At 46.5% G+C, this 127,500-nt stretch overlaps 5 protein-coding genes and 1 long non-coding RNA gene across 8 annotated transcripts in view; 2 read left to right on the top strand and 4 right to left on the bottom strand.

Moving 5' to 3' along the window:
• Positions 1 to 30,154: 30,154 nt before the first annotated feature.
• On the top strand, positions 30,155 to 33,003 carry LOC118771085 (cerebellin-1-like). 2 transcript variants are annotated; one of them, XM_036518960.1, is made up of 4 exons: positions 30,155 to 30,350; positions 30,477 to 30,593; positions 31,750 to 31,884; positions 32,399 to 33,003. In XM_036518960.1, exons 1-4 carry the CDS (start codon positions 30,212 to 30,214, stop codon positions 32,674 to 32,676), a joined length of 669 nt encoding a protein of 222 aa, XP_036374853.1. In that variant the 5' UTR covers positions 30,155 to 30,211; the 3' UTR covers positions 32,677 to 33,003. The 2 variants fall into 2 exon arrangements, with proteins under 2 accessions (XP_036374853.1, XP_036374852.1); XM_036518959.1 differs by having other exon boundaries at positions 30,477 to 30,606; positions 31,748 to 31,884.
• A 4,586-nt stretch (positions 33,004 to 37,589) lies between these two features.
• On the top strand, positions 37,590 to 44,044 carry hnrnpc (heterogeneous nuclear ribonucleoprotein C). Its single transcript, XM_036518979.1, has 8 exons — positions 37,590 to 40,973; positions 41,805 to 42,070; positions 42,202 to 42,274; positions 42,366 to 42,416; positions 42,576 to 42,742; positions 42,885 to 42,998; positions 43,132 to 43,298; positions 43,479 to 44,044. Exons 1-8 carry the CDS (start codon positions 40,969 to 40,971, stop codon positions 43,587 to 43,589), a joined length of 954 nt encoding a protein of 317 aa, XP_036374872.1. The 5' UTR covers positions 37,590 to 40,968; the 3' UTR covers positions 43,590 to 44,044.
• Positions 44,045 to 49,929: 5,885 nt separating this feature from the next.
• Positions 49,930 to 100,138, bottom strand: LOC118771460 (the record flags this gene model as incomplete). The annotated part of the gene is made up of 43 exons (XM_036519468.1): positions 100,031 to 100,138; positions 98,879 to 98,936; positions 98,506 to 98,544; positions 98,075 to 98,194; positions 97,728 to 97,787; positions 97,500 to 97,544; positions 97,359 to 97,421; positions 97,189 to 97,248; positions 95,672 to 95,779; positions 95,305 to 95,367; positions 95,140 to 95,211; positions 94,839 to 94,937; positions 94,533 to 94,592; positions 94,346 to 94,420; positions 94,074 to 94,145; positions 93,919 to 93,984; positions 93,771 to 93,839; positions 93,588 to 93,656; positions 93,421 to 93,492; positions 90,400 to 90,468; positions 58,655 to 58,726; positions 58,489 to 58,557; positions 58,011 to 58,082; positions 57,171 to 57,239; positions 56,214 to 56,285; positions 56,048 to 56,116; positions 55,879 to 55,950; positions 55,729 to 55,797; positions 55,574 to 55,645; positions 55,370 to 55,438; positions 55,164 to 55,235; positions 54,855 to 54,917; positions 53,662 to 53,733; positions 53,491 to 53,559; positions 53,288 to 53,356; positions 52,977 to 53,045; positions 52,732 to 52,800; positions 52,537 to 52,596; positions 52,162 to 52,233; positions 51,882 to 51,921; positions 51,403 to 51,454; positions 50,568 to 50,982; positions 49,930 to 50,487 (listed from the first exon to the last, which is right to left on the bottom strand). Coding segments are annotated over exons 2-43 (3,717 nt in total), but the record flags the coding sequence as incomplete, so codon positions are not given.
• LOC118771101 lies at positions 61,435 to 65,641 on the bottom strand. Its single transcript, XR_005004595.1, has 5 exons — positions 65,309 to 65,641; positions 63,759 to 63,816; positions 63,386 to 63,424; positions 63,069 to 63,143; positions 61,435 to 61,467 (listed from the first exon to the last, which is right to left on the bottom strand). It is a non-coding gene; the product is annotated as an uncharacterized LOC118771101 (long non-coding RNA).
• A 1,149-nt stretch (positions 100,139 to 101,287) lies between the features above and the next one.
• Positions 101,288 to 111,600, bottom strand: apol1 (apolipoprotein L, 1). Of its 2 annotated transcripts, XM_036518854.1 has the most exons (27): positions 111,412 to 111,600; positions 110,947 to 111,006; positions 109,755 to 109,826; positions 109,606 to 109,674; positions 109,394 to 109,462; positions 109,139 to 109,201; positions 108,905 to 108,976; positions 108,755 to 108,823; positions 108,605 to 108,676; positions 108,422 to 108,490; positions 108,181 to 108,252; positions 107,918 to 107,983; positions 107,762 to 107,812; positions 107,548 to 107,625; positions 107,387 to 107,434; positions 106,099 to 106,167; positions 105,953 to 106,006; positions 105,397 to 105,459; positions 105,244 to 105,291; positions 105,042 to 105,110; positions 104,817 to 104,909; positions 104,226 to 104,282; positions 104,043 to 104,117; positions 102,994 to 103,074; positions 102,580 to 102,619; positions 102,397 to 102,451; positions 101,288 to 102,295 (listed from the first exon to the last, which is right to left on the bottom strand). In XM_036518854.1, exons 1-27 carry the CDS (start codon positions 111,412 to 111,414, stop codon positions 101,476 to 101,478), a joined length of 2,457 nt encoding a protein of 818 aa, XP_036374747.1. In that variant the 5' UTR covers positions 111,415 to 111,600; the 3' UTR covers positions 101,288 to 101,475. The 2 variants fall into 2 exon arrangements, with proteins under 2 accessions (XP_036374747.1, XP_036374748.1); XM_036518855.1 differs by lacking the exons at positions 108,605 to 108,676; positions 108,755 to 108,823; positions 108,905 to 108,976; ... (1 more) ...; positions 109,394 to 109,462; positions 109,606 to 109,674.
• Positions 111,601 to 116,427: 4,827 nt separating this feature from the next.
• Positions 116,428 to 127,500, bottom strand: part of tep1 (telomerase-associated protein 1) — a 32,685-nt gene continuing 21,612 nt past the window's right edge. The window contains exons 33-56 of the mRNA XM_036518840.1: positions 126,942 to 127,056; positions 126,447 to 126,696; positions 126,147 to 126,267; positions 125,859 to 125,983; positions 125,675 to 125,774; positions 125,436 to 125,591; positions 125,126 to 125,335; positions 124,833 to 124,889; positions 124,652 to 124,754; positions 124,143 to 124,397; positions 123,642 to 123,799; positions 123,422 to 123,529; positions 122,789 to 122,893; positions 122,483 to 122,612; positions 121,814 to 121,905; positions 121,197 to 121,332; positions 120,878 to 121,008; positions 119,332 to 119,453; positions 118,614 to 118,748; positions 118,243 to 118,348; positions 117,825 to 117,954; positions 117,393 to 117,475; positions 116,960 to 117,064; positions 116,428 to 116,628 (exon numbers count right to left, since the gene is read on the bottom strand). Of these exons, the coding sequence (XP_036374733.1) occupies positions 116,509 to 116,628; positions 116,960 to 117,064; positions 117,393 to 117,475; positions 117,825 to 117,954; positions 118,243 to 118,348; positions 118,614 to 118,748; positions 119,332 to 119,453; positions 120,878 to 121,008; positions 121,197 to 121,332; positions 121,814 to 121,905; positions 122,483 to 122,612; positions 122,789 to 122,893; positions 123,422 to 123,529; positions 123,642 to 123,799; positions 124,143 to 124,397; positions 124,652 to 124,754; positions 124,833 to 124,889; positions 125,126 to 125,335; positions 125,436 to 125,591; positions 125,675 to 125,774; positions 125,859 to 125,983; positions 126,147 to 126,267; positions 126,447 to 126,696; positions 126,942 to 127,056 (3,153 nt within the window). The 3' untranslated portion in view covers positions 116,428 to 116,508. The remainder of the gene's footprint in view (positions 116,629 to 116,959; positions 117,065 to 117,392; positions 117,476 to 117,824; positions 117,955 to 118,242; positions 118,349 to 118,613; positions 118,749 to 119,331; positions 119,454 to 120,877; positions 121,009 to 121,196; positions 121,333 to 121,813; positions 121,906 to 122,482; positions 122,613 to 122,788; positions 122,894 to 123,421; positions 123,530 to 123,641; positions 123,800 to 124,142; positions 124,398 to 124,651; positions 124,755 to 124,832; positions 124,890 to 125,125; positions 125,336 to 125,435; positions 125,592 to 125,674; positions 125,775 to 125,858; positions 125,984 to 126,146; positions 126,268 to 126,446; positions 126,697 to 126,941; positions 127,057 to 127,500) is intronic.

The raw sequence follows: 127,500 nt of genomic DNA, 5'->3' as shown, positions 1-127,500 counted from the left end.
AACACTCTGCGTTCTCTGCCTGACTGTAACACTCTGCATTCTCTGCCTGACTGTAACACTCTGCATTCTCTGCCTGACTGTAACAATCTGTGTTCTATGTCTGACTGTAACACTCTGCGTTCTCTGCCTGACTGTAACACTCTGCATTCTCTGCCTGACTGTAACAATCTGTGTTCTATGTCTGACTGTAACACTCTGCGTTCTCTGCCTGACTGTAACACTGCGTTCTCTGCCTGACTGTAACACTCTGCGTTCTCTGTCTGACTGTAACACTCTGCGTTCTATGTCTGACTGTAACAATGCGTTCTCTGTCTGACTGTAACACTCTGCGTTCTCTGTCTGACTGTAACACTCTGCGTTCTATGTCTGACTGTAACACTGCGTTCTCTGTCTGACTGTAACACTCTGCGTTCTCTGTCTGACTGTAACACTCTGCATTCTCTGCCTGACTAATTGTGTAACACTTTCTAAACAATATTACAGCAGTTGCTTGTATGAGAGGAGTGCCAGTCAGTCTAACTGTGAGGCTACCAATTAGCTATACTGCTAACCTGGTTTACCAAGCAGGCTACATGCCAGGGGACATTCCTGCCTATTACTGAGATAATTAGTAGCTACAGCCACCTTTAGCAGGAGGATAGTTGCTAATTGTCAGTTATTTTTGTCAATGACTCTTAAGATGAGGTGAAGTGTGCCCTCAGGATAAGGTGGGGAATAGTTCCAGAAGGTGAAGGTGGATAACCTTTGCATGTAGCAGTGTATTAGAATGCTCTCAGTACTGACGATAATTTCTGTGAACAATAGTGAAATCCCCTTGTGCATTTTTTTCACTGATTTTAGCTATTCTTTGTGTGTGTAAGGCTCAAGTTTCTCTTTACTGTACTCAATATATCACATTATTGGCATGTTAGCAGACGCTGTTATCCAGAGTGACTTACATAGGTTACAATTTTTACATGCTAATCATTTATACAGCTGGATATTTACAGAGACCACTTTGGGTTAAGTACCTTGCCCAAGGGTACAACAGCAGTGCCCAGCAGGGAATCAAACCAGCAACCTTTTGGTTACGAGTCCTGCTCCTTACCATCATGCTACACCGCTGCCCCTTTCTAAAATGCACTCTGAATTGGACATGGGACAGTAATAATGTGAAGGTATGTGAATGTAGCCTCACAGCTGCAGTTTTTACTAGGAAACCATAACCACACAAGAACTATGAGCCTAAGCAAGCTAATTCTGCTGCCAATGCTCAACATGCTTCACTGCAGAAAAGAAATGAGTCTGACACAGAGATAAAAGCAGTGGTTTGAGACAGGGAAATGTCCTGATGGCACACCTCACAGCTGCATTTAATAAGATCGCATCAACCATTTCCTCTTCAGGGGATAAAAAACACAAGTAAAACCCTTCCCCATGAGCGGAAAATGTCCCCTCAACCCCCTGCAACAGAATTTAAACAACCTGAGAAGAATCTAAACTGCTACAGATGCCCATAATTCCCGGCCATCTCAGCTCTGAGCAGCTGCGTCAGAGAGCAGACCCTGCAGGGGCTCCATGCCTGCAGGTGCGAGAGGAACCCGGGGGAGAGAGGAGAGGACCCCGGGGGGAGAGAGGCGAGAGGACCCCGGGGGGAGAGAGGCGAGGAACCAGGGGAGAGAGGCGAGAGGACCCCGGGGGGAGAGAGGCGAGGAACCAGGGGAGAGAGGCGAGAGGACCCCGGGGGAGAGAGGCGAGAGGAACCCGGGGGGAGAGAGGAGAGGACCCCGGGGGGAGAGAGGAGAGAAACCCAGGGGAGAGAGGCGAGGAACCCGGGGGAGAGAGGAGAGGACCCGGGGGGAGAGAGGCGAGAGGACCCCGGGGGAGAGAGGCGAGAGGAACCCGGGGGGGAGAGAGGAGAGGAACCCGGGGGAGAGAGGAGAGAAACCCGGGGGAGAGAGGCGAGAGGACCCCGGGGGAGAGAGGAGAGGACCCGGGGGGAGAGAGGAGAGGAACCGGGGGGAGAGAGGAGAGGACCCCGGGGGAGAGAGGCGAGAGGAACCGGGGGGGAGAGAGGAGAGGAACCGGGGGGAGAGAGGAGAGAAACCCAGGGGAGAGAGGCGAGAGGACCCCGGGGGAGAGAGGAGAGAGGAACCGGGGGGGAGAGAAGAGAGAAACCCAGGGGAGAGAGGCGAGAGGACCCCGGGGGAGAGAGGAGAGGACCCCGGGGGGAGAGAGGCGAGAGGAACCGGGGGGGAGAGAGGAGAGGAACCGGCGGGAGAGAGGAGAGGAACCGGGGGGAGAGAGGAGAGGACCCCGGGGGAGAGAGGAGAGGAACCAGGGGGAGAGAGGAGAGGAACCAGGGGGAGAGAGGAGAGGAACCGGGGGGAGAGAGGCGAGAGGACCCCGGGGGAGAGAGGCGAGAGGAACCGGGGGGGAGAGAGGAGAGAGGACCCCGGGGGAGAGAGGCGAGGAACCAGGGGGAGAGAGGAGAAAGGGATGAGCGCTGGTCCACATGCCGGCGGTGGCTGATAGCTTTAAAGCATCACAGCTCAGCCCCGACCAAGGTGACCAAAGGGAGCACTTCTCAGCAGCTAACCTCTTGCAGCATCCTCAGGGCACATATCTGCAGGCAGAAAAGCTTTGCTCACTGATGTGTGAGAGGTATTGAGTGTGACTGTGCCCAGAGGCAAAGCACTCTGGGAGATGTCATTTTATTGAGCTGTAAGTGAAGCAGAAGACATGTGGCTGCGGTGAAACCGCCGCCCTCCAGTGGCACAGAGCTGAACAACACTGATTTCATATCCTCAGGGCTCCCAGAGTCCTGCCCTGACTAAAGAATTCACACTTTGCATTGAACATTTACACCCAATACAGGCTTGAAACTGGAAATTTGGGATTAAATTGTGTGCGGTTGGATGAACCAAGCACATTGCCCTTGGAAAGAAGCTATTTAATTTTATTTCCACTGTAAATGTAAAGTAATTATGGGAAGATAAAGAATTGATCATTTTGCACTGAAGACTGCAATGTGGTATCCAAATCCACTCGAGTTTAATGGTAATTTTGGATTTGGTATTGTTGTGGAGTTGACTATCTTCTTCAGAGATTTCTATCACAGCGCATACATACACACAGACACACTCACACACACACACATGCACACACACACACAGAACATACATCTGGTATGGATAATGTGCAGGGACAGGGTTAGGAATGGGATTTGGGATTTGAGCTCCAGTTTTCTCTGCCTCTGAAATGGTTCAGTCCCCATGAGGGGGGTTTGGGAGGGGGGCGGGTGCCATCCCACCATCCTCCCCCAGGGTGTCCTCCATTAAGCACTGTTCTCATTGGAGATGCCAACGTCATCGGGAAACAGCCCTCACCCCTCCCCACAGAGCAGCTGCTGTTAGTGTCAGAGTTAGAGTTAGCCAGAGCAGAAGGCCTCTGAACATGGCCCATCATTCCCCGGCACACAACACCGCTGAGGCCACCGCACCTCCACCATCTCTGGCTGTCTGACTATACTGCACATTCAGAGAGCAACGGAGAGGCTGAGAGACTCGCATCACCCCCCCCCCCCCCCCCCCCACTCGCCCCATTTTGCAAAAACTGCAACTGTATCCACAGATGTATGCACAGATACATTGCTATTGATGGAATTGTGCGTATATGTGAATACCTTCCCGCTGCTACAAAAGTGTCTGGATGCAGATTCTTTTCTTCTAAGTGCCACTCTAGAATGACTATGAAGCCAAGAGCTTTAGGCCCTCGGAGGGAGCCCAGCTGCGGCAGGGTGCAGAGGCAGCTCTCAGCCTAAACAACACTCACAGAGGAGGGGGCAGCAGCTGGCGTGTCATTGGGGGAGGTTCACAGTGATGCGATTGGTTAGCCAGACTCTGGAAAAGGCTTAGCGTTTTTAAACAGCTGTCAGGCGCTGCAGGTGATGAAGTCCAGACCGGTTTGAGTTTTCACCTCAGATCACATCCTGTTTAGTGTCAAACCACCAGCCTGAGCTTCCGAGTATGAAGTACAACAATAGAGCAGTTTCACTGCAGACCATGGCAGACTCTGCAGAAATGAACAGATTCACTTTACACAGTGCCTATGTACTTTCACTTCAGACAGTGTCAGACTCTAGAAAAGGGCTTTCATTTCAGACACGCTACACCCCCCTGTGCCAGTCTGAAAACACAAGGCTACATTAACCATTTATTTGGTGCCACCAATCAGAGACCAATCAGAGAATGAGTTGTTCCAGTTAAAAACAGTTTATGCTGCATAAAATGAAGATATGACGAGAAAATATGAAAGATGAAGCTCGATGAAATCAAAACAGAAATGTAGCTATCGCTGTGAATATAGCGATCATTCCATCATCCCATGCGATCAGGGATTGTACCTGGCCGCAGGCTGAGGTGTGTGTGTGTGAGAGAGTAAGTGAGTGTGTGTGTGTGTGTGTGAGAGAGAGAGAGTAAGTGAGTGTGTGTGTGTGTGTGTGTGTGAGAGAGAGAGTAAGTGAGTGTGTGTGTGTGTGTGAGAGAGAGAGTAAGTGAGTGTGTGTGTGTGTGTGAGAGAGAGAGTAAGTGAGTGTGTGTGTGTGTCTCCAGCGGCCGGGCTAAGTGCTAAAGCGTGGGGGTGGAGGGAGTGAGACTGGAAAGGGGTGGGGGTTGCAGTTTCTATTTATAATCTATAGAGAGAACTCAGAGAGAGGCATGGAGCACGACAGAGAGAGATGGAAGCGTGGAGGAGGGAGAGAGGGACAGAAAGAAAGAGGAAATGCCAGACTGGCTTTCTTCATTGGACCATATCTACACAAAACACTGCCAAATTAACATTAATGTTAATATGCTGTAAATGATTGTGTCTTTTTCATTATCTATGGGCTTTCATTAGCTACATGAAATAAAGCTTAGCCAAACTGAATTAGCAAATAGAAAGGAAAAGTATTTTCTTATTCTGTAGATATTAAAATTAGATTTGTTTCTGTTTGGTGGCTATTTAATGCCCTCCAACAAGCTGTAATGGTTGACGTTTATGACAGAAAAATCTATATACTCAGAACTGTAGAAGTACTGGCAATAAAAGAACAATATTCCTCATTCAGCAACATCGATCGATATTTACGTAAATAAACTGGCATGAATTTTGGGCCAGTCTGCAGGCCCTGGTCTTTGTGCTCAGTCCTGAACCTCAGATGGGCCAGCTGCCCTCACAGAGGGGGGGGGCTGAGAGAGCAGTGCTGTCAGAAATGAGCCCTGACAAAAGTGCCTTTCCAAAGAAACAATCCCCAGGTGAAGCAGCTGAGGGCCCCAGGTGTTTGTGAGATTCTGTGTTTACCTGCAGTTTCTGTACTGACGCAGGCAGGGAATGGGTTCATGGACAGGTCTAGCATTCCTGTCAATCTCCAGGGATTGAACATCAAACTTACTAAGGGCCTGAACTACAGTCCAATCACCAAAGCCCTGTTACCCAAAATGGCAAATTATTTTGCGGGGAAAGGACCCAGGCGCAGACAACACGGGCAAGTCCAAAAATCACAAGCAAATGGAAGTCAGAAAAACAGACCAAATCAGTAACCAAAAATCCAGTGGAAAACAGACAACATCCAAAACGGCTCGCAAAGACAGAGCAGGACCGGCTGTGGCCACCAGAGGGCCCCCCAAGAGCGCTTGAAATGTCCTACAAGCGAGAATTTTTTTGTGATATATTATATTATGTCAATGGTAATCATACAAATACGCAATATTATGTTAACAATAGTGAATAGAATTGACGGTGCCGAGGCAATGGGAGCCCCGTAAAGGCTTGGGCCAGCCCTGAGTCGGCAAGCGCCAACAGAGCAGGCTTACACACAAAAGGCAAGACCAAAGCAGCTAAGACACTGAGACAATCAGGCAAAGAACACAACAAATGGCAGGGTATATGTAGGCAGGCAGATGATGACACAGGTGTGTTGAACAGGCTTCAGGTGATGGGCGTGGCCGAGTAACAGGAGGGCGGGGAGGCAGGTGGGACAAGGAAACACAAGGACACACCCACACAGACAGACAGGGAGAAACCAAGCAGCTCAGGCCAAAGTGCTGACAGTGAGATAGCGTTAGCTGTCTGTGTGACCGTGTGGGATAGCGTTAGCTGTCTGTGTGACCGTGTGGGATAGCGTTAGCTGTCTGTATGACCGTGTGGGATAGCGTTAGCTGTCTGTATGACCGTGTGGAATAGTGATTCAACCAACAATGACAATTCAAAAATAAAATCTATGATTTGCAACATTAACTTACTAAAAGGAAACAAAATGTGAGGTTTTGTACATCTGGCAGGCTTTTGTCACTTGGGTCATCGTCATTTTTGTGTTAATTGATTTGGAAATTGCACCAGTGGTGTATTAAACATGATCAAAATAAACTGTGAAAAACGGTACCAGAAAAATACAGAAGCACTGCCGTGTCCTGCAGTGCCCCCAGTGGCAGAAAGCAGCAGTGCACTCATAACGTATGTGAGAACAACTTTATTCTGAATTTGCAGAAATATCTGGGCTACCGTGATACCAAATATACCAGAACTGTGATACCATGGCTAAAAAAATGAACAAACACATGAACGTCTCACTAATAATTACCACTATTAATAAGACAAGGAGTGTTGTGGCAAAGCTTTCAATAGTTCAAGACATTAATGTGATAACTGCAGAGCAGGAGGGATGATATCATACAGTGATATATAATAAAACTGCATTTCATAAGCATGCTTACATTCAGATTAAACCCAGTGAGAGGGATGATATCATACAGTGATATATAATAAAACTGCATTTCATAAGCATGCTTACATTCAGATTAAACCCAGTGATGAACTGAACTGACTGAATTACAATATCATTAATTTCAGGAAGAAGGGGGTGCGTTGAATCAACAGATGAGTTGAACAACACCAAGGACAAATAGCATTGCATTATAAAAGTGTTTTCAGATTGGTCTCATGCAGGACAGCGCCCTCTGCAGGCACACTGCGAACCGTTAAAAAGGGAACGTGATAAAGAGAGTTATTTCGTGTCACTGGACTCCGCGAACTGATGCCTCGTTAAAAAAAACTGTGTTCTGTGTATAATCATATGAGTAACTATATATGTGTATATCACGCATAGGCATGTGTCTTTTATAAATCACAAATGACTGTAATTGCCGATGAGCACATGAATGAGTTTCACAACTCCATCAGGTGAACACCTTCACCTACTTTTTCCAGTGAAAAAGTCGTCACAATGGCAGTTAAACACATGCAAAGAAAAGTAACTTTCCTGAGACTGGGGGTGGGGGTGGGGGGGGTGGGGGGGGGGGGGGGGCGGCAGTGAGGGGCAGGTTAGATCAGATATGTTGTTGAAGCAATACATTTCTACATCCTTTAAATAAAAATAAATTAGCCTACGTTAAAATGGAAGTGATCAAGGCTATTGGGCAACCTCATTTAAGAATGCTACAGAGATGAGCTGGATGTTGATTAAGAGCTATTCCCATAAACGTAGCCTACCCGTGTACACCCATGAGGTTGATTACACCATCAGAGGAGTTCGCATTTGGACAGGCTCTCCGGTTTCATACCGCCATGTATATCAGGCATAACGCTGCACAGTGAGGACTGAGATATTCCAGACCTGCCCCCGAGATCCCATAGGCAGAAAACCAAGGGTGGAGACACCAGGGGCGCTGGTACAGCATTATTACATCTAGCTGGCATCTCCAGTGTTGGGCTGTGCGGAGTCGATATCGGATCATGAGTCCTCATGCGCGAAGGCATCCACACGATGTCCAAACACATCCTGACGGCGTTAGCCACCTCCTCTCAGCGACACTGCAGCGCACATTTTACATGAAATATATTAGTACATCCAGCTACATCAATATTTAACTGTCACTCAGGTGGAAATAATTAAGTGGCCTTGAAAATGGCAACCTGTCCTTCTGATGAAGTTGGCTTTACGTCAGTGCCTTAGCCAGTAAGATAACTAGTTGTAAAAAACCAGTTAGCTTCCTGGCTAATACAGTAATGACCTCCTGCTCCTTCTTCTTCTTCCATTAGATTTTCTGTATGTATGTATTTCCTGCAGGTTTTCAGCTACACTTACAAAACTCGGCCAGTACCTTGAGCTAATATGATATTAAGTTGTTTGTGCTTTTTGTGTCAATGCCTAAAATACACTATATGGACAAAAGTATTTGGCCACACCTGTTTTTCAGGGTATGGGCTAGGCCCCTTATCTCCACTGAAGGGCAATCTCAATGCTTCAGCATACCAAGACATTTTGGACAATGCTATGCTTCCAACTTTGTGGCAACAGTTTGGGGAAGGCCCTTTTCTATTCCAACATGACTGTGCCCCAGTGCACAAAGCAAGGACTATAAAGACATGGTTTGGTGAGTGCGGTGTGGAAGAACTTGACTGGCCCGCACAGAGCCCTGACCTCAACCCCATCGAGCACCTTTGGGATGAACTGGAACATCAGTGCCTGACCTCATAAATGCTCTACAGAATGAATGGGCACAAATTCCCACAGAAACACTCCAAAATCTTGTGGAAAGCCTTCCAAGAAGAGTGGAAGCTGTTATCGCTGCAAAAGGGGGACCAACTCCATATTAAAGTATATGTATTTGAATGCAATGTCATTACAGTCCCTGTTGGTGTAATGGTCAGGCGTCTGAATACTTTTGTCCATATAGTGTATCTTTTGAGATATTTACTTTTCTGCATTGACTAAAATGGATAGAGCGTTAACAGTAGATTGGAGCGTTTTTCTCTCCAAACCGTCTGTATCACGGTGCCATTGTGCAGCTTCAGAGGGTAGAGGTACACAGGATTCTGCAATCGGGGGAAAAGTATAAAAAGGCAGAGTCACCATGCGTATTTCTGCAAGTATCAGTGTAGTTAATCAGCTCAGAAGCTAATGTGGGTTTAACAGCAATGACTAAGGAGGTGTAACTGCTATCCAGCGGTTTGCTGTATCCTGCAGGGTATTTCTCTGCACGCCTAACATGCCCCTGTCACCTGCTCATGCTTAAAAGGCAGAGTCACTGTGCATTTGCAAAATTTGCCAAATTTCTGCACGTATCAGTGGAGTTATCGGGCCTGTCACAACAGCCACGGACCAGTTCTCCAGCAAAGCCTGTAACCATTAGCCACTGCCGTACTAGGATTTTCAAATCAGCTCAAAGTTTGTCCGCAAAATTTCCTTGCTAATTTAGTTTTGGTGTTAGTGCCGTCACATCAATTTAAAACACATTGCTGAACTTTTTATCACTCTTGATTTGACCTTATGTCTCATTTCAATACCTTATTTCATTATGTCATTCTGGAACAGATAAAGTAATGTGTTCTTTGATTTGGACCAGTGGTTATTTTGAATGTTACTTGTAGTTGTGTGCTAGTGTCACACATTGGTGAGGAATAGGGCTTGTAACCAAAAGGTTGCCAGTTCGATTCCTAATGTTAATTTCGTAATGTTAATTTCTGAAAGCAAGTAACCTGCAATGTGAAGTTTTATTCAATTTTTCCTATGAATTTCACACATTGCTGTCGTTATTAAACACTCAAACTGATGCATCTTCACTTCACTGTCGTTCTGCTGTTTCTGTGAGTTATGTTTACAAATGGCAAAACTTTGTCATTCCAGAACAATTAATATGTTACCAACATATCAATTAGTATGTTATTTCAATAGGATCAGTCATTATTCTGAATGTTATCTGCAGCTGGGTTTTATAGCCTAACTAACTTCTGAAAGAACAACTTCAATTTCTCCTATGAATTTCACAGACTGCTGTCGTTATTAAATTCAACAGAGGCTACTGTGGGTTTCACAGTTATGACTAAGCAGGTCTAATGGCCTGTGATTCTACTGAGTGTGTCTGTGTGCACTGAACACACATCTGTAAACTGCTCTTACCAAAACTCACTGTGAATTACAGAAAAATCAGCCTTTGTCTTAACAGCATGTCTAAAAATTTGTGTGTGCATGTTTGTGTCTGCGTACATTTCTGAGTGTGTGTGTGTGTGTGTGTGTGTGTCTGGATGTGTGTGTGTGTTTGAGTGTGTGTGTGTGTGTGTCTGGATGTGAATGTGTGTGTATGTGTGTGTGTGTGTGTGTTTGAGTGTGTGTGCGTGTACGTGTGCATGTGTGTGTGTGTGCGTGTGTGTGTGTGTGTGTGAGTGTGTGTCTGTGTATGTCAGTCTGATTGTGAGGCAGTGTCTGTGTGTGTGTGAGTTTGAGGAAGTTTCAGTTTTAGTCACAGTGGATGTGTCCATTATATTCTTAGTGCATTAGAGATGGTATAAAAAGATGTCTGAGATCAGACCACGACTCAGTGCAGACCAGACCTCCACTAACCTGAGACCAGACCTCCATTGACCTGAGACCAGACCAGCACAAATCCTCCATCTCTCTCCTTTGCTCTCTGGCAGGTAAGGTATTGTAACTTAAATAGCCTGCATGTGCAACGCTGCTGATCATGTAGCATGTTAGCGAGCTGATTAACGTCCTCACGGCTGTGTTCAGCTTCACCTCATGCTGCGGCTTTCAGATACACCCTACATCCAGCACACAGCGGCCGGCACCACTACAGTCATAGCTCCGGCACAGACTAGCATCATTTCCGAAAAACGGCTCACTACCAAGCAAGGTCACTGAGCTTAATGGACATTAGTTTGCCTACGTAGTTATGTCTCTGAATGTAACCTATTACTCTAATTACCTAGTAAGAAAGAGTGAAATATAAGAATGTTTCTCCTGGCACAGGGAATGAAAGACATTACTGTATAACTAGGTGTGTCCTGACTGTGCTTTGCACTGTCTTAGCAAACAGGTGCATGCTGGGATATAGCAGGGGCTGCTGCAGAGAGCATTATGCCCCACTGTGCCAGTGTACAGGGCCCTTCAGCAGGAAAGCTGCACACAGGATATCACTGCACAAAATCATTCAACTCTTAACATGAATGCTAGGGAGTGCTCTCACATGCAAACTGTATAGCCAAATGCCAAATGATATTCCATATATTTGCTTAGTACCTGAAATTCAGCACAATTACAGTTTTTCTGTGACTGCAAATACACGCACTACAGTTGAAATTCATCTATCAAAATCTTAAGTAACTTGTGCAAAGCTCTAAACATTTTGCTTATATTCATTCATATTGCAATTCGAGTTCGCTCTTCTGCAGAACACTTCACACACAGCTCTGCCTTGCAGCAGTTTTCATGATGAAATCTCCTGTGTTCATATATGGGAAACATATGACTGCACATATCAAACTCTAATTAGCAATTTCCCTCGTTCACACTTCACCTGTACAAACTCAAATTACTTAACTGTTCAATTATCTGTCAGAGCTTTGGCATGAATAAAGGAAGTTAGGAGAGGAAGAGGAAGGGGGAGAGGAAGAGTTCAACCACAGTAACAGTAAAACTTTGCCTGTGATGTTTGTTGCAACGCTGGTTGATAATTTCATAAACTGTGGTTTGAGAGAGAGAGGGAGGAGCTGAGAGCTCAGGGAACATTAGTCTGCTCTCTGCTGTACTCTGCAGTATCATACAATATGCAATGCAGTGTGTGACTGAACCACTGAAATGAAGCATAGGTATATTTTACATGTGTGAAAATGTCTGGAAATTGTGGTGGCATATGATACATACATTTTTGTGTTCATGTACCGAGCTGAAAGAAGACTCTTCACTGCACAGCAGGAGACCACAAGCACAGACATTGACAAACAACACCATTAAACTGAAAGATACTGAAAAATGCATCACAGAGGAAAACGACATAAAAAACATAACATGATTTCAAGAAATGTGTGTAAACAATTGAGAAAAACTACATTATTTTGTTATTCTGTTGTGTTGCTGTGCCTGCAGATATGTGTGTATCAGTGTGTGTGACAATGTGTGTGTGTGTACGTGTGTGTGTGTGCGTGTGTGTGTGTGTGCGTGTGTGTGTGTGTGTGTGTGTGTGTGTATGTGCAGCAGTATAACAGTGTTATTCTCTCTCCAGCCCACAGTGCGTCAGACAGGATGAAGGCTACCCTCCTCCTCCTCCATTTGCTCCTCTGTGTGTTCCTCACCAGGACTGAAGCTGTGATAGAGCCATGTATGACAACAAGAAATACCAACGGCTATAATCACTTCATTAGATTTCATCTGGTAACAAATGAAAACATATTTCCTAATTCTGACAATCTAAACGACTGGCAAAATTGGCTGCAAAACCATTGTGGTACCACTCGGTGTACGATTGCTCAGATACAATCGTTCTTTGCCCCTCAGTACCATCAGCAGGTTCTGAATGTGTGCACCGCCACAGGAGGACAAGTTTTCAGGAATAATGATAACAAATGTGTGAGCAATAATCCAATTCCGCAGGTCAGAGTACATGTACAAGTTGGCGTGGGCATATGGCGAGTCTCTCGTGTTGACTTAGATGTAAATGAGAGGATAATGCTTACCTGTCAAACAATTGGGAATCGATGCGTTCCTGTCCATTACCAGGAATTGTGGGGAAACCCAACTGGCCTTGGACCCTGTCAGTACAGTCAGGGTGGGTAGGAAGCAGGAAAGGCATAAGAGTAATATCCTGCCAGCTATGCTCATTTCCTTATCGCTGCACCAGTTTTTCCCTCTAAAAAAAACAACCGAAATGACCTGCTGTTCGAACTGTGACCCTGCAACTGTCTGCCTGCTCATCTTTCAATAAAACCTGCTGAACGCTGCAAAGCACTCTGGGAAGGATGTGCCTTCTTTATCAAACCACACACTCACACACACACCATCCCTCACACACACACACACACACACACACCATCCCTCACACACACACACCATCCCTCACACACACACACACATACACCATCCCTCACACACACACACACACACTCACACACACCATCCCTCACACACACACACACACACTCACACACACACACACACACACACACCATCCCTCACACACACACACACACACTCACACACACCATCCCTCACACACACACACACACACACACACACACACACACACACACACACACACACACACACACACACACTCACACACACACACACACACACCATCCCTCACACACACACACACACACACACTCACACACACCATCCCTCACACACACACACACACACTCACACACACCATCCCTCACACACACATACACACACACACACACACACACACACACACACAGACACATCTATGTTCACATACACACACACACACACATACACACACCATCCCTCACACACACATACACACACACACACACAGACACACACACGCACACACACTCACACACGCACACACACTCACACACACACACACACTCACACACACACACCATCCCTCACACACACACACACATACACACACACACACACACACACACACGCACACCATCCCTCAATCACACATACACACACACACACACACACACACACACACACACACACACACACACACACACACACACACACACACTGTAATGATGTTATTATCTCAACTAAACACTTTCATGTATCAAGTCATTTCTGTCCACTTAAATCTAAATAACATTTATAAAGGTTTAAATTCACAAATTCATAGGCTCAAAATATTATGGCATTACATACTATAGCACTTTGTCTCCAACAGTGTACATCTGTCTCTCCAAGAGCTCAGAGAACATCTGAAGTCAGGATTGCTAAGATGTTTTGAGTGTTACTGTGTGTAGAACGGTTCACATCTTGTGTTAACATTAGACACCATCTAACTATAGGATGTGCTGCAAGAGGTATGTTTTTCCTTATATGAGTGCCACATTCAGCAAGCATGCTGTCAATCCCAAAAGAGGGGTGCATAAAGAGGGAAAAAGCAAGAAGAAAGGGGTGCAGACAGAATCCCCAGATCGAGTTTCCACTGCACAGTGCAGAGAAGCCAAAGCAGGAAGTGAGCAAAGCTGGCGAGCTGAAGCCCAGCAGAGGTGCAGGCTGGGCCTTGTGTTGCTATGGCATCTGGCATCCCATAACAGCTGCTACACACTGCAATAAGCTTGTGCCGGTGTTGGGGGGGAAGGGATAGGAGGCAGGTTCACTCAAACGAATCTGTGCACCTTTTGAAAATTGAAGACTTCTGCAAAACACTGTCGAATGGGCCTGGAGCAAGCTTAGTCTGTCACCTGTAATTGGTAGCTTAGGGACATACTGGTACAGTCTGTATTAGGTGATGTTTACATGAGACAGTTAGCTCACAGGGGATGACAGGGAAAGGAAGGCTGAACAAAAAAGTGAATGTACCACTAAGCATAGCTGGCTAGCTAATATCAATGACAGAGTAGCAATCTGGCCTCTTAGACAGGAAGAGGATTACATGACTTTATATTACATGACATTACGTTAGCAGACGCTTTTATCCAGAGCAACTTCCAGCACAAAAGAACAGAAGTGTATCCAAGTTGAAGGAGCAACATTGTCAGACCAGGCTAACAACACTCTCAGAACAGTGAGTGTGAGCATAACATTATTCAAGCCCTACCACAAGTTAACTTGTGCCAGGGCAGCCAAATAGCCTACCATACGTCGCAGTCACTTGATCAGAGAGTCTAAAACGCATCCCCATACTACACCTGAAATAAACAGCAAGAAGTGCAAATAGCAGGTGTTAGAGGGTGGGGATTGAGGTGGAACCCAGATGCAGTCTGAAGAGGTGAGTTTTCAGTCTGCGTCGGAAGATGGCCAGTGATTCTGCTGTCCTGGACAAAAAACTGAAAGAGCCATTTAATGTAGAATTAAGCACAGCTGGCTAGCTGGCGGCAGTGACAGTGAAGCGATCGGGCCTGTTGCACAGGGAGAGAATCACTCACGGCAGCTTGTAGCAGGATTTCTGCCTCACTAAAAGTCCTGGCCTTTTAGCCATGTGGTGAAGAGCGGGAGACCAGCAAAAAGCATTTTCACATTTTTCATTTCTGACCATAACAGCGGCCGATAGTTCAGGATACGATGTTCAGCTAGCACTGCTATGCTATCTTTCTGAAAGAGGAAGCCCCAGAGCACATTTCACTGCTCTGTGGATGCTCAGTGAGAAAGTTCTCTGAAAAGCACTGTTAGTGGTTACCACATTGTGACTGTAGTGTGTCTAAAGCGATGGGGAAACCTGCCAACGTGTTGAGACCGCCAATCCCGCTGTCTGTGTGAGTGGGGTGTATGTGAAGCCTCTGTCGCCTGCCTGCTCGGCTCAGCCTGCTCCTCTTCCTCAACAGACAGCTCTCTCCCTCCTCTTCACCAGAGCTGAGATGGGGCTGCTGTATCTGCTTGGTCTGCCGTTGCTGTTTCCGGGTCTCGCTCGGGCTGAAGTGGTCACGTCTTTCTCCACCTGCTCTGAGTTCTTCGCCAGTCCTGGCGGCACCCGCGTGTACCCGACCGTCCCGATCAAACCATCGCACAAGCTGATATGCCAGAGATATCGCAATCAGTACCGCTACGCAACCTTGTACGACACGCAGAAGAGGATTCCTGTCTACTCAGCATATGCCTTCCGGAGGCATGGGAACGGAAGCAGATCTTTCCCCTGGCTGATCGAACCTCAGGCAAGTCTCTTAATACTCAGGCTTCATTATTACTATTATTACTTATGCAAATATCTCACCTTAAAGCTACAAAAGAAAGATATTAGGGTGCCAAAATAAAAAAAAAGTTTGCTTTATGAATACTTCCTAAGCTATATTGGTATTAGCATGAGTAATGCATTTTTAAATATTTGTTTCCTTTTTCTGCTATTTGGAAATGCTAATTAAATCTGCATGTGAGATAGTGGTAGAGAGTTTAATTATTAACACTACACGTCCAAAGAACCCAGGGCACCCAGGAATGTGATTGTGTTCAAAAAGTGTAAGGTGAGAGGAGTGATTGGGGGGTTGTATAACAGGTGCCTGATTTGTCTAATACTGACTGTGTGTGACTGTGGGTAAAACACCCCCCCAGCTTACAGTTTCTGTTTCTCAGACAGAAATACATTATTACAGGCAGTTAGCAGACGCTCTTATCCAGAACGACTTACATCAATTACAGTTTTACAATGTTATCCATTTATACAGCTGGATATTGACTGAGGCAATTGTAGGTTAAGTACCTTGCCCAGGGGTACAGCAGCAGTGCCCCCATGGGGAATCGAACTGGCAACCTTTCAGTTATGAGTCCTGCTCCTTCACCACTATGCTACGCTGCCGCTGCACAGGTTACAGCTTCTGTTTTTCAAACATGGGTCCAGCTTGATGACCCTCAGCATGGCGGCCGAGAGATGGCCTCGTCCAAGAGCGTACAGAGGAACCTGAGGGGCAGAAACCAGGCACTGAACAGAGACTACGCCAGGTCCGGCTTCCAGAGAGGCCACCTGTACCCCGTATTCCACGCTGACACCCAGGACTCCATCAGAGCCACCCTAACGCTAACCAACGCCGCACCCCAGACCGCAGCCTTGAACAACGGCAGGTGGAAGAGGCTGGAGGGCCGACTGGCGCTGTTTCTGCGCAGGGCGTGTGCTCGGGCCTTCATCCTGACCGGCACCGTGCCGGGGAATGGCACCATCTCCAACGGCAGGGTCAATGTGCCGAGCCATTTCTGGAGCACTTACTGCTGTCTGGACACAAATGGGAGGCCAAAGAGATCGCAGGCGTATCGGGGGCGCAACAGCAGAGTCAGGAGGAAGGCCAGGGTCACACCGATGACCGTGGCCGATCTGGAGAACTTCCTGGGTTTCTCTGTGTTTCAGGGGCGGTGCTGAAGCAGGGCTGCCAGCCTCACGCTGTGTTACAGTGCCATCTGGAGGCCGGTGCCTGGCACTGCACAGCTTACCAGCATACACAGCAATTCACTCTGAACTTGCTGTGAAAGCTCTGCCTATATTACCCATGGCTCTATTCCTGCCATTGTGTGACAGGACGCTGAATCTAATGCTCGCTAAGTGTAAATCTCTTTTAAATCTTATGTTTTAATGTTCAAAACGAAGTCCTGATTTTCACATTATTTCACTGAAAATCATTTTATATTTTAGCAACTGTAATCATTATGGAAAACTGCATTTACATTCATTCATAAATACATATGCATACTGTATATCTATATATATATTGCCTCATGCCCGTATGGAATAAAGCTCCCTGATGCATTGATGTGTTTTGATGTTTTTTCTCCCTCCATTGTTCACAGCACAATTCACCGCAGTGTTCAAAATGCAGAGCAGCTCAAACTGCACTTTTACCTGCATTCTGTCTGCGCACCAGTGCTGTTATTCTAAAGCAGCTCAAACTTTTACCTGCATTCTGTCTGCGCACCAGTGCTGTTATTCTAAAGCAGCTCAAACAGGACTTTTACCTGCATGCTGTCTGCGCACCAGTGCTGTTATTCTAAAGCAGCTCAAACAGCACTTTTACCTGCATGCTGTCTGCGCACCAGTGCTGTTATTCTAAAGCAGCTCAAACAGCACTTTCACCTGCATTCTGTCTGCGCACCAGTGCTGTTATTCTAAAGCAGCTCAAACTTTTACCTGCATTCTGTCTGCGCACCAGTGCTGTTATTCTAAAGCAGCTCAAACTTTTACCTGCATGCTGTCTGCGCACCAGTGCTGTTATTCTAAAGCAGCTCAAACTTTTACCTGCATGCTGTCTGCGTACCAGTGCTGTTATTCTAAAGCAGCTCAAACTTTTACCTGCATGCTGTCTGGGCACCAGTGCTGTTATTGTAAAGGTTTCAGCCCCTCAGATATTTTACTCTTTTACTAAAATGACAGGAGAGAAGGAGGGTTGATCCTTGAACTTTGCCTGGGAGAACAGGCCTGACAAAACTCACTCCACACCCCCTCCTCTCTCAGAAGCACTGATGTCAGGACAGCTCTCACTGCATCAGAAAGAGTGCTGGGAGTATGTGGGCCTCAGCAGTACTGATTTCAGATCTGTTCAAAGCACATTGCAGAGTGTTGGGGGTGTGATGCAGGGTGTAGCACCATGGGGGCATTCTGGCGCTGCAGAAGAGAACTACATTACCCACGTTCCACTGCAAGGTCTCCCTAGTATGTCAGGTGAATACAATGGCATTTACACTGAAACAACGGTGTGATCCATAAACAGTTTCAGAGTCACAGCTGAATAGCGCAGACAGGGAGTGTAAAGCAAGCTCATTTCCATGTGACCTTAGCGATGGCTTCACACCCAGAACCTCTCACTGCTGCAGCCTGCTCTGCTTCACCGGGTGGCTGCCAGACATTTTCACTGCTTCACATCCCTCTTCCTGTGGAATCGCACCTTTACACAGTGGTGACCTGAGTCCCGCTGACAAATCGCTACCCAAACCTGTACAGAGTGGCATGTTTCAAAGAGCAGCACACAGCCAGAGTGCAGGGAATTCCATGTGAAAATGTGCAGCTGCTACAGAAATGAGCTGGATGTGTATGAAGAGTCAAGGACGTAGGTTTGGTGTCAACATTGGTAGGGACACAACAACCCACCACCCCGTTTAATGCTGACAACTGAATGGTTTTTCTCATGATAGTCCTTGGTGTCTATTTAAACAATCCAAACAGATGCCTACATTGGTCATTCAAAGATACAAACTGTTGGCAAATATCTTTAAGATCTACTTGGTCAAGGGCCTCTGTACATGGCATACAGCTACATTATTAAGGCGCTGCTGAGACATGGCAGATCTTAACCAAGTTTTCAGTCTTTGAGTCCACGAAAGCATCGTTCAGCTTCAGCTGAGGCCACAGGGATGACACACAACACCGTAACAAGCTTCTCAACCTCATCAAATAAGCATCTTACCTCATTTGGCATTCCTCTTAGGATATCTGCAGCTTCACTACTTGAAATGAAGGTATTCTTTGAGAGAAACATTGGGAGCCGAACCTTCAAATTATCTCTGTTTATCTTTGGATACTATCCAATGATATCATCCATTTACCCAGTAAGGAGAACATTCTCAAATTTTTTCAAGATCTGCAAGTCTGGCTGGTTAAACTGTTATTTGAATTGAACATCAAAACTGTCCAGCACCTTGAAAAACTCTACCCTACAGTATTCCTCTGGTGTTTTTGGCTTATGCTGACTAGCCCTACCAGTGAATCGTTTGGGGGAATTTCTTTGGTGAGGGATTTGAAGCGGCTCAATATCCAGGGAGTCTGTCATTTACACTGCCTTCTCAAATACTTCTTCAAACTTTTCCTCATTCCTCTTTTTTTTGAAGAGTTGAGCTAACATACTCAACAGCACCCTGCATGCCTTCAATTGCTTGCTTTTGCAATGACTTGTTTAGACACTCAAGCTCTCCCAACATCTCTGATGCTACCAGCAGTCCAAGAACAGTCTTGCCCTTCTGGAAGCGATCTAGGACACCACTGGCCCTTGTGCCAGAGTCAGAACCAAATGAGGCCATTTCCTCCAAACTGGACAACACAGCCTCATACAGACTAAGAAATGTACCAGCAGCTTCTCCATGCACTGTCCACCTGGTCGGACACAGAAGTTTCACTGTTTTGGTATGCCCCTCTGATATTGCCTGTCCAGCCAACAGCCCCTTGAATTTCCCTGATTCGTTTCTAAGAGTTCCAAGTTCACGGACCCACTGCAATGCGTCACGTAGAGGAGGGAGAGAGGCACTGCAAGCACATTGTGTTATAAGATTTTTAGATTTTAAGATGTGTAAGATTTGCACCACAATGCACATACAGAGCCAATGGCTGTTCTGTGCTCTTCAACACTGCCTGTGCCCCTGAGCACTTCCCTGCCATACTAGCAGCACCATCATACGTCTGACCCTGAAATTGGAATATTCAATCTCGAGCACATCAATAGCTAGTTTGGCTATCTGCTCACCAGTTGTCCCTCGCACCTCATATAATCCCACAAAGACTTCCCGTGGCACCAGGTCTTGGTTCACATAACTAAAACATATGAAAATTTTCCCAGTATATCCTGAGTGCCATCCATTATAACTGAAAACTGAACCACTGACCTGACTGTTGTTGCAATGCCTCTGACAATTGTGCTACCAAGCAAGGTTAAGTATTCTTTTTGGCACTGTGGACTGACATAATCATGTCAATGGGTGAGCCAAGAGGAAAGAACAGGGTCATCAACCATTTTAAAAACTCATTTGTTCCTGTCTCTATCAATTTTTTAAACAATGCTGCTTGAGGCTGCATGGATTGTGCAACAGTCTTGGTGTTCTATTATGGGTGTGTGCAACATGTGTTACACATAATATGCAATGTATTTTATCATGGGGTGTGTGCAATATTTTGTTATGTGCATTATACTGTTGTGATTGGTACAGCTGGAGCGCAGCATTGAGTCCATGACAAATTTCCCTAAGGGCACAATAAAGTATATCGTATCATTTCCAAGTAACTTCACAGTGGTACAAATTCACTTCATATGCCTCATGTCCTCTACTCTAAATGCTACTCCCTGCCTAACAAGATACCTTACAGCACCCGTTATTTTCTCTAGACAGTGCCTCGCCTCTTCCTGCGTTTTAGCCGATGCCTTTGATATGTGTGTGAACTGGAGTTTGCTCCTGTGCATTGATTGTAACTGCATGATGGTATGCTTTGGTGGCTTGGTGGTGACTAAAGCTACCTGTGGCATTCTTCCAATTATTGAAACCCTTTGTGCAGAAGGCAGGGTCATTCTTTTTTTTCCAAAGTAGTCTTTTTTATGGTGTATGCTTTGACACACTCAAACCATAGAACTTTTTTCAGTGTTGGACTATAATGAAGCCATGGATACTGACTGTACCGGTTCGCCTGAAACCGCAACATCTTGTTTGGAAGTTGCTGTACTTCTATGAATTTTGGATCAGGCTGGTATGGCTTACTTCCCTTGTCCATGACACTGCTACACTGACTTGCTTCAGGATCATACTGTCAGTACAGACAGAACATCTTAGCCGGGTTTGTTTTTGTTTTCCCTGTCTATGTGCTCTTGTTTACTGTTTTTCCCTGTGTTCCAGCCCTGCCCTGCTCTCTGCCCTGTCACCGCCCATCTGATTACCTGTTTACCTGATTAGCTTGTTTCTTGTCCCGTTGCTAGTTTGTCTCAGTTCTCCTGTTACGCTACCAGCCATTTTGTCCTGGCCTGCCTGTTGTACCGATCTCACCTGGTCCTCTTGACCGCATCTTTTTGGATCTGTTTTTTGGTATTGTTCGCCGTGCTTTCCTGGTTTTTGACTTCGCCTGTTTTGACCTCGTTTTTTGGATTCCGATTTGGATTTAATAAACATCCATTGTGCGTCCTGCCTCCCTGTCTGCGCCTGAGTCCCTGCCTGAGCCCTGACACACACTCACTCACACTGACTGTCTCCTAAAGAGAAAACAAAACTTATTCTTTTGCATCCTGTGTTATAATAACTTACAACTAAGTTAACATCAAAATAGGTAGACTATGGTTACATTACATGTAAGGTGGTAATTTACAATTAATCCATAATAGCATATGTTTAATCGCAGTATCATTTTAACACCTCACCTGAAGCCCTGAAGGTCCAGCTGCTTCTCCCTCAACCTGCCCTACTGCATCTTTACTTGAATTCTGAGTTTCCTCTGTGTAATAAAATGATGCATTGATGAATAAGATAAATACAAACATATGGTTAAACTTGGGGTCCCATTTATTATTGAGGGCACTTTTAAATATTGAGTGAATAGGATCTTACGAAACCAACTTGTTCTGATGTAAGATTTTTTTCAAAATAAACTCATGACCAAATATGTTGACTTTCAAAGGTTATATTTGCGGAACATCCTAAGACTAACTGTAATGCTAATGCCTCCCTATAATTCCAAACTATAATTCATAATTAGGATCTCACCTGAAACCCTGAAGATGCACCTGTTTACTCATCAGCCTGCTCTACTTCTCTAGCCTGCTGCTGCCTTTCCTGCATACAAAGTAATTCATTAATGGTGACATTTTCATGAGATTTCTAGACTGAAAATCAACTCATAATTTGATATATCTACCCATCTATATATCTATCTTTTATGTTTACTCCTGCTAGCAGCCTGACTGCTAGCCTGCAGATGACAGAAGCCAGGGTTATCTTGCTAGATAACACTACCTGACATGGTTAACTACCATCAGATGACACTATTTTCTACAGTGGAAAGGCTGGTGACGTTAGGTAGCTAGCAGGTTTTCATTTTAAATCAAGGCGGCTACTGGCTAGTTAGTTTACTGCCTTTTACTTACGCTCAGGGTGGTGAAAAAGCTCCCTTGTCTTTTTGGTGGCATGATATCTACAAAGTGAAAAACGTGTTGGCATGGACAAAATTATGTGTGCTGTGCAGTGCAGGCAATAGACGAAAGGGAGTAAGTCATCTGAAAGACTAAATTTTCGCCCATGCTTGAGGTATGGACTGACATCCCTGATAACTTACTGTTGTCAGCACACTGATCAGCTCCTGCCTCCTCCGTGTCTGGCAGTACCATATTTGCACATGACATGAGCCTACAGATAGCGCCCCACTTTCAGCCAATCAAATGCTAGCATGCCTAAATTGGTCGTCTTGGAGACGTAGGGCACATCGGAATTATCTAATATGACTTTACTCCAAAGATAATGTGCTCGAGTTTGCTCAAATTTTGGTAGGGACAATTCTGTCCCCCCCAAAATATTGGTAGGGACATGTCCCTACCATCCATATGCAAACCTACCCTTGTGAAGAGTTATTCCCATAAACATAGGGTGGGTGAACTCGGTTGCTGATCATATCCGTGTAGCACCTGTGCGGTTGATTACACCATCAGAGGAGTTGGGCTTTGAATTGGACATGCTCTCCGGTTTCATACCGCTATGTACATCAGGCATAACGCTGCGCAGTGAGGACTGAGATATTCCAGACCTGCCCCCGAGATCCCATAGGCAGAAAACCAAGGGTGGAGACACCAGGGGCGCTGGTACAGCATTATTACATCTAGCTGGCATCTCCAGTGTTGGGCTGTGCGGAGTCGATATCGGATCATGAGTCCTCATGCGCGAAGGCGTCCGCACGATGTCCAAACACATCCTGACGGCGTTAGCCACCTCCTCTCAGCGACACTGCAGCGCACATTTTACATGAAGTATACCGTCACATCCAGCTACATCAATACTTAACTGTCACTCCGGTGGAAATAATTAAGTGGCCTTGAAAATGGCAACCTGTCCTTCTGATGAAGTTGGCTTTACGTCAGTGCCTTAGCCAGTAAGATAACTAGTTGTAAAAAAAAACATCTACTGTGCTGGCTTATACGGCTAGCAGGCTGACTGGGGGTCATTCCTATGTTCCCAGGGTCCTACTGGCTCAAACCTGAGTACATTGCAAACCTGTCCACGAACATCACAGCTGGCAACCGTGGTAACTGCTAGCTACCATGCAAGGCTTTTTGAAGACAGCTTAAAGTTTGTCCTCACACTGTCCTTTCAAGTTTCTTCTTCTTCTTCTTCAATCAGATTTTCTGTATGCAATTCCTGCAGCTTTTCAGCTACACTTAAAACCTTGGCCAGTACCTTGAGCTAATATGATATTAAGTTGTTTGTGCTTTTTGTGTCAATGCCTAAAATATCTTTTGAGATATTTACTATATTTACTATATTTACTTTTTTACATTAATAGAATTTCCCATTGACTGAGAGGGATAGACTGTTAACAGTAGTTTGGAGCGTTTTTCTCTCCAAACCCTCACAGTGCTGCTTCAGAGGGTAGAGGCACACAGGATTCTGGGGGGAATCATAAAAAGGTGAAGTCACTGCAGCTCAGCTCAGAAGCTGATGTGGGTTTGACTGAGGAGGTGTAACTGCTATCCAGTGGTTTGCTTTACCCTGTTACTGCAGGGTATTTCCCTACACACCTACCATGCCCCTATCACCTTCTCATGCAAAAAAAAGTCACCATGCGTGGCAAAATTTGCCAAATTTATGCAAATATCAGTGGAGTTATCGGGCCCGTTACAACACTCACTGATACAAACTGTTTCTCCAGCAAAGCTTGTAACTATCAGCTTCTGCCCTACTAGGCTTTTTCAAAGGAACGCAAAGTTTGTCCTCAAAGGCTACTTTCTATTTCGGTTTTGGTGGCAGTGCTGTCACATCAATTTAAAACACATTTCTGAAGTTAATGTTAATGTTATAATAATGTTATAATTATGATCGCAGTATCATAAATAAATAATAATGTTAATAATGTTAAATAATAAATAATAATGTTAATAATGTTACTGTCATATCAAATAATGTGTTCTTTGATTTGGACCAGTCATTATCATGAACGTTAGTTGTAGTTGTGTGGGGTGCCAGTGTAGCACATTGGTGAGGAGCAGGACTCGTAACTGAAAGGTTGCTGGTTCGATTCCTTACTGGGGCACGGGTGCTGTTCCCTTAGGCCAGGTACTTAACCCACAATTGTCTCAGGAAATATCCAGCTGTATATATGGATAACATGTAAAAATTTTAATCTATGCAAGTTGCTCTGGATAAAAGCGTCTGTTAAATGCAAATAATGTAATGTTAATTTCTGAAAGCAAGTAACCTGCAATGTGAATAGAATTCAATTTTTCCTATGAATTTCATGCATTGCTGCCGTTATTTAACACTCAAACTGATGCATTTTCACTGTTTATTTAACACTTATTATGCTGTTATTTCAGTGAGTTTATAGATGTTTATAGATGGCAAGCTAGTACTTATGGCCTGTGAGCTGCAGGACCTGCTCAAAGGGATGTTCACTGTAACTCAGGACCGTCCCCACCCCCTGCAGCCCATACAAACTCCATAGGTGTGTGCATTTATGTGTGTGTCAGAGTACATACAGACATGTGTGTGTATATGTGCATGTTCGCATGTGTGTCGATTGCGGTGTATGAACATGCACGTGTATAAATGTATTTGTGTGTGTACATGTTCGTGTTTTTGTGTGTGTGTATCCAAGTCTGTATGCATGTGCATGTGTGTGTACGTGTCTCTGCGTGCATATTAATGTGTGTCTGAGGATGCATCTGACAGATTGTATGATTTCTGTCTTCTACGCACCTGTAGTCTCCACAGTGCTGTGTAAGAACAGACAGACACTATACAAAAACTCCCTCCCAGTAACCAAACTGTATTTTTGTAAGCAGCAGTAGAGTCAGGTCAGAGGGGCGAGAGGCTGATCTGATCTCATTACTACTTACAGTCGCTGGTTTTACCCCGTTACTGCAGGGTATTTCACCTAACATGCGTTATTTCACCTTATGCTTATGCTAAAGCACACTGAGTGAATGCAAAAAATCACATTACAACTACAATAAGTGAAAAGAGTAGAGGATTGCTGTGTTCCTCTGTGGTAGATGGGAGTGTTTCTCTCTCTTCCAAACACTCTTTATTACAGTGCTATAATGCAACTTCAGAGAGCAGAGGTACACAGGATTTGGCAATAAGAAGAAAAGCATAAAAAGGTAGAGTCATTGTGCGTGGCCAAATTTGCCAAATTTATGGAAATATCAGTGGATTTATCGGGCCCATTACAACACCCACGGATAAAATTTTCCTATGAATTTCATATATTGCTGTCATTATTAAATATTCAACAGAGGCTACTGTAGGTTTCACAGTTTTGCCCAAGCGGTTTTAATTGCTATCCAGAGCTGCTGGTTTTACCCTGTGAGAGTGTGTCTGTGTGCACTGAACACACATCTGTAAACTGCTCTTACTAAAACTCACTGTGAATTACAGAAAAATCAGTCTTTGTCTTAACAGCATGTATAAAAGCACCTTAAATTCGTGTGTGTGCCTGCACACATATCTGTGTGTGTGTATGTGTGTGTGTGTGTGTGTGTGTGTGTGTGTATGACAGTGTGTCATTATTGTTGTAAGGCAGTGTGTGGATGTGGTGAGTGTGAATTTGAGGCAGTTAGTCTCAGTGGGTGTGTCCATTTTCAATGCACCAGAGAGGTATAAAAAGATGTCTGAGATCAGACAATGACTTCAGATCAGAGTTCAGACCAGACCTCCACTAACCTGAGACCAGACCTCCACTAACCTGAGACCAGACCTCCACTAACCTGAGACCAGACCTTCGCTGACCTGAGACCAGACCTTTGCTGACCTGAGACCAGACCTTCGCTGACCTGAGACCAGACCAGCACAAATCCTCCATCTCTCTCCTTTGCTCTCTGGCAGGTAAGGTATTGTAACTTAAATAGCCTGCATGTGCAACGCTGCTGATCATGTAGCATGTTAGCGAGCTGATTAACGTCCTCACGGCTGTGTTCAGCTTCACCTCATGCTGCGGCTTTCAGATACACCCTACATCCAGCACACAGCGGCCGGCACCACTACAGTCATAGCTCCGGCACAGACGAGCATCATTTCCGAAAATCGGCTCACTACCAAGCAAGGTCACTGAGCTTAATGGACATTAGTTTGCCTACGTAGTTATGTCTCTGAATGTAACCTATTACTCTAATTACCTAGTAAGAAAGAGTGAAATATAAGAATGTTTCTCCTGGCACAGGGAATGAAAGACATTACTGTGTAACTAGGTGTGTCCTGACTGTGCTTTGCACTGTCTTAGCAAACAGGTGCATGCTGGGATATAGCAGGGGCTGCTGCAGAGAGCATTATGCCCCACTGTGCCAGTGTACAGGGCCCTTCAGCAGGAAAGCTGCACACAGGATATCACTGCACAAAATCATTCAACTCTTAGCATGAATGCTAGGGAGTGCTCTCACATGCAGATAAAGTTGGAAAATTTTACTTCCATATGCCTCTGTTGCTGGTATATTGTGTTGTCAAATGCATCTTCTCCATAATGTTGTCCGATGTCCCATGCATTTGCTTAATACCTGAAATGTTATGCAATTAAAGTTTTTCTCTCAATTGTTTACACAATTGTTAGTGCTGTTTATTTATCATTGCATTGTGAAGTTGCTGTTCAGTGAGAGATATTCGTATCCTGATGTGTGTGTATTATGTGATGAAAATATTTGCATTGTGTTAAGAGTTTTAGGAAATAAGATGTTCTTTCAAGAAATATGTGTAAACAATTGAGAAAAAAACTACATTATTTTGTTATTCTGTTGTGTCTAACAATATGCGTCTTTGGTGTGAGAATGTGTGTGTGCGTGTGCGTGCATGCGTGCATGCGTGTGTGCTTGTGTGTGTCTGTGTGTGTGTGAGGGATGGTGTGTGTGTGTGTGTGCAGCAGTATAACAGTGTTATTCTCTCTCCGGCCCACGGTGCGTCAGACAGGATGAAGGCTACCCTCCTCCTCCTCCCTCTGCTCCTCTGTCTGTTCCTTACCAGGACTGAAGCTGTGAACCATAACCCTAAACCCTGTATGGGAGCAACAAATAACAATGGCTATAATCACTTCAAGAAATATCACCTGCAAAGCGGATATCCTAAAAATGATGTTCCAGACGAATGGAAACAATGGCTGATTAAAAATTGTGGTGTTGATCGCTGTAAGCAAGCTCAAATACAATCTTTCTTTGCCCCTGATCACCATCAGCAGGTTCTGGATGTGTGCACCCCCGACGGAGGAAAGGTACACAAGAATAACCTATGTGTGAGCAATGAACCAATTCCGCAGATCAGAGTACATCTAGTGAAAGGTACAAACACATGTCAAGTCAAAAAGATTGAGCAAATTGTAAAAGAGAGGATAGTCCTTGCCTGTGACAAAATTGATAATCAATGCCGTCCTGTCCATTACCAGAAAGTTCAGGAAAACCCAGCTGGCCTTGGACCCTGTCAGTAAAGTCAGGGTGGGTAGGAAGCAGGAAAGGCATAAGAGGAATACCCTGCCAGCTATGCTCATTTCCTTATCGCTGCACCAGTTTTTCCCTCTAAAAAAAACAACCGAAATGACCTGCTGTTCGAACTGCGACCCTGCAACTGTCTGCCTGCTCATCTTTCAATAAAACCTGCTGAACGCTGCAAAGCACTCTGGGAAGGATGTGCCTTCTTTATCAAACACACACACGCACACACACACACATACACATACACACACACACGCACACCATCCCTCACACACACATACACACACACACACACACACACACACACACACACACCATCCCTCACACACACACACACACACACACACACACACACCATCCCTCACACACACATACACACACACACACACACACCATCCCTCACACACGCACACACACACACACACACACACACACACACACACACACGCACACACCATCCCTCACACACGCACACACACACACACACACACACACACACACACACACACACACACACACACGCACACACCATCCCTCACACACACATACACACACACACACACACACACACACACACCATCCCTCACACACACACGCACACTCACACACACACCATCCCTCACACACACATACACACACACACACACACACACACACACACCATCCCTCACACACACATACACACACACACACGCACACTCACACACACACCATCCCTCACACACACATACACACACACACACACACACGCACACTCACACACACACCATCCCTCACACACACATACACACACACACACACACACACCATCCCTCACACACACATACACACACACACACACACACACACACACACCATCCCTCACACACACATACACACACACACACACACACACACACACACACACTCACACACACACCATCCCTCACACACACATACACACACACACACCATCCCTCACACACATTTCATGTATCAAGTCATTTCTGTCCACTTAAAGCTAAATAACATTTATAAAGGTTTAAATTAGCAAATTCGTAGGATTTATGAAGCTCAAAATATTATGGCATTACATACTATAGCACTTTTTCTCCAACAAACAGTGTACTTCTGTCTCTCCAAGAGCTCAGAGAACATCTGAAGTCAGGATTCTCAAGACATTTGAGTGTTACTTCTATAAAGAGAGTCTAGCTATCCACCCTTCCCTCAGTAGCTGTGCTGAGTGGTATGTGCTGCTGTATGTACTGCTGGTGTTACTTCTTCTGTCAGTCCCAAAAGAGGGGTGCATAAAGAGGGAAAAAGCAAGAAGAAAGGGGTGCAGACAGAATCCCCAGATCGAGTTTCCACTGCACAGTGCAGAGAAGCCAAAGCAGGAAGTGAGCAAAGCTGGCGAGCTGAAGCCCAGCAGAGGTGCAGGCTGGGCCTTGTGTCGCTGTGAGGATTCTGTTGCCATCTAGTGGACATATTAAGAAATGTCTACTCCACAACAGGATGAAACGGCGAAGGCAGCGTTGTCCAAACCTCTCCTGGAGGGCCACTTGTCCTGCATGTTTTAGATCTCTCCCTGCTCCAACACAGCTGATTTAAATGATCAGTTTGTTAATAGGCAGCTTCAGGAGTTTATAACGAGTTAATCATTTGAATCAGCTGTGTTGGATCAGGGAGAGATCTAGAGAGAGGTTTGGACAATGCTGGGCTAAGGAAAGTGAAATCTGGACCCTTCCTGGTTTCCAGATGCCAGTCACACCAGAGACTGGATAAATAATGTTGTGGTTTGGGTGTCCACACTAGAAGGCTGTGGGGTTCAGTCCTCAGCTGAGTTCTGCCTTTAAGACATGTGTGGTCAGTGTCCTGTTGGTGCAGCTTTTTGTGCCACTAGATTAGATGCATTGTGTGAGTTTCTCTGGGTAAGAGTGTCTGCTAAATGACAATAATGTAATGTAATGTGACGTAATGTAATGTAATGTAGTGTAAATATGGTGGGGACTCTCTCACCCTGCAGGAAATGAATGGTTACACTTTCTGATCATGTCTGTGGCTTGAATCCAGCTGTGAGTAAAGGGGACAGGAATTGATCTTTGCCATTGTTAGAATCACATCCCGTTTGATCCAACTGGGTATTCAGTCAGGAGCTAATGTTTAACCACAGCTCTGTAACATTCACTTCAGCCTCTGTTTATTTTATGCAATTCTATATTCCTGAACACACAGCATATCTTCAGATCAGGGTTCAAACTCATGACCCCACTGTCTTTCACCCAGTCTACAGAAAGCCAGGAGGGACAAACAGTCTTTGCAGCGGGTAAGGATGGCATGATGCCTCTGCTGGCGGGTGTGAGACACAGCAGGTGATGTTAAACTGGAGACCAGGGCATATAAGAGAGGAGAGATCTCTGCTTATTCCACTGCGCTCCTCCAGAGAGAAAGAGAGACGATGGCTCTGCTGCAGCTGATCTTACTGGCCTGTGTGTCTGTGGGGATGGCACAGGATTTCGCCTCACCTGATACCGACATCCTGGCCGAGCTGAAAGAGCTGAAAGCCAAAATGGAGAAACTGGAGAGGGAGAATGAAGGTAAATATGTCAGGGCTGGGAAATCAATATTAGCTGTGTTGGTTTAGACATGAATGCCTTCAGTTATGAATTTATGTTTGTTATGATGGATGGACACTAATTCAGCTGATATTTTAACTCATCCAGTGGATCTGAGAGCCTTGGAGACCAGGCTGAACATCAGTGAAATTAAGCTGGAGGAAGAGAAAACTGTGGTGAAGAATCTGAAATCTACAGTGGAGGAGCTAAGGAGACAGAATGAAGGTCGTACAGAGATATATATATATATAACGTATAACGCCACGTTACACTCTATTCTACCTTGTCCTCTGCTGTTTCCACGTCGTACAGAGATGGGTATAACGCCACGTTACACTCTATTCTACCTTGTCCTCTGCTGTTTCCACGTCGTACAGAGATGGCTATAACGCCACGTTACACTCTATTCTACCTTGTCCTCTGCTGTTTCCACGTCGTACAGAGATGGCTATAACGCCACGTTACACTCTATTCTACCTTGTCCTCTGCTGTTTCCACGTCGTACAGAGATGGCTATAACGCCACGTTACACTCTATTCTACCTTGTCCTCTGCTGTTTCCACGTCGTACAGAGATGGCTAACGCCACGTTACACTCTATTCTACCTTGTCCTCTGCTGTTTCCACGTCGTACAGAGATGGCTATAACGCCACGTTACACTCTATTCTACCTTGTCCTCTGCTGTTTCCACGTCGTACAGAGATGGGTATAACGCCACGTTACACTCTATTCTACCTTGTCCTCTGCTGTTTCCACGTCGTACAGAGATGGGTATAACGCCATGTTACACTCTATTCTACCTTGTCCTCTGCTGTTTCCACCTGTGTGCGTAAGTGTGTGTACAATCATTTCAAAGCAAAGTGTGAGATTTACCAATATCTGTGTTTGCTCGAGACCATGAGTGTAAGATGCTGTCCTGCCTCCTGTCTGCGTCAATGCTGGCAAAGGCAGATGCGGATATTGAATGGCAACTAAATTTTTTACTAAAATATACTTTTTATACTTTTTACTAAACTAAATGGAGCTGTTATCAGCACAGATTTTATCCAATCAGGAGTAGGGAGGATTCAGAGGGGGGTAATTATGTTCTGCGGTCAGTACACTTCCTTTCTCAGTTTTTTATTCATTACCAATCATGAACGGACAATTGTTTTTATTTTTATAAAGGCACACCTTGTATCAGTTCAGTTTTGCAAACTTTTGCCTAGTTTATGCATTCTGATTGTTTTCTCGGAGTTAAATGAAGTACTAAGTCTGCCATACCACAAAAAATATTCAACAGAACACCAGAATAAGTCTGAAATGCACAGTCAGGATGACCTGCATTGTGAAAGCTTTGCTTTGAGTGTGGAAATGAATGTTTACTGTCCTGCACTCACAGACAGACCAAAGGTGGCATTCTCAGCAACACTGTTTGGAGCTGGCAGTCAACACACAGGACCTTTCAATACTGAAACCACTCTGATCTACAAAAAAGTCATCACAGACATCGGCAACAACTACAACCCAGCTACAGGTACTGTATCCTGTCTACATGTCTGTATAGACACAATGGTAACAGAGATACTAACACACGCTAGCTGCAGGTACTGTATACAGTCATTCACACAATCCTGTTACTAAAGTGAAAGCAATGCAGACAGTTCTTTTCTGTGTGCGCGCGTGCGCGTGTATGTGTGTGTGTGTGTCTGTGTATGTGTGTGTGTGTCTGTGTGTATGCGTGTATGCGTGTGCGCGTGTATGTGTGTCTGTGTGTATGCGTGTGTGTGCGTGTATGCGTGCGTGTGTGTGTGTGTGTGTGTGTGTGTATATGCGTATGCATGCGTGTGTGTATGTGTGTGTGTCTGTGTATGTGTGTGTGTGTGCGTGTATGCGTGCGTGTGTGTGTGTGCGTGTATGCGTGCGTGCGTGTGTGTGAATGCGTATGCGTGCGTGTGAGTGTGTGTGTGTGTGTGTATGCGTATGCATGCGTGTGTGTGTGTGTGTGTACATGAGACACTGTTTCTCTTCCTGTTGTTGTTCTCACACAGGGATCTTCACAGCACCAGTGAAAGGACTTTACTACTTCAGGTTCTCTGGACATGCCTGGGATAACCATTACATGGCTGTCAGCCTTTATAAAAATGAACAACGCATATGTTCTGCATATGATGAGCAACGATCAGGTAATGCAAATTCCTCCAATGGAGTAACACTGCTGCTGGAAGAGGGAGATCGTGTCTACATGCGTCTCTGGGCAAACAAACTGATCTTTGACGATGAAGGAGGCCACAGCACCTTCAGTGGCTTCCTGCTCTTCCCCATGTGAAGAGAATATTTCTATCACTGTGGGACAGTGATTCTACAGATTTGGCATGGACTTTGTTTTCTCTCTCTCTCTCTCTCTCTCTCTCACACACACACATTCTGAAAATGTTTTTGTTACTTTAACTCCATTGTGACAGAAGAGGTGGGTGGGAGGCCTTCGATGATTATAGACTTTAATGTTTAATAAATGATGAGAATCACAATACTTTTGAAAGCTTAAGCCATTGACTGAGACACTAAGGTGATAAGACAAAGATTTTATTATAATATTCATGCCATTAACGAGGATATGCAATTATAATGATTTGAAATGAAATCTAAGAGCAGCAAAAGTGAAAGCACCTTCCCCCCAACAACAGCTCATTGCTGTATCCAGGATGTTATTACAGCTTTCTCCAAGCCCCTTTCAACTGAAGAAAAGCAAGTGCAGATTTTACTTTATGCAGTATAAGGAAGATAAATACAGTGAATGTGTGAAATGTGTTACCATTGCTTTGTTATGGAGGATGAGCTGTATTACTGCCCGCCACCATTACATGCATCCCTATAGAACAGAAGTGCATCCATTCAATTTAAACCAACAACAGTGTGAGACCAGTGAGTGTGAGCATAGCACTCTTCAAGCCCTACCACAAGTTAACTGGAGCACTCTGACAAAAGCCAGGTATACCACACACGCATACACGCAGAAACTCTCTCTCACACACACACACACACATACAATCATTTTATTGCTCTAAATTAGCACACATAAATTCAGATTCAATCACTTATTCGAGCAATACAAATCAAACCACTTTGATTAAAATTCACTTTGTCAATGACATGTCCATATACCCATATTAATTATTATTAAAAGTACTGAATTCACATAGCTGCAGTGTTTCATAAAGAAATATATATGTATTAAATAGCTAAGGATTTCTTTCCATAAATAATGTTACAAATCAACTGTAAAGCACACAGACCTGAAACTTTACAGTCATATGCACCTTGCCACGAGGAACATGTCTGGTAATAGATTATATATATATCATATCTGATGTTTCATCATTTTCAAAAATGAGCATATTAGCCAAAACAACATCGTCTCATGAACAGTAACATTAGTTTGCAGGAAACTTGGCATCCATGATATTTACATCCATCAAGATCTGAGTCAGGAAGGAACAGCCAATAAGTGCAAAAGCATGGCTGTTACAAGCCAAGAACTCTACATGCATATAAATATGAAAATGATCCCATGTCTTTCAAATTTGGGTCAATGTGTCTCAGAACTGGTGTGCTTACATCTTGGGCCTTGCTCATATAATGTACTAACTTTGGATGAAATTTTATAAAAACGGTACTACAACAAACAATTTGGCCATTTTCAAATATTTAAAAATTATACTCAAAAACATCTTGTGAAAGATTTTTAAGATTGACATGAAACTTGGCAGGCAGGACCTTTTGTATATTTTCTAGCTGAACTGCTTGAGGAAACGTTTCTATGGAAGCCACATACCAAACAATACGCAAATGTCAGGAAATGTGTGAGGGTTTCCCCACTTTTGAACAGACGTGCTGTTCAAATAATTAAAACTGAAAAACCTTTGTAGAGCCCCACAGGAAGTTTTTTCATTATTAAAATTGTCCACACTGGTCACATTGTTTGGCGATCATACTAAACTTTATGGCACATTTTCAAAGTGCTACAAAATAAAATATTGGGAAGACATGAAATTTCACAGGTTCCGTTCTCTTTGACCACAGTAAGTACGAATGGCACAGGTCACATGACCTGGTAGCCATCTTTAATTAGCACTGAAAGGATTAAACATGAATTTGTCATGAAATGTCAGGCTGATTGGCACAGAATGTGGTATTGACAGTACTTGCACAAATAAATAATTCTTTGATGTTTAATATCTTTGTTATTTTCTAAATGTATTAAAAATTCATTCAAAATGGTAGTTTGCCTGTATGATATATTACACACCACAACTCACTTTTCCCGCAGTTTAAATAACATTGCTCCAGTCCTCTGCGAGTGAAGATCGCTCATTCGTTCCTTCAAGCAGTGCCTCAGCGTGGAATCGAAGCGGCAACAGATTGGATGTTAGAATGTGCGCGAATCCACGCCAAAGTTCAGATTTATAAAAACGGTCTTTGACGTGGAAAAGTACTTAGCTCCACGTCAGGTTCCAACTTGCCAACTAATTAGGGGGCGTTTACAAGGCGGAGATCTAAAACCATTCAGCTACGCACAATTTCAAGGTCATTTGTGATTTATAGATTTCACATCTGGGAGAGTGGCGTACGCACGTTATTTTTTTGTGCGTACGTTAATTTTCTCTGAATCACACGTACGCACATTTCAGAACGTAGGATGGTTTCTACGCAACTTTTTTTTCATAAATGAGGCCCCTGCTCCTTACCACTATATCACACTACCGATTACATTCAACCGGACACAGACATCATAATAAAAATGCAACCATTAAAAACAATGACATCAAATGTCCAGCAAACCATAACCTATTATACATATCACACGCAGAACACTGTCCGCAGGCATCAAACACAATCCCAACAGCCGTTAGCTCATCTGTCCGATTCTCGCTCTCCTCACCATTTCTGCAGTGCACAGCGGACTGGTTCTGCACCCTTCCGAGCTGCGCGTCTCAGAGAGAGAGGGGCTGTGCAGTGTATACATAGAGACATTAGACACGCCTAAGCTCAAATAAACGGAGCTAAATAACTCGAAACAGACACCAAAGCCCTGGTGCATGTGGTTCACACGCAGAATGCTCGACGGCCATAGCGCAGCAGGCGCGTTTGGGTTCTGCCTCTCTGCCTAATCCAATCACCCGGCCGCGCTGCTGTCGCGCCAATGGTCTCGGGCCTGCGCAACACGAGCGCGCCGCGCCGACCCGTCAGCGGCAATGTCTTTGTGGAAGGGCCGAGGTACGTCAACAGACTGACACGTATTACAACCAATAGAGGATTATGATGAGTGACGCAAACGGTCCAGACAGCCAGTAATATGTAAGAATAAATCGTAAAGGCGGAGCTTAGAGCTCTCTTTGGTTTTGGTGCATGCGGATCGGCCGCCATTTCGAGAGCGCACTTTCACAGAAACGGAGGAAAAAATAGAACAAAACAATTCATAGAAACCGCCGACTTTTAATCATTTTAAACTTTAAGCTCTTGGTGAGTATTTTGATTCGGAACAGTTTTTCCATTTTTTTATTTTTCTGACTTTGCAGTGTCTTTGGGATTTTTATTTTTAATGTATTTTTCTGACAAACTAGTAGACTGTTGGTTCATTGTGTCGTACATTTTGTGCAGCTGTACCTGCTAGCTTGTGTTAGCTAGCCACCTAACTAGACTGTTTTTTTTGTTTTGTTTTTCAAAATGCATTTTTTCGTAAATCACATTTTTTGCAGCCTTATTAGCTAGTGGTATCCACAGTGGTTTGTGTAAGAACGTATTTTTAAAAAGGAAAATGAAGATTGTATAATATCTAACGGATGGACGCGCCTTTTGCTGTGTTGGAATCCTTTTTTCTCGATTGTTGGGAATCAGAATGTAAATGTTTCAGGTCGTTTCCACCCTGTTTACTTTCGCTAATGTGTCCTGATTTTTCAAGCAGCATTGGCAGTTGTATTTTGGTTTTTTGTTGGTTTTTTCGTTGACCTTTTTTGTTTTTGGGTGTCGTTTGTTTGTGCACTACGCAGACATGCAGTAGGACTGGTAACCATTTTTTTGAGGCAAGATATTTTTCGTCAAGAAAAGTCGGGCAGTTTTTAAAGGGACATTGAAAGTTATATCTTACCTCCTGATGGACAGGTTTTTGAGATTTAGACTTAAATTTTAATATTTGGAAGTGAAAATGTAATTTGGATCAACATCATTTTACGCATTGTATTTTTATTAAAATCCTTTTTAAATAACGGATGCACAGATGTTTGTCCTTGGCTCATCTCTAATACCTTTTGCGTGCCAGATTTAACGCCTGTGAATGTATGCGGTGGGACGTTGGCCCTTTAGCGACCTTTTTAATTTAATCTGTTCCAGTACCGTCACGAAGGGTTTTTCATAGCTAAAGTTTGGTTGATCCAGTCGATCGCAGATGGAGACAGTGCAGCTGTGTATTAGCGCTATGGCGCACTTGATTGGATTGCGCACAGACTTAAGTCAGAATGATCACCCCTTCCCCCATTCCGCCCAGATCCGTACCTTTCTCCATGGACCTGGCCCTTACCCGTCCTGTGTGGCATTAAATGATTTAAAACATCCCAAGGCAGTTCGCAGGTGGTGGTTCCGTAAAGCAGTTATGTAGCGTTATCTTAAATGGCCGTTGTTGGCTTCAGTTGCTATATTTTGTGAGCAATTTAATAAGAATATGTGGCTTGCCTATCTCCACAGTAACTTGCTTGTCTCTCTTCATACTGCCAGTGAAATCATGGTTCCCAATCAAACCTAAGACTTAAAGACTGGACTTCAGATTCACATGCCGTTTTTAGGTGTCGTGTTGCCACTGCTCTTGAGTGACCCTTTGTGTTTTTCCCAAACCACTAAACACGGCTCCCTGAAAGGACGGCATGAGTTGGTCCCCCGGGATCTGTTTGGTGCAGAAGTGTCTCTGCAGATCGCTCTGTTCATTTTGGCCCCACAGCCTTTTGCATTTATGCTGCCTGGCTGGTCCCCTGTGCTGGTTCTGGTGCTTGTTAACGGGCAGGTGGTTGCAGGTGACAGTCCCAGGTTTTGCACTCTGTGCTGGATGTGAGATGCTCTGTGTTTTTCCCTGCTGGGGTCTCATTGTTTACGCTGTGCTATCCCTTTCTAATTCAGCTTTTTTGTTTTCCTTTTTTATTTTTATTTTTCAGTTTTTGCGGCAGCTTTTTTGATCAGCGACGACCCGTAAGTTGTTTTTCAACATTTTTACCTACACTCATATCAGACTACACCTGTATACATTTTGAATCTTCTGAGCTTGAATATTTTTTCTGAAGTAGCACTGATTTTTCTCCCCCCTCTGAAATTCCTTAACAGATACTCTTCTCATTTTATGTTGTGAAAGAAACACCTTTATATTTTTACATTGCAGTGACTGGAAGCTGTTTTTTAAAGTCCCCGTATCAGACCCATTAAGATGTAATGAAACTTAGTAGTTTTTTTCCCCTTTTTACTTGTAATAATATGTTTGGTATTAGCACAGCTAGTACATTTTAGCTTTTGAGCTTTAGAAATTCCCTAGACCTAGAGAACCACAACCCTCCTTCCTGTATTTGCATTGCTTTGATGGAGTCTGACTGTATATGCATCTGTACACTAACAGTCCCTGCACACACGCCTCTCTGAGCAATCAGCCAATCAGCACGCTGCAGTGTGGTACACACGCCCGCCAGCCCCCCTGCACCCGCAGTCACACGGCTGGGGGGGGCTGTGCCTCTGCTAGCTTCACCCTCCTCCCACACACACACGGGCAGCGTTCCCCATTGCACTGACTGTTAGTGAGTGACTGTCAGCTGCAGTGCATTGAAATGGTGCAGCAGCCTGAACACTTCAGTGTGCAGTCACACAGCCGAGCAAACGCTGCCGGCGAAAGACACTACACAGCCTGTCAGCCCTTGCGAGAAGGGTATCATTTGGCCCCGGGGGAGTTTGGGGGAGACTCGATACAGAGGAGCGGGGGAGTTTGGGGGAGACTCGATACAGAGGAGCGGGGGAGTTTGGGGGAGACTCGATACAGAGGAGCGGGGGAGTTTGGGGGAGACTCGATACAGAGGAGCGGGGGAGTTTGGGGGAGACTCGATACAGAGGAGCGGGGGAGTTTGGGGGAGACTCGATACAGAGGAGCGGGGGAGTTTGGGGGAGACTCGATACAGAGGAGCCGAGTTTGAGGGCTGTTGCATCGTGGCTTCATTACAGACTCGCGTTACAGAATCCACACGGCCGGCCGCAGTGGACTTGCTGTCTGCGCTCACTGATACCAAACTGCTCATGTGTTTCCTACTGAGAAACCGATGGTGCAAGCTCCATGCTGATAGATTCCAGCATGATCACCTTTAAACATGCTGGACACCTGCTCTCCCATCAATCTGAACCGTAGTGGAAACACGTGTAGCACACGCACTTCCAGAAGCCCTAAGGTTACGCATAATATTAGTATAAATTGTTGGTCAGAGTGAAAAGGTTGTGCTGGCCTAGTGTTCACCCCACCTCTGTTACCTACTAGCTAACATAAATTCAACCCTGTTGCAGTGAAGTGATTCCCTCACCTATGTTGCCCCAGCACTAAGCACTGATAGTGTCAGCCGGTTTAACATCACCATGGCAACGTTCTGCACACCCCATTCTTACCACTCTATGTTAAATGGGTGAGACTGCACTAGGTTGTAATGGCCGTTGAATGTGCGCATTGATGCCCCTAGTGGTTAAGCCATGGCATTGTATGTCCAGGACAATGAAACGATCAGCCTCGCCAGGGCACCAGCTGTACGGAAGTGCTTATTTTACTTCCTGCAGTGAGCACAGACACTGTAAGATCATGTTTTCTGTATATCAGCTTTGGTACAAACTTGAACTGCTGCTTAGAGACCCTGAGATTGTGAGGCTTAAACGGAACAAGCTACCCACCTTAAAAACGGAGAATTTCCCATGCAGCTGCATCTCTGTTAGGGGACAGACTTCAGTAGACAGACCACCCTGCGCTGGTGCAACTGTCTGGTCTCAGCTGCAGGAATGACTACAGGCCGCCTCCACCAGCCCAACACTGCAGTACTGCATACCAGAGAAGCACAACTCTGCTGTTTAGCGCGCTGTGTCTGGACTGCAGTTCCACAGATAACAGCTGAATTTCAGTAAAGCGCAGCCCTGCGGTTCAGTGCTGCATTTCAGGATTGCATGCGCTGCACTAGTGCTGACTCACTGGGTGTCGGGGAGGGAGCGGTGCCTTCGGGTCCAGCTGGGAGGCTGACATTTTAACACGGTGCGTTAATGAGCTAGTGAAAGGTGTGGAAGATGCTGTCTTTGTGGGGAGGGTTTCATGTCTAATGTCCTCTGTTCTTCACTTCCTGCTTGCCTGTTTTGTTTGTAACATTTTACCTTCACAGATTTTTTTCTTCAGTGTTCCTTGCACTCTCTTTTTTTGGGTCTTGAACTTTGGTTTTGCCCCCAAACGCAAAATCAGAATGGGTGGGACATGCGTACCCCCATCTCTCAGTGTAACAGTGATGAATCATAAAAGTATTACAGTTTCAAAGCAGAACATGTCCATTCATACACTATCATCCTGATGTCTATGCCAGTGTACAAACAGCCTGTGCCAGTCTTCATTTCAGTAATGCATCCTCACTCTGAACCACATACTTCAGAAATCAAAACTCTTGAAAAACCAACCGATATGTAGAGGATACCAAATGCTTAATTTGATCTGTGAAATATTTTAAATGAAAGCATTTTTGTCCCCCTCTTTCAACACTCAGAAATATATTACCTAGTACTCTCCATACTCAGCAGAACATTACCCAGTACACTCTCAGTGCTCAATACCTAACTCGATCACAAAACCTTTTCTAGACTATGGAAAAATGCTTTTGGACTGTCTCCCCTGGGGAAGAGGGAGTTGGCCTGTGATAAGGGGGGGGGTCACTGCCATGGGTGCCCGTCACCACTGGCTCTCAGGCTGTTGTTTTAAAAACCTGTTCTTATTTCCTTTCTCAGGAGAGCAGCAGAGAAGGGATGTCACTCCCTGAAGAGAAAGCAAAAGAGCTAAAGGGGGGAGAGGGAGGGAGGGGGGGTTCTGAGCCTAATGTAGAACAGGCCGCACTGAAGTGAGCACCGTCACTGCTGTGCCTGCCCACGCCGCCCCCTGCTGGTGGGCTGTGGGTCGGTGCAGGGCTGGAGGATGCTTCTTCCCCAGGGCGGACGGCATGTTCATGTGTTTGAGGAGAGCCCCGTATTCTTGCTGCCCGTAGCATCTCAGCATTCATGATGCCAAGAAATCCAGTGTTTGCTCACTGTATTGGGCTCAGAACTGGGGGTTAGCCACTCGAGGAAAGGGGGAAAAACCCTGAAACGTAACCGCCATATGGCTTTACTGAGGTGTCTTCTCTGTTACCTCAGTTTAAGTCGGTGGGGGAAACACTCCAATCCAGGAAGTTAATCGGCCAGGGGGCTGCTGGGAGTTGTAGTGTCACTGGGAGGCAGGCAGACAGCCGAGACGCCTGCTCGCACGCACTGGGCCCGCCCACAGTGAGAGAGCAGACACACAGACAGACGACCGCCCTGCAGTACAGACCCTATGGAGTGAGTGATGATTGCATAACCCCAGACTGTTTCATATGCACATGCTGTACTGTTTGTGTCACACAACATATCTCAGACTCGGGCTGTTGCCGTACACCCCAGTTAAGGCGCCCCCCCCCCCAGCGCAGCGCTTGATCCCTCTGACCCCCCCCCCCCCACTCACACCCTGAAAGCACTGCAGTGCAGTGGAGAGAGGGGGGCCATCTGCGTTTCAGCACGCAGCGGTTTCTCTCCTCTCCTGCAGAGTGTGTGTGCCACCCCACTGAAGCGGCGAGGCAGCCACCTCGGGGAGGGAAGTCGGCCACTCAAAGGTCTTTCTCTGCTTAGTTTTGCCAGGGCAGGACCTCAGAGGTTGAAGGGGTGCGTCACACGGTCGCTCCCACTGTGTGAGCGTGATGTTTAATTCAGCGGCTGCTTCAGCGATGTGCCTGTTCGCAGACGCTATTGGTTGCGCAGCGGCTGATGAATTAAACATCGTCTCCTGTTAGTGTGTGAGCCTCCATTCGGCGCCGGGCCCCCCGGCTCTCTCTCGCTGCCGCAGGCGGCAGGCAGAGCCCGGGTCTCTGAGACCGCCCTGTTCCCGGCGGTGCCCCGCCCTGAGAGAGGCACAGCCTGGGGCTGCCGGTTCCCATCCGCTGCGCGGCAGAGTCACACAGTCAGGCGGGTGCTCCCCCCCAAAGCCAGCATGGGCAGAGAGCGTGTGCTGCTCTCTGCAGCGGGGGGCCTCACTGACCTGCCCCTTGTGCAGCTGGGGTCACTTTTCTTCATGGAGTTGATGCTTTCTCTTTTTAGAATCGCTCACCGACAACCTCTCTCCCTCTCTCCCCTAAGCCGGTCCCCCACCACCAGCAGCCTGATGGCCAGCAACGTGACCAACAAGACGGACCCGCGCTCACTCAACTCGCGCGTCTTCATCGGGAACCTCAACACGCTGCTGGTGACCAAGGCCGACGTGGAGGCCATCTTCAGCAAGTATGGCAAGATTGTGGGCTGCTCCGTACACAAGGGCTTCGCTTTCGTACAGTATGCCAACGAGAGGAATGCCCGTGCCGCCGTGGCCGGAGAGGACGGCCGCATGATCGTGGGACAGGTGCTGGGTAAGGACCAAAGCTGGGGGGGGGAAGGACCAAAGCTGGGGGGGGGGGCGGGTAAGGACCAATGCTGGGGGGTGCTGGGTAAGGACCAAAGCTGTGCAGCCATTCAGATATTCTTGCTCTCTCTCTTGTAGATATTAACCTGGCTGGCGAGCCCAAACCCCATAGGTCAAAGACGACCAAGCGCTCTGCAGGAGACATGTACAGGTTGGTGGGATTCCCCCACAGCGGTGTCTATGTGCTTCTCACTCACCTTTTCCTGTTGCTTCATACGTGATTCTCTCTCTCTCTCCCACAGCAGCTCCTCATTTGACCTGGACTATGACTTCCAGAGAGATTACTATGACCGGTAGGTTCATCTCTGAGCGCATGCAATACATGCAGTGACCAGTGGCGCTGTTGTGCTGTAATGGATGTGATGGAATTGGTGCGGTTAGCCTGCCGCGCAGCGATTGGTGGAGAGGGCTGTGTGGTGGGAGGATGCTGACGTTGCTGTGTTGGTTTGCAGAATGTACTCGTACCCCTCCCGCGTGCCCCCTCCCCCCCCGCCCCTCTCACGGGCCGTGATCCCCTCCAAGCGCCCGCGTGTCAGCGTCAGCGGAGGGGGCAGCCGCCGCACCAAGACCAGCTTCTCCTCCTCCAAGAGCAGCCAGAGGACCTCCTCCTCCCGCACAAGTCAGTGTCTGCTCCCCGCTTACTCACTCTCTGCCCGCCGCTTACTCACACTCTGCTCACAGTTTGCGTACTGTGTTCACAGAATGATTGCTATTAACTCCAGAATTGATTGGTAACCAAAAATGCTCTGCTTTGGGTGCAGTGAAGGCCGATGACCTGCAGACCATTAAGAAGGAGCTGACGCAGATCAAACACAAGGTGGACTACCTGCTGGAGAGTCTCGACCGCATGGAGAAGGACCACAGCAAGAAGTCAGGTAGAGTGGAGACCCCACCCCTTTACAGTGAGATCTTTACAGTGAGCGTGGCTGACGGCCATTTGTCATGGGCTGTGTCTGTGTCGGCTCTTTGTGACGGGCTGTGTCTGTGACGGCTCTTTGTGACGGGCAGAGGGGAAGAGCGTGAAGCCGGACGTGGGCGAGGTGTCCTCCCTGCAGCACTCCAGCAGCTCCAGCAGCAAGAAGGAGGACAGCAGCAAGCGGGACAGAGAGAGGGAGAGCCAGGAGCTCAACGACTCCGAGGAGGAGGGGGACCTGCTGGAGGAGGAGGAGGAGGAGGTGAGAGGGGAGGTGCAGTAGGAGGAACCCACAGCAGTTTGTCTGCAGTTATGGGGCATTTATAAAGTGCTGATGCATATGTGTGCAAATGTTTATACTTGCCTGTGGGGGTGTGTGTGGCATATGGCCGTGTGTTACACTTAGTGGGTTAGATCTTGCCTGACTTTGGCTCCTTCACAGGTGAAGAGTCGAGGAAGGGAGGATGACAATGATGAAGAGGAGGAGGAAGAGGGGGAGCAGGTGGAGGATGATGATGGTGGCGACAGCATCAATGGAGACGATGACTCATAGACACACACACACACGCACCTCCCTTTCGTCCCTCTACGGTCCCCTCCCTCTCTCCTTTTCCACCCTGTCTCCCCCAACCTGTCTCCTCTCTGCTTTTATTCTGTGTCTAAAGCCCCTCCCCCTTCCACAAACACTTTATTGCAAAGGAGTGTTTTGTTATTTTATTTTTATATAGCTGATTATCTTTAGTGTAAAGCGTTGAGACTCTTGGTGGTGGGACATGACGTGGCTGTTTTCTCTCTGGGCCAGCAGATGGCAGTGTGGCGACAGTGTATACATGAATCAAGTCATATGGGGTTTGGTACTTTTGTAAGTAGGAAACCAGTTGAGAGCAGAGTGAATAGAACCTTTGTTTTGGGAAAACAAATTAAACTGAACTTTCAGAAAGTGTCCCCTGACATATTAAAAGGGCAACTTCAAGTTATGTAATTTTTTTTATTCATTTTGTCAGTTTGTCGGTTCAACTGTAAAAAAATTTCAATAAAACATTCAAATTGAGAAAATATGTGAGCTTTTACATTGTTGTCAGCATATTTTAATCATGTCAGCATAGCAGTTGGTCTAACAGTAGCTTGATGCTTAAGCTGGTGTTTTACAGGGCTGATGTAAGTTGGGCTTCACAGAGCTGGAGTGTCAGGTCTGAGCTGAGGGTGTGTGACTGTCTATCTTCAAAACAAAGCTGCTCTTCACTACAGTGGACTAATTTTACACTGAGATTAAACTCAGATGGCAGATTATCCCATACGCATATAAGTAATATCTACTCAAGCAATTCAGGTGGACTGCAAGGGTACAGTTAGCCCGGCTTCCATTTTATCACATTTTCCCCTTTTTCAGCAAACATTTTAACCAGTCATGCATTTAAGCTCGTCCCCACCGCAGTGACAGCCCCTGACCCCGCTCAAGTTCACCGGAAGGCGGGCGCCATCCTGATGCTGGGTGACCTGTGGGCGCACACCTGGATCCGAAGGTAGAGCGGAGTCCCCAGCCGAATCGGCCAATCGGTTTCAGCGCTCCGAGCTACGCTCGGCCACAGTCAAGGGCACACCCAGACTGTAGGGCTCAGTCTGCACTGAAACAGCCCTGCTAACCGAGACCTCTGACCGCGATCTGTCCAACGCCATTATTGGACCCCTTTGGTGGTATAACCCAAGCATCTCACTCTGCTCAGCATTCTGCTTCATAAATGATTTAATTACATTATGACTGAAATTGAATTACATTATGACTGAAATTCTAAATTAAAGGCTTTGGTGGTGGTTGTTTTTTCCAAATGCATTAAAAAGATTACACGATAACACGATGCACAGCTACAGAGCCTTATTCTCATCCTGGAGTACAGTGAGGGACCTGAATAACACCTTTCCCCTGGGGTCCAGGTACACAGGACTTTAAATCATTTGAAAGACTGACAGATGCTGCATCTGTGGGATGGGAAACTAGAGAAGCAAGATGTATTTATCAATAATTGCATAATTTACATTAATGCGAGTATGAACCAATACCAAAAATGTTTCTCAGAGGTATACATAGAGTTGGTATAGAAAGTAGGGTTTATATATCTGCATCACACACCACAGGGGGAATAGTGCAGGTGAGATTCACACCTGTGGACCAATGAAAACTGCAGGGTGTGTCCTCCTCATGCCTCTGCAGCGCCTCACTCTGGTGGCTTGTTGGTGATTACATGGAAGAGCACAGGGAAATACTCTGCATCGGGCCCTGAAAGAGGAAGAATCACCTGTCAGAATAAAGCAATATCTGCAAGACAGGAAGGGGAGGGGTCAGTACCTGTGTGACACAGGAAGGGGAGGGGTCAGTACCTGTGTGACACAGGAAGGGGAGGGGTCAGTGCCTGTGTAATACAGGAAGGGGAGGGGTCAGTGCCTGTGTAATACAGGAAGGGGAGGGGTCAGTGCCTGTGTGACACAGGAAGGGGAGGGGTCAGTACCTGTGTAACACAGGAAGGGGAGGGGTCAGTACCTGTGTGACACAGGAAGGGGAGGGGTCAGTACCTGTGTGACACAGGAAGGGGAGGGGTCAGTACCTGTGTAACACAGGAAGGGGAGGGGTCAGTACCTGTGTGACACAGGAAGGGGAGGGGTCAGTACCTGTGTAACACAGGAAGGGGAGAGGTCAGTACCTGTGTGACACAGGAAGGGGAGGGGTCAGTACCTGTGTAACACAGGAAGTTGAGGCGCTGGCTGCAGGGTTGGTCGCTCCAGAGGAAGTCTCCGTCTCTGGCTATGGCTCCACAGGGACTGGAGAGCTCCTTGGGTGGGGGTGACCTCTGCTCCCAGCGGCTGAACTCAGCCGAGGCTCAGAATGCTCTGATGCAGCATAACAAGGAGGAGACTGCCAGCTCTCCCTGCCTCCTGCTTCTGCTCCTGTGGCCCTGTGTGGTTATTTAAATAAAGATGCAAACTATGTACCTATCTGTGCTTCTAGGTAAACAGCTACGGAGAAAACAGGCTGAAATACCACATCGTTTTCATCATTTCACTTTCTGATCTTACTACGTTGTACTTCACGATCAAACACAGACTATTATGAGTTCAGATGACTTCATATTTAAAGGAGTTTGGAAAAGCTTTTAAAAACATATTTCATTCCATTGTTGTCTGTGAAATCATACGACTATTTTTTTAAATTATCCCCCAGTATGTTCTGATAGTGGGACACTAAAACGCTGTGGAATTCATCTGGCGAGGGAAATTAAGGATCCTTCAGTCAGACCTGTACATAAACATTACTTACTATGCACACGACATACTACCCCCCCAGTCCGCAGCCTGTCACGTAAGTAGTATTGACTCCACTTCGCTGACCGTGGAACGTGTACGCCCCGCGTCCTCATATCACTTCCTCTTTGCATTTGTCTCAGTGTCCCTAGTGGTCAGAAACTGTAACTGCGTTTGGCATCACCGCCAACATTTATAACTCCTGTTCCTATTGTGAAGTTACACCCTACAGAGAAGCACAGAAAAGTAGCCTGTCCAAACTTTCACCCACAGCAGCGCAAATGACACACTTTACATTTAAGTTCATTTAAAAATAGATTTTTTTATTATTTATATTACAACCACTAACATTACAAATTGTAACCAGCCACCAACAGAGAGTAACATTTAGGCCTACCAAAAATATCTGCAAAAATATAATAAACAGTATGAATAAGAGTTTAAATAATTTACCATTAAAAACAAATATGTGACCAACACATAAAAAGACCAAGAATGACCAGCCAGAAACCGGTTTTCTGAGTGTAAACCTTAAAAAAAAGGAAGACCCTACCTTCTCAGTGACCCAAATAGAGACACTAATACAGAACACCCACACTAAAGTAATACCAAAACATGGCTCATCCCTAGATTTTGGTCCATATTCATATGGAAGTCTATTTTAAAAGTTTGATCAAATGGTGAAATTTGGTGTTCACCTCCTGTAGCGCTCTTTGCGGGAAGGTTGTGAGCGCTTTCGTAATGGTGATCTGGTAAAATCATACGATAGCACTGGACTTGTTAATCGTATCTGTGATTCCATTTAATGTATTAATTTCAGGTAGGAAAGTAAACAGGAACACTCACTATAATGTCATTGTAGGTATACAGTAGGTCATGTCATGTCTTCATGACTTTATGGCTAATGGATTATATTACTCGCCATTAATCGTCATGAGGTGACAGCGTTTATAAGGAACAATCAAAGCACTCCCTACACCACTGTAAACACCATATGCTATGACCAGAGAGCAGCGTTAATCAGTAGAAACAATTCACTAGTTCACACCATGGCTGCCAGCTGCATGCATTGACCTCTAGCTAGCCAGCGAACACAGTAAGGATGCAGTCACGCCGGAAAGTCCTGGAGCCCTCAGCCGGTTTCGCCCAGTGAATTACGCTTAATTCCGCCATCAGAGCCCCTTAGCTGGAGCTGAGCCTCAGTCACTCTGACCCTGTGCCGTCCGCCACCAACACATAAAATAATACAGTGGTAATTAGGCTAGCATGAGCTACAACACTAGGGTAAGACTACAGTGCATTGCTAGCAGGGTAGACTGAACTGTGTTAGTACTAGTATTTTACTAAGCAATTTCATGTCCAGCTATGTTTAAGGTCAATTAATATAAAAATAAAACCTCTCACTTGTTGGCTCCCAAGTGATTGTATTTGCTGGATATTACCCAAAGCAGCACTTTACCATGCTAGCTAACTTTATGTGCCCTGTTATTAAACGGACAGTCCGGGCCTCGCAATCTGATTATTCAGTAAATACTTTACATATTAACCTGCAATGCATCATAAACGGTCACTCACCGAGAAAGTAATGATGCCTGCTGTAGTCAGCTAGCTGCAGCCGAGACAGCGCAGATTTACCCATTTACCGTCACAGTTAGCTACTTCACTAGCTACACTTAACATTCACTGTACCCTTCAGCTAGCTAACTAGCTGGACTTTGCCTTCGCCAACGACGGCTAACTACGTTTCCGAATGTCAAGAATCAGCACTTGGAAATTAATTTACACTTGGAAATGAATTTAATTTGAATTTATACGTTACTTTATGTGGCCTGAGGGTTTTCTGGGCAGTGGCTGTGTACCCGCGATCCTGCGTTTCTGAAGATTGCCTACTAACATAGAGACGTTAGAAAGGCTACTCGTTTGGGTCTGCTAACGTGTCTCTGTTAGCTGGCTACGTACGTTATCGGTTCTGTTTTATAAATGTCATTTAAGACGTCTTGTTAAAGAAAGGACGTTTACAGTGTACGCAACACTGCAGCAACGTGTGTGGGGCCTCGACTCGCACTTCAGAAACTTTACCTTTAATGCTAGCCATTCAGTCTGTGTAAAAATAAGAAGTAACCCGGCTTGCTGAGTTAACTGTGCCACTAGCTGCTATCACGAAGTAGGACGTGTGTCGTCGGGACCAAAGTGAGTTCATAACTAACCTTAGCTTGCAAGCTAGCAACTTTTGTAGCTTAATATTGACATATAGTCTTTACAGATTGTTCACGAAAGAACCGATATTTCCGGAAACCACATGTAGACTTTATACTGTACTTTCCTGGAGTTATTTTCAGTAGGCAGGGAGTGTTGTAATTGATAGTGTAGCACACTAATTTCTTTGGCATAATGAACACAGTACTTATTCCATAAAGCTTGTAGTGAACTCTGCTTGTTTTCTTATGTTAGATTTACGTATTTAAAGGTTGGCCAACTTAACTCGTTACAAGGTGAGCTATCTGGCTTTATTAAGATAAGATGTAATTCATATATGTTAACTTTATTTTGTTTATCAGTGATTGTATGGGGTAAATATTTAAATTATATATGTGCCCATGTGTTCCTATGAGGGGCAGGCGTCTTGGGTGGGACAAGGGGGCAGATTGAGAGAGGGCTTCTCGGGGGGACAGGTTTCCTGGTAGGACAGGGGGTCAGATTGAGAGAGGGCTTCTCTGAGGGACAGGTTTCCTGGGTGGGACAGGGGGTCAGATTGAAAGAGGGCTCCTCGGGGGGACAGGATTTCTGGGTGGGACAGGGGGTCAGTTTGAGAGAGGGCTCCTTTGAGGGACAGGTTTCCTGGGTGGGACAGGGGGTCAGATTGAGAGAGGGCTTCTCTGAGGGACATTTTTCCTGGGTGGGATGGGAGGTGGGGCATGTGGGGCTGTGATTGGCTCGTCCTGTCTGGAGTCCTCTGCACTGTGGGATACGGCATTGGATCGAGGCCGGGTGGATGTGGGGTCAGAGGTCAACACTGCACTCAGCTCTCGTTTTTTACTCATCCCTCGACCATCTAACTCTCCCTTTACTCTTCTCTGTTCATGCCCCTCTCTACTCTTTCGTCTTTGCTCATCGCCCTCTCTCGTTTCCCTGCTCCTTTGTTCTTCCTGCTCTGGTTTTTTACTCATCCCTCGTTCATCTCTCTCGCCCTTTACCCTTCTCTGTTCATCCCCTTGTTTACTTTGTCTTCTTTGCTCATCCCCCTCTCTCTTTCCCCTGCTCCTTTGCTCACCCTGCTCTCTTGTACCACTCATCCCTCGTTCGTCTTTCTCTAGCCTTTCATCTTTCTGATCTCCTCTTTTTCCCTCTTTTGTTTTCTTATCCATTACATCCTTTCCAGCTGCCCTCTCCTCCTCCTTCTCTGTCGCTTTTCTTCCCTCTCCCTCCTGGTGTTTCTCCTTGTTGGTCACACTTTCTCCTCCCTCTTTGCTTTTTTCCATCTTTCCAACCACAGAACCCTTCATACAGCTCTCCGTGTTCCTTCCTTGTTCTTCATCCTTTCCCCTGCTCTCCTGCCTTCTCTCACTCTCCCCCTCTCCTCTCCTTTTCTCCTCTCCTATCTCCCCCTCTCCTTTCTTCTCCTGGGCTCTCTGGTCCAGTTCTTCCTCCAGCTGATCAATCTCCTCCTCCAGCAAGGCCAGTTTCTTTGGATCTGACTCCAGGTCTGATTCTTCCTCCTCCTCGTCTTCCTCCTCTTCCTCACACTCCTCCAGCTCGATGCCGTCCATGGTCTTCTGCAGGGCTGTTTTAATGCGGTTCAGCTCCAGCAGGCCATCCTGTAGCTCCTTGCACACCTCTCGGATCTTGGTGGCAAATTTAGTCTTGGCGCCCTTGCGCAGCTCGTGGGAGTCCTTGGCGAGGAAGAAGATGTCAAGCGCGAGGAAGAGCGCGGACATGACGCCGGTGGTGGCTGTCATGGCTTGTGCAGCCTTGGCTGCGTTGCCAGCTACGCTCAGTACCTGCACTGTGCTGATCAGTTTGTCTGTGTTGATCATCAGAGCCTTGCCCGCCCGAGCTCCCTCCTTCACCACATGCTTAATGTTCCGGTTCAGGGCTCGTTTGGCCACCGTTTCCTTGTACTTCTCAAAGTTGCGCACTTGCAGCGCATCCATCCCTTCCTGCGGACAGAGGGTGAGTGAGTGAGTATGCCAGTGTGCGAGAGACAAGGAGGCCAGAGAGAAAGAGGGCAGCCACCTACCTGCACAAACTCTAGACACTCTCGGATGTCCTTTATCTCCTCCTGGTAGCCCTGGATCATTTTCTCCACCTTCTTGCGGTCCATGTTGGAGTGGACGGTGTCCGTGATGTTGGCCGTGGCATAAGCAATGCTACCTGCAGTAGCCACACTGATGCCCACAGCCGTGACGATGATGGAGGCTCCGAAGGTGAAGGGTGCAAGTACCAGGCCAGTGATGGTGGTCACACTCCCCACCACCCTGGCAACCCCTCCCCCCATGCTAGCTGCCACTGTGCGCTTGTGGAAGTTGTCGGCAGCATCAGCCACAGCGAGCAGCTCCAGGATCCGCTGCTGTAGAGACGCCCCCCGCTGGTTAAACAGACGCACAAAGAGCTGGGCAGCCAAGTACACACGGTCAGCAGCCTGCTCCACGGCCCTGAGAGAGAGAGAGTCAGTCAGTACTACATGATTTTTACAGGGTCAGCAGCCTGCTCCACCGCCCTGAGAGAGAGAGACAGTCAGTACTACATGATTTTACAGGGCCAGCAGCCTGCTCTACTGGCCTGAGAGAGAGAGACAGTCAGTACTACATGACTTCACAGGGTCAGAAGCCTGCTTGCCTTGACAAAGATGAAGAGGAGACAGAGAAGAAAGAGTAGAATGAGCCAGGAGTGAGGAGGGTGGAAGCTCAGTGGTGCTGGCAATAGGAATTTAAGAGGACTAATTTAAACAGCTGTCAAAGGGAGGATGGGATGAGAAGATGGAACCTCCATAGAGTTAAATGTGGACAAAGAGAGACAAAGGGAGAGAGGGAAGAGAAGCCGCAAAGAGCTAGGAAAGACAGCGGTGTACTCACAGGTCCTCTTCATCCTCCTTAAAGTTTGAAGATTCATTCCACTCATCCCAACCTGGCAACACAGCAGAAGTCACAAGGCACACATTACATTACATTACAGTCATTTAGCAGACAAATGACTTACATAGGTTAAAATTTACAGAGCGAATTACATGGGTTACAAGTTTATCCATTTATACAGATGGATATTTTACTTATATTTTAGTTCTTATATGTTTCCATGGGCGTAAATTACAGGGGGGATGGGGGGTTGTAACCCCCCCAATAATCAAAACCGGTCAATACAACCCCCCCAAATAATCACATTCACGGAGACCTCAACCCCCCCAATGTTCAACCCAAAGTTACGCCCTTGTATGTTTCTATGTGCATATTTTTGTGTGTTGTTGAAAATGTGCTAGATTACTGTATGTATGCACTTTCTTTGCACCACAAAGGAATTTAAATCTGCAGCTAAATGAGCAAAAACGATGACCCACCTTCCACTGTCCTCCACCATTCCAGCAAGCTGTCATCCTCCTGAGGCAGAGACAGGAGGTTAAAACATTCATCCGTCCGCCTGTTCTCACAAGTAGCAGGTAAGCCATCCATCCCCTCACTCATTCATAAGCAGGTATGGTGAAATGCGCCTGTGTGTGGCACTGACCCACCCCAGCAGCCTCTACACGTCAGCAACTCAGTACTGATCCTCAGCACACACTGTGGCCGTTTCTCTGCAGCTCACGCAGTGTCATACAGGTCAGAGGGGCTAATACACACCTCCTCAGATTCCAGGTTTCCTTCACTGGGGTAGGGAGCCATCTCCACTGTCTGAACCTCAACTAAGCTCTCCTGTAAAGCACAGTACCCACTGAGTAACACACTGCATGTACATACACTCAGAGAAACACAGCTTAAGTACAAACACAAAGTAATACACAGTTACATACACATAACATATAGTCACAAGAAAAGTATAGCACACGCATACAGAGTATCAGACAGTTACAAACCGTAATACATACAGTTGCGCATACATACAGTAATAGTTACACCCACAGAGTATTAAACACAGAGAACACACATAGTTACACACACATAATACACAGAAACTCCCCCTGAGTAACACACATGAATGTCCACAGTTACACAGACCTGCACTGAGGACAGTTCCTCCATCTCTACAGACTCTATCAGATCCTCCTCCTCAGAGTCCTACAGACAGAGGAGAAATCAGCAAAGAGAAACACAGAGAGAGCAGTTATCCCACAGTGCTTTTCAGCTTTGGGCAGGAAATATGCTGGTGCTGGTGAGCACAGACAGGGAGTGAATGAGAGATTAAGGACTTGCCTGCTTTGTGGATTGGAAAAGGACTCTGGGTGTTCTGGGAAGGGTTCTTTTCACTCTGAATGACACCACCTGGAAGAGAAGCGGGGGTCAGTAATGGTCAGGGAAGGACATGCAGACAGGTAACAGCAGTGTGCAGCACACAGCAAGACAGGTGAAGCAGTGAGACAGGTACACATTACAACATGAAACGGAGCTACAGGAAACAGCAAGAGGGGTCCGAACACTAACAGACTTATCAGACCCACCCGCTTCTTTCCGAGTGATCTCCCTCTCTTCATCTGACCACCCGTCTCACCCTCAGCCTCCACAGAACCCTATAAAGACAGGGGAACAGGTTTCAGCAGACATCACCTCTCGCTGTTAGTGTGATATCTGATCAAAGCATGCTTGTGTTGAGTGTTACTGTGGAAAAACACCAGCTAGCTGGGGATTTAGATGGATTACACCATTTCAGTCACATGTACTAACATTCAGGTTCCATGTACCAACATTCAGACTAAAACAGATTTAATATAGAAATTACTGATGGAGTACAATTAATGGTTAATATGGTTACCTGTACAGGTGAAGTTTGCTCAGCAGGTTTAGATTTTCTGAACATTCTACTGAGCATCCCTCCTTTCTCCTGGAAGAGAAAAAGAGAGAGCGTAGGGACAGAGACAACAAGCAGTTGATACATGAATGGCATCTGCAATGGTACTGTGAGAAGTTGGACAGAAACACTGATCTGCAGATTAATGGCTGCACAGACACACTCACCTTTGTGGTGTTGCTGTCAGTAAGATTGTCATTGCTGGCTGAGAGCTCACTGTGTGTAGAAAGGTTGTCCTGAGAGAGAAAAACAGGAATCTGAGTTCCAAACACAGACTGATTCATGCGAAATGTTACGTATCCATAATTAGCAGAAATCAAAGGAAGAGTCCCTCCTACCTGTGCAGGTACAGAATGTTCAGAAGGTTTAGGGGATTTTCTGAACATTCCTTTGAACACTCCTCCTTTCTCCTAGACAGACAGTCATGAGAGGGTTAATAACCTGTTTATAGAAAGAAAAGCACATAGAGCACTATCGGCTATCGAAAGAAAATTCCTTAAAATAGACTTTGGTCAAGACTCTTTAATAATGTTATCCAGCAAACTGCACTGCACAGAAGTACGATTTGGGGTCCTGTCAGCACATGTGTCCAACAGAAACCCTACATGCAAACCTCTGTGGAAACATCCGAAAAGCACAAAGAACAACTCCAAATAACACTTGCGAGGCAGAATTAGGCTAGTTTCCAATGTTATTTAACATCCAAAAACCAGCACTCAATGTCTGGATACATCTAAGATCGAGTCCCCAAGACACACTGCAGATTAAAACACCATGAGCCCAGGAACTGAACCCTGAAAGGAGTTCTCTCACTCAGCTGGCTCCAGAGCTCACTGACCTAGCAATGCCTGCTAATGTACACAAGCTTAGACCAGCTCTGCTTATAAACGACAAATCAGAATCAGCCAGATATGAAAAAAACCAAAAACTGCTATTTGGAACATTGGGACAATGAGACAAAATTACAAAGCAAACTTAACTGCTGCCAGACCCTTAGACAACACTACACACCAGAGCATCTCTGCATCGGCAGAGGTACAAAGCAGAGACAGACCCTGATCAAGCTCAGGCTCTGCGAGCTCCTTCTGGCCACAGGAACAGGCAGACATGAGAAAACTTGGCTACCAAAGGAAGAAAGGCTCTGTGGTCACTGTCAGACAGGTAAGGTAGAACCAGAGACACTTTTTCCTACACCGTAATAAATTTCAAATAATTAGGGAAAAATATTTTGAATTATCACTCCTCACATTTAAGAAATGGAATGAAGACAAAAATTCTTCTGGTTGAGGGAGACATGGCAGAGATTGTGGGCAGCAATGTCTCGATCTCCTGTTAATGTGCTTTAGGTATACATTCATGTATCTACATATTATTAATTTATTATTTTCTACTTTTATAACTACTATTTTCATAATAGTTTACTTCATGTATATTTGGCTTTGGCTGTGGGCTCATTTCTGATGAAGCTTATTTGATTTTAACTGAATGGTATGGTAGAGTAATGGCAGTGTGTGCAGTCAGATGGACTCACCTTTGTGTCCTCGGAGAGACTCTCACTGCTGGTGGAGATGTCACTGTGTGAGGAAAGGTTGCCCTGAGAGAGACAGCTTTAGTAAGCGCACAACATCCACACAATTATTAAACACTACAGGCAGAGTACAGATATTTTACTATAGTTACCTGTACAGACAACATGTTTTTATAGTTTTAGAGTTTTATAGTTTTTCAACAATGTTTCCACAACTCGTAGAATACAGTGGTAACGTTGTTACCTGTACAGGTAGAATACAGTGGTAACGTTGTTACCTGTGCAGGTAGAATACAGTGGTAACGTTGTTACCTGTGCAGGTACAGTGGGATCAGCAGGTTTAGGGGATCTTCTTAACATTGCACTGAAAAGCCCTCCTTTCTCCTGAAAGAGAGGGGGGGACACAGGAACTAGCTTTTTATGTATGATTTTCAGGGCAGGCAGAATTACCTGGTACTTTATGCAGTAGGACAGAGACACTGTGATCTGTACATTAATGGTTTCACAGGCACACTCACCTTTGTGTTGGTGCTGTCAGTCAGACTGTCATTGCTGGCTGAGAGCTCACTGTGTACAGACAGACTGTCCTGAGAGAGAAAAACAGGAATCTGTGAGTTGCAACCATTTGAACTGATGGTTCAAATGGTTGATGATGATTTGAACTGATCCAGGGAAAGAGCATCAACATGAACTGCAGAAATCAAAGGAAGGGCCCCTCTTACCTGTGCAGGTGTAGAACCTTCAGGAGGTTTGGGGGATTTTCTGAATATTCCTTTAAACACTCCTCCTTTCTCCTAGACAGACAGTCATGAAAGGGTTAATAGAGCCTATTTCTATGGGAATAAAACTGCTAGTATAGACAGACAGACAGACTCACCTTCGTTTTGTTGCTGTCAGTCAGACTGTCATTGCTGGCTGAGAGCTCACTGTGTGTAGAAAGGTTGTCCTGAGAAACAGAGCTTAATTAGCACAGGATATTCAGGTAACCACTTACTGTACAGGTAGAATACAGAGGTAATGTAGTTACCTGTGCAGGTAGAGTTCGTTCAGCAGGTTTAGGGGATCTTCTGAACATTCCACTCAGCATCCCTCCTTTCTCCTGAGAGAGAGAGAGATGGAGTGATGGGGGGGGGTAAGCATAACAGATAGAAAAGACTCTGAGCAGTGTACATTAATGACTGAACAGTCACACTCACCTTTGTGTTGGTGCTGTCAGTCAGACTGTCATTGCTGGCTGAGAGCTCACTGTGTGCAGACAGACTGTCCTGAGAGAGAAAAACAGGAATCTGTGAGTTCCAAACACAGACTGATTCAGGTAGAGAGATACATGCATATCAATAACAGAAACAGAGCCCCTCTTACCTGTGCAGGTGTAGAACCTTCAGGAGGTTTGGGGGATTTTCTGAATATTCCTTTAAACACTCCTCCTTTCTCCTAGACAGACAGTCATGAAAGGGTTAACGCAGCCTGTTTTAAGTCAATTGCTGCCCAGTCTGAATCACTCAGACTGAACATTCCAAAACACCTGCACCGAGGACAGGTGGCGAAAACATGTCGCTTACACAATTCTCAGCCTCAGCCCACCCCCAGCCTTACATTTAACTAATATGAATTTAATCAAAAAGAACAGATCTTAATGAATCAGAAAGGGAAAGTATAACAACGGTTTTATCTGTGTAATTCAAAATGATGGTGAGTGTGGAATGTTTGAACAGGAAGAGTTTTGTGGGAAGAGGAAGAGGGCCCAGTGCTGGGAGGAAGAGAGGGAAGAGCAGCTTCAGGAGAGGCGTGAGCAGCAGCTGACGCGAACCAAAGGAGAGGAGAGCACCTGGACTCCCCAGGGGCTCCGCCGAGCCCTACGGCTCGGGTCAGCACGGGATGGCAATGATTATTTGTGAAGACAGCAAATGGGAATTTCCCTTTTTTCGAAATACATGTTTTTTTAGCATGTTCGTGTAACTAAATATTATAATAAATTATTATAAAGTTATCACAACTTATTTGATTTCATGCCAAGAGCAGTGCACTCCATTAGCAAGGCTCACATCCAAAAAGGACGTTTTGATTTTTAAAATGAGAATTGCAGACATTACAGAGCCTGCAGCCTTGTGGCCGGGAGCACTGGCTACAGTTCAGCGTCACTGAGGATGCTGGAGGACATACTGCCTCTCAGAGCTCAGTGCTTCCCAGCAACTGCACAGTGAATGAGGTCAAGTGGAGGATTAAATCAAGCACTCACAGACAGACAGACAGACACAATGAGAGACATATAGATACACAGACTGACAGACACAGACAGACAGCCACAGACAGACTCACCTTTGTGGTGTTGCTGTCAGACAGACTGTCGCTGCTGGTCGAGAGCTCACTGTGCGATGAAAGGTCTCCCTGAGAGAGACCGTGTCAGTTAGCACAGGATACTCACACAATCAGTGGGTTTAACATGGTCACCAGTGACCAGTCTGCGGCGGCTGCAGTTACAGTTAGCAAATGTATCACTATGTATGGAGTGCAGTGTTAATACAGTTACCTGCACGCGTAGACTGCAGTATATTTACATATATGTTTAACGAACACTCTCACATCAGAGCTATGTCCAAGATGTGAGCACATTTAGGGTTCCATTTACATCCAGCAGAGGCTCTTATCCAGAGCAGCTCCCACAGGCCAGCACAAAGTGCCTCCAACAAAATATACCTGCCCTGAGAGCCACACCCACTCCGCCTCCCCGCCCTGAGAGCCACACCCACTCCGCCTCCCCGCCCTGAAAATCACAACCACCCCGCCTCCCCGCCCTGAAAATCACAACCACCCCGCCTCCTTGCCCTGAGAGCCACACCCATCCCATCTCGAGTTTCAGGTCTCATTAAGCATTCTTGTATATCTGCTATATTCCATATCAACAACAAACACAATATTAAACTGTTAGCCAAAATCATTAAAACCACACATGGCTACTGACTTATAAGTTAATATTATGGTGACATATAAAGCAAACATGGTGATATACACACATATCACAATTACTGTTAAACTAAAATATAATCATACAGAAAAAATGTTGCGTAACATTAAAACAACAAGTAAACTTACAGCCATCATTTAGCTGCACTCAAACAGCACCCCAACAGCAGAAATCAAAGGAAGAGCCCCTCTTACCTGTGCAGGTGTAGAACCTTCAGGAGGTTTGGGGGATTTTCTGAACATTCCTTTAAACACTCCTCCTTTCTCCTAGACACACAGTCATGAAAGGGTTAAGGCAGCCTGTTTCTGTAGGAATAAAAATGCCAGTAGAGACAGAGAGACAGACAGACTCACCTTCGTGTTGTTGTGGTCAGTCAGACTGTCATTGCTGGCTGAGAGCTCACTGTGTGTAGAAAGGTTCTCCTGAGAAACAGAGCTTAATTAGCACAGGATATTCAGGTAACCACTTACTGTACAGGTAGAATACAGAAGTAATATAGTTACCTGTGCAGGTAGAGTTCGTTCAGCAGGTTTAGGGGATCTTCTGAACATTCCACTCAGCATCCCTCCTTTCTCCTGAGAGAGAGAGAGATGGAGTGATGGGGGGGGGTAAGCATAACAGATAGAAAAGACTCTGAGCAGTGTACATTAATGACTGAACAGTCACACTCACCTTTGTGTTGGTGTTGTCAGTCAGACTGTCATTGCTGGCTGAGAGCTCACTGTGTGCAGACAGACTGTCCTGAGAGAGAAAAACAGGAATCTGTGAGTTCCAAACACAGACTGATTCAGGTAAAGAGATACATGCATATCAATAACAGAAACAGAGCCCCTCTTACCTGTGCAGGTGTAGAACCTTCAGGAGGTTTGGGGGATTTTCTGAACATTCCTTTAAACACTCCTCCTTTCTCCTAGACAGACAGTCATGAAAGGGTTAATCCAGCCTGTTTCTATGGGAATAAAAATGCCAGTCCAGTACAGACAGACAGACTCACCTTTGTGGTGTTGCTGTCAGTCAGACTGTCATTGCTGGCCGAGAGCTCACTGTGTACAGACAGACTGTCCTGGAAAGAATACATTTATTTGTGTAAGATGTTCTGGCAACCAGTTGCATCTCACAGTACAGTATAATATTAATATAACCTTATTATAACCAAAATTAATATATACCTGTGTAGGCAGAAATACTGTATGTTAATGGTTCTGAAACCACAGGGACATCCTCTACAAATCCAGATAGACGTCCACTACAGAGCCAGAGAGATGTCCCATGTGTATCTACGTACAGTGACGGCAGACAGTGATTTGAGTGAATGGGAGGAAGAATTAGAACACACAGCGCAGGTGTGTGAAGGTGCAATACCTGGTACAGCTCTGCGCCTCTGTGAGTGATGTCTGAACCTCTGTTCTCCTCACACAGCTCCCTCTAATCACCAGCGTTTTTACCAGGTGAGCTAGAGGAAATTTGAGACTGGCTAACCAAGTCTCAGGGACTGACATCACCGCCCTGTACTGCCGGCTCTTCACAGGCCTCCCAGAAGCGTCTGATTGCAGCTCTGCTACACGAGTGAGGCAGATGTGCATCGCAGCTCTCACCTGAACGTGTTCATCTTTTTGCTCCTCTCTGCTGATGTCATCAGCGAATTCCAAGTCATTGCCCAATGAGCTCGCCTGAGAGAAAGTGTCAGGCATGAGACGAACCGATCAAACTTCATCTCATATTGAGCCTTCACAGATGAAGTCATTAAAGGAGGGACTGGGAGAAGATGGCAACGGTTCTCACCCGAGAGGATGCCTTCTTTTTGCGGAAAATTCCAGACATAACTCCTCCTCTGTTCTGAGAAAGAAAAAGAGATACCAAGGGATGATGAGGGAGAAGTGTGTTGTATGTCCACACACTAACCACCACACCCTGCCCAAACCTCACCCACACTCACACCCACCACCTATATCACACTCACATCCCATGCAAACCCCATCCATACCACACCCACACTCTGCCCAAACCACACCTGCACACTGCCCAAACCACACCCACACTCTGCCCAAACCACACCTGCACACTGCCCAAACCACACCCGCACACTGCCCAAACCACACCTGCACACTGCCCAAACCACACCCGCACACTGCCCAAACCCCACCCACACTGTGTGTGTGTGTAATTCTAAATTACACACACAAGCACACCTGTGTATTGTCAGGTACTTTATTCTCACTGGTGTCCTCCCCCATCTCAGTAGTGGTGTCTGTTATATAGCTCTGCAAGAGACAGAATGGTTAGAGGCTTTGGTAACGTCTAATGTTGCCTCAGATGAAACACAACTAGGAAAGAACATTGCTATTCATTCTCACAGCGAAGGTGGGGGTCTTCTCTTTAGGAACCTTCCAGAACATCCCGACAAACCCTCCTTTCTCCTGAGAGGGAGAGACAGATGAATGCACATCTGTGTGAAGCTCAGTGTTAACAAGGCAGTTATGTTTCTCTCTGCATTATCTGACTGATTAGAGGCTTGGAGAGTTTTAACCTGCATTATTTAGTTTATTTACTTGTGCCAATATACTTACTTGCCTGCATGTACATTCCTTACTCTTTATGTTTTGTTTTATACAGTATTTTTCTGTCAGCTTTACCATTTGTTTCACTTTTCTGTGAAAACATAATTTTATCAATATTTTTTATTTTATACCTCCTTTGTTCCAGACAGACACACAGACTCACCTGTCTGGTTGGTTTGCCTTCTGGTCCATGTCTGTCACACACCTGTTGGTTGTCAGTCTCCTCCCTCTGATCCTCAATGTGCTCTGATTGGCTCGTTTCTGCGTCCATCTAAGCGGGAGAAAGTGACTGGCACACAATGCTATACTGATAATGAGAGGGAGTGAGAGTCTGACAGCCGCCGGCTCCCATGTTGTGCAGCCACTGCAGAGCGCTCTACCTGTGTGCTGGATCTGAATGGATTCACCTTCATCATCCCCTTCATCATCATCCCCTTCATCACCCCCGAGGTCTGCAGCAGACATGTGAACACTGTTACTTAATATCTGAAACACAACGGCATCGAGTTGCCAGTTCTCTCACACACACACACACACATTCACACTCACACTCACACTCACACTCACACTCACACTCACACTCACACTCACACTCACACTCACACTCACACTCACACTCACACACACACTCACACTCACACACACACTCACACACACACACTCACACTCACACACACACTCACACACACACTCACATTCACACTCACACTCACACTCACACTCACACTCACACTCACACTCACACATACACACTCACACATACACACTCACACTCACACACACACACACACACTCACACTCACACACACACATTCACACTCACACTCACACTCACACTCACACTCACACTCACACTCACACTCACACTCACACACACACTCACACTCACACACACACTCACACACACACACTCACACTCACACTCACACACACACTCACACTCACACTCACACTCACACGCACACGCACAGACACTGTCTCTCTCTACACTGTTGTGTGGTACCTGTTTTTTGTCTTTCTCTCTCCCTCCCTCTTCCCCCTCTTCCTCCTCATTTTCTTCTTCACTTCCTTTTCTCCCAGGGAGAGAGGGATACTGTAGAGAGAGAGAGAGAAGAGCTTACCCCAGACACCACAGCTACGTACACATCCGAGAGTGTGTGCCTGAATCTGGCTGTGGTGTTCAGATCCTGTAGTACAGTGGTCCTGGGGACCCCCTGCCCAGAATGTTTTAGATGCCTCCCTGCTCCAACACACCTGATTCAAATGATCAGCTTGTTATCAAGCAGCTGCAGCTGATCATTTGAATCAGGTGTGTTGGAGCAGGGAGGCATCTAAAACATGCTGGGCAGGGGGTCCCCGGCGCCGGAGCTGAGAACCACTGCTGTAGTAAACACAAACAGTGTGGAATTACGGTCTGATGAAGCAGGAAGTAACTGGCTGTGTGTGTCACATGGCAGAGAGATGTCCTGCTGGCCAGATAAGGATTTCTCAACCTGGGAGGCAGAAAGGGATGATGTGGAATAAAACTCAAACCCACCCACTCCACACAGGACTTCCCTTCACCTTTTAGTGATGTCAGATGAAGCTCAGGGGCAGAGGCTTACCCCATACATGTAACCTGAACCAGATTAATGTACAAGCACTGGGTGTGGGAGTGGGAGCTCCTACCTCAGGGCTGGGTTTGCGTAGAGGTGTGGGAGCTCCTACCTCAGGGCTGGGTTTAGGTGGAGGTGTGGGAGCTCCTACCTCAGGGCTGGGTTTAGGTGGAGGTGTGGGAGCTCCTACCTCAGGGCTGGGTTTGGGTGGAGGTGTGGGAGCTCCTACCTCAGGGCTGGGTTTGGGTGGAGGTGTGGGAGGTCCTACCTCAGGGCTGGGTTTAGGTGGAGGTGTGGGAGGTCCTACCTCAGGACTGGGTTTGGGTTTGCGTAGAGGTGTGGGAGCTCCTACCTCAGGGCTGGGTTTGGGTGGAGGTGTGGGAGCTCCTACCTCAGGGCTGGGTTTGCGTAGAGGTGTGGGAGGTCCTACCTCAGGGCTGGGTTTAGGTGGAGGTGTGGGAGCTCCTACCTCAGGGCTGGGTTTGGGTGGAGGTGTGGGAGCTCCTACCTCAGGGCTGGGTTTGGGTGGAGGTGTGGGAGCTCCTACCTCAGGGCTGGGTTTAGGTGGAGGTGTGGGAGCTCCTACCTCAGGGCTGGGTTTGGGTGGAGGTGTGGGAGCTCCTACCTCAGGGCTGGGTTTGGGTGGAGGTGTGGGAGCTCCTACCTCAGGGCTGGGTTTGGGTGGAGGTGTGGGAGCTCCTACCTCAGGGCTGGGTTTGGGTGTAGGAGTGGGAGCTCCTACCTCAGGGCTGGGTTTGGGTTTGGGTGGAGGTGTGGGAGCTCCTACCTCAGGGCTGGGTTTAGGTGGAGGTGTGGGAGCTCCTACCTCAGGGCTGGGTTTGGGTGGAGGTGTGGGAGCTCCTACCTCAGGGCTGGGTTTAGGTGGAGGTGTGGGAGCTCCTACCTCAGGGCTGGGTTTGGGTGGAGGTGTGGGAGCTCCTACCTCAGGGCTGGGTTTGGGTGGAGGTGTGGGAGGTCCTACCTCAGGGCTGGGTTTGGGTGGAGGTGTGGGAGCTCCTACCTCAGGGCTGGGTTTGGGTGGAGGTGTAGGAGGTCCTACCTCAGGGCTGGGTTTGGGTGGAGGTGTGGGAGCTCCTACCTCAGGGCTGGGTTTGGGTGGAGGTGACGGAGCGCCTCTTGAGTTCTTCCCTCTCTGGATCATATTCTTCTTCACCTGCGGAGGTGAAAGACATGCTCACTGAACTCCGATCACTCTCTCTGAGACCTGGAGCATCTGCTGGACAAAGTGCTGCTGCTGAAAGCCAGCTATACTCGTTTCACAGGGTTTCATCACTCGCACAGCTCAGGCAGAGAGACTCGTTTCTGAGCACCATACAGGACAAGGCGGGATGCGGCAGAGGAGACGAGCTAAACCTACAGCAGAGACACCAGTGAACAGGCAGGTGGGGGACTCACCTCATACGCTGGTTTGGGGGGAGTCTGGGGGGGTTTGGACTACAGGAGGAGACAGAGAGACAGACAGAAAGCCCCTGAGGAAGGCTGCACAGAGACCTTCGTATTTCACAACTCATTAAACCTGCTGTAACATCACTTTACTACAAACACAGCCCTGCACAATGTAACACCAAGTCAACAGGCATGAGTAGGACTGACTTCACTGGTAAAATGGGCAGATTGTAATGGCTTTTTAGGGCAGGAGTGATCTGTAGCCCCTTATACTGCAAACTGGGTATCCACCAGCACCGGCCGATTCTGTGAGGTGAGAGCGGTTCGAGCTCATCTGTTTGTGTAGCTGCAGCTGTGTGCAGAGTAAGGTGTCAGTACTCACCCGATTCGGTTTCACCCGTTTTACATTGGCTGGCACCATGCACTGCTCCATCTGATCACTGCAATGCAACCAGCGTACAGTATGTTACCACGGTGACCACTGTCATCAGCCACGCAACTCTGTATTTTATTACGCAATCACAGCAATGCAACTCAACTTTTTCACCGCAAAAATATTTCCATGATTAGAGCCATATTTCATTTATTCCATTCAGAAGTACAGTAATATTTGGTAAGCAATTACTCAAGATTTCTACAAGAGGACTGTCTTATTCTGCTGTGGATACAGCCACGCATGTGCACTACAATAAGCCAGGCATGAGTGTGTCAGTACATTCTGGGCCATGTTCAGCATCTCATATGTCAGAATTATAATAGCAGTGGCTTCCATTTGATTTAGATGTAACTGAGTAAGATTACTTAAAGAGTTTGGTGTTATCTTTTTAAAAAGTGTAACAAGTGACAATTCTTTCATCATTACATGAACTGTGCTATTTGTACATCTAATTTTTAAGATATTCACATTAATGTGGCTTTATAGTGAGGCAATAACCAAGACTGTCCACTTCAACAATACGGTATGTCTTTATTTAAAATGAGAAATGTGTCAGTGTGTCTATATGGATAGGGATGTCTGATATATTTGGAATAACTAATAATTTCAACAGAAGTATTAACCTGTTTCAGTTACATGTTGAAGGATGGTGGATATTTCTGTATTCATATTTGTTTTACTGAGTCTGAGAAACATACCTCCATCATACATTTATTATAGTAAAAGTTATTTAATTTTTAGATTCTTTTTTTCTCTTAACATAGCAGAATTTAGTACAGAATCCAAAATCATAAGAACGATTAATGTAATTACTGTCATTTTTAGTAGCAGTAGTAGTAACAGCAATACACTTCATTAATGTACTGTTACTAATTTAACAAGTTATCACTATACGACAGGATGAAATGAACACCATAAGGAAACGCTTTTCCAGGACTGCAACTGGAGCTACATACAAACAGGCGATTTTATTTTACATGACAACACAAAAAGGACATATATTATTCACTGAGGTCCAGTCGATGAAACCTAAGCCGCGCTTACCGTGGTGCATCATACGAATGCGCATTTGGAAATGTAAGATGGGACAGCCTCACTGTAAATTTCCGAAGCTGTGATAGCCTGGTGGTGGCGGCTGACGTGAGATATTATCTTTTAAGTCGCGGAACAGGATGGGAAAAACTGCCACATAAAAAAATCCTGGACTTACTTGCGCCTTTGTATTGAATCGGTTGAGCTCTCATGTATTGTACTCTGTATCTTTGAGTTGAATTTAACTATCTCTCTGTGCCCGTATTGAAATCGTGCGCTGAAACCCTACCTGATAAACAGCAGGATCTGTATACACTCAAACGGGTCGTGTCCGTGTTTAAATTGTGTGTACTGTATGCGGATTGCCCATAACCGAGGGACTAGCTGAACCCACACCCTCGTTGAGTAAGAGTCCCGCACAAACACGCAGTAATTACAGCCAAGTTAAATGTTTTCAGGCTTACCTCAGTCAACTGCACACACACACGACGACCCTTTTAGCAGAATTTATCATACACAAACACTACCACACCCCTCCCGACTGGTCTACAGCACGCTGCCGACTTTGGAAAGATTTGGGACACATTCCAGTATCCTAACAAGTTGTTAAAGTTTTCAAGCTTCGGACCCTACAGCCAGCTACGGGCTTCTCAGACAAACTGGCGTTTTACTTTTGGACACATCCGCAAAACTGTTCTCTTCCCCTGGATGACATCAGAGTTTTTGTTCCTTCAAAAGGAACAACGCCAGCGAAAATGTAACACGAAACTCGCCAAAACTCCGTCCTTCCCACTTTCCCCGCGGTCTGTTAACGCGTGATGCGAACGGCCGCACCATGAGCTCAGCTGCAAATGCACCTGGGGACAGGGCGTGGTTACCTGAGGGCCAGTGGAAGATTTTAGACAACCTGTGTCTCCGGCTCTCCCTCCCTCCCTCTCGCTCTCGCTCCCGCTCCCTTTGTGGTTGTACTCTTTTATCTGCCACTGCAAACACAGCATATATCAAAATAGGGAACAATTTATGTAACATTTCCCCACTCAGACTAAGCCAGCACTATAGTAAAGTAATGATACAACGTGTTGCCGAAATTATTTTATCCAGCGTAGCCCTGTGAGTTTTCCTCTTGTCATTTTAAGAGAAGGTGGTTTTTAAAATTGTTGTGTCACAGTATGAAATCCGAAAACTGGCAGGAGCCCATCGCCTTTATTTGTTTTGACTGTCACACACGGCCACTGCAATAGCACACACCGTACCTGATAGGTATGTGCTTGCTTGGAAGCGGCCCGTACCTTCATATTACAACCTTTACTTGTCCTAACTTGTCACGCAGCGTGAAACCTGCGGCGGTATGCATACGCATTCTGACCAATCTCTCAAACCACAGTTCAGGTGAGACAATTACACTTAAAGCTTAAAGCTACATACAAACGACACTGAGACAAAGACAAGCAGCCACTCTCCAGCAGGGAATCAATGTGTCTCTTAGGAGTCAGCCCACATGTCTGAGGCAAGCTGAAATTACTGTATTTGCGCAAAGAGCCGAATGCCGTCCAGTCCTCCATCACCTTACTCTCCAAATCCACCCAGAAAGTGTGAAACTGTTATCATGAAATACATTTCCGCGGGAGATGTGTTTTCTCGGTGGGTGAATTCTACTCCTGTGTTGCCTGCATGGTTTCCGTTTACTCAAAGCGCGATAAAAAAAAATTAACTAATTAGACAGGACTCGGCGCAGAACGGTTTTATGCATGATTCCGCCGCGCACTCACCCGTCTGCGCATTCATATAGGACATAAGGAAGCCCACCTCCAAGAACACAACCTGATACAGATGCAGGACTCTGGAGAAATTATAAAATAAGTTTATTAAAACATCTTTTATTTATGACCCAAAAAAAAATCAATTCTCTCTTGTTCTCATGTAGGAATAGATGTGCTAAGCGCCCCCATAGCGCCGGGCCTGTGGATTTTGCTCTCAGTGCGTTATTTGCTAAACGGCTAACCTGAAATAAAACAGTATATCGACATTAATTCAAATTCCTCATTTTCATATGAAAGGAAACAGATACGTGCGCGTTACCCGCTGACAGCCACATAAAGGGAAATTTTCCTCCAACCCCGGACAACAGAGCAAATAATAATCTAAACGAGCTAAAAGGGGTGTAGCATGCAGAGGCCTACTCTGAAATATTATATTATGTATAAATAACTGTAAATTAAATAAACAGAAAATTAAACATTAAGTAACCAATTGTTACATAACAACAGAGGATTTTGGACATAGTCGGTGTGGGATGTGGACACTGAGAAGGCACCACACCTGACATGTTACTTGACTCCTTATGGGTTTTTGCTTGTGTTGTACTCTGCCTCACTTGTAAGTCGCTTTGGAGGAAAGCGTCTGCCAAATTAATGAATGAGAATGAGTGATTCTGTCAGAAAATGACTATTTATGCTTTGTTATAATAAAAACAGTTTGTTTATTAATACAGAATTATTTGATACATTCACGAGTTTTCATACATTGTAAATATAAAATAAAAGAGCCATACGCCACGACAACACTTGTACCTATACCATGTTTCAGTATTGATATATGATCCAATAATGCGGCATGATTCATATTTGGGTGAAATTGATGTGGTATTTGGAGAGTGGGATTTTGCATAGGCATCCTGTAGATAACTCCCTTAACTGCAATGCTCCATTGCCGTTCTCTTAGACGGCACCAACGCTTTGTTTAGCTGGAGTTTGGGAGTCCAAAGACGATCGAACTCGCTAAATGCGATGTGTGTAACCTTTTCCTCTTCCAAGTAACGTCTCAACTCAAGTTGCTGGTCTCCAGATCTGCTTACTCGCGTCAGACTAACTGCTTCATATGGGCTTTACAGTGGTAACGTTTTTTGAACGAATAAACGGATTGCGGTTATAATATTTACTTCAATTGCCGCGCTTAAAAGCCGATTATTGTGGCCAGATTCCCACCCTGACATCACAGTAACCGTTGATAAGCCGGTTACATTTATTAAAGCAAATTCGGTTCGGCACAGTTACACGAGCAGGCATCAGCACGGAGAGAAGCAGCCTAATAGATGGCATTAATGCTGCTTCCCGTGGGATCTATGCCACGCCAGAGGCGCTGCCCTCAACCCCGCAGACTCCTGCGCACTTTTCGCTGCGTTATGAATGACGAGTCAGGATAACACTGTTGATCGTTAGGACTGAATGGAAAGTAATGGGAGAAAAACTGTAGTAACTTCACTTGAGAAATAGTAAATGTTAAAAACGACCATGAATCTGTATCATTTCCGCTGGAGTGTCAGGAATGTAGAATACACATTTTAACATCTTGACCATCAATGTCTCCGCCAGATGGCGCACAATGACGGTTGTTTCATTATGCACATGTCCCGTTCTTTCGTACCCTTACTTAGCAACTGTCAAACTAGATCTAGAAACGGCCAGCAAACATTATGCAAAATACATAACATTACGTCTGTGGTGGGTAATTACAAAATGACTCACAATAACCTTTTCTGTTACAATGCACAAATTATATTTAATTTGCTCCGATACCGTTTGTTCAATATCATTAACACTTGTCACTTATTTGTAGCTTGTAATACCCACCTTCCCGCTGGCTCTCTGACATGCATTTACATTTACATTTATTAATTTAGCAGACGCTTTTATCCAAAGAGACTTACAAAAGTGCATACAGTAAGTATCGCGACGGTACGGGGACAGGATGTGTACAGTTCCACAATGGGACAGTTCTCAGCTGAGAGCAAGGTCTGTTTGAGGAAACACGCAGTGCGTTTCCTGTCGAAATCTCGACAAGCATTCGCGACACATGCAGTTAGCGTTTCCTCCGCCTCTCTCCTCTCGGTGCTTAAGTGCAATGCGGAGGGTGAAACCGCAGGCAGCGGATTCCCATCGGAACCCTTAACGGTCCCTGTCATGGGACAATGACTTTGCCACAGGTGGGCCACCGCGTGCTGACTCCTGCTGATGAGAACCAAGCGCTAAATGCATGCTGGTTACGTTACTTTACTGTCATTTACCAGATTACCTTATCCACAGCAATTTACATTGGTTACAATTTTTACAATGTTATCCATTTATGCAGCTGGATGTTTACTGAGGCAATTCTGGGTTAAGCACCTTGCTCAAGGGTACAGCAGCAGTGCCCCAGCGAGGAATCGAACTGGCAATCTTTTGGTTATGAGCTCTGCTCCTTACCACTATGCCACACTGCCACCCCATATTGGGGGGTCCTGCAAATAACCATAAATAAGCACGAAACACTTTTGGGAAAGAGACAGAGCTCTTTAAAACTTTGAAGGGGACATGTTCCCTGGTCCCTCTGTTTGCAAGAGCCTCCCAAACACAAGCACCCACACATCATTCAGCCTGTTTTGTCTTCATTTCATAAACAGCCATGATAATCAGTGACAGTGATGATTTTATAACATTTATGATGCCGCAGATAACAAAACAAGGCCACTTAAATCGAAGGAACCATCACATGAATGTAGCAATATTTATTTTACTGACATCATAGTAAAAAAATACAGTCTGTTTTAAAACAGTAAAATAGAGCATTAAACAGAATATTACACATGAATATTATACAGAGTATTACATAGACTTATTCTCAGAGAGGTACAGAGAGCGAAGAATCCTGAGTGTCAAAGTGGGAGGGGCTTCCCACACATCCACCAACCAGTGGCTTCATTTGGGGCCATCCTGTATGACTCACACTGACACACACACACACGCACACACACACACACACACACACACACACACACACACACCTTCTTCATGAACTGGAAGCTTAGACCCCCTTTCTCATCCTCCAGTCTGTGAGAGGTGCAGGGATGAAGGCCGTACATCCAGCCCCGAGAGCAGGGTGGAAGGAATGGGAATAAATAGGTGGGTGTGGCTGATCTACTCTGAGTTCCAGGGACTGCTCTGTGGCTCACTGCTCCCAGACCCACCCCCCCCTCGCTGAGGGAGTACGGGGGGGAGGTCCTCTTTCAGGTCCTCCTCAAGACAGACGCAGGATCAGTGTGGAGAGCAGCACCAGCACTGAGAGAGGGAGAGAGAGAGGGTGAGCCAGTTTTGTTATTGGCTGCCCGATTGAGCAGGATGGTGATGGATGCCCCGATGTGCAGTTACAGCACTGCGGAGCACACACTCCACCTCGCTCTGCAGCTCTCAGAGGCACCGACGCTCAGACCACTCCGCCGGCCTGGAGAGTAGCGGCAGGGTCTGCGCTGGGCACGGTGGAGCGTGACAGGCTCCTGCCGGCTCCTTACCTTGCAGTGTGGGGTGCAGGAGGGTGCTGCTGCCCGCTGTGGTGGGGGGGACAGTGGGGGTGCTGCTGGGGCTGGTGTTGCTGGAGGCGTTGGTCAGGTCCAGGCTCCTGTTGGACAGCAGCTGCACTGCAGGGCTCCCCAGCACCCCTGCAGATACATGCATATAAAAGAAACACATTTCACAAGAGCCACTGTCACTTCAACATGTGACCGTCTACCTATCTGCGCTGCCTGTGCGTGTGTGTGTGCCTCATGCGTGCGTGTGTGCGTGTGCATGAGTGCATGTGTGTGTGCGTGTGTGCGCGTGTGTGTAAGCGTCTGCATGTCTCTCTGCATGGTTGAGCCTGAAGGCTGTGTAGCAGAAACGTGTGTTTGCACAGTGGTTTAGGGTCAGTAAAGGTTTGTGTTTTGGTCAGTGGTGTGGGTTTCGTCAGCGGTGTGGGTTTCGTCAGCGGTGTGGGTGTGGTCAGCGGTGTGGGTGTGGTCAGCGGTGTGGGTTTCGTCAGCGGTGTGGGTTTCGTCAGCGGAGTGGGTTTCGTCAGCGGAGTGGGTTTCGTCAGCGGAGTGGGTTTCGTCAGCGGTGGAAAGACTGCAGAGTTGGCGTGAGTTGTGGGGTTGGGTGGGTAGTGTGGGCTTTGTTTGGTTGTGTTTAGCTGCTCACCGTTGATGAAGCTGCCGGTGGCGAAGGAGACGAAGAAGCTGGTGTCGGCGCTGCGGGCGGAGCTGGCTGTGGCGTTCAGCCCGCTGGCCGTGAAGCTGCAGCGGATGATGTTTCCAGAGACTGACCCCAGGGCGCCGGACACGGACAACTGAAACACAGACACAGAGTCAGCACTGAGACTCACTGGATATTACAGTCAGCACTGAGACTCACTGGATATTACAGTCAGCACTGAGACTCACTGCTCTGTGAGAGTCCGTGCTGAGACTCACCGTGTTGTCTGGAGTCAGTGCGGAGTTGTTGAAGAGCGCAGTGGTCAGGCTGACGCTGTTGTTTGAGTTTGTGCAGATGAAGGCCTTATCATTCCCCTTCAGAAGCAAAGAAAAACACCTTTTAGTCTTTTTGACTTTTCAGGCGTAAAGCTTTGAGGTGCATGTTCTGGGGAGAGAGGCGGATGTGTTACCTGCTTGCTGTCAGGGGACAGAAGCAGAGCGATGTACCCCATGGATTCTCCTCTGAGCTCGAAAGCGATGTCTGTGCCGTTCACGGAGGAGAGGGCTGAGGACACAAACATGCATGTCCCGTTGGTCGCTGGGTCGCACCCCATCGGCTGCTCCACACACAGCTTTGAAACTCCGCACCCAGTGCGGTTAAAGACGCCCTGTCAAGCACAGCACACTTTCTTTCACATTCTTCATCATCATCATCATCATCATCATCATCATCATCATCATCATAACTGTGAGCCTTTGCAAGTGTTTGCTGAATTGGATCAGAGGGATATTTCTCTTTGAAGGGGTGAGGCTCCTGGAATAGCATGCTGACAGGGCTTGTATACCGTTGCGCAGTTCTGACAGATGTTAATAGTGTAAGGCATCATGCCTTTATGGTCAGAGGTGACCCACATGCCCCTCCCCACACGACCCTCTCGCTGCCGCTCGGTGACCCACACACTCCTCCCCACATGCCCCTCCCCACATGACCCTCTCGCTGCCGCTCGGTGACCCACACACTCCTCCCCACACGACCCTCTCGCTGCTGCTCGGTGACCCGCACACTCCTCCCCACACGACCCTCTCGCTGCCGCTCGGTGACCCACACACTCCTCCCCACATGCCCCTCCCCACATGACCCTCTCGCTGCCGCTCGGTGACCCACACACTCCTCCCCACACGACCCTCTCGCTGCCGCTCGGTGACCCACACACTCCTCCCCACATGCCCCTCCCCACATGACCCTCTCGCTGCCGCTCGGTGACCCACACACTCCTCCCCACACGACCCTCTCGCTGCTGCTCGGTGACCCGCACACACCTCCCCACACGACCCTCTCGCTGCTGCTCGGTGACCCGCACACACCTCCCCACACGACCCTCTCGCTGCTGCTCGGTGACCCGCATGGGTGGGATTTCCCTCCCTACCCCCGATCCCACAGACAGCCAATCCCTGACAGCGGTTGTGTCACATGATTCTGAGATGGACACACGGCAGAGCTGTGGTTATCTTGCAGGAGTCTGTCCCAGAGTCCTTTTGGTTTCAGAATCATGTCAGTCCTGCCAGACGGGTTCCTGGGTGCTGCAGCTGGTGGCAGCTTTTGATGAACAGGCTGTGGTCTTGACGCGGGGCACACCCGCTCAGTCTGCGATTGCCACTGTGCTGAGTGGTTGTCTCTCCCGCGAGCATGTTTAGCGGGACTAACCATGCGCAAACTGGCCTAACCAAGCTGGCGTGCGTGCGTGCGTGCGTGTGTGTGCGCGCGTGAGTGCGTGCATGTGTGTGCATGTCTGTATGTGTGTGTGTGCGCGTGCGCGTGCGTGTGTGTGTGTGTGTGTGTGCGCGTGCGCGTGCGTGTGTGTGTGTGTGTGTGCGCGTGCGCGTGCGTGTCTGTATGTGTGTGTGTGTGTGTGTGCGTGCATGTGTGTGCGTGTCTGTGTGTGTGTGTGTGTGTGTGTGTGTGTGTGTGTGTGTGCGCGCGTGCGTGCGCGTGCGCGTACATGCGTGTGCACGCATCAACTTACTGTGAGAGGCTGTACAGAGAGGAAGGTAAAGTTTGAGCTGCCGGTGGAGTTGCTTAGGTGTGCATCCCCTCTCACTGTCAGCACCAAACATCCCATCACCACGGAAACCACCAAAGTCAGTCTGCTGTCCATTCCTGTAAAGAGCCAAAAACGTCTGTGAACAAAGCATTATGGGAAATACCATGCCCTGTCACAACTGAACACCTGGGCATGTCTTACCACAATCAGGTGCAGACAGGAAAAACTTGTATTACGAACATGAATATTCTCTGGTGTTACTGTTAATCAAGGTGCCAGGTCGTGTTAAATAATATTACATAAAACAATAATACATTTTCGCTCTCAAAATAACAGCTCCTGCACTGTTACCTTAGCAGCAGTTACACACGATGGTTTACGCATTTACGATACCATAGTTACATTCACATGTTGGATGTATAGTAACATGTGTGTCACGGATTACTGGACGGTTTAATAAAACCAGCCATATATTTGGCTGATCAGTTAATTTAATTAACAAACACCCCTCGTGGCGCCAATAAGAGACAGTTTCTGACATAACTAGTAGGCCTATCTGGACGATCCGAATCCGGTTTCTTTTCATTGTATAGTATTGAAGGAAATATCAAATAGTTTCCACGTAATATCCGAGCATCTGCGGCGAGCGATGGAGGTTTGGAACCGCAGCGTTTCCGCGCTGGTTACAGAACCGGCTTCTCACTCGCGGTGAACCGGTACCGCGGACAGCGGGCAGGTAAGCCATCCGAACCCACGACAGGTCACGCAAGTACCTGACCATTTTCACAATCCCAAACCGTATTAACGTACAGTACGTCATAAACATTTAAGCATTATTTTATTGACATGTTTTCGCATCATTTTGGGGAAAAAGTCAAAACAGATAACATAGAAATCCTGCAGATTTAATGTCATTTCCCGGCAGCTGCGACGCGCAGTTTCTGAGGAGCAGCATTCTCAGGCCGGATGCGCTACATTACCTCCGCCGTGATCAGAAAGCTTAAATCACCCCAAGCGCAACACGGGTTTTCCAATTAAGTAAAGCTGTTTTTTTCCCCAAAAAATACTTCTGTTCTTAACTGTTTCATTAAGAATTGCGATTATTTATTAAATCATATTTAAAAAAAGAAAGAAAATGATAGTTACCTGAGCGGTTGTAGCTGATTAAATTTTTAATGTAAATCCCAGTGTGTCCTGCAGGTGTAGGCACAATCGCCGCTGCTCCCGTGTAGCTGATGCTGTCGCATCCCGCCTCACGCTTTTAAAGCGGAGCCGGGACGAGGCCGCACCCGCGGGGCGCGGTCTCCCGCTGATTAACTCAATTACCGGAGGAGAAGGAAATCCTGGAACAGAAAAATGACGAACGGGATTAACCGGAAAGTCAAACGTGTCGTCATCTGTGTTTAGCGTTACCTGTCACCCCCCCCCCCCCCTCCCCCAAACACACAAACACACAAACACACGGAAGCGTTTACCTGTATCTCACCACCTTAATCAGGATCACACTTGTTACTCCATTTCAGAGCGTTGCCAGCATCCTGCCAAAGCAGGTAAAGGTGCTGTAACTCTACCCCAAATACCTGAAAAGCCAAAGATTAAAAAGTTTACCTCATGTAAATCTCATTGTTTTTGATTGGCATATTCTTTTGTCTGTCTTTTTGTATTTTTTTATAATTTTGTATAATGTTGTTTTAGATTTTGGCATTGGTTGTCAGACATCTGCACTGACGAAGCCTTTAAGCCTTTTAGACTAGTCCCAAAAAGCCACTTCATAGTGTATGTGTGTGTGTATGAGCTAAGGAGAAAGAAATGGAGGGTGAGAGAACTCTGTGGTGTTCCTCAGAAACGTCAATGAGAACAGCACAGTGTTGGAACTCCTATTCTTGCTTTTATTCTGACGCATGTATCAGTTAGATGTCCTCACTAACATTTAGAAGAATGTTGAAAGGTAGACATGCAGAATACAAATAACAGCTCAGCACAAGCACCTGCCTAAACATCCCAAAGCAGCACTGTATCAGGACAACGGGGGCTATCAGAGCCCCCTCCCCACCACACCCCTCATCCCATCCCCTCACGATCAAAAGTGTGTGACTCAGTGGACGTGTGTAACTCACTGGAAGCGTGTAACGCAGTGGAAGTGTGTAACGCAGTGGAAGAGTTTGACGCAGTAGAAGTGTGTAACACAGTGGAAGCGTGTGACGCAGTAGAAGCATGTGACACAGTGGTGTGTCGTCAGTCCCAGAGACACTGGATAATTCTCAGCTTCTTCCCCTGTTGAAGACATTATATCCTGAGAACTAAATCGTTCTATAACAGAAACACAAGTATTTGCTCAAGATAATTTGTAATCATGTTTACTATTTTATTGTACCTGTTAAATAACTTTTAAACAAGATAAAACTGTTTTTCAAAGGGATGTGATAACTATCTCACAATCACACTGGAAAATACAAAATTTTAACCTCAAATAAACACAGAATGTCTGTGCCTTGAACTGCTGCCCTGAGCCTCAGGGTTTTTACTCACTGGCACTCAGAGTGATTTTGTTGTGAGTTTGTCACAGTATCATTGCCCCATTTTTTCATTCCATGATGTAAAAGAAATATTTGTGTCATCTTTCCCCATTATACTTCTGCATGACCTCGCTGTAATGGCATCCGAGTCATCCTTTGTCAGGGGGACTATATTATGCAAGAGTGGGTGGATGGATACCGTTGCCTAAAACCACTCCAGAGGGCTTGCAGATGAGGCGGAACACAGAACAGACACCATTTTTAGTTTTTCTGCACATTACTGATTGAGAAGGACCCACAGAGGTTGCATTTTAAACGCATATACAGGTGGCAATTTACTGCAGCGATTACAGACGGTGACCTGGTTCGGCACAGGCCAGGCCAGTGCCTGCTGCACCACACTGCTTCTCCTGAGAGGTAGGAGGACATCACACGGCACCCCACCTGCTGCGTCCCCCCTCACACCTGCGAAGCGATACTGTGTACACAACAGAGCCACTCCCACATCACTGCCACAGAAACACACAGGCAAACAGCTGGGAGCGGCTGCAGTGGTGCTCTCTGAAGATGTGCTTTCAGTTCCTGTTAAATACGGGAATATAACACGTTATTCTTCCATTAACTTAGGTTGTTTCTCAGGAAAGAGTAAAATGTTCATATGTGGAGTTGGAATGTAATACGAAATATTGTTTTGAGAGCTACATTATGTATGTTATATTATGTATGTATACTGTATACACACACACAGATACACACTCACACATACAGACACATATTCTTTTCCTTGCTGACATCACAGCTGCATCAGCTGTGCTTGACAGTGATTCACAGGTGGGACATGTAGCACAAAGAAATGTTGATGGTGCAGATGACACTGATGATGCTGTCATTCCTGAGGACTCTCCCATGTCACTGAACTGAGATGGCATGGATATACAGTGATAAACATTGACCTCAGATCAGTTTTACATTGTTTCACAACCAGGCTTGGTAGCTGATGAGGCCAGGGTGTGGGGTTAATATCATCTCATTGTGGTTCATGGGGTCAAGTCTGTAGCTAAAGTCAAACAAGCTGTCACTCTTTTCCTTTAAAGAAGTCTCTCCCTCTCTCTCTCCCTCTCCCTCCTTCTCTCTCTTTCTGTCTCTCACTCCCCCTACCTCTCTCTCTCCCCCTCCCTCTCTACCTCTCTCTCTCTCTCTCTCTCCCCCTCCCTCTCTCTCTCTCTCCCTCTCTCCCCCTCCCTCTCTCCCTCCCTCTCTCCCCCTCCCTCTCTCTCTCTGTCTCTCTCTCTCTCTCCCGTGTTTGTGTGTTTTCCTGATGTGGGAGAATTCTGAGTGAGAGCATTACAGAAGAGTGGTTATAGCGTTAGACTCTGGACCTGCAACTGTGATGTAATGAGTGCAACAGTAGCATTACAGTGCTGTGGGGTAGTGATTAGAGCACAGGAATCTAAAGGCTTACAATGTCCATGATGTAACAAGTTTCATTTGTCCTTGTCAGCAGCTGGATGGTCTAAATCCACTTTACAAAATCCAGGAAAGGAGAATAAGAGAAAAAGTCATGTATTTTCATTTTGTTTGTACTTACAAATATTTGACTGTACCAGTGACAATGGTGCAGCGTCTGTAACTTGACACAGGTTGACATTTGTTTTATGGGGCATCTTAAGTCCTTCTTGTTTTATGTCTACAGTTGTACTGGTATGGGCTTAGCTTAGCTTATGTTAGGTTAGCTTCTTCTCAGTCAACATTGTACAATACCTCCAAAATATGCATGCACAAATCAAGAAACGCAATACTGCGCCCATGAAAATTGTAATGAAAAAGAGTTCGTTTTAGATGTAGAATTTGATGGATAGTTTGAAGCTGAACTGTACAATATGGTGGAAAGTTTTAAGATGAGATGAGGAATTTGGTGGTGTTTTTGCAGGTGAGACATCACATTATCAAGACTTCAGGGTGTTTTCACACTTGGTTGCTTTCAGCCCTCAAAACAAACTCAGAGTGATTAGTCAGCATTTTTTGCGCATATGTGAACACTCCAAACGAACTCTGACCCCTCTGAAATGCTTCAAGTCCGCATTGCAGTTCGCTTAATCCAGCTGATTCAAATGATCAACTCGTTATGAACTCCTGAAGCTGCTGAATAACAAACTGATCGTTTGAATCAGCTGTGTTGGAGCAGGGAGAGATCTAAAACATGCAGAACAAGTGGCCCTCCAGGAGAGGTTTGGACACCCCTGGCTTAATCAGCGCATTGTGAACACAAAGCGCTCCAGGTTCGTTTCACATTTTGCCATCGTACTTTGGCCCTCTAGGCTTGCCGTAGACAGATCACATGCTATTGCACTGGGATGCTCAAAAAAACAAATAGTGAAAGCTACCCATAATCCAAAGCAGTAAAGGTCTGAGAGTTCCAGAGGAACAATAGTGTGGACAGCAGGAGGACTGAGGCCCCATCAGAGCTGACGTGGACCAGGAAGAGAACTGAGTCCTCTTTCAAATGAACTCACAATGTGAACGCAAAAAGAGTCCCTTTTCTGTTGGTCCACTTTTTGGTCCTTTTCAAGAGGACTGAGTTTGGTTCGTTTAAAAAGGACTTTATGTGAAAACACCCTGAGATGTGGGACAGGATGTTCTTAGAAGTGACATGTGGGACTCAGTGGAGATTTTGGTTGATGATGTCACCAATCGGCAAGGCTCGGGCATAACTGGTTCCTTTCAAAGCGTTCCATTATAGTGAAAATATCTGCCCAACATACCTGTCCAGTGAACCTCAACCATGGCAAGCAATACCTGGTAAATCTGAGTCATCGGTCACAAGCCTCACCTGTGGAATTTGACTCGAGGCTCCAAATGCAATCACCTGCTTTAAAGAATAAAACACTTATTTTATCAGGAAAATAAACATTCTCATTTCTTTAGCATCACTCTTGGGGGCTCTGACGTAAGCTTTCACACAGTCAAAGCCTGATGTCAGAGCCGAGCTGCTGGGCTCTGTCTGTTTTTAATGCGCGTTTTTAACTTCTACGTTTCTGTTTGGCAGCGTCCGAAGGAACAGACTGTGCTGAAATTTCCGTAACCTGATCCTTTCAACAAACCAGTTCTTGGAGACAACGTCATGCTGTATCTTCCTGCTTCAGTGTTTCCTTATTCTAAAAACACAGTGTTAAAATCAATACTTCCTTGAAGTGTTGTCTGTTGTTGGTTGCATTTTTTATGCGAAAAGGGATAAATATGTTTAAGAAATGTTGCAGGTATGAGTATAGACACATGGAAGAGAGACTTTAGTGTTGTACTAAACAGACAGAGGCTTCGTAGAGGCAGGTGCTTCTTAAGCAGGCTGAAGGCCACCCTTAGGCAGCGTGTGGACCAGGTGGACCAGGGCCCATCCATAATGCTCCTGGGTCGAACAAAAGAATTTTTCCATCAAATCTTTAGATCAATCAAACATTGAGAATACTCACCAGTCGTTCTGTTTTCGTCTACATACCCCCCCCCCCCTCCCTGCAGGTAAAACACTAAACTGGCCAGTCCTGGATTCCAGGGAGATTCAGCCATGCCGGAGCGGGGCAGAGCAGGCTGCCTGATGCAGCCCAAACCACCCGACACTTTCTCAAGCAGCCTTTCTGCTACAACTCGGCAGCACTGCCTCCGGCACAGCAATATCTCAGCTGTTATTAATACTGCAACACTTTTTTGTTACCCACCCCAAAATCTCTCGTCTTCATATTTGTTGTGTTTACATATAATAAGACATTACATCACATTAATTTCGCAGACAGTCTTATCCAGAGGGACTTCCAGCTAAAGAGAACAGAAGTGCATCCATCCGAGTTAAATGAGCAACAGTGTCGGACCAGGCTTACATTCCCAGACCAGTAAGTGTGAGCACCAAACTATTAAAGCACTACAATGCGTTAAGATGTACTAACCTAAAACTAGTCAGATTAGAAAAGTAAGGGAAGTCAAGCAGATACGCTACTATATATCTGAATGCAAATTAAAGTAGTTCATTTTGAGATTTTGAGTAGTACATTTTGCTCAGGTAGGATCTGGAATATTTGGGCAGGTTTGTTGATTAAAAGGATTTCCTAACAGAAGAGGGGTTCAGACACCTTCACCACTCAGACATCCTGGTCACTGCACAATGCTTTATCGTAGTATATTGTAGTATTGTAGTTTCATTCATAGAAAACCATAAAACACTATATACCACAGCAGGGAAAGGACAACAGCTTTGCAATGACCAAAAAAGTGTTATAAACAAATCAAAAATATCTTATATTTTAGATTCTTCAAAATGCCAAAAAATATTTGGAAGTTTTTTGGAAAGAAGTCAATACATAGACAAACATCCATTGGATCCATCCATTGGATGGATATGGAGATAGATATATATAATGACAATACACTGCATGGCTGAAAAATGTATATTAGTATACAAAAAAAGGGACTGTAATGGGAGTTACTGTCCATCAACTGACACTTTCATGCCACCTTCTCTTCTGTGGGTAAGATGTGAAAACACAGGGCAGATTAAGGGGAAGTCTGGGCAGCATTGCTTTGGATTAAGGCCAATTACGTTTGTGGAGGTAATGTCACCTGGGGGTCATCCAGGAAGAGACAGTAACCCTAACTGTACTAACACAGGGTCCCTCGGTCTCCAAGCAGCTCAACTCAAAGTCATGCTCAGTCCTGACAAGGAAGCTGTGGGCAGGTAAAAAGAATGTGACCTGAAGTACCGGCAGAGACAGGGAACAGGGCCTTTCCCAGGCCCGTGAGAGTTTCGGCAGAATTGACTGCTGCTGGTATTGTGTGGCAATGCCTCTTCACACCAGGACCCGGAGGTATGTGCTGTTCCAGCTCATCATCAAATTCATAAATCATATTTACTCCAAACACTCTGAGTTACTGTTTCTCTAATGGTTTTTAATCTTCTGCTGTGAGTGAAGGAGACCTTTGTAACCTCCAGCTGCACGTGCCCATGATACAGCACCTCCCCAGCAGCCCCATAAGCCAAGCTTTTCATCATTGTGGCAGATCTGATGACTTCACATGACCATGTGAGGAAAAAAACACAGACCCGTGGACATGAGCAAACACATTTAGCATGTAGGGTACAAATACTGCCCATTTTCTTAAAGATGGAGAATAAAGGGTATTATAACTGTACAGTGAAGTTCTAACACTAATTATACAAATCTCATATCAATCAGTGGGAATTTGACATCTCAGCGGAAAACATTTTAAACACAGATATTAACTGGATTACTGAGGAGGGGACATTAAAAAGTGTATTTAAAAGAAAGGCCTGATTCTTTTCTAGCTGGAGGCTGACACTGCAGTGTGCATCCCTGCTCACTGTGCTTCACACAGCCTCTGCTTTTCAGCGTCAGGTTATTTTAACACTCACATCCGTTAAGGAAATAAATTCCCTGTCGTCTGATTGTTGTCCTTGTAAAAAAACAGTTCTTGTTTTGGTTGGACATCCCATCAGAAATGGATTTTGGATGGGTGGCCATACTGCAGCCGAAGGACTGACTCCCCTTCACGGTCACCCCCACTCGCCTCCCCCGGGCACCAGCGAGCCCTCGCCTTTCCGGGTGTGATTCTTTCAGCAGTGCGGGGCTTTCAGAGGTCCCCGCAGTGCCAGCAGGGGGAGCTATGGGGAGCAGGCTGCCGGCATGATGTGCAGCTCTAAGCATGTCAGTAAGATTCCAGCTGTATCCACGGATAACATGCAACTAAAACAAATCCGTCTGGATAGAAGTGTCTATTAAGGTAATGTGCAGTGAGGCGCCCTGAAGTTGACTCGGGAAAGATTCATGGTGCCAGCGAGTCCATTGTCAGGGCTGGGACACTCACTGCTGAACCCATCGTAATAGCACAGACAATCAGAAGTTACTGAATGCTTCCTTTATGACATTTTCATTCACTCCAATAGCAGTCAGTATATATTCAGCGACACATTACATGTTAAAAATTGAGAGTATTTCTAAAACAAAAGATTAGCAAGTTTAAGTAGATCAAAATCAGATGGCACAGACTGAAGTGTTTCCATGAAGTTTCCATGAGAAAATGCACCAATAGGCTCTCCCCTGGGGCCTACCCCAGAGGTCAGAACTCACTGGTGTGAGGAGAGGTTTTTCCTTTCAGTAAACCAGACATTCACACTTAAATGTCTGAATTCCACCCCACATCCATAAACCCACCCCACTCCACCCGATACAGACACCGCTTCCTCACTTCATGTTTCAGACAGAGGAGGCAAGATCCTTAACTCCCCCAAGTGGTGGGCAAAAAAATTGCAGCCATTATGCTCTCTTACACAAGTGTAGTTATGAGTCTGAATGCGACACGGTGACACCTTTCGAAATACAGTCAATGAGATCACATTACTACAAATAAAATGTTAGATTTGAATTAAAAAGAGCTCTTTATTATTTATTACAAACCATTGACCTATAAATTGTTTGCCAAAAAAATCTGCAAAAATACAATGAACAGATTGATACCAAATAATTTACCATTAAAAAAATTAGTGTAACCAACATTGTAAAATATAAAAAGACTAGGAATGAACAACTGACAGCCTTTTCTGTGAGTGTAAACCTAACAGAGTGAGGATGGACTCCAACACCATCTAAGTGATCCAAACTAACACCATCATCATGGAACGCTCAACCACAGGCGAAACCTGAGCATGGCTCATCGCTAGATTTTGGCCCCATTTGTATGGAAATCAATTTTAAAAATGAGATGAAATGAAACACATTTGGTAGTTTTCCTCCTGTAGTGCTCTTTGTGGGAAAGTTGTGAGAACTTTAACGGGGGGGATTTGTGAGTCAGACACAAATGACAGGCTTTGGAGTTGAACTATGAGTGCGTCCTTACAGAAAATACTGTGTTTAAAGTGCATGAAGGCCAGCGTTCTCACCTAGGAGTGACTTCTGTGAAGGCCAGGACTGAGAGGTCAAAGATCGTGATGTGATGAGGTTGTTGTTTTAAAATATATATATATCTATAAATAACATATACTTGTATATAGCTATATATATATAGTAGTACTAAAATGTAAATGCTTAATAAACAGCGTAGTAAAATCTAGTTAGTATAAATAGTGAAGTTTCCAAAAACTCTTTTCTTTGCAGAAGTGCTACACTGGGTAGACAGGCCTGCTTTCCTTTTACTGAGTGAGAGAGGGCTCCTCTGGGGGACAGGTTTCCTGGTGGGACAGGGGGTCAGATTGAGAGAGGGCTTCTCTGAGGGACAGGTTTCCTGGGTGGGACAGGGGGTCAGATTGAAAGAGAGCTCCTTTGAGGGACAGGTTTCCTGGATGGGACAGGGGGTCAGATTGAAAGAGGGCTTCTCTGAGGGACATTTTTCCTGGGTGGGATGGGAGGTGGGGCATGTGGGGCTGTGATTGGCTCGTCCTGTCTGGAGTCCTCTGCACTGTGGGATACGGCATTGGATCGAGGCCGGGTGGATGTGGGGTCAGAGGTCAACACTGCACTCAGCTCTCGTTTTTTACTCATCCCTCGACCATCTAACTCTCCCTTTACTCTTCTCTGTTCATGCCCCTCTTTACTTTTTCGTCTTTGCTCATCGCCCTCTCTCGTTTCCCTGCTCCTTTGTTCTTCCTGCTCTGGTTTTTTACTCATCCCTCGTTCATCTCTCTCGCCCTTTACCCTTCTTTGTTCATCCCCTTGTTTACTTTGTCTTCTTTGCTCATCCCCCTCTCTCTTTCCCCTGCTCCTTTGCTCACCCTGCTCTCTTGTACCACTCATCCCTCGTTCGTCTTTCTCTAGCCTTTCATCTTTCTGATCTCCTCTTTTTCCCTCTTTTGTTTTCTTATCCATTCCATCCTTTCCAGCTGCCCTCTCCTCCTCCTTCTCTGTCGCTTTTCTTCCCTCTCCCTCCTGGTGTTTCTCCTTGTTGGTCACACTTTCTCCTCCCTCTTTGCTTTTTTCCATCTTTCCAACCACAGAACCCTTCATACAGCTCTCCGTGTTCCTTCCTTGTTCTTCATCCTTTCCCCTGCTCTCCTGCCTTCTCTCACTCTCCCCCTCTCCTCTCTTTCTCTCCTCTCCTATCTCCCCCTCTCCTTTCTTCTCCTGGGCTCTCTGGTCCAGTTCTTCCTCCAGCTGATCAATCTCCTCCTCCAGCAAGGCCAGTTTCTTTGGATCTGACTCCAGGTCTGATTCTTCCTCCTCCTCGTCTTCCTCCTCTTCCTCACACTCCTCCAGCTCGATGCCTTCCATGGTCTTCTGCAGGTCTGTTTTAACACGGTTCAGCTCCAGCAGCCCGTCCTGAAGGTCCTTGCACACCTCCCGAATCTTGGTGGCGAACTGCGTCTTGGCGCCCTTGCGCAGCTCGTGGGAGTCCTTGGCGAGGAAGAAGATGTCGAGCGCGAGGAAGAGCGCGGACATGACGCCGGTGGTCACACTGATAGCCTGCGCAGCCTTAGCAGCACCTCCAGCTACGCTCAGTACCTGCACTGTGCTGATCAGCTGGTCTGTGTTGATCATCAGAGCCTTGCCCGCCCGAGCTCCCTCCTTCACCACATGCTTAACGTTCTGATTCAGGGCCCGTTTGGCCAAGCTCTCCGTGTACTTCTCAAAGTTCCATTCCTGCAGCGCATCCATCCCTTCCTGCGGACAGAGGGTGAGTGAGTGAGTATGCCAGTGTGCGAGAGACAAGAAGGCCAGAGAGAAAGAGGGCAGCGACCTACCTGCACAAAGTCTAGACACTCTCGGATGTCCTTTATCTCTTCCTGGTAGCCTTGGATCATTTTCTCCACCTTCTTGCGGTCCATGTTGGAGTGGACGGTGTCCGTGATGTTGGCAGAGGCGGAGGTGATGCTGCCTGCAGTTGCCACGCCGATACCCACAGCCGTGACGATGATGGAGGCTCCGAAGGTGAAGGGTGCAAGTACCAGGCCAGTGATGGTGGTCACACTCCCCACCACACTGGCAACCCCTCCCCCCATGCTAGCTGCCACTGTGCGCTTGTGGAAGTTGTCGGCAGCGTCAGCCACAGCGAGCAGCTCCAGGATCCGCTGCTGTAGAGACGCCCCCCGCTGGTTAAACAGACGCACAAAGAGCTGGGCAGCCAAGTACACACGGTCAGCAGCCTGCTCCACGGCCCTGAGAGAGAGAGACAGTCAGTGCTACATGATTTTACAGGGTCAGCAGCCTGCTCCACTGCCCTGAGAGAGAGAGACAGTCAGTGCTACATGATTTTTACAGGGTCAGCAGCCTGCTCCACCGCCCTGAGAGAGAGTCAGTCAGTACTACATGATTTTACAGGGTCAGCAGCCTGCTCCACCGCCCTGAGAGAGAGAGAGTCAGTCAGTACTACATGATTTTACAGGGTCAGCAGCCTGCTCCACCGCCCTGAGAGAGAGAGAGTCAGTCAGTACTACATGATTTTACAGGGTCAGCAGCCTGCTCCACCGCCCTGAGAGAGAGACAGTCAGTACTACAGTACTACTACTGACCCTCGCCTTCTGACCCTCGCCTTCTCTGCAGTCAACAGGACAGCCCCTGCCTACCTCTAAGAACTCATCCAGCCCTACACACCAGCCCGACCCCTGCGCTCAGCAGCAACTGGACGCCTCGCTCCTTGCATGGTCAAGGAAGGAGGTGCTCGTTCTGCCGGACATCGGCGTTTCACCTACATCGCTCCCCAGTGGTGGAACGAACTCCCGGTCTCGCTACGGACAGCTTCTTCACCCCAGTCCTTCAGACGGGGCCTGAAGACGCACCTCTTCAGACTCTACCTGGACTGACCCAGCACACAATTGCTGCCCCCCCCCCCCCCCCCCACCCATCAGTGCTGTCGTAAATTGCTGTGCTTTTTTAAATTGTGCTTTTAAATTTGTCTCTTGTTGCCGCCTTTACCCTGACGCTCATTGTGCCGTTTTGAAGTTGTTGAAGTTTGCCGTTTGAAAGTGTATCGTATTAGTTGCCCTATAGGCTGTAATTGTACAAATCTGATAGTACTGCGTCCTCAAACAGACCTTGCTCTCAGCTGAGAACTGTCTCATTGTGGAACTGTACACATCCTGTCCCCGTACTGTCGCTGTACTTACTGTATGCACCTTTGTACGTCGCTTTGGATAAAAGCGTCTGCCAAATAAATAAATGTAAATGTAAATGTACATGATTTTTACAGGGTCAGCAGCCTGCTCCACCGCCCTGGGAGAGAGACAGTCAGTACTACATGACTTTACAGGGTCAGCAGCCTGCTCCACCGCCCTGAGAGAGAGAGACAGTCAGTACTACATGACTTTACAGGGTCAGCAGCCTGCTCCACCGCCCTGAGAGAAAGCGCAAGCAAGAGAGAGAGCTACAATCAGCAGCAAGCATACACAATAGTGTATATTTAAAAGTGCATTGTAAAAGAGAAAAAATAACATAGTAAATATAAGCCAAGAATGTTAAAGAATGAATGTCATAAAGATCAAGCTGTATGTCAAGTTTTATTGACTATACAAATTAGGAAGTTTACAGCCAGCTCGTTATTTTGGTGATCAGGGGTTTCCAGGGAAGGCATCGATTTTAACTGCAGGTGCTCTAAAGCAGAGACATTGCCGTGTTGCTGAAAGATGGACCTCTTACAGACTGTGCTGTAACCCCACCCGACAGACGGGATCACTACACTATCATTGTGAATACTGCTTCCAAGTAAAACCCACTGTAAAACCCACTGGTAAAACTGCTATATTAACCTGGTGTTGGTTAAATGTCAGTTATCGGCAGCTTCGTTTAAAATTTTTAAATCTTAAAGTGTGTGTAGGAGTGGACATCACATTTACTGAGCTTTGCAAAGGCTCTCAAACAAGCTATCCAAAGGCGTAGCTATAGCCAGTCAGCTGCTAGAGGTACGCTAGCTAGCTACATGGCCATGCAGTCTGCAAGCCAGCTAGCTTGTAAGTAATTTCAGGCTCAAAGTTGGGAAAAAAAAAAAAAAAAAAAAAAAACACAAGATGACTTTTAGCAGTACTAATATTACTGAACCATTATGTAAAGATTTTCTGTAAAATACATTACTTGTTTCTTGATTTCATTTTAATATATTCTGGAACGATTAAAAATAAAAAATAAATCAAATAGCAGACGACAGCGCAGTGTTTTAGCGTGAGCACCGCGGCTCTGGGCGCTGCGTAACCGCTTTCAAACATGTTGCCTGGATACCGGTGTCGATCTTTGCGCGGGTAACGCATTAATGTAACGGAGCTCCTGTAAACCTGACACCACAGCCCGCCAATTTTATACGGGCACAACTCGCCGTTATAATGTCGCTCGGTTTAACTTTTTCCCTCAAAATGTCGTCATACCTGCGGCACAAACGTCGCCGGTTATTTTATTACCGCGTCGAGTTTCGCCACATCAAATACCTTAGTGGGAGATGGTAAAACACGTCTTCCTTTCCTGAAACTAAAGCAACGTCCTGGCTAGCCTGATAGCAAAAGCTAATCTGTGAAAACAGGTGAGTGCAGCAGGCTAGCGAGCGAACGTCAGCGGTTAGTTTATCGTTTAATTTAGCACCGTGACAGGACGGTGTCTAATAAACTAAACTCAGGTTAGCCGTTTAGAAATGCAGTAGTCTTTCTCTGCAAGCCTACTATCAGTTCTGTAAACCAAGAGAACCGACGAAAGTTTACTTTTTTGCAGAGGGAAATGTCGTAACCAGGACTAGTTGGTAAGTTAACCCGTTAAACTGTGGTGGTTTCATTTAGGCCCAATTTAAGTAAAGTTAGCTTCAGCTGGCTAACTAGCTCCTAAGACTGAACTAAATACAGCGCGATGCAGTTAGAGTACCATAACTACCGTTATCTATCAGGCTGAAAGATGTGCCACCAGCGTACGTGAAGTTAATCAAAGCAGGATAGTGGTAGCGGTAGTTAGCTAGATCTGGAAGGGCACAGGATACATGGAGAACTTAGTCTCTACCACCTTGACAGTCTCTAGGATAAAAGAAAAGTAGTATAGGATGAGGGGCTTAAAAGACGATGTTTATTCCTTGAGGTTCATTCGGTGGTAACTCAAATATGCCATCTTAAACACCCAAATGATGAAGATGGAGTCTGTTCTGGGAGAACCAGGTTGAATAGGATTGGACAGGCCTGTGTACCAAGAAGGAAACCGACAACAGGGTAAGTAGTAGATCTAGGAAAGACAGTGGTGTACTCACAGGTCCTCTTCATCCTCCTTAAAGTTTGAGGATTCGTTCCATTCATCCCAACCTGGCAACACAGCAGAAGTAACAATGAGCACTTGTGCACTAATTCACAAAACAGCCAGACAGACATACCTGAATTTGTTCACTACTGGACAGGAAAATAAATGAGCAAAAACGATGACCCACCTTCCACTGTCCTCCACCATTCCAGCAAGCTGTCATCCTCCTGAGGCAGAGACAGGAGTTTAAAACATTCATCCGTCCGCCTGTTCTCACAAGTAGCAGGTAAGCCATCCATCCCCTCACTCATTCATAAGCAGGTATGGTGAAATGCGCCTGTGTGTGGCACTGACCCACCCCAGCAGCCTCTACATTTCAGTAACTCAGTACTGATCCTCAGCACACACTGTGGCCGTTTCTCTGCAGCTCACGCAGGGTCATACAGGTCAGAGAGGAAGGAAACGGCTGAGAGAGTAGGGATTTCATAGTGCATCAGACTGACAGTTTACTCAGGTATAATTCTCCCAGTTATACCATTAACATTCCTTTGTGTCATTTATAACCAAGTTAACAGTATCCCTTCATATTCAAAATAAAAATGATTCCATTATAAATGAAAGACAGTCAACAGGTAGTACGACAACCAGGAGCACTCTGGTCTGGCTGCAGTTTCCTAGTTCTAACCCTGTGTAATGTACTCCAGTACATTCTCTTAGCAACAGAATGCATGTGGATGGCCTCACTGGACCGCATATGTGAGGTACGTTCAGCTTGTACCGCTGCATCTACAGCTTATTCATGAAAAGCAAACTTTTCCACCAATAAAAAAAAGAAGTTGTAATATGGGGGTATTTAGGCTGTCCCCAAGAGAGAAAGCTCACAAGTGACACGCTCAAAGGAACACAGAAAAGGGGGGTGCAGGTCAAATGCATTCTTCTACCCGGGAGAGACAGCCCTGCAGCATTCCATACTCATAACGGTCAGATGGAAAAGCTCAAACTGATCCAGTAGAGTGATTACACAGCTGCCAAGTTTGTGTTTGATGTCATCAGACACTAGTGCAACAGCAGTGTCCAGCATTTCAGTTGTCAAGTTATGAACAAGTTATTCAAGTTATCTTCAGTGTTCACATAAGCTGGTTAGCAAAAGATCTCTAAAAAAATATGCATAATTTTGACAAGTTAGCTAGCATGATCTGACTAATGTCACTGTTTACCTATAGGTGCATCATAACAAACATGCCTCACATTCAACCTACATATTAAGTTTCAAGCCCAGTAAAACTGTCTAGTAAAGTGTGTGAATATTAATTAAGCAATCACTAATGTGATATTAATTTAAAAACACCAGGTACATTAGTTTCATATTATACCATGAAACATGAAAAGCAGAGAGACAGGCATACCTCCTCAGACTCAAGAGGGTTTCCTTCACTGGGGAAAGGAGCCATTTCCACCATCTGAATCTCCACTGAGCTCTCCTGTAAAGCACCGTTACACACACTGAATAATGCACACGGTTGCATCCGTAGAGTAATGCACACTGACGGCCAGAGAGTAATGCAGTTACGCAGACCTGCACTGGGGACAGTTCCTCCATCTCTACAGACTCTATCAGATCCTCCTCCTCAGAGTCCTACAGACAGAGGAGAAATCAGCAAAGAGGAACACAGAGAGAGCAGTTATCCCACAGTGCTTTTCAGCTTTGGGCAGGAAATATGCTGGTGCTGGTGAGCACAGACAGGGAGTGAATGAGAGATTAAGGACTTGCCTGCTTTGTGGATTGGAAAAGGACTCTGGGTGTTCTGGGAAGGGTTCTTTTCACTCTGAATGACACCACCTGGAAGAGAAGCGGGGGTCAGTAATGGTCAGGGAAGGACATGCAGACAGGTAACAGCAGTGTGCAGCACACAGCAAGACAGGTAAAGCAGTGAGACAGGTACATAAGTAAAAACTGCAGGCAGGGCAGTGTACAGTCGTGGCAGATAAGTAGTCAAGGCAACAGTCAGATGGCCAAAAGGAGAACAGTCAAAATACTAGCAGGGTAATCAGACTCACCCGTTTCTTCTTTCCAAGGGATCTCCCTCTCTTTATTTGACCACCTGCCTCACCCTCAGTCTCCACAGACACCTGTAGAAGGCAGGAGAAGGCAGCAGACATGCCCTCTTGCTGTCAGTGTGATGTCTGATCAGAGTATAGTTGTGTTCAGTGTATATTTTGGAGAGAATGCAGTTGGCATTACAGCATCTCACCTGTACATGTGGCATAAAGCACTGTTAATATAGTTATCTGTACTGAGAAAGCAGTGTCAGTATCATTACCTGTACAGGTGGAGTTTGCTCAGCTGGTTTTGGGGCTTTTCGGAACATTCCGCTGAGCATCCCTCCTTTCCCCTGAGACAGAGCAGGACAGAGGAAACAATTCACATATGAATGGCTAAACAGACAGAATCATAATTTGCAATAGTACTTTATGCAGTTGGAAAGAAACACTGTTTTGACATACCTTTGTGGTGTTGCTGTCAGTAAGATTGTCATTGCTGGCTGAGAGCTCACTGTGTGTAGAAAGGTTGTCCTGAGAGAGAAAAACAGGAATCTGACAGGTCTAAACACAGACTGATTCAAGCAATGATCTGCATTCCCATAAATAGCAGAAATCAAAGGAAGAGTCCCTCCTACCTGTGCAGGCACAGAATGTTCAGAAGGTTTGGGGGATTTTCTGAACATTCCTTTAAACACTCCTCCTTTCTCCTAGACAGACAGTCATGAAAGGGTTCTATAGGAATAAAAATGCCAGTCCAGTACAGACAGACAGACAGACAGACAGACTCACCTTCGTGTTGTTGTGGTCAGTCAGACTGTCATTGCTGGCTGAGAGCTCACTGTGTGTAGAAAGGTTGTCCTGAGAAACAGAGCTTAATTAGCACAGGATATTCAGGTAACCACTTACTGAACAGGTAGAATACAGAAGTAATATAGTTACCTGTGCAGGTAGAGTACGTTCAGCAGGTTTAGGGGATCTTCTGAACATTCCACTCAGCATCCCTCCGTTCCCCGGCGGGGGGGGGGGGAGAGAGAGAGAGCAGGTGAGCAGTAGGAATGACAGAGTGAGCAGTGTACGTTAATAGCTGAACCAGCAGAATCACGAGAGAAAAAGAGAAAAAGAGAGAGCGTAGGGACAGAGACAACAAGCAGTTGATACATGAATGGCATCAGCAGTGGTGCTGTAAGCAGTTGGTAAGAAGCAGTGATCTGTAGATTCACAGCAGCACAGACAGACTCACCTTTGTGGTGTCAGTCAGATTGTCATTGCTGGCTGAGAGCTTACTGTGTACAGACACACTGTCCTGTGAAGGCAAATGTCAGTTAGTGTGGGATATCCTCCCAGCTGAACTGTATGAGGTACAGTAGTTTCAATATTGTTACCTGTACAGCTAAAGTACGGTGTTACTACACTTACCTTGTAGTTGCAGCAACATTATTACAGGTACAATACAATATTAATAGTTACCTATGCAGGTACAGGCTTATATAGTTACCTGTACAGGGAGAGTGGGCTCAGCAGGTTTAGGGGATTTTCTGAATATCCCACTGAGCATGCCTCCTTTCTGATGGGAGAGAGGGAATAATATAGAGGTGAGACTGCAATTTACAGAAAAATGGCAGAATTAACAGGCTGACTGACCTATGCATGCAGCTGGAGAAAAGGGTGATTTGATCTGTACATTAATGACTGAACAGTCACACTCACCTTTGTGTTGGTGTTGTCAGTCAGACTGTCATTGCTGGCTGAGAGCTCACTGTGTGCAGACAGACTGTCCTGAGAGAGAAAAACAGGAATCTGTGACTTGCAACCACAGACTGGCGATTTTAACTGATCCAGGGAAAGAGCATCAACATCAACTGCAGAAATCAAAGGAAGGGCCCCTCTTACCTGTGCAGGTGTAGAACCTTCAGTTCTACACCTGCACAGGTAAGAGGGGCCTGTTTGGGGAGGTTTGGGAGATTTTCTGAACATTCCACTCAGCATTCCTCCTTTCTCCTAGACAGACAGTCATGAGAGGGTTAATGTAGCCTGTTTCTATAGGAATAAAAATGCCAGTCCAGTACAGACAGACACAGACAGACAGACACAGACAGACAGACAGACTTACCTTTGCGTTGTTTTCAGTCAGACGTTCACTGTGTGCAGAGAGTTTGTCCTGAGAAAGGTAGTGTAGTTAGCACAGGATCCTAACACTGACTTGCTTTTACCAGTTTGTGACTCTCTTACACAACAGCTTGGCCGCCCTAATGATGCTTACTGGATTAGCCACAGGCAGCTGGAACACTCTGATAAGACATTCCACTTTGTTTATAAAACACTGCATGTGATACCATTCATCTCCCAAACAGTGAGGAGAGGTCACGCAGTCAACAGATCAAACAGCACCTAATAATCTCAGCTCAGTCAGAGCACAGGACACATCTCTCTGACTTCTAAGTTTTTTTATCAGTTTAATTGACAGCAAACCAAAATTGTCTTTCATTATGGCATTTTAATTGTAACAAATGTACCCTAGAAGCAAATTATGTAATGAGATAGAGACTGCTACTCCTTTCTCCACACAACCACCACTAGGATGTTAAGCATCTAGTGACCAAGATGATGACCCAGCACTAGGTTGTTATACATATTCAGGCGGTTTGGTTGTCAGCAGCAAAAGCAGGGAAAAAGACAGGCTTTATAATAAAGTTACTCTGCTCTTGGTCTGGCAGAAATCAATGCTACAGATGCCCACTTTATTCAACAAGTATAGCAGCAGTCTGTTTAAAGCCCAGTCATTCAGTAGTTTTGAAAATGTAACCACAGGCTTTGATTGGGCTTTACATGTGATTCAGAGTAATGGTTATGAAGCACTGAAAATCACATGCATCTACTGCATTCAGATCTTTGTACAATGGATTTTTTGTTATTCTGAAGTGAAGAGAGGAATTCTCTACAGTATGGTTAATATCCTCACATGTTGCAGTGGCACATCTCACTTCCATGGTTTTTTTGTCTTACAGACGGCTGCAAAAAGCAAGCAGCAGAAGCAAGATATGGCAGCGTTTTATCAGTGTGATATTGACAGGGAGTCACTGATGTTTCAGACTGTATGGCAGTAGTAATATAAATGATCTGAACAGGTGGAGTAGGGAGCTGTGGTAATATTGTTACCTGTTCAGGTAGGAATTGTTCAGCAGGTTTAGGGGGTTTTCTGAACATTCCACTTAGCATCCCTCCTTTCTCCTGAGAGAGAGAGAGAGAGAGAGAGAGAGAGAGAGAGAGAGAGAGAGAGAGGGAGGGGGGGGAGAGAGGGAGAGAGAGAGAGGGGGAGGGGGAGAGAGAGAGAGAGAGAGAGAGAGAGAGAGAGAGGGGGGGGAGAGAGGGAGAGAGAGAGAGAGGGAGGGGGAGAGAGAGAGGGAGGGGGAGAGAGAGAGAGGGAGGGGGAGAGAGAGAGAGGGAGAGGGAGAGAGAGAGGGGGAGAGAGAGAGAGGGAGAGGGAGAGAGAGAGGGGGAGAGAGAGAGAGTGGGGGGGGGAGGGGGATGAAGGGATACGTATGGAGCCGGCACTGTATTTTTTTGAAAAATGGCAGAATTAACTGACAGATTGAGCTACACCAGCAGCTGGAGAAAAGGGTGATTTGATCTGTACATTAATGGCTTCACAGACAGACTCACCTTCATTTTGTTGTTGTCAGTCAGACTGTCATTGCTGGCTGAGAGCTCACTGTGTGTAGAAAGGTTGTCCTGAGAAACAGAGCTTAATTAGCACAGGATATTCAGGTAACCACTTACTGTACAGGTAGAATACAGAAGTAATATAGTTACCTGTGCAGGTAGAGTTCGTTCAGCAGGTTTAGGGGATCTTCTGAACATTCCACTCAGCATCCCTCCTTTCTCCTGAGAGAGAGAGAGATGGAGGGATGGGGGGGTAAGCATAACAGATAGAAAAGACTCTGAGCAGTGTACATTAATGACTGAACAGTCACACTCACCTTTGTGTTGGTGCTGTCAGTCAGACTGTCATTGCTGGCTGAGAGCTCACTGTGTGCAGACAGACTGTCCTGAGAGATGGAATCAGGAATCAATAGGTTACAAGCACAGACTTGTGATTTTAATTAATCCAAGGAAAGACAATCAACATCAACTGCAGAAATCAAAGGAAGGGTCCCTCTTACCTGTGCAGGTGTAAAACCTTCAGGCTTGGGGGATTTTCTGAATATTCCACTTAGCATTCCTCCTATCTCCTAGACAGTCATGAAAGGGTTAATACAGCCTCTTTTTGTGGGAATAAAAATACCAGTATAGACAGACAGACAGACTCACCTTTGGGATGCTGTCAGAGAGATTGCCCTGGGTTTTTGATGGTTCACCATATACAGACTGACTATCCTGAGATGGAGAGTTTAGTTAGCACTGGAAATACAGTGGTAATACAGTTACCTGTATAGGCAGAATGCAGAACAGTGGTCTCTATTTACCTGTACAGGTGGAGTGGGCTCAGCAGGTTTAGGGGATCTTCTGAACATTCCACTGAACACCCCTCCCTTCTCCTGAGAGCAAATTCTCTTTTATCAACTAAAACACATCTGTAATTGTGAAGCTAGAGCAGCATCTCCCACACAAAACCAGAAACAGTCCATATATTTTTACATGTAGTAAAAGGCAAGAAAGGAGGGAACATACATTTCCTTATGTACAAGTGAGGTCGGTGTGTGTGTGTGTGTGCGCGCGCGCGCATTATAGCCCTTACCTGAATGTGTTCAGGTTTTTGCTCCTCTCTGCTGATGTCATCATGGTATTCCAATTCACTGCCCAATAAGCTCACCTGAGAGAAAGTGTCAGGCATGAGACCAACCAAGCAGATTGCACCTCATATTGAGCCTTCACTGATGACATCATTAAAGGAGGGACTGGGAAAAGATCACAACAGTTCTCACCCGAGAGGATGCCTTCTCCTCATATTTCCGGAACATTCCAGATATGACACCTCCTTTGTTCTGAGAAAGAAAGAGAGATACCAAGTGGGCTGTATGTCCACACATTAACCACATTCCACCAAACCCCACCTGCACACTGCCCAAACCCCACCCACACTCTGCCCAAACCACACCCACATCCTGCCCAAACCCTGCCCACGCTCTTCCGAACCCACACCCTGCCCAAACCCCACCCACACTCTGCCCAAACCACACCCACACTCTGCCCAAACCACACCCACATCCTGCCCAAACCCCCCCTCTGACCTGTTTGTTTTCAGAGCCCTTCAGCTCCTTTGTGTCAGTGGAGCTGGGCTTCTGTGGGGGCTCCTCACTTTGGGGCTCAGGTCTGGCCTCTGTGTTGACCTGCAGAGGAGGCACAAGGTAAACGCTACACCCACATGGACTAGTGCTCCCCGTCTTCATCATCTTCATCTTCACCTTTTTGAGTGCCTCAGCTGCAGCCCTGATCATATCAACTCCCTGTGAACAGACTGAACACCCTGTGACACAGAGAACTGCTGTAGACCTGAGAATCACACACACTAAATTACACACACAAACACACCTGTGTATTGTCAGGTACTTTATTCTCACTGGTGTCCTCCCCCATCTCAGTACTGGTGTCTGTTACATAGCTCTGCAAGAGACAGAATGGTTAGAGGCTTTGGTAACGCCTAATGTGGCCTCAGATGAAACACAACTAGGAAAGAACATTGCTATTCATTCTCACAGTGAAGGTGGGGGTCTTCTCTTTAGGAACCTTCCAGAACATCCCGACAAACCCTCCTTTCTCCTGAGAGGGAGAGACAGATGAATGCACATCTGTGTGAAGCTCAGTGTTAACAAGGCAGTTATGTTTCTCTCTGCATTATCTGGCTGATTAGAGGCTTGGAGAGTTTTAACCTGCATTATTTAGTTTATTTACTTGTGCCAATATACTTACTTGCCTGCATGTACATTCCTTACTCTTTATGTTTTGTTTTATACAGTATTTTTCTGTCAGCTTTACCATTTGTTTCTCTTTTCTGTGAAAACATAATTTTATCAATATTTTCTATTTCATACCTCCTTTGTTCCAGACAGACACACAGACTCACCTGTCTGGTTGGTTTGCCTTCTAGTCCATGTCTGTCACACACCTGTTGGTTGTCAGTCTCCTCCCTCTGATCCTCAGTGTGCTCTGATTGGTTCGTTTCTGCGTCCGTCTAAGTGGGAGAAAGTTATACAACCTATTAACACAGCACTAATGGGTTACTAGGCACGTTTCTCTGATTGCTAGGTGTATTAAAGGCTGAAACTCAGTAGAGCCAATGACAAACTGAAGGTGAGTGAAACCATTGTGATGAAACGTAAACTTGGGGAAGTCTTGGTGACAGTACTGATGCTGCAGTTTGTTCAAAGAGTCAAAACGGTATATAAAGTCAAACAGTACATAAACCTGGAACAAATGCAGTGATTCTGGCTAAATGCAAGTCCTTACATTTTCAAAACCACTCAGTGCTCTATAGGTTAATGCCCTGTGAATTCAGGAACTGCCATCAACATGCAGTTTGAAAGAGCGGTCATTAATAAACAGTTTATCAAATAGACAAACTTGTATCTAAATATCCACCTATCAATGTTATATGGTGTGTAGAATAAAAAAAATACCAGACAGAAAGTGCATAAATATTCACATATTTAGATATACTTCCAAAATGATGCAAACTGATTCATACATGTGCCGTTTCCTCTAACATGTACTTGAGGGATGTGCAATTTCTGCCTGCATCTGAAACATTATGCATATAGTGGACTACAATGACAGCGATAATGGTTACACATGAGAATACTGCAGATGTTTGCTGTCCTGTACATTTCTTCTGGATTTTACCTCCTTCTTACTATAAATGCCATCACAGCAGACTGCCTGGTAGGTCTCCAACATGCCACTTTCTTTCAGAAGTGTTTGCCTGTTTTCAGGACGTGTACACCCTCACGAGGGCCCCAGACACACTCTTTGTTCATTAAACAGACACAAGCTAAAATAAGACCACTTATGTTTGGTGACCTTCGACGCCATAGCTAGTGATCTTGGCATCACTGTGATCCGGTGTTGTATGGATCATAGAGGTGTTCACACTGTTGTTGCTCTTTTTTGCTGATGGAAACAGTTGGAGTTCAGCAGCAGTAGAGGTACCTGTGAAGGAGCAGCCCTTCACTCCACCCCAACAGACTAAATGTTAATTGTTTAATTGTTATTGGTTATTTGGATGTCGGTTCAATTGAGGATCCTCATATTGTCCATTTTCCATCTTGTAAAGTAAGCGCTTTGATCGATCAGTTACAACTGAAACAAGTTTCATGTTTGTCTTGATTATTTAATTGTTTTGTTAATTGTCTTGTCTGTCTGAAAACCAGTTAAGTGGTCACACCTGCAGTAAATAGGGTCGTTATATACAGGTGTGTGGCCACACAGAGGAGTTCAGATTTCTGGAAGCCATTTTGTGCGATGGTGGCTGTAGACTGGTTCTCCTGTGTTTGCGAGTGGGTTTTTAAATAAATAATTGTTTTTTTGTAAAGTTTTACTTCTGCTAATTTATGTGTAGAGCATTAGCCAGCTCTGTCGCAGTACCTGCACTGTAGATCTGAATGGATTGACTTTCTTCATCACTCCCTTCAAAATGCCCAGGTTCTGAAATAGATACTTCAACATATATTACACACCACAAACAGCAGAGCCACAAAAGGTCCTTACTAATGAACACATGCAGAATGCCACACACCTCCATAGTGTTGTCATACCTGATTATCTTTCTCCCTGCCTCCCGTCTCCTTGTCCTTTTTATTTCCAGACAGAGAGGGATGCTGAGGAGAGAGCAGAGGTTACCTCAGGTCACAGTACCGTGACAGGTGTCAGCACCTCCACGAGGCAGAAGCACTCACCATGTCCCAAGGCTGCTGCTCACTGGGAACTTCATTGTTGTTCTCCTGAAAATCACCACAGTCATCGTCACATTCATCACCACCATGAAGCAGCACAGCTCCTGCAGTGACGGGGGCTGCACGGCATAGTGACTAAATTCATGCTGCTACACCTCTGATGGACGGTGAGAGTGAATGTTTATCACGGTGTGACTGCAGGCATGAGTACATGTATTCCCGTCAGCATACCTGCATGTTGCTCAGGTTTGGCTTTTTCTGTTGGCTGAATCTGACTGTGGTGTTCAGACCCTGTAGTAAGCACAAACAGTGTGGAATTACGGTCTGGTGAAGCAGGAAGTAACTGGCTGTGTGTGTCACATGGCAGAGAGATTTCCAGCTAGCCAGATGTGGATTTCTCAACCTGGGAGGCAGAAAGGGATGATGTGGAATAAAACTCAAACCCACCCACTCCACACAGGACTTCCCTTCACCTTTTAGTGATGTCAGATGAAGCTCAGGGGCAGAGGCTTACCCCATACATGCAACCTGAACCAGATTAATGTACAAGCACTGGGTGTGGGAGTGGGAGCTCCTACCTCAGGGCTGGGTTTGGGTGGAGGGTCCGGAGGTCGTCCTTTAGGGCTGGATTTGGGCAGAAGTGACTGATCTGAAGGGGTTCTCTCTGCTGTCCCTCCCTGGATAATATTCCCATTGGGCTTATAGGGAAAGAAATACTTAAGATTCACAAACACATACAGTCTCCCAATGCAAGAAGAGGTGCACATGTACACACATCCATCATTCCTTTTACTGTGACACCACCTCAAACTGTAGGACCTTCTGGACGAAGTGCAGGGCTTATTTAAGTCAGATTTAGTCACGTTTCATTCAGGTGTAGAAAGACACCTCCATAACTTTTCCTGTTCAGTTACATGCAGGGAGTCTGGGAATCCAAGTGGGATGCGGCAGAGGAGAGGAGCTAAGCCTACAGCAGAGACGCCAGTGAACAGGCAGGTGGGGGACTCACCTCATACGCTGGTTTGGGGGGAGTCTGGGGGGGTTTGGGCTACAGGAGGAGACAGAGAGACAGACAGAAAGCCCCTGAGGAAAGCTGCACAGAGGCCTTCATATTTCACAACTCATTAAACCTGCTGTAACATCACTTTACTACAAACACAGCCCTGCACAATGTAACACCAAGTCAACAGGCATGAGTAGGACTGACTTCACTGGTAAAATGGGCAGATTGTAATAGCTTTTTAGGGCAGGAGTGATCTGTAGCCCCTTATACTGCAAACTGGGCATCCATCAGCACCGGCCGATTCTGTGAGGTGAGAGCGGTTCGAGCTCATCTGTTTGTGTAGCTGCAGCTGTGTGCAGAGTAAGGTGTCAGTACTCACCCGATTCGGTTTCACCCGTTTTACATTGGCTGGCACCATGCACTGCTCCATCTGATCACTGCAACGCAACCAGCGTACAGTATGTTACCACTGTGACAACCGTGCAACTCAACTCTCATTGTAAAAAGACTCTTCACTTGAGCCAAAGTGAACCCTTCACCAGCTTCATTCTCACTGCTATTTCATGAATTCCCAAAGGCACAGAGCCTGTACAGCGTGTGAATAACCCTGCTGTTCAGCTGGAGTTAAGGTAAGTAAAAGTACTGCATTGTTTCAGTCATGATTCACACCCAGCAAATCAACTCCAGTGCTCCAGCAACCGGTGGGTCTGCACTCTGCACTCCTTACAGCATTAAAATATACACATAAGGTTGTATTTTAGTTTGATAATAGGAATGCCAGTATTAGCCAATACTAATTTTCCTTCAAAAAAATCATTGCAAATGTACTGACCACCGGAGGGGTACCCAGCCTGGTCTACAGCTCCTGACCATTACGAAGGCTTTCAACTATCGCTGAGCATCTCAGCTGCCACCAGCCGGCGTAGCTGTGAACTTTCCATTTTCTCAAATGCTACAGGTTAGGAAAGAATCTATATGCAGACTAACCGTATCTCGTGTTTACATTAGCCATCCACACGAGCCATCATTTGCTGTCTCTGTTTAATTAACGTGGTGAATGCGCGTTCTGGGCTCTAAATGTCCCGGATCACGTCGTGTCTGTACGTACTTTGTATGCGGCTTATTGTCTCCGTTGTGACTGTTCTTAAAATATGAACTTTAAATACTCTTTCGACACCATACAAACCTAGTATTACCGTGGAACTCGGGATGAGAAGCGTGTGCAAAAGCGCTCTCACAAACACTCTGTAATGAGACATTAAACGTGCTTGCGCTTACCTCAATTATTTGGACATTCATGCGTCGACCCTTTTAACAGAATATCATGTACAAACACAACCACACCCGTTCGCTTTTTGTTTGCAACAAGTTAGCGACTTTCGAAAGAGTTCAGCAGTTTCAGCAACATTTAAACACGGTGCCACACACACACACACACAACAGAAACTCCAACTCGCCGTTCGCAGTCCAACTCATTTTTGTTTTACGTTAAAACACATCCGCAAATAACGCGGTTTTCGCGATGACTCACAGCTTTTTCCTTCGGGGGAACCATGAGAGGGAAATGCGAAACTCGGAAAACAGTGTCCTTCCCACTTGGTGTTATCTGCGTGCGGGTGAAACGCAGCCGCGTCGTGTCCAGCGCCTCTGATTCACCTGGAACAGGGCGTGGTTACCTGCAGCACCAGCTTATGGCGTTACTGTCAGCGCCAGGCGAGGAGCTTCATGGTACTCATATTAATATGTGCCTCCAGTTATTTTCTTCCGCGGTGTTTCTTTTAGCTAGTACTCATAAATCGCAGTTATTGATGGATTACCAGATAACGTTACATCTGGAAAAGTCGGGCTGTAATGTTAGCCGTGACACGCACCACCCCAACCCGACCGCGACCTCCTGGCATTTAGTCAAACCTACGCGCATCTCGTGCTCGGTTTTGCATCCCGTGCACATTCCTACACCTCGCGCCCGTTTCCCACACGAAAACACACCGCTAACACTTTAGCGTCCAAGGGTTAGCTCTGACTTCATGCTGTTAGTTTCACTGTTGTCAGTCCTAGAGATCCTATTCTGCACGTTTGTACGTACACGTTGCTGAAGTAACAACATTAATTTTAGCCCAAGGTTCAGACGCTTTAAAAATGCAACAGCATCATATGGTCACACATGAAACACTTTCATTTGAAAATACTCCACACGTTGTTAATATATACTTTATTGGTTTTATTACAAGATTTTCATATTTTTCTGTCAAATACCTTTCAATACCGATCCTGAAAACTGATAACAGAAGTCCCAACTACACAGAAAACATAATTTATTAAGAGCATAACATTAATAAAAAAAGCTAAAACTAAGTTTAAAAATAAAACTTTCAATCACTTTATAAAATATCAACTTCTCAGGGTTTTCAGGATAAAAGTAGACTACAGCAGAAAAGAAACTGAACTGCACATGCAACCTAACTGTCCAAAACAAAGTCCCCATTGTGTGTGTGTGTGTGTTTTGGTTTGTCCAAATCAGAGGACGATAGCCTGTCAATGCACCCATGGTGGAGTGTCACAAAAACAAAACTCAAGCTTTAAAAAAATGTGCAAACCTTGTAAGAACATTTTGTGTCATTCTATAAATAAAAAATTTAATTCCTGACTTTCCTCAAACTGCATAACAAGAAATCATGTAAGTACATTTTCAAGTGAAGATTCTTATCCTGAACAGTAATGTTACATAACCAGGTCACACCCACACCTGATTAGTTATTTAAAGAACAGAAGAATTAGGCAACGAGGGGTGATTCACCTAAAGGGGAATTACAAGAGGATTGTGGGAAGGCAAGCTCATGTGAGACCAGAGGATTGTGGGAACACAAGTTCAGACATGGCAGGAGGAGGACTGTAGGAAAGTGAGTTTAGGTGCAACCAGGAAGACTGTAAAGCTGAGATTGGACGAGGCCACAGGAGGATTCTGGGAAAGTGGGTTCAGACACCGCTGCTGGCCTCCTGCAGCTCCTCTCGGATGGTGTTAAGCTCCACCAGCCCCTCATGCAGCTGGTCCGCCACCTCCCGAATCTTGGCAGCAAACTCCGTCTTGGCACCTTTCTTCAGCTCACGGGAGTCTTTGGCTACAAAATAGATGTCCATGCCGACAAAGAGGCCGGTGAGCACGCCGGTGGCCAGGCTGGCGATCTGCACGGCCCTGGCGGCGGTGCTGCCAGCCACATTGGCGATCTGGACCACGCGCATGATCTCCCCGGTGTTGATGAGGATGGCCTTGCCAGCCATGGCGCCGTCCTCGTAGATGTTGGTGAGCACAGGGAAGTCCTTGTTGTAGGCGTGGTTCTTCATCTTCACCACGTCATACTTGCGCAGGTTCTCAATCCCCTGCTTGATGAATTTCATGCACTTGCTGATGTCGGCCATCTTGGCCTGGTAGTCCTCGACGATCCTCTCCACCTTCTTGCGGTCCAGGGAGTTGTTGACAGTGTTGGAAATGCTGGCGGAGGCGGAGGTGAGGCCTCCCGCAGTGGCCACGCCCAGCCCCACGGCGGTGACAATCAGCGAGGTCCCCATGGTAACGGGAGCGAGGGCCAGGCCGGCAATGGTGGCCACCCCACCGACCGCGCTGGTGGACCCGCCCGTGATGGCAGCAATCTTGGTCTTCTTGTTGAAGCGGTCGATGCCATCGGCGATGCCGTGGAGGTCGATGACATGCTGCCACAGGCCCTCGGCCCGCTCCGTAAACAGCTTGTTAAACACACGGATCCCCTTCTGCACCTTCTCTGCCGTCACCGCAAACGCCCTGAGGACCGGGGAGAGGGTTAGTACTGTATATACACACACTCCACACTTTCCACATGCTGACTGAACATGGAAGCAGAAGCAGAGAGGAGGGACACTTACTTTGCTTCTTCTTTCTCAGTCAGATCCTCCTCTTCTGGAGGAAGCTCATCCCATTCTGGGGAGAGAGCGCGAGAGGGAGAAAAACACTCACACAAAGCAAACACACACTTGAGGAATGTCTCTGGTAGAGGTGTGTGTGTATGTGTGTGTGCGTTTGTGTGAGAGAGAGAGAGAGACACTCACGTTCCACTGTGTTCCACCATTCCATCAGGCTGTCAATATCCTGCAAAAAAATGTCATTCAACTGCTGTCAATTATCTACCAATGGAGATGGAATGGATGGATATGAGAGTGTGTTGGTGTGTGTGTGTTGGTGTGTGTGTGTGTGTGGAGGTGAGAGTGTTTTGGTGTGTGTGTGTGTGTAGGTGAGAGTGTGTTGGTGTGTGTGTGTGTAGGTGAGAGTGTGTTGGTGTGTGTGTGTAGGCGAGAGTGTGTTGGTGTGTGTGTGTGTGGGTGGATGTGAGTGTGTGTTGATGTGTGTGTGTGTTGATGTGAACGTGTGTTGTGTGTGTGTGTGTGTGTGTGTGTGTGTGTGTGTGTGTAGGTGAGAGTGTGTTGATGTGTGTGTGTGTGTGTTTGTTGATGTGTGTGTATTACCTCCTGCTCTTCCTCCCCCGCAGCTCCATTGGCACGAAACTCCTCCAACTGGGATAACAAAGACTTCGCCCTGTCGCCACCCTTTGAGCAGAGGGAGAGATTAGCTCTTCTAACCCTTTCAAAACTGTGCTAACAGCACCCCTTGTGGGCAACACAGGCAGTGCATGGAAAAGTACTGCAGCGGAAAGAGCCTTCCAGAACAGGTTTGGACACATAACTCTTCATTTGCTCAGTGAAACTGACCCATTTTGTAAAAAAGTGAACAATGTTAAGAGAGGAAAAAAAACTGAAACCCTTTATAAACAAGACAAAAAGAGTAGCATTGTTTTCAAACCAGCTTCCTCAAAGAGAAAATACATGAACACCCTCACTGAAATCCCCAAACACAAGGCAAGCCCCCTCCCCATGGCTCCATTCCACCTGCCCCCCACCCTGTCTACACCGGTAACGCTGCTCAGTAACCTTTGCTTTGACGCTAATGTGTTGCAGCTGCTCCCCTTGCAGTTACAAAAATCTTTGTAGATCTTTAAAATCTGCCATATGCCCCTCCCCCATCCTGCCCGGGAGGACAGACACCCGCCGGGTGGTGGGGTGTGGGGCGCACAGGAATGTGGGACAGCTGAACACCTTCACCATGTGACTCCTTACTGATTCAGGGCTCTGAGGAACAGAACTGGAAATTCCTGCTCCTAAACCAGTTAGTCCAAAACTGTCAGTCAACTCTCTAATCTCCCACAGCTGAGTAAAACAACACATCTCATTCCCAGCAAGAATTCGCCAGTCAGCTGGCTGGAACTGGCTGGAATCAGCCAGAATCAGCCAGCCGGAACTGGCTAGAATCAACCAAAATCAGCCAGCCAGAACTGGCCAGAGTCAGCCAGAGTCAACCAGAATCAACCGGCCAGAGTCAGTCAACCAGAAATAGACCAGCTGGAACCGGCCAGAGTCAGCGGGAGTCAATCCAGCAGCCAACCACAAACAGCTGGAATTAGCCACAATCAGAGTCGACCAGTCAGAGTCAGAGTGGGTTAGGCTGCCTGTTCTCGTACCTCTGCAGTTTCTGGGGAATCACTGCATGCAGCTCCAGGAAGATTTTCACTCTTCTGCTCCATCAGCATTTTACTCTGGATCAGAGAGTTAATAAGAGTAGTTACTGGCACTGGTTCCTGTGTTATATTTCACACCACACAGATGCGAATATACAAGCAGGTTAAGCACGCAAACAGCAGTACCTTGGCCCCCTTGCGTGGCAGGAAAGGGTTCCTGGCTTTCTTTCCCTTCTTCTGCCGCTGGGAGGGGAAAAGAGAAGAAGGTCAGAGCGAGAGAAACCAGAAGAGAGAGATAGCAATCAAGATAGAGAGAGGGGGAAGGAGGGAGGGAGTCAGAGGAGAAAAACAAAAATGTCAAAGGAAAAGAAGACAGAAGTGAATCATTACTGTTACCATATTATTGGGTAAAAGAAGTAGCAGTTTAGTATCTGACGAATGTTACAGTTCAGTGCGAGCCAGGTGATCAATAAGCAGGTACTCGAGAGTGAAATACCGTTCTCCCGGCTTTGGGTTAGGGAGAGTGAAATACCGTTCTCCCGGCTTTGGGTTAGGGTTAGGGAGAGTGAAATACCGTTCTCCCGGCTTTGGGTTAGGGATAGGGACAGTGAAATATCGTTCCCCCGCTTTGGGTTAGGGTTAGGGAGAGTGAAATACCGTTCTCCCGGCTTTGGGTTAGGGTTAGGGAGAGTGAAATACCGTTCTCCCAGCTTTGGGTTAGGGAGAGTGAAATACCATTCTCCCGGCTTTGGGTTAGGGTTAGGGAGAGTGAAATACCGTTCTCCTAGCTTTGGGTTTGTCCTCCATTTCCTGCTGCTCCTCTGCCAACAGATCTTCACTTTCCTCTGAGTGTCCATCCTCACCTCTCTCCTGGAACACACATACAATCAGCATGCACACACACACACACACACACACACACACACACACACACACACACACACACACACAAACAGTCAGCACATACACAACCACAGAGAGACACACACAGTCAATACGCACAGTCACTTGGTCTTTAAGGAGGACGTTTTCGTAGATGGGGCCATCTTCCACGGGTTCATGTTCACTGTGCTGAAATTACAGTGATGACAGTTACAATTACTGTGAGCTACGCTGTGTAGAAACACTGTATTTATTGTAAGCTGCACTATAATATGCGCACATTGGATTTACTGTGAGCTATAATGGATGCTGTGTGTGTTACCTGAGTGATGAGCACTAATGGTTTCTGAGGAGGACACTGGGCCTCAGCCTGAGAGAAACAGAGCCAGTGTTAGAGGGGGAGTGAGTGTTGCTTGTCATGCAAAGAACGCATTTTGTATCAGAAAAAACAATTGTGGGGGGTGCAGAGTGGGACCTGTTTTGGCTGGTCGGGCTCCTGCATACTTTCAGTATCCGCACCCACCTCTACTCTGGCTTCCTGAAACACAGTCACCTTCATCATCATCATCATCATGCCCACCACCACCACCCTACACACTCAACACAGATGCTGTGCTCTGCAGGTCCAGCCTCACATTTAGTAAGTAAAACCATCCTGATGAAGATCATACTGCCGCTTGACCTGCACTGGCTGAAGAATTAACATTTTACAAAATTTCTTAAATGTTCTTTTTTAATTTTGTTTGTGCTCCCTGTAGATTCTACACAGGTCGTTCACAGGTCACAGCTAGCCTCTTCTACTGACACACTGAGATAAGCCCTATGGGTACCAGGCTCTCACCTGGGGACCAACTCCTGTTTCTGTGTTTCAGAAGGTGCTTCAGTTCAGTTCTCATATGCAGCCACAGATCCTACCATTCTGACTAGGCCTTCAGGTGCGAAACTCTAGCAGCATCACTAATCACACACAAAGCAGCAGAAATGGCATAAAACAGGAAAATGAGCAGAACAGAGCAGGGAAACGTGTTTACTTTGGATGCAGAACGAAACGGATTCAGTTTGGACATGGCTCCTACCACTGCATTCTGGGAGGGGAAGAGAAAGTGGCACAGTCAGTCACACAAAGTGACAGACAGAGAGACAGACAGACACACACACACACACACTTGTGACATACTTGCTTCTGTTTTGGCTTTTGGTCACAGTTGGTGTTTTTCTCTTCACAGTCCAAGTCTGTCTCCTTCTCCTGAAACAGAGTTAAATAAGTGGCAAGTTCAGTCCTCCTCTCTCTCTGTCAACTTCCTGCTCTGTGAAAATGCTGCTAGTATCCGCCAATGTGAGATAGCTTCCCCATTCGCACTCTCATCACCAAGCACTATGCTAAGAGTCAGCACACAGTCAACACGAGCGCTATGCTAAGAGTCAGCACACAGTCAACACGAGCACTATGCTAAGAGTCAGCACACAGCTGCAGGCAGGATTCCCAGCCTCTTGCGGCTCCTCTCAGGAAGGCTGGAAGAGGTCGTCTCTTCTGACTGCTAAATGCCTCTTGCAGGGAATGATGAAATTTGCACCACCCAGAAAAAGAGCAGTTCCTCTGCTGGTCACATCTGCATCAGTTCACTTCCTTATTCCAGTGTCTGGATCACTGATTTTTTTAACACTTTACCCCCAAGAGTGAGGAGAATCATTGCAGTCCCTTGTTTAGGTACAGTGTGAAAGAACTGAAATTTCATTACCAGAACAAGAAAAACAGGCTGATTATTCTGCCCAAAGGCTCCATTTTACGGAACACTGTCAGGCCTGTTCTAGAACACTCTGAGGGTCTCTGCTTCCACTGCTGGAAAGCTCCTCCGTGCATTTAAAACACTTTCAGTGCAAAATACATCCCAATGGCTGTGTGAAAATATAACTTTATTACCTTTAATTTCCACCCGTCATCATCTTCTGCTGACAGAACAACCTGAACCTTTCCATACTGCACATACTAACTCAGAGAAAATAATCCCAGACAAAATAATCTTGCTTGACATTGTTATTGCTCACATGTAGAATGTTCTTTTCCATGATTTTTTTTGTTTTTTTTAGTATTAAAATTTAATTTGCAAGTGGTTTGCTCAAAGCTATAATTTTATTTCTTAAAATACTTATGCAACTTCCAAGCAGGTTGCTTCACCCCTGAGATTAGGGTTAAAGTGAGATGCAGGTGGCCTGTGAGCTGGATTGATGTCTATTCCTCAGAGTCGTCTGGAGCTGGATCGAGTGGGAGAGAATCTGATGCCTCTAGCTGGGCCAGCAGCTCTGGGTTCTGCTAAAGCACAAGGGCCTGAATCCCTTCCATGAACCATCTGCCGGGCAGTTCCAGATTGGTCAGAACTGAAATAACCCTGGCTGCTCTTTTGGTATGTGGCCTTTCAGTCTCTGAAATGACTGTGGCTTCCTTAGGACAGACAGAAGACGCTTACCTGGGCAGACAAACGGAAAGGACTCAGGAGACCGTTCATCACTCCATTCTGAGAGACGAGAGGATGGAGGGAGGGAGTAAGTTAACCAGTAAACCAGCAGCCACATACTGAAACACTGCAGACAGACACAGGAAAGACATCAGACAGACTGACAGACACACCTGTTTTGCTTTTGAATGCCGTCCTGTGCCAGGTGACTTCTCACAGGTGTCTGAGGCGGGTTCCACTTTATCTTTATCCTGACGCAAAAACAAAATAAGAGACACTGTGCTGTGTGGTTGCCCTCTGCACATCACATGTGAGGCCCCCCTGCAGCCAGAGACCCAGTGTGAGTACACCACCTCAGGTTTCTGAGGTTACATGTCAGTGGGTTACCTGGGAGACGGAGCGGAAAGGGTTCCTGAGAATCTTCCCCATGACCCCGGACTGAGGAGAGAGGACAAGTCAGTGACGCGCACACACACTCGCACACGCACAGAAATACTTGCTATACACTGCATACAAACACAGACAGGCCTTCAGCTGACTCACCTTTGAGCTGCTCTCAGACAGACTGTCACAGCTGAGGGACAGATCACTGTGGAGAGAGAGACTGTCCTGCCAAAAAGAAGACAACACTATGAGGCACCTACAGGTGCAGTTACCCCTGCAGGTTAATTACAACATAATGTAGTGGGCCATTCTTCTTAACAATAACAAATGATTTTATTATGACATTAAATATATCTGTGCAGGCTTACACAATGCTGTGTAAAACCAATTACCCTGTACAGCACAGTAATAAATACAGCTACCTGTATAGGTCGAGTGCACTCATCGGGCTTCGGAGATCTTTGGAACATTCCACTGAACATCCTTCCTTTCCCCTGAGGGGAGAATAAAGACAGGAAGGCTGAAAACTTGCTTTTTATATATATTTTTCAGGGCAGACAGAATCATATCTGCAATGGTACTTCATGCTATTGGACAGAAACACCATTTACCTCTACATGAATACAGACATCTGTACATTAATGGCTACACAGACAGACTCACCTTTGTGTTGGTGCTGTCAGTCAGACTGTCATTGCTGGCTGAGAGCTCACTGTGTGCAGACAGACTGTCCTGAGAGAGAAAAACAGGAATCTGTGAGTTCCAAACACAGACTGGCGATTTTAACTGATCCAGGGAAAGAGCATCAACATCAACTGCATAAATCAAAGGAAGGGTCCCTCTTACCTGTGCAGGTGTAGAACCTTCAGGAGGTTTGGGGGATTTTCTGAACATTCCTTTAAACACTCCTCCTTTCTCCTAGACAGACAGTCATGAAAGGGTTCTATAGGAATAAAAATGCCAGTCCAGTACAGACAGACAGACAGACAGACTCACCTTCGTGTTGTTGTGGTCAGTCAGACTGTCATTGCTGGCTGAGAGCTCACTGTGTGTAGAAAGGTTGTCCTGAGAAACAGAGCTTAATTAGCACAGGATATTCAGGTAACCACTTACTGTACAGGTAGAATACAGAGGTAATATAGTTACCTGTGCAGGTAGAGTTCGTTCAGCAGGTTTAGGGGATCTTCTGAACATTCCACTCAGCATCCCTCCTTTCTCCTGAGGGGGGGGAGAGAGAGAGAGAGCAGGTGAGCAGTAGGAATGACAGAGTGAGCAGTGTACGTTAATAGCTGAACCAGCAGAATCACATCAGCAGTGGTGCTGTAAGCAGTTGGTAAGAAGCAGTGATCTGTAGATTAACAGCAGCACAGACAGACTCACCTTTGTGGTGTCAGTCAGATTGTCATTGCTGGCTGAGAGCTTACTGTGTACAGACACACTGTCCTGTGAAGGCAGATGTCAGTTAGTGTGGGATATCCTCCCAGCTGAACTGTGTGAGGTACAGTAGTTTCAATATTGTTACCTGTACAGCTAAAGTACGGTGTTACTACACTTACCTTGTAGTTGCAGCAACATTATTACAGGTACAAGACATTATTAATAGTTACCTATGCAGGTACAGGCTTATATAGTTACCTGTACAGGGAGAGTGGGCTCAGCAGGTTTAGGGGATTTTCTGAATATCCCACTGAGCATGCCTCCTTTCTGATGGGAGAGAGGGAATAATATAGAGGTGAGACTGCAATTTACAGAAAAATGGCAGAATTAACAGGCTGACTGACCTATGCATGCAGCTGGAGAAAAGGGTGATTTGATCTGTACATTAATGACTGAACAGTCACACTCACCTTTGTGTTGTTGTTGTCAGTCAGACTGTCATTGCTGGCTGAGAGCTCACTGTGTGTAGAAAGGTTGTCCTGAGAAATGGAACTTAATTAATACAACATCTTCAGGTAACCACTTACCTACAGGTAGAATACAGAGGTAATATAGTTACCTGTGCGGGTAGAGTTCGTTCAGCAGGTTTAGGGGATCTTCTGAACATTCCACTCAGCATCCCTCCTTTCTCCTGAGAGAGAGAGAGAGAGAGAGAGAGAGAGAGAGAGAGGGAGAGGGAGAGGGAGAGGGAGAGAGAGGGAGAGAGAGAGGGTGTGAGAGAGAGAGGGGGGGGGGAGAGAGAGAGAGAGAGGGAGGGAGAGAGAGAGAGGGAGGGAGAGAGAGAGAGAGAGAGAGATTGTGCCAATTCAACATACTACAGCTCTCTTCAGTTTTCTATCTCCTCCTCCATCAGTTTAATCCATTTACTTTACCTGCATGATAAACACTACAGAATTTACACTAATTCACCCACACAGCCAACAGCTTTTGCACAGTCCATCAGGTGTCTGCTCCCCCCGTGTCAATACAGCAGCCTGCAGGTGGCTTCACTTCCCGCTGCACACCGTTGGGGTGACCTGTCCAGATTCACGCGACACCCGCAACCTCTGCGTAACACCTGGATAGAGGGCAACGCCCGCTTTCCCCCCACACAAGCCCACAGCACACCCAGCCCCTGTTATTCATGCCAGATTGCAGTTTCAGCCACATCAGTTTTTGGTAACCAAAGCATGCAGGCAGCCAGTTTCATGGCAATCCAAAAACACAAGCACCTGGGCACAAGACTTCCTGCCAATACAGCGCTGACTATGTGGCTGAATTACATAAAACCTACTACATCAAACACTTTCATAAACATACTGTCTGACCACTACATGAGTGCCAGTGAGCTGCTGTTGGGACTATGAACACCTTCTGCTTTATCTGTTCTTCATCCAGAGTTCTGGCTCTACAAGCAAATCTGCTAAACTGAGGCTGGAAAAGGCTACTTTGAGCACATAATATTTACAATTTTCGTGGAGTTGCTGGTGATGAATTTGGGGTTTTCTCAGAGTGCAAGTATGCTAAAAGCTAAAGCTGTACGTTTTCTACAGCGTGAGAAACTGCAGCACTGTGGGAATGGCATCGCAGTCACTGGGAAAATGGAGAGAACTTTCTACCTCAGTCCTATTTTCTGAATAACTGAGGTCCTCTCATTGTTATAAACAGAGAGGCAGACATTTGCTGCGCTAAACACACGCGATACACAAACACCTGTGGGCAGCTGAAGGGAGATCCTTCCTCTCCCAGAAATGTCCCTCTTCCTCACTCACCTGTTTCCTCTGGCCCTCCTCGGGCTCCTCCTCCAAACCCACGTAGTCGCGCCCCCTGTCCTAAGGCGCACAGATAATCAGAGTGAAAAATCCGGCCATCGCCCTCGCTGTTTACATAACATACCGAAAAATTATTTTTGACACGCTTGCCCTGCCGCTTAACGAGATGAACCGGTGAACGACAAATTGAAAAAAATATTTGTTAAGCTCTGTAAAGTAACGCTACAAGAAAAAGCGTTTTACTTCTACGTCGTTTTTGTTTGTTAGAGTAATATGGTCTGAAGTTCTTTGTGTAAACGCCTTTTCTGTCCCGTAAGTTACCCTGACGGCATTACCGCCAAACGGACTTTAAAGTAGTGCAATGCTACCGAAAAGGAGTTAGTGCACATTCAGGCTGATCACACGCAGCTAATGTGTGGAATTTCAGTTCGGACAGAGTCTCAAACCGAAGGCGACGCGATTTACCATACTTCCAGCTCCAGCTGGTTGTGTATTTGTTCGGAAAGAGTTGGCTTGGCAGCCTAATCGCTGTCTCCTCTAAACGCTGTTACTCCCCCTTTCTGTTGCTCTCTCTTTTTGAAAAGTTCACGGTGAGAAACAGCCTTCTCTCTCCTCTTCCACCTCCTCCGTTTTGTCTGCCACCGCTCGCTGTGCGCGCACACGGCACACCGGCCAGGTGAAGTCCTCGGTGCCGGAGGCGCTGTCTCGCTGGGCGGGGCCCGTGGGTGCGAGTGGAAAATAACGGCGCCGTACACGCTGGTAGCTGCACACGCGTCCTGATGTTCGTAATGTATTAAGTCAAAAGCGTCAACGCTGAATTAAAAAGACCCTCGTTTTGACAGTGATAATGTAGCAGGATACGCAGCTGTAGTTAAAGTGGTAATAGCAGAATTGACAGTAGTAGTATGTAGTGTGATACTACTAATAATGATAATAACAATAATAAATTACACCCATATTGCATATTCTCAAAGCATTTTACTTGAAGTTGGGGACTCGCCTCAATCACCACTAACTGACCACTTCTTGATTATCATACATTCAAGGGGAAACTTATTAGTTCTTATTATTTATTAGGAACTGGACTATGTATTTATGAAATAAAATACACTATGCTGTATACAATACAGTATGCAATACAAACACACTGCTGTACTGACGAGGAATGTATCTAGCAGGAGGGATGAAGATCAAGTTTTAAAACAGAAACATCTATTAATCTGTTGAACTGTTGATGCAAAAGAAATGTGTTCCTTGAGTAAATTACTCAATAAATATAGGCATCATTGACATTCTTTTACTCCATGTTGTTTTTGCTTATTCTTTTACTCCATGTTGTTTTTGCTTATTTTGTTTTTGCTTATTAACTACCCTCATGCAAGTGTTTCACCTGTTTAAGTATATAGTATATATTCATTCATCTGATTAAACAGGAACAAAAGCATGATATGAAAGACAATGAATGCATTGTAGGCTACGTCTGTATTTTATCCCTTATAACTCTTTCAAATCTATAAGTCTGTTTTAGATGTGCTAGGAAGGTAAGATTTCTCAGGCATATTTCTGAAGTCGTGGCTCTTCAGTGTCCTCTGGTGGGCCCATGTGGTAGGCCCTGGATGACCTGAGTAGGTTGGAGCAGCCTTTGTGATGTTTGCTTCGTTGCTTTGCCCATCAGTTGTGATAATTCCCATTCAAGGCCTATGGTACCTGTATTTATATATTTTATCCTTAAAATTCTAATTTTGGAGCTCCATGACCATTGATTCCAGGGGCTTTTGATTGGTCTGTGAATGTAATGGCCAATCAATATTGAGTTCTGCAGCGGAAAAGAAAGAAAACGGGAAAGTCTCTCTCAAAGAGTCTGCAAGCGTTTTGATTCCGATGAGCTTCTCTTTCACAGGACATCCCATTCCCATACACATCAGTATCAGCATGCTTCTCTTTCACAGGACATCCCATTCCCATACACATCAGTATCAGCATGCTGCTCTTTCATAGGACATCTGATTCCCATACACGTCAATCAATTCAAAATAAAAACCTCCAATCACAGGTAACAATGTCCTGCCTTGTACCTTTGGAAATTTTACCTTGATTGCGGGGACCATGATGTACAAATCAAATTTCTTCCTCCATTTCATTCAGTGGTACACTGATGTTTTCTTGCATTTAAATGGTTGCACTAGCATCCATTTTTGCTTTGACCAATTTTGGCACCATACAATAACTACTGTGGTATGTTAGTACCATCTAGTGACATCAACTGGAACTGCCATAATGCCCATGGATACTGTCTTCTGAATTGTGAAGGAGCTTTCCTTTTACTATAGCCGTTACTCCAGAAACACAGTCATAAACTCCTTTTAACATTAAACCAATTCCAGCTGTACGGAGAAACCCAGGAGTGAATGCAGTGAATAGAGCTCCAACAGTGACTTCGGCTATTCCTAAGAAGAACAAAGTAGGACCTGTTCTACAGAACCAGGGCTTATTAGAGAAGACTAGGTCCAAACCCAGCGTGTGGAAATCAAGCAGCTCCCTCTTAACCTCAGGTGTGGGGTTCTTAACCAGAGAGAGCACACTCCCCTTATTCATTTCCACACTTGTCCCTTTCTCTCTAGCCTCATTTAGTTTTTGAATTGTTTCATCTATGTTCTTCCCTATGCACTTGCATTCTTGCTTCTGTCTGAGCCTTTAAGGAAGATTGGCCATTAACAGGATTTATTGTGGATGTCACTATATTTTGTGTGGCCGCTAGATGCCGTGTGAAGTACTCCAAGGAACCTCTGGCCTTGTAAGTCTTCCAGAGCTTGGGTAAGGTTGTCCCTGCTTCTCTCCATCATAGTTTTGGTGAAGGCACAGTTGTAGAATGCAATAGCTGCCCAAGAAGGGTCAGCACAGATTCCTTTTCTGAATGCTTTCTTTCAATTCACCTTTCAGCAGCTTGTTTCCCAAAGATACAGAATGTAGTGATGGGGGATTGTTTATTCTGCACTTTCTGCCAGGCAGTTTCAATATCAGCTGTTAATCGTCTCTTCAGGTGTTCCAGTGGTTCATCATCATCATAGTGCATCAGCAGCCACATCCCCCAGTACTCATTCATTGCTGCCACCATTTCATCACGGGTCTTGACATCTCATAGAGCCCTGTAGATCTTCTGCAGGAACTTGCGGTATTCAGAAAACAGCATCTCTTTCTTCACTGTTTTTGGGATATCATCCTTAAGGACACGAGACAGCCTGAGGTTTACCAACAAGTCTCTAGCCTGCTTAGCCTTTGTTAAGTCAGCTTGATCTGTGCGCATGGCAGACTTTAATGCTTCTGGGAAATGTGCAGAACAGACAATAAGCTGAGCGGAGCCTGGACCACCCTGTCGAGCAGTATGTCCAAAAGCCTGCTGCTCCACTCTGACATTTTCAGGCAGGAACGTCTGTACCACAAACAGTCCCCCTGCATCATTAACATCTGGGGTTACCTAAAGATCTGTGCCATGGCCTGCGAGGTTTGTAGCAACAATCACATCTCCTCCGTCAAGACATTTGTTGATGCTGGCGTTGTCCATGTTATTACTAATGTACAGTTTCAGATTCTTATGTGGCACTGACACTTTGAAAGCATTGTAGATGCTTTCATCTTGTTTTATAGTCTCACATATGACTAACGCTGCTCTCTGACCCCTGCAGGAGGTGGAATGGACTTGCTCCATAACCACACTCTGGATCGTTTGCATCCATTTCTGATTGGAGGCAACCATTTCAAGCATCTTAGGCAGCAATGGGAGGAGGGATACTGGTCGGTAGTTCCATGGATTTTTCGGAAGGGGTGAGACACAGCCAGGGATCAGGGAGGAGATGTATGGCAGAAGTGCAGGAGTGGGGGGACAGGGTGTAGTGGGAACAACTTAAGCCCATCTCAGGGAAAACTTAATAGCACCGACGGCCAGGGGCTTATATCCACAATCATCAAAACTGGATAAACACATAATCAACCCACAACAACTTTATTTTGGGGTTACATTCCAGAATAAACAAAACAAAAATTTGAACAAAAAAGGCTGAGGTGTCAAGTAATTTGGGAAGCATTCATGGCACAGGATAATAAAGCTGACCTTTACTTTGGAGCAAAATAATATGAAAGTCACATGGTTTCATTATGTACTTAGAGCAGCGTATAGGCCGTGGCGGTAATGGCCGGGGGCTATCTCAGATAGATTACCCCATTACTGGTATCTTATCATCTAAATGCTTTTACAGCCCTGGTATCTGGAGAGTGAATTTACTCAAGTTTCTGTTTGAGTTGATCATTAACACTCCTTTAGTCCATATTGTTTTTGTCCATTTTAATGTAATATAACATCGTTAACATTACCTGTACTCATTATGTCTGTAATATTTACTGAGTTATTTATGGAGACCGGAGAGTGGAGAGATTTATGGAGAGTTATTAATGGATTCATTATTCCATTAAGAGCCACAGAGCTCCGGGGCTCAAGCACAATTCGGCCATTGCTACGACAGCACCCTCTACTGGGGACAGCAATGATCATGCCCGGGGGGGGGTTGGGTTCCAAGCAGGACAGCACAACACTGCCCACATTCACATCAGTGACAGAGATCTGCATGAGTCTGCATGGGGTTAAAGGGGGTTTTAATCACAAGATATTACATCCTTATTCCAGACCGGAACCAGAGAGGTATCTATAAAACCATTTAATACTTTGGATGAGTAAGACAGAATTCTCCTTTTCTCTGGTCATATGCACTCTCACAGCCAGGAAGATTCCAGCAAGGAGCAATGCCTCTACAGTTAAAATTCGCTTGGACTCCTCAGTGTCCATGAAATGGAAAGTTCCCGCCCACCAACTGAAGATCAAAGCAAAGAGGAAAACTAGCACTGCAGAGCAAAACCTGAAAGTTCATCAAGAATAAGTAAGGTTTTCTCCTGTGTAGAAATAAAAATCATCAGGGAGGGACAGTCACAATCAGGACTGAATTTTATTTTATTCAGAAATAACCCATTAATTTCACCTCACAGAATCACAGGCTCTACATTACAGACAGAGCAGGAATGTGATTCTGGCTTCCAGACAATTCCAAAGAATTTACTCCAACAGGTCAACCACCCCGATCGTCATCTATGGATTACCATTATAGCTCCAAAAATCAAAACCTTCACTCAAAATCACCCTTTACCCAAAACTCACTCAATATCACCCTTTACCCATTTTTTTTTTACCTTAAGGACACAACTGAAACTCCAAAGACATTACACAGGAACCACATTATAGATTTAGCAAAAAATGAATTATTATTCTCAATTTAACAGGAGAAACTTTAAATGAAACAGATCAGCCCTAAAAGCGTGTGTGTGTGTGTGTGTGTGTGTGTGCACGTGTGCATGCTCTCACTCTGAGCCTTGTGTGTGTGTGTGTGTGTGTGTGTGTGTGTGTGTGTGTGTGTGTGTGTGTGTGTGTGTGTGTGTGTGTGTGTGTGAGAGTGTGTGTGTGTGTGTGTGAGCAGTCTGTTGAGTGTCTTTCTCTCTCTGGGTTTCTGTAGTTAAGGGTCAGCTCCTCCATGTTAGGAAGTAGATGCCTCCCAGCGTGTCTCCACACACCAGCTCTGAGGGGCGGCAGGGGTTCACCTCCAGACTGACGACGGGGGCAGCACACGAAAACATGCCCACCTGCGGGGGGGTGAACAGCACAGCGTTTTACACCGGCAGCACACGCGTACATGTGAAGTGCATACAACTCCCCTCCTGCTGATGACACCGGCAGACCTGTGTAGGCGCAGAGTGAGTGTGTAAAACCTGCTGATGACCCTGGCAGACCTGTGTATATGCAGAGTGAGTGTGTAAAAGACACCGGCAGACCTGTGTAGGCGCAGAGTGAGTGTGTAAAAACTCCCCCCCTGCTGATGACCCTGGCAGACCTGTGTAGACGCAGAGTGAGTGTGTAAAAGACACCGGCAGACCTGTGTAGACGCAGAGCAAGTGTGTAAATGTTGAACTGCACCTGCTTCTTGGTTTGTCGGTCCCACAGTTTGACGCTCCTGTCGTGGGAGGCGGAGATGATGGTGTCGTCTGTAATCCTCAAAACACTGACCCATCCAGCGTGTGCCTAAAGACCATCATCATTATCATCATCATCACCATCATCATCATCATCACCATCATTATCACCATCCTAATCACCATCATTATCAAACTGAGAGAGTAATTCATTAATTTAGACACAAAACCACAATTCAGAAGTGGTACATCACTTTGATCTAAAAAGAATAATTAAAGAGTAATGTTCAAATAATGGTCAAATTTTTGACAATGCATGCGTGAGAAGGCTGATTCACTGTGATGTTTGCGTGCTGTGTACTGTTGTTACCTGTGGGAGGGTTTTTGACGGATTTATGGAACAATGGATTGATTGATTGAAGTACAGAACTGCTCACCGGTTTCTTGCTGCTCCAGGTGCTGAGATTCGGCGGCTGGTTGAACCACATGTTCCCCATGGAATCACCGCACACCACAAACTCTGGGAGCCACAGTTTACAGCACAGTCAGTGTATACAGCACAGTGACTGAGAGTGTAGGAGGTGATGGTGTATATAACACAGTGACTGAGAGTGTAGGAGGTGATGGTGTATATAACACAGTGACAGAGAGTGTTGGAGGTGATGGTGTATATAACACAGTGACAGAGAGTGTTGGAGGTGATGGTGTATATAACACAGTGACTGGGTTCAGAGGAGGTGCTGGTGTATAATAACACAGTGACTGGGTTCAGAGGAGGTGCTGGTGTATATAACACAGTGACTGGGTTCAGAGGAGGTGCTGGTGTATATAACACAGTGACTGGGTTCAGAGGAGGTGCTGGATTCTACCTCTGTCAATAGCGGCCGCTGAGATCCAGGCTTTCTTGTGTTTCCTCTCTGGGTTTTCGTTTGTCTCTCTCATATCTAGAGAAGAGCTACTGAATGACCTGGACAGCTCAGAACCGGGACCCAGGGCAAACTGGGAGACAGACACAATTGCCAAACACACAGGCAAGTTCACATGATTACAAACACAGGCAGGATCAAACATTACCAAACACAGGCATGATCACATGATTACCAAACACACAGGCAAGATCAAACATTACCAAACACACAGGCATGATCACATGATTACCAGACACACAGGATGACAGAATGTTCATATATACAGACAAGGTGATCTGATTACCGAGTGCACAAACAACCACACAAACAGAGTAGGATGGATCTGAGGAAGATGAGAACTGTTGATGAAGGCACTCACAGCGAAGGCCAGTTCCATCCGCCCCTCCTTCTCCTCTCCCAGCAGCCAGGTGCTCTTCTCGTCATTGGGTTTCAGACTCAGGGTGCGGACGCTGTGCTCCCGCCAGCTATGGAAACAACAAACAGATGCCATGAAAACAGCACACACTAGTGCATATACTGCCACCTATAGTCAATCTTATAAATCTGTCTGTGGGATCTGCCGTGTCACTTTCTGTGTGATCTGTCGTGTCACTTCCTGTGGGATCTTCTGTGTCACTTCCTGTGGGATCTGCCGTGTCACTTCCTGTGGGATCTTCCGTGTTACTTCCTGTGAGTGTTTGAGAGTTGTGGTGGATACATCCTGTCTGTGTGGCATCGAGGGATTTTTACCTGATTCTTGCGCTATCGTCTTCATCCAGTGTGACATCAAGGATGGTTTCATCCTCACAGACACCCAGCAAGATGGAGCAGAAGAGGAGGAACTTCACAGGGGACTTCAGCGTGTAGGAGGACACCTTACACAACCTGAGGGGACAGAGTTTTCAGCAGTCAGCACCTGCAAACGCACAATGCAGTGCTGTGTAGGGTCAGAGGTTAAAGGCTGTGAACTCTCCGTGCGGTGATGTGAGGGGTCAGAGGTTAAAGGCTGTGAACTCTCCGTGCGGTGATGTGAGGGGTCAGAGGTTAAAGGTTGTGAACTCACCGTGCGGTGATGTGAGGGGTCAGAGGTTAAAGGCTGTGGACTCTCCGTGCGGTGATGTGAGGGGTCAGAGGTTAAAGGCTGTGAACTCTCCGTGCGGTGATGTGAGGGGTCAAAGGTTAAAGGCTGTGAACTCTCCGTGTGGTGATGTGAGGGGTCAGAGGTTAAAGGCTGTGAACTCTCCGTGCGGTGATGTGAGGGGTCAGAGGTTAAAGGTTGTGAACTCACCGTGCGGTGATGTGAGGGGTCAGAGGTTAAAGGTTGTGAACTCACCGTGCGGTGATGTGAGGGGTCAGAGGTTAAAGGTTGTGAACTCACCGTGCGGTGATGTGAGGGGTCAGAGGTTAAAGGCTGTGAACTCTCCGTGCGGTGATGTGAGGGGTCAGAGGTTAAAGGTTGTGAACTCACTGTGCAGTGGTTTGCTGCAGGTTCCAGTCCAGTCTCCACACAGACACAGAGCAGTCTCTGCATCCCACAGCGAACTGCCCCTCCGGCATGCAGGCCAGCGCTGTGACCGCACCGCCACTCACCTGTGACCGCACATACAGACAGCAATCATAGCAGCAATCACAACATACACTCACAAACACATTCCCCACATGCACTGTGCTTTACTGTGATGCAAGATCAGGCATCTCTAGTGAACAAATCAGCGAGGTACAGCTGCAGGAGTCTGCAGAGAGTGGAGCACAGTGTACAGTGTGGAGTACAGCTGCAGGAGTCTGCAGAGAGTGGAGCACAGTGTACAGTGTGGAGTACAGCTGCAGGAGTCTGCAGAGAGTGGAGCACAGTGTACAGTGTGGAGTACAGCTGCAGGAGTCTGCAGAGAGTGGAGCACAGTGGAGTACAGTGTACAGTGTGGAGTACGGCTGCAGGAGTCTGCAGAGAGTGGAGTACAGTGTACAGTGTGGAGTACAGCTGCAGGAGTCTGCAGAGAGTGGAGCACAGTGGAGTACAGTGTACAGTGTGGAGTACGGCTGCAGGAGTCTGCAGAGAGTGGAGTACAGTGTACAGTGTGGAGTACGGCTGCAGGAGTCTGCAGAGAGTGGAGCACAGTGGAGTACAGTGTACAGTGTGGAGTACAGCTGCAGGAGTCTGCAGAGAGTGGAGCACAGTGGAGTACAGTGTACAGTGTGGAGTACGGCTGCAGGAGTCTGCAGAGAGTGGAGTACAGTGTACAGTGTGGAGTACAGCTGCAGGAGTCTGCAGAGAGTGGAGCACAGTGGAGTACAGTGTACAGTGTGGAGTACGGCTGCAGGAGTCTGCAGAGAGCGGAGCACAGTGTGTTTTTGTGTTTTTGACTTGGTACGTGCTGCTGATGTAAGCACACAGCTGGAGGCAGCCTCCCTGCCAGGTGCGCATTTACAGGTAATCCGCTGGCCGGAGAGAGGAGCGCAAACGCGAACCCTCTGCCAGCAGGCTGGGTGTGACTGAGACGCTGGCCTGCAGGTCTGATCCAGGACTCAGCCTTAAAACTCAGGCTTGAAAAAGTGTCAGTCACTAGTGTACAGTATTTGATGGGGGCATACCATGACCAGAGCACTACGTCATTTGATACACTGGTCTCACTGGGACTCGCAAGACGGCATATTTTGGAGTCGCCTGCTGCTGGTTCCATGATGCGAGGCGTTGGACTGTGATCTTTGTGCCATCATTTTTAAATAAAAGCAAACTAAAAAAGACAAAGAGCTCAGACAAGGAATCCACTACAACGCTGATCTCCATCGAGGACACAGACCTAATCAACAGAGCCAGAGCTCAGACAAGGAATCCACTACAACACTGATCTCCACCGAGGACACAGACCTAATCAACAGAGCCAGAGCTCAGACAAGGAATCCACTACAACACTGATCTCCACCGAGGACACAGACCTAATCAACAGAGCCAGAGCTCAGACAAGGAATCCAAGCCTAACCAAAGTAAAGAGAGAGTAATGATGATGAAGAGCTACCTGTTGCCAGCACACCACAGAGTTCCCTCTCCACACCTCCATTCTTCCGCAGTCAGTGCCAGACACCACCACCTGCCCACACGGGAAGTAGCACAAGGCCCTGACGGCACCCCTCTGGCCAGGAGGACTCTCTGCATGTGTGAGCAGAATCAGCAGAAACTGAAACACACCACAATAATTAATGCCAACAGCAAAAGCAAAATGAAAATTGCACTCAAGGATTATGACATTTTTGGTTGCCATGATTAGCTTTAAATGAAACTTATGCAAAGTGAACCACCTCCAATAACAAAAGGAGATTTGATTGGTGCATCATTACCCATTGCCTGGTCCAGGCTCCAGGACCTTAAAGAGCAATCTTCAGAAACAGTGAGGAATGCTGGGACACCTTTCTCCCTGACGGCTAAACCTTGTATCCCTCCGCTGTGACCTGGAAGAGTGCTGTGATGGTGCACCTATGGCCGGAGATATAGGACCATGTGAAACATCACTGCAAGGTCATGTCTGGGTCATCAGCTGGGTCATTCATTCCGTACAGCTCATTTATAAAAAATATTTTTTGTATGGAAAAAATACATACAAATAATTCAGAACATGAGAAATAATATCTAATAATCCTATTCCTGAAAATGCAAATGCATTAATGGACAGACATATATGGTTAGCTACTGCATGCAGTCTTAGAGAGCATTGGCTGTTGATCTAGCCGTCTATACCACATTTTAAGACATTTTGTTAATTTAGAAACAAATGCAACGCTAGGCTAGCAAGCTACCTGAGAGCCAGACAGAGGGGGCAGGAGGGTGGTGAGCAACTGTGAAACTGTCCATGGACTTACAGACACACCTGGGCAGCCGGCAGGGTAAGAGTGTGTCTGTCGCCCTGGCCTTTGGGAAAAAGCAGACGTTGCTGAGCTGGTAGAATTACAGCACTCACCTCAAATGGCCGCCACAACTTCACTGTTCCATCATCAGACGCTGTGACTACCATCACATCCTTCTGCCTGACTTCCTGGCTCTCTTCCACACCTGAATACACAGGTAAACCCAGCACAATGACTCAGGTGAACACAGAAAAGAAACTGTATGTGTTTGTATGTGTGTATGCGTGTACATGCATGTAATTGTGTATGTGTGTTTGTGTGTGTTTGTGTTTGTGTGTGTGCACATGTGTACGTGTGTGTGTGTGTATATATATGCAAGTGTGTGTGTGTGTGTGTATATATGCGTGTGTGTGTATGCGTATGCGTGTGCGTGTGTGTATATATGCGTGTGTGTGTGTATGCGTGTGCGTGTGTGTGTGTGTGTGTATGCGTGTGCGTGTGTGCATGTGTGTGTATGCGTGTGCGTGCGTGTGTGTGTGTGTGTGTATGCGTGTGCGTGTGTGTGTGTGTGTGCATGTGTGTGTATGCGTGTGCGTGTGTGCGTGCTTGTGTGTGTGTGTGTGTATGCGTGTGTGTGCGTGTGTGTGCGTGTGTGTGTGTGTGTATGCGTGTGCGTGTGTGTGTGTATGCGTGTGCGTGTGCTTGTGTGTGTGTGTGTGTGTGTGTATGTGTGTGTGTGTGTGTGTGTATGCGTGTGCGTGTGTGTGTGTGTGCGTGTGTACCTGTGTGTGGCAGGATGCTGCAGTGCTGGACTGGGGCGTGGTGGGCGGGGATTCTGGTGATCTGCACCCCTGACTGCCACTCCCACACCAGCAGCTCCCCGCCTCCTGTGCCTGCCATCACATGCTTCCCCTGAGGACACGCCCACAAGAGCCAGGTCAGACTCCTCCCCTCACACACGCCCTCAACACAGCCACCAATCAGACTCCTCCCCTCACACGCGTACGCCCTCAACACAGCCAACAGTCAGACTCCTCCCCTCAGCTGCTCTGACTGCAGCACCACACCGCCCTCTGCTGTTCACTCACCACACTGCAGACAGAGCTCAGGGGCGTGGAGCTCAGGATCTCTCTGACGCAGCAGCCTGTCGCCAGGTCCCACACACACACCATCCCGTCAGTGGAGCAGCTCACCTGGGGGACACATTTACCTGCTGTCACCTTCAGCTTTCATGTAATCATACACTGCAAGATGTACATACCACACACACACACACACACACACACACACACACCCTCCCGTCAGTGGAGCAGCTCACCTGGGGGACGCATTTACCTGCTGTCACCTTCAGCTTTCATGTAATCACACACTGCAAAATACATACCACACACACACACACACACACACACACACACACACACACACACAAGCACACACTCACACACACACACTCAAATACACACACTCACACACACACGCACACATACTCTCACACACACACACACACTCACACACACTCACATACACACACACACATACTCACACACACACACTCACACACACACACTCACACACACACACATACACACACACACACACACATACACACACACGCACGCACACACTCACGCACACACTCACACACACACACACGCACACACAAGCACACACAAGCACTCACAAACACTCACAAACACACACTCACACTCAAGCACACTCACCACGGTGTGTGTTGTCCAAACACAGCCAGTGACCCAGTCTCTATGGCAGTGGAGGAGGGACTGCGAGAGGGAGGGGGGAGAGGGCTGGACCCGCCACACCAGCAGGGCCTGGAATCACAGAGAGGCAATACACATCAATCTCAGCAGAGACCACGCCCCCATGCCATTAGCCCCACCCATTACAGCCCCACCACAGTCACTGAGCGTCACACCCCCTTACCCGGTCCTTGCCCCCAGACAGCAGCTCCTCCCCACTGGGACTGAAGGACAGACACGTCACCCCCCCACTGTGACCCCTGAGGAGTGAGATCAGGCTGGGGTCACCACAGGGGTCAGAGGTGAAGTCCTGCAGTGACCACAGAGCGATGGTGAAGTCCTCTGTGTGTGTGAGAGAGAGAGAGAGAGAGAGAGAGAAGTATTTGAACTGAAGCCAAGCACAGCTCAGCATCTTCCTGGACATCAGGAATCATATCCAGTGTATGGGATTTAAGAGTATAAAGAAACTATGCAATAAAATTTTACAGATTAATTCATTTTAAACACTAATTTGAGCTCATGTACTGTGACTGAACAGACCTGCTTGTAAGATTTGATTTAATTGCTTGAACTGACAGAACTGCCAGATTTGGATACAATCACATCTGTTTGTTGATTGGCTATGATTTACATAATAAACTGGATTATGATTTGCTCAGTGATCCGATTGGTGGGAGGGAGTCACCTGATGCAGAGGCCAGGAGAGAGGAGGACAGAGCCAGGGCGAGGATGGGGCCCTGCTGAACCCCAAAGCTCCCCTTCAGCTCCATCCCTTCCTTCTGCATTCTCCACACCCTCAGGCGCTGGTCTCCGCCTCCGGACACCAGCAGCCCCGCCCCTCTCACCGCCCCGGTCTCCGCCCCTGACAGCGTCACTGTCGGGATCCAGATCAGGCACTGCACAGACACTCTGAGGTTCTCACTGACCCAACGCCGCTCCCCTGTGGAAGACATTTACATTTACATTTATTCCTTTGGTAGACGCTTTGACCCAAAGTGACTTAGAAGTAAGGAAGAGTACAACATGCAAGGCATTATGGGAAGGGGTCTCCAACAACAGGCGCAAGAGTGTGTGAATGTCTGTGTGTGTGTATGCTTTTTATGTGTGAGAGGTCATGCTTGTGTATACAAGTATATGATTGATCCGTGTTTTTCAAAATTGGCTCATAGGTTTTATGCACACATAATGACACACCTGATTCTACACTATACAGCATCAGACCATCACCATGGTAACCCACAGCTGCGTAACCCTCGGCAACTGCGACACAAAGTGCTGGGTTCCCTGCTGTTGGCTTCTGTTGGGGAAACAGAGTATCAGCAAAGCCACCGAGTCACGGCCAGCCATGACCGCAGGTGAGTGAAATCTCTCTCACCTCATCTCTTCCCAGCAGAGCCACGGCCTGCCCAAGACCACCCGACCACAGCTGCACCTGGACAGAAGAGAGATCAACAAGTTTCTGTCTGTCTACACATGCCTGTATAATGTGTGTGTGTGTATGAGCGTGTATGTGTATATGAGTGTGCGTGTGTATATGAGTGTGTGTGTGTATGAGCGTGTATGAGTGTGCGTGTGTATATGAGTGTGTGTGTATGTATACGTGTGTGAGTATATGAGTGCGCGTGTGTGTGTGTGTGCGTGTGTGTGTTGTGTGTGAGCGTATCTCACCACACTGTCAGATCCAGCAGTCATCAGCAGGTCTCCTCCCTCTATGAAGCTCAGCAGTTCTGCAGATCCTTGATGCGCATCATAGCGCCCCACACAGGCCTGGGCTGGAACTGACCACAGTCTGACCTCCCCAGACAGGCAGCCGGAGGTGAGGAGGCCGGATGGGCAGAACAAGAGGCTGCGCACGGACTGGGGGTGTCCCGCCAGAGTCTGGAACGGGGGTGGGGTGGGGGGCGCTTTTAGCTGGTTAGGTAATCAGCAGAATAAGAGCACAGTTTGCTTATTGCCACGCAGACAGAGGGAGACTCACCGCCACTCTCTCCATACGCACACAGTTCCACAGACGGATTCCCCCATCCCAACCCCCCACGGCCAGCAGCTGACCCTCGGAGTGAAAGGTCACGCAGTTCAGAGGGCAGGGATGAGGCAGGGTGGCTACCGGGCTGCAGTCTGGAGACAACCACAGCTGGCAGAGAGAGAAAATAAACATATTCCCATCAATCACAGATCACACCTCAGCCATAACCCAGACGGAAAATGCTCTCTCACCTTCAGACTGAAATCCAGGGACACTGTGGCCAAATACTTCCTGTCTCTGCTGACATCACTTCCTGTGATCCTGTTGGAGTGGGCATCCACATGGGTCGTCCTTCAGGCAAAGGGAAAGAGAATAATCCCTCTCAGTTTGCTGATGCAGGTTTGATGTCATATGATCATGTGATCAGTTCAGTACCTGCAGCCACTCTCGGTGTCCCACACCTCCAGCTGTCCGTCAAATGAGGTGGACGCCACAAGACTCTCCCCCAGGAAGACACACCCAGAGATGCCATCACAACTGCTCACCAATGACCTCACTTCCTGCGAACAACACCCACCAGCACAAGCAGCGATTACCTTCCTGAACACCTGAGAGGGCACCGCAGTGGGACTCGTGGGAGGGGCAGTACTGTTTCCTGGTTTTGTGACTGGCAGATGATGTCACCAGAGAGTGAAGGTGGGGTAGATCAGCAGGTGTCTTTACCTGTCCAGTCTCGCTGTGGAGGAGGTGCAGCCAGCCCCGCCCTGTGCCCACGACAGTGACTCCGCCCCCTGGACTCACGGCCACACAGGTGGGCTTGGAGTGGAAGGTGGAGACCCTCTCACTGTAGAGGATTCAGGTAACAGGTCATGTGACATAATGTGCAGAGGGTGCACCCCCCCCCCCCCCCGGGCTAACAGCAACAGCAGGAGGAAAGACCGCCCGTCTGGGGGGAGCGGCACTCACACTGTGAAAACTGTGGAACAGGAAATATTACACTGATCATATCGCTGGGGGTCCTACCTGGCCTCCGTCTGCACCTGCTCTGGTTTATTCAGCCACCGCATCACACACACCCCTCCAGATCCACCTTTTCCCACAATGCCCTGGGCCCAGGCGTGGGCAGCCCCTCCCTCCGGCTCATTAAGGGCCTGCTGCACAAAGAGAGCTGGCCAATGGGAGAGGAGGGAGGCGTAGCGTTGCAGGAAGCTTCGACACTCCCCCAGCCTGCCAGCGTCTGCTGTCGCCGTGGAGGACAGATTCTGGGACTTTTCTGGAATGAGAGAAGTAACACTGCAAACCGTCCTGAATCCAGAGGGGCTGCTGGGAATTGCAGTTCCCAGGGACTTGCTATGACTACACTGTGTTCAGAAAGGGCTGCACACACAGCTGAACAGCTGAAGTGGGTGCAGATGAACAGGTGAACTAAGACTGGTGGGAACTGTAGTTCTGTGGACTGGGAAGGGCAGGCAAAGGCTGCTGGGAACTGAAGTTCTCAGACACTGTTGCATTGCTCACCGAACAGGCTGTACGTCTCCAGGAGGTGGTGCAGGAGACCGTGCCTCACATTGGCGTACAGGAAGTGGAAACTGGAGAGCAGGAAGCTCAGAGCCTCCCATTGGCCACTGCCCATCTGAGCCAGGAAGAACAGAACAGCTGCATCACCAGTAAGACTCAAATCTGCGGCAAAGATATTCTATTCAAGAACCAGATATTCAGCTGGAGGCACTTAACATTGTTAATCGTGCCTATGCCATTGTCCAAGCTGTCTAATAAAGAAACAAGCCTAAAGGCAAGATCCATATATCACGTGAGAGGGGAAAAGTTCATGTTCCCAAGAGGAACATCCTATTCAGAGAATGGAGGACCAAAGGAAGACAGCGGCTACCTCCCGTTTTAGGATATTTTCAATATTTCTGGATGTTTGTAAATGAGCGGTGGCATTTGTATTATCTCAAAGAATTTAATAATACGAAAGTCACGACATATGCTGGTATGAATGTGAAGTTGTAAAATTCTGAAACCAGTTAAAGGAATTTGGACAATTTCAGGCTCCTGCATAGATGGGGACAGGTCA

Source organism: Megalops cyprinoides, chromosome 24, assembly GCF_013368585.1.
Source record: "Megalops cyprinoides isolate fMegCyp1 chromosome 24, fMegCyp1.pri, whole genome shotgun sequence".
NCBI lineage: Eukaryota > Metazoa > Chordata > Actinopteri > Elopiformes > Megalopidae > Megalops > Megalops cyprinoides.
This window is presented reverse-complemented; position numbering and strand designations above follow the sequence as displayed.

Coding starts and splice junctions, on each gene's coding strand:
- LOC118771085 (XM_036518959.1), top strand. CDS start 30,212: ATGGCTCTGCTGCAGCTGATCTTACTGGCCTGTGTGTCTGTGGGGATG. Junction 30,351..30,476: donor ACTGGAGAGGGAGAATGAAG/GTAAATATGTCA, acceptor TAACTCATCCAG/TGGATCTGAGAGCCTTGGAG. Junction 31,885..32,398: donor CAACTACAACCCAGCTACAG/GTACTGTATCCT, acceptor GTTCTCACACAG/GGATCTTCACAGCACCAGTG.
- hnrnpc (XM_036518979.1), top strand. Junction 42,071..42,201: donor GATCGTGGGACAGGTGCTGG/GTAAGGACCAAA, acceptor TCTCTCTTGTAG/ATATTAACCTGGCTGGCGAG. Junction 42,417..42,575: donor CAGAGAGATTACTATGACCG/GTAGGTTCATCT, acceptor GTTGGTTTGCAG/AATGTACTCGTACCCCTCCC.
- apol1 (XM_036518854.1), bottom strand. Junction 107,984..108,180: donor AGTGCACTCGACCTATACAG/GTAGCTGTATTT, acceptor TCTTTTTGGCAG/GACAGTCTCTCTCTCCACAG. Junction 105,460..105,952: donor CGTTTCGTTCTGCATCCAAA/GTAAACACGTTT, acceptor ACTGTGTTTCAG/GAAGCCAGAGTAGAGGTGGG.